This window comes from Pseudophryne corroboree, chromosome 10 (genome assembly GCF_028390025.1).
Source record: "Pseudophryne corroboree isolate aPseCor3 chromosome 10, aPseCor3.hap2, whole genome shotgun sequence".
NCBI lineage: Eukaryota > Metazoa > Chordata > Amphibia > Anura > Myobatrachidae > Pseudophryne > Pseudophryne corroboree.
The window spans coordinates 76,665,617-76,809,795 of record NC_086453.1 but is presented as its reverse complement, the minus strand read 5'-3'; the positions used below and the strand labels follow the sequence as shown (position 1 = coordinate 76,809,795).

General features: G+C 43.1%; 1 protein-coding gene across 1 annotated transcript; it reads left to right on the top strand.

Annotated features, from left to right (window-relative positions):
* Positions 1 to 29,623: 29,623 nt before the first annotated feature.
* LOC134965023 (hemicentin-1-like) lies at positions 29,624 to 126,193 on the top strand. Its single transcript, XM_063941608.1, has 11 exons — positions 29,624 to 29,701; positions 29,933 to 30,247; positions 70,724 to 70,996; positions 74,480 to 74,764; positions 75,507 to 75,806; positions 79,754 to 79,993; positions 80,388 to 80,717; positions 88,181 to 88,285; positions 123,631 to 123,710; positions 124,787 to 124,828; positions 125,199 to 126,193. Exons 1-11 carry the CDS (start codon positions 29,644 to 29,646, stop codon positions 125,256 to 125,258), a joined length of 2,088 nt encoding a protein of 695 aa, XP_063797678.1. The 5' UTR covers positions 29,624 to 29,643; the 3' UTR covers positions 125,259 to 126,193.
* The last annotated feature ends 17,986 nt before the right edge of the window (positions 126,194 to 144,179 follow it).

Sequence of the window (144,179 nt, the reverse complement as noted above, 5' to 3'; positions counted from 1 at the left end):
ACTTTTATCCCTTAAAATACCTTCCAGTACTTTCCCCACTATAGATGTAAGACTTACTGGTCTATAATTGCCTGGTTCCGGTTTACTTCCTTTTTTAAATATCGGTACTACTTCCGCTATATGCCAATCTTTGGGAACCATGCCTGATGTACAGTAAGTGATTTTTTGATGATCAATTATAGGGGTCTTGCTAATTCGGAGTGTAGCTCCATGAGAACCCTTGGGGGAATTCCATCGGGACCAGGTGACTTAATCTTAACGTTTTTTAATCGGTCACAGACTACTTCCTCACTTAAATAAGCATTTTGCAGTGGGACATTATCATTGCTGAGGTTATGTGTCAATCCCATCATCTGGTCCTCTTATAAGAATACAGCCGAGAAAAACTTGTTTAATTTTTATGCCATGTCATTGTCGTCTTTGATTTGGATGCCCAACTTATCTTTCAAAGGGCCTATACTCTCTTTCTTTAATCTTTTGCTGTTGATGTATTTTAAAAACCTTTGGGGGTTTGATTTACTTTCCTTTGCTATTAGCTTTTCTGTTACTATTTTAGACGCTCTGATTTCTTTTTGCATATTTTCTTACAATCCTTATAGCAGGGACGTGCAGTCAGGGGAGGCAGGGGAGGCAGTGCCTCCCCTGTCATTACTGATTAAAATAATATAAAGAAGATACTTATGACACATATTCTGTGTCATAAGTATTTGCTTTATATTATCCTAATCACTACTCAGAGTCCTGTGTAAAATGTGTTTGGGAGGCACAGATCGTGGTGCCTCACTGTCAGATAGGGAAAGGTATTGGGAGCGGGGGGCGGGCACGGGCGGGGCCTAGCAATGGGCATTAAAAGCCCATTGAAAAATCATGGGAAAGTGGCACCATTAATGGTGCCGCTTTCACACCTATGAAAGCACGCCCCTTTCAGTGAGGCCACAGTGATTGGCCAGCGGATCTGTCACTGGATCCGATGTCAATCACTGTTGTGGGCATCGGCGGAGGTGCGGGCGTCGGCGGAGGTGATGGCGGCGTGGGTGCAGGCGGCGGGGGTGCGGGTGGCGTGGGTGCGGCGGTGCAGGCGGCGTGGGTGCAGGCGGCGTGGGAGCGGGCGGCGGTGCAGAGTTTGAGCAGCGGAGCGGTACCAATTTCAAAAATGGCGCCTCAGCGTCATTTTGGAAATTCAAGATGGCCGCCGCGAGCCAATCACGGCTCGCAGCATCATCGCCCCGACCCCTCCGGCTGACTTATATAAGTCAGCGCGAGGGAGCGGCTGTCAGTCCGACGGCGGAGGAGGAGCAGAGAAGAGCTCCTGAATGCAGAAGATGCCGTGGAAGTCCTGGATGGGCGGTGGCCATGCAAAAGAGCTTTAAGGCCGCCGCCTCCCAGGAGAAGACGTCAGAGGAAGACGCTGGAAGCCCTGGGGAGGTGGCGCCCCCCCAGGTGAAGACGCCAGAAGCCCTGGGGAAGCGGCGTCCATGCAAAAGAGCTTAAAGGCCGCCGCCCCCAGGTGAAGATCCTGTGCAATAAAACTTATTTTTAAGACTGTGTGGTGTTTTTATTTTAATATTTTCTTTACCGGTGGACAACAGGTGCCAGCAGGCCATTTATGTCCGGGCATGCTGGCACTTGTGTTTCTCCAAGTGCCAGCATGCTGGGGCAGGCTGGCTGGGACCTGTAGGCCACCTGTAAAGAACAATATTACTATTCTTTACAGGTGGACCACAGGTGCCAGCGGGCCATTTATGTCCGGGCATGCTGGCACTTGTGGTTCTCCAAGTGCCAGCATGCTGGGGCAGGCTTGCTGGGATCTGTAGGCCACCTGTAAAGAACAATTTTAACAATGAACCCCACACCCACCGCCACCAGGGGTGCGGGGCATAGCACTGGGCTATCAGCCCAGTGCTGGTTATTGCTCGGGAGGGGGACCCCATTTTTATTTTTTGGGGTCCCCACTTCCGAGGAATTCCAGCCCTGGGCTGACTAGTTTGGGGGGGTAGATTAATGCTATGGCAGGGGGACCCCATACCGAGTGTATCCCCTGCTATGGCATTACCCCCCCTGGCTGGTTCTGCCTGGTGCTGGTTTTACAAATATAGGGGGGGGGGTCTACGCTTTTTTTTTCTATGGGGGGGATGTCAGCTGCTTGTGCCTCCCCAGCCACTGACCTCACCACACGCCACTGCCTTATAGTACTGAAATGACTCCACCTTCCCATCCGATTTATACTTTTTGAATGCTCTCCTCTTTTTGGCCATTAGTTCTTTAATCTTTTTGTTAAGACACATTGGTTTGAAATTATTACTTCTTCATTTGCTGCCCATGGGAATGAATTTACGAGTAACAAGCAACATTTTTAATACATCCCATTTCTCTGTCGTATTCTTGCCTTGAAACTAAATTTCCCAGTCAATGTCCCTTAAAGCTACTCTCATCATGTCATAGTTGGCTTTTATAAAGTTTAGGGTCTTAGTTGAGGCTATACAGGGCTGCTTGTGAAAACTGATATTGAATGTGACCATATTGTGGTCACTGTTTCACATGGGCTCCCCTACAATAATATTTGATATAAATTCCCCATTGTTTGTTAATACCACGTCTAAGTTTGCATTGTACCTAGTTGGTTCCTTGATTAGTTGAAGTAAGTAGTGATCATTTAGTGTGTTTAAAAACCTATTACCCCTAGCAGTATCACAAGAATCATTTGTACAAATAATCTCTGGATACTTAAAATCTACGGACACTATTACGTCTCCTAATCCTGCCACTTTTTCAATTTGCTTCAGTAACAATTCCTCTTCAGACACATTAACATTAATATCAGGCGGCTTGTAGCATATTGCTATTAGTAGCTTTTTAGTTCCCTTTGCCCTGCTTGCAATTTCTACCCATAAAGTCTCCACAGTATTTACATTTCCATCTCGAATGTCCTCCTTTATATCAGGCTTTAAAAAAGGCTTTACATAAAGACATACCCCTCCACCCCGTTTATGTAATCTGTCTCTCCTGAACAGCGTATAACCCTCCAGATTAATGGTCCAATCGTGAGATTCCTCCCACCAAGTTTCAGTAATACCGATAATATCATACTGTTTGTTTGCTGCAAGTACTTCTAGTTCCCCCTTTTTCCCTGTAAGGATTCTAGTGTTTACATACATACGATTAAAATACATATTCCCTCTTATGCTAGGAACATAATTTTCTATATGCATTATTGGTGATGCATATTCATTGTTACTTTGTGTTTTGATAATACCCTTGGTAATACCCTAGCCGGATGCTCTTATCCTTCCCCCTTCTCCACCCCCATTCAGCTCCTTACCTCCATCCTTACTATTCTCACTGCTTGACCCATAGTTTCTAGCTAAACCCTCCCCCCAGGCACCTAGTTTAAAATCTCCTCCAACCTTCTAACCATCCTTCTCCCCAAGCACTGTTGCCCCCTCCCTATTCAGGTGCAATCCATCATGACGAAAAAGATGATGCCAGACTCAGAAGTCCACCCAGTGTTCCATGAACACAAACCCCTCTTTCCTGCACCAGTCTCTAAGTCACACATTTACCTCCCTAATCTCCCTCTGCCTCCCTGGGGTAGCGCGTTGCACAGGTAATATTTCAGAGAATATTACCCTAGATGTCCTTGCCTTTAGTTTCTATAATATTTCTTAAGGACATCCCACCTGCCACTAACTTTGTCATTGGTGCCAACGTGCACCAAGACCGCCGGATCATTCCCAGCCCCTCCCAACAATCATTCTATCTGGTCCGCAATGTGTCGTATCTGTGCACCAGGGAGACAACAGATGGAGATCGCATTCCCAGTAGCAGATTGCCCTGTCTGTCTTCCTGCTAATAGAATCCCCTACCACCACAATCTGATGAGGTACCTCGCTTTCTTTTATCCCACCTGTGCCGGAGGGTCCGTACCTTCGGTTGCTAGAGGGAACAGTCTCCTCCAGCTCCTTCATTTCTTCACTGCCATCCACAGAATCTTCATCAAATCAGGCAAATTTATTGGGGTTTGGTAGTTCAGAGATGTCCTGACTCCCCTTCCTTTTCTTCTTCCTTCAAACTGTGACCCAGCTGGCTGTTTGTCCTCCTCCTCATCTACCAGTATCACACACTGCAACTCCTCCACCGTTCAATATAAGCTTTACTTGAGATTGTGAATTACCCTCAGTCTGGTAACGGCTTGTTGTAGATCAGTTACCTGGGCTTCCTGGACAGCCATTCGCACATACCTTGCCTTTATGAGTCAGGAATAGTAATCAAATACTGTGAGTTAATTTCACCAACCGTGTTGCACAATACGTGTATGAGATGAGTATGAAAATATATTACTTTGGTACTACCTTCACCCGCAGTGTCACACACTGCGTGTATGAGTCAGGGATACTGTAGTAATCAAACACTACAATTTAATTTCACCAAGTGTCGCACAATACATAAAAATATAAAAAAAAATATTACTATGGTACCAACTTGACCCATAGTGTTGCACAATACGTGTATGAGTCAGGAATAGTAATCAAACACTGTGGTTTAATTTCACCAACAGCATCGCACAATACGTGTATGAGTACAAAATAATAATATACTGCAGTCTGACCGGCAGTGTCATAGTACTTCTGAAAATAAAATAAAAATTGTATAGTACACTGGGGTGCAGCATAAACAAACAAACAAAACAAATATATATATATATATATTATAATTATATTTTATAGCTTTTATCATTTTAAATATACACTGGGGCGGAGCCCCAGGATGGATGGATAGATCACCCCTAGGTGGACAGAGCACCCCTTGTCAGGTACACCAGATGACAGACAGAGCACCCTTGGACTGATACTGATACATAGGACACACCAGCCCCTGGATGTACACACACAGTACACTGTTTTGTTTTTTTAACACTGAGAGCCCCTGGATATATATGGATTATGGACAGATCACCCCTTGTCAAATACACCACTTAACGATAGACGGAGCACCCCTGGACTGATACACCTGCCCTACAGCAGCCCCACACCATGCAACCCCAGCACTGAGACTGACACGTTCATTCAGTGCACTCTCCAGAGCCAGAGTGAAAATGGCACCAATCACCGGGAACTTTATAGAATCCAAAACCCTGCGAGAATCTGACTTTTTTACCTCATTTTAAGATCTGAGTTATGTGGGAAAGCCCTTACCGGACCTGGATCCAGAAGTTTGTGTGGGTCCGGTTCTCCAAAAACCAGACACTCATCTATAGTCCAAATCATTTTGTTACAGATCACCCACCTCTACACTTTAACCTAACATGGGAAACATAACAAGAAATGCATATTGCACATACGACAATAATCTCTTGGCTCTCTGTGCTTATTTCCTGGCAGTTAACTGTATTGCAACCTTCTGGAGTATGGGTACTGGATTAGATAACCTTTATTATTGATACCTTGCATCCTCCTTTCCTCACAGATACATATGCTATGAATGTTACACCATAAATAAGCAACCTTGGTTTTAGTCCACACACACCATAAAAAGGTCAGACTCTAAAATATGGAATCGCTACATAAAATAGATAATATAAAATTATATATAATGCATATAAATTATATATATATTGATAAAAGCACTCATAGGTGCTGAAACGTCCCGAAAGCCGTTGTATTGTGTTTCTTAATTATTATCCTGAGTGCCACCATTTGGATGACTATGTGACATACAACTATGGCAGCTGTTATGTGGAAGCCAATGGGAGCAGCACTGATTTTTTATATATATTAGTGATGAGCGGGTTCGGTTTCTCGGAAACCGACCCACCCGAACTTCAGCCTTTTTACACGGGTCCGAGGCAGACTCGGATCCTCCCGCCTTGCTCGGTTGACCCGAGCGCGCCCGAACGTCATCATCCCGCTGTCGGATTCTCGCGAGATTCGGATTCTATATAAGCAGCCGCGCGTCGCCGCCATTTTCACACGTGCATTGAGATTGATAGGGAGAGGACGTGGCTGGCGTCCTCCGTTATAGTAGAAAAGAGTGACTTAGTTATAATTGTGGGGAGGATTGGGGACGGGGAGCAGCTGTTAGGGAGTACAGTGCAGGGTTTTGATTATAATACCACCAGTGAGTTTAATCCGTTGTTTCTCTTCCTGGAAAAAAACGCTCCACCATATCTGTGCTCAGTGTGCTGCACTGCTGCATGATATATCTGTGCTGAGTGCACTGCTCACACTGCCTAATTGTGGGGACTGGGGAGCAGTTATAGCAGGAGTACAGTGCACAGTTTTGCTGACAGTGACCAGCAGTCCAGTATACATTTGTCTGCCTGAAAAACACTCCTGTGGTGGCTTTTTTTTTCTTCATACTAGTTTAGCAGTCTGCTGACAGTGTCCACCAGGTCCGTTATTATTATACAGTATATTATATATATATATATATATATATATATATATAGTACGGTAGGCCACTGCTGTACCTACCTCTGTGTCGTCAGTGCACTCGTCCTCCATAAGTAATATAATACTATGCTATCCATCCATCTACATTGTATACCTGTGGTGGCTTTTTTTTCTTCATACTAGTTTAGCAGTCTGCTGACAGTGTCCACCAGGTCCGTTATTATTATACAGTATATATATATATATATAGCAGTACGGTAGGCCACGGCTATACCTACCTCTGTGTCGTCAGTGCACTCGTCGTCCATAAGTAATATAATACTATACTATCCATCCATCTACATTGTATAACTGTGGTGGCTTTTTTTCCTTCATACTAGTTTAGCAGTCTGCTGACAGTGTCCACCAGGTCCGTTATTATTATACAGTATATTATATATATGTATATAGCAGTACGGTAGGCCACGGCTGTACCTACCTCTGTGTCATCAGTGCACTCGTCGTCCATAAGTAATATAATACTATACTATCCATCCATCTACATTGTATACCTGTGGTGGCTTTTTTTTTCTTCATACTAGTTTAGCAGTCTGCTGACAGTGTCCACCAGATCCGTTATTATTATACAGTATATTATATATATATATATATAGCAGTACGGTAGGCCACGGCTGTACCTACCTCTGTGTCGTCAGTGCACTCGTCCTCCATAAGTAATATAATACTATACTATCCATCCATCTACATTGTATACCTGTGGTGGCTTTTTTTTTCTTCATACTAGTTTAGCAGTCTGCTGACAGTGTCCACCAGGTCCGTTATTATTATACAGTATATTATATATATATATAGCAGTACGGTAGGCCACGACTGTACCTACCTCTGTGTCGTCAGTGCACTCGTCCTCCATAAGTAATATAATACTATACTATCCATCCATCTACATTGTATACCTGTGGTGGCTTTTTTTTTCTTCATACTAGTTTAGCAGTCTGCTGACAGTGTCCACCATGTCCGTTATTATTATACAGTATATTATATATAGCAGCACGGTAGGCCACGGCTGTACCTACCTCTGTGTCATCAGTGCACTCGTCGTCCATAAGAAATATAATACTATACTATCCATCCATCTACATTGTATACCTGTGGTGGCTTTTTGTTTCTTCATACTAGTTTAGCAGTCTGCTGACAGTGTCCACCAGGTCCGTTATTATTATACAGTATATATATATATATAGCAGTATGGTAGGCCACGGCTGTACCTACCTCTGTGTCGTCAGTGCACTCGTCGTCCATAAGTAATATAATACTATACTATCCATCCATATACATTGTATACCTGTGGTGGCTTTTTTTTTCTTCATACTAGTTAAGCAGTCTGCTGACAGTGTCCACCAGGTCCGTTATTATTATACAGTATATTATATATATATATATATATATATATATATATATAGCAGTACGGTAGGCCACGGCTGTACCTACCTCTGTGTCGTCAGTGCACTCGTCGTCCATAAGTAATATAATACTATACTATCCATCCATCTACATTGTATACCTGTGGTGGCTTTTAGTTGTGCGCATTAAAATTAGAGATGAGCGGATTCGGTTTTACTCGGTTTTACTCGGTTCTCAAAACGGCATCCGATTGGCTATCCAAAACACGTGACATCAGTGAGCCAATAAGATGCCGTTTTGAGAACCGAGTAAAACCGAGTAAAACCGAATCCGCTCATCTCTAATTAAAATATGGAGAACAAAAATGTGGAGGTTAAAAAAATAGGGAAAGATCAAGATCCACTTCCACCTCGTGCTGAAGCTGCTGCCACTAGTCATGGCCGAGACGATGAAATGCCATCAACGTCGTCTGCCAAGGCCGATGCCCAATGTCATAGTACAGAGCATGTAAAATCCAAAACACAAAAGTTCAGTAAAATGACACAAAAATCAAAATTAAAAGCGTCTGAGGAGAAGCGTAAACTTGCCAATATGCCATTTACGACACGGAGTGGCAAGGAACGGCTGAGGCCCTGGCCTATGTTCATGGCTAGTGGTTCAGCTTCACATGAGGATGGAAGCACTCATCCTCTCGCTAGAAAAAAAGAAAAGACTTAAGCTGGCAAAAGCACAGCAAAGAACTGTGCGTTCTTCGAAATCACAAATCCCCAAGGAGAGTCCAATTGTGTCGGTTGCGATGCCTGACCTTCCCAACACTGGACGGGAAGAGCTTGCGCCTTCCACCATTTGCACGCCCCCTGCAAGTGCTGGAAGGAGCACCCGCAGTCCAGTTCCTGATAGTCAAATTGAAGATGTCAGTGTTGAAGTACACCAGGATGAGGATATGGGTGTTGCTGGCGCTGGGGAGGAAATTGACAAGGAGGATTCTGATGGTGATGTGGTTTGTTTAAGTCAGGCACCCGGGGAGACACCTGTTGTCCGTGGGAGGAATATGGCCATTGACATGCCTGGTCAAAATACAAAAAAAATCAGCTCTTCAGTGTGGAATTATTACAACAGAAATGCGGACAACTGGTGTCAAGCCGTGTGTTGCCTTTGTCAAGCTGTAATAAGTAGGGGTAAGGACGTTAACCCCCTCGGAACATCCTCCCTTATACGTCACCTGCAGCGCATTCATAATAAGTCAGTGACAAGTTCAAAAACTTTGGGCGACAGCGGAAGCAGTCCACTGATCAGTAAATCCCTTCCTCTTGTAACCAAGCTCCCGCAAACCACACCACCAACTCCCTCAGTGTCAATTTCCTCCTTACCCAGGAAAGCCAATAGTCCTGCAGGCCATGTCACTGGCAAGTCTGACGAGTCCTCTCCTGCCTGGGATTCCTCCGATGCATCCTTGAGTGTAACGCCTACTGCTGCTGGCGCTGCTGTTGTTGCTGCTGGGAGTCGATCGTCATCCCAGAGGGGAAGTCGGATGACCACTTGTACTACTTCCAGTAAGCAATTGACTGTCCAACAGTCCTTTACGAGGAAGATGAAATATCACAGCAGTCATCCTGTTGCAAAGCGGATAACTCAGGCCTTGACAACTATGTTGGTGTTAGACGTGCGTCCAGTATCCGCCGTTAGTTCACGGGGAACTAGAGAATTGCTTGAGGTAGTGTGCCCCCGTTACCAAATACCATCTAGGTTCCACTTCTCTAGGCAGGCGATACCGGGAATGTACACGGATGTCAGAAAAAGACTCACCAGTGTCCTAAAAAATGCAGTTGTACCCAATGTCCACTTAACCACGGACATGTGGACAAGTGGAGCAGGGCAGACTCAGGACTATATGACTGTGACAGCCCACTGGGTAGATGTATTGCCTCCCGCTGCAAGAACAGCAGCGGCGGCACCAGTAGCAGCATCTCGCAAACACCAACTCGTTCCTAGGCAGGCTACGCTTTGTATCACCGCTTTCCAGAATACGCACACAGCTGAAAACCTCTTACGGCAACTGAGGAAGATCATCGCAGAATGGCTTACCCCAATTGGACTCTCCTGGGGATTTGTGGCATCGGACAACGCCAGCAATATTGTGCGTGCATTACATCTGGGCAAATTCCAGCACGTCCCATGTTTTGCACATACCTTGAATTTGGTGGTGCAGAATTATTTAAAAAATGACAGGGGCGTGCAAGAGATGCTGTCGGTGGCCAGAAGAATTGCGGGCCACTTTCGGCGTACAGGCACCGCGTACAGAAGACTGGAGCACCACCAAAAACACCTGAACCTGCCCTGCCATCATCTGAAGCAAGAGGTGGTAACGAGGTGGAATTCAACCCTCTATATGCTTCAGAGGATGGAGGAGCAGCAAAAGGCCATTCAAGCCTATTCATCTGCCCACAATATAGGCAAAGGAGGTGGAATGCACCTGTCTCAAGCACAGTGGAGAATGATTTCAACGTTGTGCAAGGTTCTGCAACCTTTTGAACTTGCCACACGTGAAGTCAGTTCAGACACTGCCAGCCTGAGTCAGGTCATTCCCCTCATCAGGCTTTTGCAGAAGAAGCTGGAGGCATCGAAGGAGGAGCTAAAACAGAGCGATTCCGCTAGGCATGTGGGACTTGTGGATGGAGCCCTTCATTCGCTTAACCAGGATTCACGGGTGGTCAATCTGTTGAAAGTAGAGCACTACATTTTGGCCACCGTGCTCGATCCTAGATTTAAAACCTACGTTGGATCTCTCTTTCCGGCAGACACAAGTCTGCAGAGGTTCAAAGACCTGCTGGTGAGAAAATTGTCAAGTCAAGCGGAACGCGACCCGTCAACATCTCCTCCTTCACATTCTCCCGCAACTGGGGGTGCGAGGAAAAGGCTACGAATTCCGAGCCCACCCACTGGCGGTGATGCAGGGCAGTCTGGAGCGACTGCTGATGCTGACATCTGGTCCGGACTGAAGGACCTGCCAACGATTACTGATATGTCGTCTACTGTCACTGCATATGATTCTCTCACCACTGAAAGAATGGTGGAGGATTATATGAGTGACCGCATCCAAGTAGGCACGTCAGACAGTCCGTACGTATACTGGCAGGAAAAAGAGGCAATTTGGAGGCCCTTGCACAAATTGGCTTTATTCTACCTAAGTTGCCCTCCCTCCAGTGTGTACTCCGAAAGAGTGTTTAGTGCCGCCGCTCACCTTGTCAGCAATCGGCGTACGAGGTTACTTCCAGAAAATGTGGAGAAGATGATGTTCATTAAAATGAATTATAATCAATTCCTCCATGGAGACATTCACCAGCAGCAATTGCCTCCAGAAAGTACACGGGGACCTGAGATGGTGGATTCCAGTGGGGACGAATTAATAATCTGTGAGGAGGGGGATGTACACAGTGAAAGGGGTGAGGAATCGGACGATGAGGAGGAGGTGGACATCTTGCCTCTGTAGAGCCAGTTTGTGCAAGGAGAGATTGATTGCTTCTTTTTTGGTGGGGGCCCAAACCAACCAGTCATTTCAGTCACAGTCGTGTGGCAGACCCTGTCGCTGAAATGATGGGTTCGTTAAAGTGTGCATGTCCTGTTTATACAACATAAGGGTGGGTGGGAGGGCCCAAGGACAATTCCATCTTGCACCTCTTTTTTCTTTCATTTTTCTTTGCGTCATGTGCTGTTTGGGGAGCCATCCTGCGTGACACTGCAGTGACACTCTTAGATGGGCCAGGTGTTTGTGTCGGCCACTTGTGTCGCTTAGCTTAGTCACACAGCGACCTTGGTGCGCCTCTTTTTTTCTTTGCGTCATGTGCTGTTTGGGAAATATTTTTTTCAAGTGCCATCCTGTCTGACACTGCAGTGCCACTACTAGATGGGCCAGGTGTTTGTGTCGGCCACTTGGGTCGCTTAGCTTAGTCACACAGCTACCTCGGTGCAAATTTTAGGACTAAAAATAATATTGTGAGGTGTGAGGTGTTCAGAATAGACTGAAAATGAGTGGAAATTATGGTTATTGAGGTTAATAATACTATGGGATCAAAATGACCCCCAAATTCTATGATTTAAGCTGTTTTTTAGGGTTTTTTGAAAAAAACACCCGAATCCAAAACACACCCGAATCCAACAAAAAAAATTCAGTGAGGTTTTGCCAAAACGCGTTCTAACCCAAAACACGGCCGCGGATCCGAACCCAAAACCAAAACCCGAAAAATTTCCGGTGCACATCACTAATATATATACATATATATATATATATATATATCAGAATCAGAATCAGCTTTATTGGCCAGGTATACTTGCGTATACTAGGAATTTGTCTTCGGTTTGCTATACAACAGCCAAGTAGGTAACAGATAAGCAGGTGGGGGGGCAAGTAAAGTCACACAGATAGGTATACCGTAGGGACACAAGTTAGTTGCATGTACATCTAGTCAGTCAATGTTCAGGAGTTCAGCAGGCAGTCCACTTGGGCAAAGAAACTTTTGAGGCTTCTGGTAGACCTGGCGGGGACGGTCCTGTAACGCCTGCCTGAAGGAAGCAAGTTAAACATGCTGTGGCCGGGGTGTAGCTGGTCTTTTACTATCTTCATTGTCCACTTTTTAGCTCTGGACAGGTACAGGTCCTGGACTGAGGGAAGGTCGGCCCCAATGATCTTCTCTGTGGTTCTGACCACCTTTTGGAGCCTGCATCTGTCCCTCGCGCTGGTGGAGCTGTACCATACGAGTATCGAAGAGCAGAGTACCGACTCCACAATCGCGGAGTAGAAGAGGAGCAGAAGCTTCTGTGGGATGTTGAACTTCCTTAGTTGCCTGAGGAAGAACAACCTCTGCTGCGCTTTCCCAACAGTGGCGTCAGCATTGGACTCCCATTTAAGGTCTCAGGAGATTGTGGTCCCTAGAAACTTGAAGGAGTCCACTAGCGATACCACACTGTCAGCAATCGTTAGTGGAGGTGCACTAGATGACTTCTTCCTGAAGTCCACTATCATCTCGACAGTTTTGAGGGGGTTGAGCTCAAGGTTGTTGTGGATGCACCACTGGGCCAACCAGTCTACTTCCCGTCTATAGGCCGATTCGTCCCCGTCCTTGATGAGGCCGATGACGGTGGTGTCATCGGCAAATTTGATGATCTTTACTGATTGCGCCTCTGAGGTACAGTCATTTGTGTACAGGGAGAAGAGCAGGGGTGAGAGGATACAGCCCTGAGGGGCCCCTGTACTAATAGACCGCGCTTGAGAGGTGAATTCCCCCGCTTTCACCACCTGTGTCCTATCTCTCAGGAAGTCTACTATCCAGGAACAGGTAGCTTCTGGGACCCCTAGGCGAAGTATTTTGGGGTGGAGGATGCTGGGGACGATTGTATTGAAGGCCGAGTTGAAATCGACAAACAGGACCCTCGCGTAGGTACCGGGAATGTCTAGGTGCTGTAGAATGTACTGCAGGCCCAGGTTGACTGCATCCTCAACACACCGATTTGATCGATAGGCGAACTGCAGGGGGTCCAGTTGGGGGCCAAAAACAAGTCGCACTCTCCAATATCATAAATTTCTTAGAACTTCTTTAATATCACTTCTCCATTTACGGAGGATTTATCCATTAGATAATAATTTCTCAAATTCTTATCAGCAAAACAGATTTTTTCACATACATGTTACAATAAATTCTCTATGGCATTTCAATATCACACAACAAAGCATGGTTTGTGCCTAACAAGGCTTGTGCTCATCCGGAATAATATCCCTTAATGTCCAACAGTAGTAACATATGTCATCTATTGCTATTTCAAAAGAAGCATCTGTCGCAGTCCATAGTTATGGTGTCTTTAGTCTTAAACACCAGGCGGTGTGTGTGTGTCGGTCGACTTCGGCTGCCATCCGCGCCGTTTAAGACAAAATACCTATTTCCACAAAGACACAAAATATACAATATCCCAATGAATAACATAAGCCACCATGCTGGGACCAGGCCACCCTGCACTGACATACACATACCTGTTCAACCTGGCCGCTGGCGTGCATTCCACACCACTGCGCATATCTGTGCTCCCTTAATCACTGTTCCCGGAGCCTTTTAACTCCCTTCAGAATGGTGTGTTTGCGCGCGTCAGCCTGTAGTTCACATCCTGTCACACCGCAACTACACTTCCCAGTGTACCATGCGCCAACCGGCACTATCTTACTTCCTGTAGTGTATGCGTGTCACAGTGCGCCTCAATACCTTAAACAGCTTCATATATACCATAAAATTGTTTCTCCAGCAGCGCATATAATATGCAAGGGTTAACCTTGTCCCCTCACAGTGGCCTTTACAATGTGTATATATGTAAAAAACCATCACAGATACATTAAAATCTTTATTAATCTTAACATCTGCTGCACACGTATTATATTTAGTAACAAAAGGCATAATTTGATCACTACCAAACCTTTCATTAGACATCCCTGAGCGTGTGGCCGTGGGTAGGAGGGAACTTCTTTCTCTCACCGCCACTCTCTCAAGGGAGTCTTCCAAAAGTTCCTTAGGGTACCCCTAATCCAGGAATGCACGTGTGAGAACATCAGATTGTTCTCAAAAACTGTTTTCATCTGTGCAATTTCGTTTCATCCTCAGGTACTGTCCCATAGTTAAGTTATCCTTCCATTTCTGATGATGGCAACTGCCATGATTAAAAAAAACTACTGGAGTCCACCTCTTTTCTAAAGGTCTTGGTGACCAGCCTATTACCCCTGACTGAGAGAGCAATATCAAGATAATTAATCTGTGTAGGGTGACAAGAGTGACTAAACTTAAGTCCAAAAGTGTTGGAATTCAAATAAGAAAGAAAAGCTGACACACTCGAACCCAAATCCCAAATAATAAACAGATCATCAATGTACTGACCATAGAGCACCAAGTTCGCGTGTGCAGCAGATGTTAAGAAAATTCTACGCAAGAATTTTGGAATATTGAAATTAGTTAAAGCCCTTGTTTAGGAGATTCAGCAAAGGTTGTTTTTCAAAGAGCAAGGAATCTAAAGAACCATATATCCCCCAGTTTTTTTTTCAAGCAAGTACACATTCAGCAACGAATAAAACCTGGCTGAATAAAAGTGTGGGTTGTTTTAGATGTGGGAAAACAAATTGCATAACTTGTAGATTCATAATACATAGAAGTACTAATTTTAGATCAATTTCATTGGGGCTTGAATTTAACATCAAAACTTTTATAAATTGTCAACAGTCATATGTAATCTATTTGATAAGCTGTGAATGTGGGAAATAACATGTGGGGAGGATGATTAGAAGCCTTAACATCAGGTTTCTTGAGCATAGGAGAAATGTTTTATAGAGAAATGTGTATCATAGTGTGTCAAGATATGTGGCTCAATGTCACGATAGCAATGTTGATGTGTTGAGAATACAGGGGATTGAGTCTGTTGCCCCCACACCAAGAGGGGGTGACAGGTTCAATAAACTTTGTACCAGAGAGGCATTCTGGATTTTTAGTTTAGGCACTCTGGTGCCTGATGGGTTAAATGAAAACATGGAAATTAACAATATCAGATGATGCCTGTGGTATGGGTATTATTCTTTTCCTTTCTTCTTCCTTCTTGTCTTTCATAATTCTAACCATCTTAGATGTAAGATCTTTATGGATTGTGTCTTTTTGTATGCATCAAATTGATTGTATTAATTATTTTAGGCTGTGATATTTGATATTTGAGAAATATTAGTGTAAATATATTATCTACCAATGTGTAATATAATGGGGAATATGATGTAGATCCTGTTTATGGTATGAAAACTAACGATAAGAGTTAGTCCCTTATTATATTTTTCCCCATTCATTTGAGACACATTTTTTTTATCTGTCTGCTAGTTCACTAGAGTTTTTTTAGTAGCTTCTGTTTTTATAATAAATATATATAAGTAATATAGAATGTGGGTTGGATGGGGACTAGAACCCAGGACCCTGAGTTTAGTGACATGTGGCATTAGACCGCTAGACTGTAGCGGTAATCATGTGACTGATGTGGGTTTTATCTAATATTTAAAGTTTGTGGTTGTATCTTAAGTTGTCTGCCATCATCCTCTTTGTTTTAACAAAGTAAATAGGAATTAGCAATATTGTTTATTTGTATTCTGTTTTTTTTTTTTATATATTATAATGTAATTAGTTGTGGCCACCAAGCCTGTTTTATAGACCAACATAATACAGCAAAATAACATACTCTTGATAGCTGCACATTTGGGCTCAAAATGTTAATACGCAGGTGTGATTGTTTTGGTAATTTAACCTGTGATTGGACTACTCAGACCATTGGACCATTGGACTACTCAGACCATTGACCATTCAGGACAGCTCTCCTTTAATCCTCTGACGAAACTGTAGGCTTACAGTTGCGGAGAAACGCATAAGAAACGAGGCTAATTCCTACTGGACTCCACTCATTTTTCCCAGCTGACTCATTTTTCACCTAAGACACTTTATTCCACACTTTGCCGGCTCATACAGGAGGCTGATGAATGCAAAAGAGACCTCTCTGTGTATCCCGCATTAACGCATGCATCATCTCCTGGCTGTGGTTATACCAGACACCAGCATAATGGGCCATCCATAGACGCTGACCGAGTCACCTTCCGGCAGTGAGTATTGTGGACACTGCATTGTGGCCCTAGAGTTAACAGCGGGAGCAGGTACAACACGCTACTTAGTGTATCTCACACTGTGGCCATAAAGATAGTGGCGGGAGCTGGATCACTATGGTACAGACAAGTACCCATGTATTGACATTCTATCTAAATATCTCACAGACCTAAACATCGGCTGCACCTGATGAATTGTGATACCAGTTACAGGAGCAGAAAGTCGGTCAGCCAACTAGCATATAAAGAGGTTAAAAGACTGTGTTCCTCCTGTTATTAACAGCATTACAATGGATAATTACCAGTTGTTTTACCCACAGGTGGATAAAGTTTTTCTATTATATGGGACTTTGTTCTGAACTAATCTTTGATATCAAATTCAATTTAAAAAACGAGATTTATCTGGATATAATGAAAGTGTTCTAATAAAAGAGAACTGTCCTTTTTTCCACTGGAGTGGGAGGACTTTTAAATTAGAGTTATATTTATTATTTTTTATATATTATCAATTTTCTTAAACAAATGTGTGTGTTTATTTTATGTGTGATAATTTAATTTGATTTATAATAAATTATATATGCGCTCTCTGATAATTGTTTTATCCTTCTAGTGTTGTAAATAAACACTGACATAAGTATCAGGGTGGCCGTCCACCTTCTGGGCGCTGTGTTTTTCAAATTGATCACACTGTCACAATACATTTAACCATGATAAAATGCCAAATCATATTGTTGTGAATGTCTGACACCCGGGGTCACATTCCGATTTATATTAATGTACCATAGGATGTTAATGTGATACTAAACACGCCACTATTAGAGACACTGTTTTCCCTCAATAGGCACTTTGTGGGTATGCTCTAATTGTGTTCCTAACAATTCTTTCACATACGGCACTGGGCAGATAAAGTGGTTACAGAAACATATGTTGCATCATAAAAATGCCGTCAATGTTACATTCAGGACTATTGGGATCTCTTATACAGTTCATGTGTAACACTATTATTGAAGCTATCTGCCATACAGGTTAAATGTGGTCTCAGCCAACATCCTGCAGAGAACCTTAAGGATACCTTGTAACAAAAAAACGTTACATATCCAGAATACTTTGTATCAAAATCTTTTTATTGAAGAGTATGTCAAAATAAATGAGAAACCTGGTGGTTCATAACGTAACGTGCTGCAGATGGGAGAATCAGGACTATTATTAATTCCCTGTCAGTTAGGAACATTATGCTACCACACAAATCTATTATTTCGAATTGGATGAGTACTTTATAACTCATATTAGGGATATAATATCCAGCTATGATATGAACGGAAATATGAGAATTAATTTCTATTGAAGGAATAGCTGATTAGAAAATTATTCAGATATCATATATTGGCTACTGAATGATTTCAGAAATTGTCCTATTGATATAAAACATTGATAGTAGGCATATTGACATGGTTGTCATTATTAAGAATATCTGTATATATACTAACAGTTGAAAATAAATTAGAGACCAGTGTGTGTTCATTTCCTTTTCTTCTAAAATATTTTTTGTTTATATTTTCCCAATATTACTGCTTTACATTCTTTTTGTAATATTTCGCAAGCTATATATAGTATTTTATAAAAATAATAATAATAATAATAATAAAGGTTACGTTTTAACCCCAAAAAAATCTTTTGTGGAGGTCCACTGTATATTTCGATTAGAAACATTAGCCCAATCAGTTTGCCCCATTTTGGAATACTTTTTCTTTTTTCTGTCTATAAGTATCAGGGTGGCAGAAAACCGTGGGATTAGGTGCCGTCAAGGAGGGTGTAAGTAAGAGAAAGATAAGCACATGAGGGTTGAGGGCCCTGCTCGTGAGAGCTTACATTTTAAAGGACACAAATGAATCACAATATACTGTATCGCTCAATGCCAGATACTAAAAAATAAACATTATAACAAAAAAACTGCTACAGCTGCAAGTCCATGTAGCATAGTTACTAATGGTAAAAAAAGGAATTGGTGTTGTGATAACTTTCTGTAGAACAGTCAGTCCTTATTGGTAATAAACACAAATATGGATTGTCATACAATGCTCCTAAAATTCTCATAGTAAAAAGAAAGAGGCGTCATTTTCACTGAAATAGTTATCCATTTATCTTACAGATCTTGGCATTTGGAATTAAAAACAATGTTCCTGTTATTTTAACTTTCTATATAAAGCTTAATCATATCATCAATGTTCAAAGATCAAATTCTAAGCATACACCAATATTGCCATTTGCCCCAGGTATATATCCCCCTATAAAGAGGTGGCAGGATCCTATTTGCCCTTGCAATTGTCTCCTGCAATATTTTGAAGAGTTAGTGTCCAGTAATCAAGGAGAGTAGTTGGCCAGGCTCCTCACTCCTTGTGTGGGTAGGCTAACTGGCAGAAATGAATATGTAAAGTCTGTCTCTATGGAACCACTTCAACTCCCGAAGCTGGTTGCTGGGGGAGGAAAGCCCTGGAGGTGTGTGGAGAAGGGCTGTGGGGAGGGAGAAGGTGGAGCAGCCAGAGAGCACTTTATCTTCATCATGACCCTGCTTGTGCTAACTCTAGATGTTGGCCGCAATGCCTCATGCGACCCAATACATTACCTGGCACCTCACAAATGTTTGCCCTTAACCCCCCTCCCATTCTGAAACCTATGCCCATAATAATTGTAAGGCAGATGTTTAAAAATGTGTCCCTGGAAGATTTTGCATCTGAAATATTTATCTTTATATTGCTTAGCATACATAGAAATTAAGCACTTTGCCATCAGCTGCCATTCACTTGCTGTGTCTGCCTTTAATCCTGACATAGGGGATTATCCAGGTTTGTTAGCAAACCAAAAAAGTTAGCATTTGGCCAAAACCATGTTGCACTCCAGGTGAGGCAAGTATAACATGTGCAGAGAAAGTTAGATTTGGGTGGGTTATATTGTTTCTGTAGGTAAAGTAAAAAATAGGGTAAATACTGGCTGGTTAATTTCTACAATACAATTTAGATTTCAGTTTAAACACACCCCACCCAAATAGAACTCTCTTTGCACATTACATCTGCCCCCCCCCCCCCCCTGCAGTGCGCATGGTTTTGCCCAATTGCTAACTTTTTTGGTTTGCTAACAAACCTGAATAAGGCCCATAGGGCCTAATTCAGATGTGATGAATTTTGCATCACTGCTGCTTACCTTGATGCAGCAGCAATGCACTAATATGTTAATGCAGTAGGAGGCATCTATGAACCCCAAATCCACCAACATAACCCAGACCCTGCCCAAGCAGATGGGGAAGCTGCTCAACTCATTCAAGCAGCTGGAACCCAAGTCTCTCTTTTGCAGCAGGTACCGGAAATGCTGAGACAAACTGGGGGATGTTGAAGCTAAGAAACACAGGGGTATGGTAAAGCAGAGAGACACAGGGGGATGATGAGGCTGAGAGACACAGAGGGATGGTGTGGCTGAGAGACACAGGAAGATGTTGAAGCTGAGAGACACAGGGTGATGGTGAGGCTGAGAGATGGGAAGGCTGAGACTGAGAAATGGGTAGGCTGAGAGACAGGGGGAAGAATGAAGCTAAGAGACACAGGATGGGGAATAAGGCTGTGAGACATGGGGGAGTGAGGTGGAGAGAAACAGTTGAGATGAGTGGATGGCTAGAGAGGAAGAGTCACAGGGGGATGAGGCTAGAGACACAGGAATGGTGCTGGAGAGACACAAGCAAGGATGAGGCGGAAGTGATACAGGTGGGGAATGTGGCTGTTATGAGACAGAGGGTATGAGCCAATGGTCGAACAGCCTGCACCTACCAGGGAGGGATGGGGAGCCCCCCAAAAATATAAGTGTACCAGGCTCCAAGATTTCTGTTGCTTGCCCTGATGTCAGGCCAACTGTAGCAGCACTGCCAGGAGCAGGTCACCTGGTCATTAATGTTATACCAGAATATACCAACATACTGTAGGTACCTGATGTCTCCACATACAGGAGATGTAGGAGCATGCACAGGAAGGAGCAGAGGTAGGAGTCATTACACATTGCCAAAGTGTCAGTGACCACAATAGAAGTGATGCATGACATTTCTTAGTACATCCCAGTGATGAGAAAGCTGGAGATTAATAACTCTGTACCATTAGAAATGCGAAAATATCTCAAATCAAATGTGATAAATAGTACATCCCTCCCATTATCTACTAATGCTTCTTCCATGTAAAATATACTGATGTGTCCCACTACAGTTTTGCTGCATATAGCAGCGTTCTGTAGCTTGACTGCGATGTGTACACAACGTGCCATGCCGTGTAGGTACGCATCGTAAGCAGGTAGAATGAATGGAAGCCACCTCCCATTCACTTCAGTGTGTTACATTTACACTATGCTGCGACTTGTGTGCTGCGATTCAAATGCATCACAGCCACAACATAAAAGGACACATCTGTAATTTCAGGGGTATTATGCAGATATCATCTAGCTACACGTTGGGTGGCCATTGATGGTCAGTGTTTCACAATCATGGATAGTTGGCCTAATTTGTAGAATCCTGGAACCTCATAAATTACACAAGTTCAGTGACTGGCTGACTTAAATCCTGAATTTCACCTGGTTTTAATCAGCCACAGAACCTGTGTAATCCCAGTTTAAAGGGAAAGTATGGTAAGTCTCAGACGCCTGCCCAAGCCAAACCCAACCCTCCGCAGGGATATATCAATGCCTATTTCTGAGGATAATATTCCATATTCTTATGTATTAATGGTGCTACCCAATGACTCTGTGGTTACCAGTGCCAGATTAAGGATCACATGGGCCTGGAGCTGAAATTTATGAAGGGCCTATTGTGTACCGCCGCAGGGGTTGTGACCAGCAACAGCGGGTTTGTGACTCATGCAGGGCCCGCCACACATTGGCCCTCATTACGAGTTGTTCGCTCGCTAGCAGTTTTTAGCAGCCGTGCAAATGCTAAGCCGCCGCCCTCTGGGAGTGTATATTAGCTTAGCAGAAGTGCGAACGAAAGGATCGCAGAGCGGCAACAAAAAAAGATTGTGCAGTTTCTGAGCAGCTCCAGACCTACTCAGCGCTTGCGATCACTTCAGACTATTTAGTTCCTGTTTTGACGTCACGAACACGCCCTGCGTATGCCCAGCCACGCCTGCATTACCCCAGGCACGCCTACGTTTGTATCTGACACGCCTGCGTTTTTCCACACACTCCCCGAAAACAGTCAGTTACCACCCAGTTACCACCCAGAAACACCCACTTCCTGTCAATCACTCTGCGGTCAGCAGTGCGACTGAAAAGCGTAGCTAGACCTTGTGTGAAACTACATCGGCTGTTGTGAAAGTACGTCGCACATGCGCATTGCGGCACTTACACATGAGCAGAAGTGCCGCTTTTTTGACTAAACGCTGCGCTGCGACCGAAAACAGCTAGCAAACAACTCGGAATGACCACCATTGTTCTTTGCCTGAGTCAAAGCCATCCTGGGTCCTAGTGGTTCATTTACTAAAGGTTCTAAAAATGAAAATTGGTGATGTTGCCCATAGTAACCATTCAAATTCTGTCTATCGTTTCTCTAATGCATCCCAGATAAATGATAGTCAGAATCTGATTGGTTGCTATGGGCAACATCACCACTTTTCATTGTTAGAACCTTTAGTAAATGCCCCTAGTGTCTGCGTGCTGTAGCAGGTAAGCAGAGGCGCGGAATCACATTTGCTGATTACAGAGTATGGCACGTTTTAATTTTAAAGGCAAAATTTTGGTTGCGACGCATCACTGCAGCGGTGTTGTGTATAATGATTTGTGCACTAAAGTGTGGTATTGTATTTATGGGATGCAGTCAGCATGTCAACAATTCCAATGTCAGAAGTTATGATGTCAACATTTTTGAAATGTCAGCATGGACTATGTCAGCTTCTGTAGAATATTGACATGTTCACAATGTCGGCATCAATGTTTCAGTCCCCTTCCGGACCATTTTCAAGACTGCCGATAATTAGTGCAGCCGATCTCAAGCCGACAAGTAAATGCCGGTACTTTCTGCTTTGAGAGCGGCTTGTGTGATTGTTGGTGGTCTTGAAATTGTTCCAGAACGGCATCAAAGCATTGACACTTTAGGTGAATATATAATACATAGCCTTCGGTATCCGGTCTGTACGTCAGCCACACTTAGGTTGACAGTAATTAGGTCGACGTGCATTCGGTCGACATGGTCACTAGGCCGACATGGATAAAGGTCGACATGAGGTTTTTTTGTGTGTTTTTTTAAACTTTTTCATATGTTACGATCCACGTGGACTACGACTGGGAATAGTAACCCGTGCGGTAGCGGAGCGAGGCACCTTGTCAGCCATGCGAGGGGACACGGTGCACTAACTGGGGTTCCCGGTCACTTTACGAAGAAAACGATAGCAATTTTTTAATTAAAACTCATGTCGACCTTTTTCCATGTCGACCTAATGACCGCATCTACCTATTTCGGGTGTCGACCTAGTCGCTGTCTACTAATAGTGGTCAACCTAAGTGTGGTCGACCCTATGATCCACACCCTAGCCCATGGGTCTTCAACCTGCGGCCCTCCAGCTGCTGTGGAACTATACATCCCAGCATGCCCTGCCTCAGTTTTAGCATGCCTTAATAGCAAAACTGTGGCAGGGCATGCTGGGATGTGTAGTTTCACAGCACCCGGAGGGCCGCAGGTTGAAGACCCATGCCCTAGCCTTTACTACAGCATGTGATGCAGGTTATACATTTTTCTGGTGGTATTACACTTCCATTCTTTCTTCTCTCTCTCTCACTCTATATCTATCTATATCTATCTATATATACACGCTGTCAGGCCTGGTGCAAGCCGCTCAGCAGGGTCTGCAAAAGCAGGGAGGCGCCGGATGGGAGAGGCGCTCTCCTTGCTCTGTTTCTGTCGGCTGCCGCTGCGCCTATCACACTATGACAAGCAGCGGCGCCAGCACCTTGAAGCGTGGCATCCAACACCCGGAAAAATCAACCCCCCCCCCCCCCCTCTTCGGCTGAGTGTGAGGGCAGTGACGATGAGGGGGAGTTAGAGGGAGGCTGAGGGCAGGGGCTCTGAAGGGGGACTTACAGGGAGGGTGAAGGCAGGAACGCTGAGAGAGAGTTACAAGGAGGGTGAGGGCAGGGACGCTGAGGATGAGTTGGAGGGAGGGTGAGTGCAGGGACGCTGAGGGGGAGTTGGAGGGAGGGTGAGGGCAGGGACGCTGAGGGGGAGTTGGAGGGGGGGTGAGGGCAGGGACGCTGAGGGGGAGTTGGAGGGGGGGTGAGGGCAGGGGCTCTGAAGGGGGACTAACAGGGAAGGTGAGGGCAGGGACGCTGAGGGAGAGTTATAGGAAGGGTGAGGGCAGGGACGCTGAGGGGGAGTTGGAGGGAGGGTGAGGGCAGGGACGCTAAGAGGGAGGGACGCTTAGAGGGAGGGTAAATTGAAATGAAAAATTAAACAAGAACAACTATGGGTCTCACATATGCCTTGCAACAAAAGACTGTACACATTAATAACAAAACCCCATATTTGTATAAACAAAGTCAACATGGCACCCCACAACTGCTTACACAGTACCTAGTAAACGGCTGAGACATACCTCCAGAAGATTTACAGGATTTTCCTCCAGTTTCCCATCCCATAGCAGGAGGTGCAGAGCCGACGGCAGGTAGTAAATGTCCATCTAACGAGAGTGATCAAACAGGGGGACGGGGCGAAATGCCAAAATCTTCCCAGTGAGGAGCCTTGGCCAATCCGCACCTAGGATGTTAACTGGTCCGTGCCTATTCTCCGTCACCTTTGCTCCAGGGCAGTGGGGATTGGGAATACAGGCAGCTCCCAGGGCTGTAGTGTGCTGCTGCCGCTGTGCTGTCCGTGCGGTACGGTGCCCTGGGCCTGCTGCCCTGAGCACCGGCACTGGATGCTCATCATTTTCCGTGGGTGCTACCGGGCCCGAGCATCCACGGAATCGGCACCTATGCCCTACACACACAGCCTGTCCCCCCCCCCCAGTCCCTACACACACACACAGCCTGCCCCCCCAGTCCCTACACACAGACAGCCTGTCCCCCCCCCAGTCCCTACACACACACAGCCTGCCCCCCCCAGTCCCTATACACACACACAGCCTGTTCCCCCCCCAGTCCCCACACACACACACACACACACACACACACACACAGCCTGCCCCCCCCAGTCCCTACACACACACATACACAGCCTGTTTCCCCCCCCCATCCCTACACACACACACATACACAGCCTGTCGTCCCTACACACACATACACAGCCTGTTCCCCCCAGTCCCTATACACACACAGTCCCCCCCAGTCCCTACACACACACATACACAGCCTGTTCCTCCCCCCCAGTCCCTACACACACACATACACAGCCTGTTCCCCCCAGTCCCTATACACACACAGTCTCCCCCAGTCCCTACACATACACAGCCTGTTCCCCCAGTCCCTACACACACACACACACACACACACACACACACACACACACACACACACAGTCTATTCCCCCCAGTCCCTACACACACTCTGTTCACCCACCCCCCAGTCCCTACACATACAGCCTGTCGTCCCCCCCCCCCCCCCCCAGTCCCTACACACACACAGCCTGTTCCCCCCACCTGACCCACCTACTGAGCGAGCGGGACACAGGAGAAGAAAGCAGGGGTGCATAATAAAGACAGACCAGGCACAGTCGGGGGCGTGGCCTAATCACGGGTCCGTGACCACGCCCCTTTGAGAGAGAAAATCCTAACATTCAGCAAGCAGCAGGAGCCGGCCTCGGCAGAGAAAGTCACCCGACTTCGGGCTGAAACACACTACACGGCTTGCTTTTTGCCATCCGGGAAAAACCGGAGTGTGTGTTACCAGGGCCGGTGCAAGGTTTCTCGGCACCCTAGGCAAAACTTCTGCCTTCTGCCCCTTCCCCCGGGTGGTCTTCTGGTTGCCGAATGTCGGGATCCCGGCGCACAGTATACCGGCGCCGGAATCCCGACACCCGGCCTACCAACACATATTCTTCCTTTGTCGGGGTCCACGACCCCCCTGGAGGGAGAATAAATAGCGAGCCCGCATGGGGCTCATTTGCGCTCGCCACGCTGTCGGTATGCCAGCGGTTGGGCTGCCGGCGCCGGTATGCTGGGAGCCCAGCCGCCGGCATACCATACTACACCCCCTTCCCCCTACCCACCCTTCAGATGAAAGGCATGCTGCTCTCACCCCTCCCCCCTACTCTGGTAAATGTCTGCTGTTCTATCCCCCCAAAATCTGTGTGCATGCTGCTGTTCATCCCCCCAGACTGTGTGCATGCCTGCTCCTTATCCCCCCTCCACCTCCTCACCACACCGCTGCTCTCGCTCTCTTTCCTTATCAATGCAGAGAATGCACTGTGCAGCCAGGCTGCAGTGCAGAGTTTAAACTGAGTAGTCTGTGAAAGAGCCTGGAATGAAGAGCAGTGCTGCATGTCACCCCCAGCCAGTACTCCAGGAGCTGTCAAAGTTACTGCCTGTGCCGGGTGGAGGTGGAGCTGGAGGCTGCAATACGGGAGCTTAGCAGTCACGGCTACTGTAAGATATGCATTCTGGAGGATTGCAGTGGCTGTAAAAGGTAGGACTATGCTACCTTTTTTAGGCAGCTGTAGCAGGCCGCCCTCTCAGGTCCCGGCGCCCCTAGGCAGCTGCCTAAAGCTGCCTAGTGGAAGCTCCGGCCCTGTGTGTTACAGCCCTTCCAGGCAGGCAAGTCCGCTGCTGGCTGCTGCTGTCTTGCACGCTGGCCGGCGCTTGTGCCTTATCTCAAGGGGGCGGGACATCAGACGGCAACTGTAACAATGTTGTAGCTGCTTTGAAGTCCGTATGATACACATGTTTCTTTTCATGTTGCAGACTCAAAAAACATGTATTATGGAATAAATGTTATGGTTTGGTATTCCTTTCAATTATTGTTATTACTCCTTTCATCCCATACATGCTAATTAATAGTGATACTCACTCCTAACCCCGGACCCTGCCCTCGCGTTATTACATTTTGTTCCCTCCTCTGTCCCCCCCTCTAGCAGATCTTTATTAGGTCACATTTTAATTGCTGCTCGCTCTAACTTGGCCCAACTCTGCAAACACCCTGCGCCCCCTACTTTACTAAAAGTAATCCACAAAATGAACCACCACTTTCTTATGGAAACTGATTATATTTCCCAACGACAGCACACCTTCTCCCAGGAAAAATTGGTCTCTGTGGCAGCAGTTTGTTACGGTTGGCGAGTGCTCTCATTACTTCCGTAACCCCTCTCCGAACGGCCCTCCTCAGGCTAGTTTAATTGAACAACCGGACAGTGAGTAAAGAGTTGCTGTGCCTGCTTACTAATACCCCTTTTCCACTAGCTCAAAAAACACGGGTAAATGCACGGGGGCGCGCATTTACCCATGTTTTTGGCAAGTGGAAAAGGGTCAACCCGGATCAAGTGACCCGTGAATCCTACCCGGCTATTTACCTGGGTAGGACACGGGACTGATCCGGGTAGGGTTCTAGTGTAAACGGGAGCCGTGTCGATGCGACACGGCTCCCGTTTACACTGTATGGAAGGGCGGCGCTGGGAGATCATGTGATCTCCCTGCGCCGCCCCTGCCGCGTCACTAGAAGCGTCACCAACCCGGCATATGCCGGGTTGTGACTGCTGATGGGAAAGGGGACGAGCACGGGTCGCAGCAGGGGGCAGCTCCCGTGTCAGGCTCCCGGCTGCGACCCGTGATCGTAAGTGGAAAAGGGGTATGAGATTCCCCCTCAAATTATTTCGGATCAATACTATCTCCTTCTCATTCTAGGGTATCGATGGGCCCCCTGCACATTCCTACATACCTTTCTCCTCTTTCTTTCTCTTTAACAGCCTTTGTTCACTGTGCTGGAATTTAAGTTTCCCTTTTTAACACTATTGGTACTCTCTTGCTCTCCTCGTACCATAGTTTTATGATCTCTAATTTTACATCTATACCTGTTGGGTGTATTCTGTCCCTCTATTTCTTGAGAAGCTTCTCTTGATTCCTCTCTAGCCCATCTGAGTACATGCACTCTAGATTTACTGGATGCTCCCTACCCTCCCCCCTCCTGTACCCCTCCTTTTTATTTATGTTTTATTGTATACTCATATACTTTGTTGTACGATGTACTACTCATCCCCTTTTTCTTTTCTGTACCCCATAAAAATTTATATTTTTTCTCAATAAAAAATTCTTGAAGTTAAAAAAAAAAAAAATTCTACACTATAAGCCTCAGTCTCCATATCTGTTTTCTGTGTACACATGTGCTTATTGAGCCGTTGACCTCACATTGCTGATTCGGTGCTATTGGATAATTGCTGATTTGTGAGCAGATGAAGCGATACTATTGCTCTGTGCATAGAAAGGAGGACAAGCAGGAGGAACTTGTTTGAGACTTTGAAGAACCTTCTGGCACTAAGGAGAAAGAGTGTCAAGTGATAAGGGGTATAAGTAATAGGGTCCGAGTTTGCCGGAGTAGCGGGATGTCAGCCGCATTTACATGGTTGGAATTGCCTTGTAAATGATTGGCACTTTAAAAATACAGCCAATCTCAGAAGATATTCTGCACCTCCAGCAAACTCTGACCCTATTACATATACCCACAGGAATGGGATTATAAACTTTTATTTTTGCACCAACTTGATGTTATTTTTAATCTAATGGTGGGATAGCACAAGAGGATAGGTTTTCGCTTTACTGTGTGATTGTCTTAATTTGAAGTGTGGAGAATCACCTCACAGGTTACCTGTCCACAGGTTGCTCTCAGTTGCACATGAGAGGTTCACAGTTTTTTTAATGTTATAAACCCAGTTATCTATTCCACCGGTTCAAGTCCAGTCTTCAGTTTTACCAGATCCAGTCTGGTTATCAACTCCACCAGTTCCAGTCCGGTTTCTAGCGTCAAAAGCTCCAATGTTGTTATCAACTCTACCGGGTCCAGCTCGGTCTCCAGCATCCCCGGACCCAGTCTGGCTTCCAGCATTGTTGACCTCCAGCATGGTTATCTAGGGTGTGGTATGGAAGGTCGACAGTAACTAGGTCGACAATGTCTAGGTTGACCACTATTGGTCAACAGTAACTAGGTCAACAGGGTGTCTAGGTCTAGAGGATCTTTAGGTCGACATGTTCTAGGTCGACAGGTCAAAAGGTCGACATGAGTTTTTTATGTTATTTTGGTGTCGTTTTCTTCGTAGAGTGACCAGGACCCCCAATTAGTGCACCGTGTCCCCTCGCATGGCTCGCTTCGCTTGCCATGCTTCAGGCAAGGTGCCTTCGCTCCGCTACCGCTTTGCTCGGCACAGATTTACCGTTCCAATCGTAGTCCACGTAGATCATTAAGTATGAAAAGGTTCAAAAAAAGAAAAAAATAGTGAAAAACTCATGTCGACCTTTTTACCTGTCGACCTTGAACATGTCGACCTAAAGACCCTGTCGACCTAGACATCCTGTCGACCTAGTTACTGTCGACCAATAGTGGTTGACCTAGGCATTGTCGACCTAGTTACTGTCGACTTTGAGACCGGATCCCGTTATCTAACCTACCTCTTTACCCCAGAGGATTCTCCAGCTAGTAGAATCATCCATTCACTTAGCAATATTCATACAGTATCAGCTTTCATCAATTTAGCACAGTGTTGCCAGTTACTGTGCCCACAAACAAATTCAGATTCAGACTGATTCTGAGACCGGATTCTGTAAGTATTACCTGGATAAGAGATAAGAATTTGATGGGATGGTCCTAGTTATGGCAATTACTATGAGTATAATTAATAAGAGATCTAGAAGGGATAGAGAACAATTATGTGTTTTTCCCAGGGAATTAGACAGAGAGATAAGTTATTCTGCAGTACTGGCCATGGCTCATAGTAGTTTGGTAGTTTGCCTGTGATAGCATCTACTTCCTCAGCATACAGTACTAGTTATACATAAGGTGTGCGTTATTGGCAGAGTGACCAGGAAGCTGTGTGTGATATTACACTACAATATTCCACAGCATCTGGTTATTAATAAATATCTCACAGACCTCCCCTTAGAAGAAGTGAAACTGACTGGGACCTGGAGAGCACAGAACAAAGGTTCCAGCTTGGGGCAGAGAGGCAGAGACTGCAGAATCAGACACAGGCAGGGGGCATCAGCCATGGGTCTATATAAATGTTTCCTCCCTTCTATGCTGCTGCTGGGGATGGTGATCCCAGGTACTGTAACATTTACTTTGTTCTCTTGTGGTAAGCTGTAATTCTCTTGTTATGTGAAATGTTTCTGTCATTATTACATTATGAACTGAACAAACATCAACAAATTAATAATCAACACAATATTAATATGTGCTGTGAGATTCTGACAATGACACCAGGCTGCTCAATAATGCTGTTATTTGTCTCATGTCTGTAAGCACAGTGATGGTGATGCTGTATTATCCCCTGCAGGTGCTGTGGATGCTCAGGTGGTGAATGGAGCTCTTGGGGGATCTGTTTACTTTAATGTGACTTTCAGATTCCAACCACATACATTTATATGGAATTTTATCATGGCTAATGGTACCACGATCACAGTAGCTACCCTGCCACCTTCTGGAACTATACACTATTTTGATCATTATTTGGGAAGATGTGAGATGTATAGGAATGGAAGTCTGAGGCTGGATAATATTACACACGCTGATCAGGGGGAGTACTCAGTGAATGCTCAAAATGCCGACCTTACAGATGGTAGTACACAACAGCTTCAGCTCTACATCTACAGTGAGTACTTACCATACATTATAGTGTAACCATTGAATTATATTCTATAATATCTGAGCAGGAAACAGTGACTCATACAATGTAACACACAATTGTTTAAGCAGACTACTGTACATCACCTAATACAATGTAGACCATACTCTCATACTAAGAATAAAGTATTGCCATTGTGTGATGATGTAGGTGTACGCAGTATATACTTGTATTGTGACATGATGATTCATTCCTGATTTGCTTTAAGTTGAGAAGAACAGGAGACAAAGGGGATGAGAGAATAGTAACAGAAAGGATCATACAATAGGATGAATGGTGGAAGGGAGACAGAAAAAGGACAGAAAGAAACACAGTAAAATATGAAGGTGGAAAGTGGGCAAAAAATACAATTAGTTTACAATAGATAGCTAAGAAAAGGAAACAGAGGGATGAACATTGAAAGTGATAAAGCTAAATATTTATCTTATATAAATCCCTTTGTGAGGTCTAAGAACACTGTACGCTATTTACGTATGGAGTACCGTAAGGGTACGCTCGTTGCGTAACGATCGCTTAGCCGTGGTCGAGACGCTCAAGCGTCACGTTCGCTCACGGCCAAGAGATCACAGGCAGGCACGGTATTGGCTGCCGACTAACGTAATGATTCGCTATAGCGTAGCGGCCGCTCGGGACCACGAGGAGATCACCAGCGGCGCAGACGCTCACAATGTTAAACCTTTATATCTAAACCATAAACAATGTAATATGCTGTAAAACCTTAGTGTAGAGATAGGGTGTAGATGCAACACAGTGTAACCTTATTAACTTAAAAGCTGTTTGAGCGTCACCGACGCTCTGAGAATACTTAACACTATAATAAATACACAGATACCGTGCTTAGGGTCCAACGCCTAATATATATATTATGAATGTTATACTTGCAAAAGAATTAATACAATACAAGTCATACACTACAATATAACATAGACTACCTAACCAGATAACTACACATGAAATACAATACAATACTATTACGTTTAAGGGATTACGAGAGAAAGAGGAGAAGAGAGAGAGAGAGAGAGAGATATGGCCCATAACAGCAAGAAAGACAATATGATTGCGGAGAAAACTTACGCACAAAGGAAACGATCGCATGCGCCTCTGGACATCCAGCTCCCGATTTTCAGCAATGATAACCGTTGAAGAGTGAGCTGGATGTGATCGGCTTGTCTATTTATGCCCCACACACAATACAATTCAATGGTCCCTACAATCTCATTGTTCATTGGACACAGGAATTCCTCCTCGCATTATAACAAAAGGTCATAGGTTGATTCATACAGGTGGGCTGTGACGATTTCCAACAGCTCAGGTGGGAGGGAAACTGGGTTTCCCGCCGCATGGATAATTAAGTGCAAATAATAGTAAATGGACATAAACTTCTTATGTCCATAACTATTCGCACGAGCGATTAATCCGCTTCAAACCAACACCGGAATATTGCTAATTAAATACTCTTCCGATGGATACTAAACACCACTGTATTACTCCTGTCTGACCCTTTGTATCAAACAAAGGGGGATTTCTCTGTTCATGAACATTCAACATTAACCAAACTTTCAGAATCTATCAAAGGGACCATGATCTACAAAATACATTATATAGTGAAAATATGTAACGATTGAGTCGCACGCTACGAACACATGAACTCTACCGTAAATGCACATACCGCGCGCCCGCGGGTGCCCGTAACAGCGAGTATGCGCACTCACTGGAGAGCGCACGCATGCGCAGCGCAGACCTGAATGAGGTGCAAATATGGCAGTGTGCATCGTGATATTTTTCTGACTTTGACAGTCCACCCTTTGGCAGTCAACAATAACTGCCACTTCCTAAAACATTTCAAAAAGAGAAAAATATATGTCAGGGGTTAATACATTTACATGGTTGGGTAGGGGAGGAGAGGAGAAGGTAGGAAAAGGGTATGACCTAGTGAGATAGCAGAAGCATGTGTGTATGAATCCGTGCTTGGGGGTCATGTATCATCGTGCCGTACGTGTTTTAAATCAAGCTTCGAGGTATTGCGAATTATACATTTGAATTCCTTCTTATCCCGTGGTACGGGTCTGTGGATGGGCTGTCAAACTTTACCGAGCTCTTTTCGGATTTTGGTTGCAACAAAATGGGGAGCACATTTTAGTTGATGATACATGAATGGGGGAATATGTGATTGCTGATATCTGTGCCTGTATTCCCTATACTATGTGTGTAATTACCTGAAGGTTGTAGAGATGAAGAAAATACATAATTACGGTAAATGCAGTGGTATTCTATGTCAGGTAAATGAACATTTGTCGGTTGAAGTCTTGTTCGGTGTCTGTTGAATGCAGTCTTCTTTGTTCTTTTGCCCATAAGGTGCGAGCAAAAGCTTTGTCAATGTCCATAGATTTACAAAAGTGTTGGGCTAGCGTAATTTTAAAATTTCTAGGGAAACTGGGGATCTATGGCAAAGTTCATCAAAAATCTGTGTATCAGGTTGTCAAAACTTCTTCTTTAATCCATCTGTTGTCTGTATATCGGCTCATCAAATTCCTCGTCCAAGTGGGTCTTTATACCTTGGAGAAAACGGAAAAACAGGTGAAAGAAACGGACCGTAGAAATCGCATTTTCATCACATCATGGTTTCTACATTTGGGTCATAAATCAAATCCATTGGAATTACAATTTTCTCACTCCTTAAACTCATCACCCTGGTACTTCGTTTGCACTTCGTTAAAGCCTGACCGCATCTAAATATCAAGCCAATCGTTATGATAACACCTAAGATACATAGGAGAAACTTCCCTACATCCATTATGACTCCTTGAGCCCATTCTCCTAAACCGGAGAACCAATTTCGCGGGTTCAACCATGACACCCAACCAGTCAGCTCATTACTCACAGCAGCAAGGGTGAGATTGTGTCTCCTGCGAAATTCCCACTTCAGTTGGAGAATATCGTCCATCTTTTGGTCTATGACCTCGACCGGGTCCTTGGTACTATTTGTAATATATGTGCAACATTTCACGCCGTACTGCGTTGCCAGTGTGACACAATATCCACCTGTTACTGCTGTGAGATAATTGAGAATCATTCTATGCTGAACTAGTTCTGTTTTATAAGCTTGAAGTTCTCTTCCAGTATACCTAAACGTGTCATCATACATTTCTGTGATATTGTCTAACAAATTTGCGAGCGCAGATATGTATTTATAATTCAACACTCCTCTAGCGGTGCGAGTGAAATCTAACGCGATTAGAACCTGAATCCCGGTGGATTCATGGATCATGTCAGAGGCCGGATGCTCTGTTCTTTCTATCAGGTGCCGTTTAACTACGTGCTCGTAATGGGTGTGAGTATAAGGAGCTTGGGCAACACGGTGTATATCTTTCATTTTGGCATGTGATACAGTCATTACTTCAGGCAGTACTTTTCCAATATAACACAATCCTTCCGAGTTTGGGGCAAGCCACTTATACGCCTTCCTCCCGCATATGAAATATGCATCATCGGGGAGAACATATGGGACGGAGTAGGACATAACCATATTACACATCTTCCATGTGAAATCTCCTAACCCTAATTCTCCCATCTGTCTAGTACACGTATCAGCTTGTACGATATGTGCACAGTATCCTGGTGATACCTCTCCAACTCTCGTAATCCTACTTCCTAGGGTATACCTATATTGGAAAGATTTTCCTCTACTGGCTATGTGGCGTATAAGTTCTGTATCTGTCGGCATTCTATCTGCTCTATATGAAAAGGTCATGGTTTGGTTACTCCATGACACTTCCCAATTTCCCGGCTTTCGGGGATTGGAAATGTTAAAACATATGAGGGATCTATCCACATGATATTGGTGGAGCTTCAAACTAGGAGGACTGGAGATATTAAACCTCCTGTCCACCGGCCTCCCACCACTTAGCTCAAGTACCTCCCCTATCGTTAAAGGAAATGGTACTAGTCCTGATTTGCTATGACCTTGAGGTACTTGAGAGCATACCCAACAATCTGTTTGATTTAACACACTACCCACTAAGGAGTGATAGTCACTCAAGGGATGCCGGTCCATGTGGATATTAAAACTGGATTGGCATTTCTTAATGCACCCATCCTCGACTACATTGTCACAGAGCCTACAGATACAGTTCTCTTCAGCTAACAATCCTTAACAATTCCTTCTATGGTCAATGCTATCGGATCGTTTTCTGATACTCGCCTTTGCTTGTTGATTATGTTGTTCTTGGGAAACTACGCCTCCATCTCTGTCATCAGAACCCATTCCAGAACCTCTCTCGAACTCCATGGTACTCTCGCCGGAACAGACTGCTCTGGTCAACATCATGGTCAACAGGAAAATCCGGATCACAGTCTCTTGGGGCAAGTCCATCTTATAGGAGGAAACGAAGAAAAATGAGAAGGGGGAAAAATAATTTGAGGGAGGGGGAATGGGAAGTGGAGAAAAACAATAAAAGGGAACAGGGAATCGACAACTGTTTTTGATCTTGTGATTTTCAATGCTCAGGTGCCGCCTCAGTCCTCCTGGAACAGACACTCCAGTGATACAACTTCCTCTACCGTCTGTTCCTTATCACGGGACCTCTCTGGATCAGCAACCTTCTTACAGTGGGACGAATGAACCCAAGTCTCTCTCTCGGCAACCTTCAGTGCTGTAGTGCTAGTCAATAAGACTTGGTATGGTCCTTCCCATCTGTCAATAAGGCAACCTGAGCGTAGAAAATTCCGTATCATTACATAATCCCCAGGTTCAATGTCATGACAATTACTATCTGGTAAATCAGGAATCACTAACTTCAAATTATCATTTTGATTCCTTAGCTGTTTACTCATATTAACCAGGTACTTTACAGTCACTTCATTGTTACACTTCAAATCATCCTGAGGGTTAATCATAACATGCGGTTGTCGACCAAACAAGATTTCAAAGGGAGACAGATTAAGAGGGGACCTGGGAGTGGTTCTGATGCTGTACAGTACAATGGGTAGAGCTTCTGGCCATGTCAATCCTGTCTCTGCCATAACTTTGCTCAGTTTATTTTTAATGGTGCTGTTCACTCTTTCCACTTTCGCACTCGCCTGTGGACGGTATGGAGTGTGCAGCTTGCTATCAATTCCCATCAACTTACACATTCCTTGAAAGACATCACCTGTAAAATGGGTACCCCTATCACTTTCAATTATTCTAGGGATACCATATCTACATACAAATTCCTGCACAATTTTCTTAGCAGTAAACATAGCGGTATTTGTGGCCGCAGGAAATGCTTCGACCCAATTTGAAAAAACATCTATACAAACAAGTACATATCTCAAATTTCGACAAGGGGGTAATTGAATGAAGTCAATCTGTATTACCTGGAAAGGGCCGCCTGCAGGTGGGATATGAGATGGTTCTGTTGGTATTGCTTTTCCGATGTTCTTTCTCAAACAGGTAAGGCATGACATTGCTCTCTTACCTGCATGAGATGAAAATCCTGGGGCGCACCAATATGCTCTTACCAACTTGCACATTCCCTCCTTGCCCAGATGAGTCAGCCCATGAGCTGCCTCAGCTAAACATGGAAGATATGCTCTGGGGGCCACTGGTTTACCTTGTCCATCCGTCCAGAGTCCTGAGGACTCCTGGCCATATCCCTTTGCCTTCCAGACTGCCTTTTCCTGTGTGGAACACAAATTTTGCATCTCACACAACTTCTGTGTGTTGATGGTATTAAATACCATCAGTCGTGTGGTGTCTGTCTGTCTGGGGGTACCAGCTGCTAACTTAGCTGCTTCGTCTGCTCGGCTGTTACCAAGTGATACTGGGTCTTGGCTATATGTGTGTGCTTTACACTTGATAACAGCCACTCTGTCGGGTTCCTGTATCGCTGTTAGAAGCCTTTTGATGTGAGCTGCATGCGCTATCGGTGTACCAGCTGCCGTCATGAAATTTCTGAGGCGCCATAGGGCTCCGAAATCATGGACTACCCCGAATGCGTATCTAGAATCGGTGTAGATATTGGCTGATTTGCCCTTAGCCAATTCACATGCTCTGGTTAGGGCGACCAGTTCAGCAACCTGGGCTGAGTGAGGTGGGCCTAGCGGTTCCGCTTCTATGGTGCCTTGGTCATCTACGACTGCGTATCCAGTACACAAGTCTCCCGAGTCTGACTGTCTATGATAACTACCGTCCGTGTAGAAAGTTAGATCTACATCTTCCAGTGGGTTGTCACTGATGTCAGGCCTTGCGGTAAAATTTTGGGTCAAATATTCCATACAATCATGTGTGTCTTCCTTTGTGTTAAATTCTCCTTCCCCACCACTCTCATCCTCCACCCTTTGTGCCTGTCCAGGCACACCTGGGAGATATGTTGCAGGGTTTAATGCACTGCATCTCCTTATGGTGATGTTTACGGGGGCCATTAGTGCCAATTCCCATCTTGTAAACCGCGCTGATGAGACGTGCCTGGTTTGGGCAGAATTTAGCAAGGCTGACACTGCATGTGGTGTATGAATTGTGAGGTTGTGACCTAGCACTACGTCTTCGCTTTTCGTTACTAGCAATGCTATCGCAGCAACGCTTCGCAAGCATGTGGGGAGGGATCGTGCTACCGTATCTAGCTGAGCGCTGTAGTATGCTACTGGCCTGCTGGCATCACCGTGCTTTTGGGTTAAGACGCCTGCCGCGCAACCAGCACTTTCTGTTCCGTACAGCTCAAAGGGTTTCCCATAGTCTGGCATACCTAATGCTGGTGCCTGCGTTAGGCACTGTTTAAGTCTCTCAAATGCCATCTCGGACTCGACTGTATGCGAAATCCGATCAGGTTTGTTTGAGGAGACCATCTCCTGCAAAGGTAACGCTAGAATGGAAAACCCTGGGATCCAGTTACGGCAATACCCACACATTCCTAAAAATGTTCTGATCTGTTGCTGGGTTTGTGGCAGAGTCATGTCTCTAATTGCTTGAATTCTATCAGCGGTCAGGTGTCTCAGTCCTTGTGTTAGACAGTGTCCCAAATATTTTACCTTAGCTTGGCATAATTGCAACTTGTCTTTGGAAACCTTGTGTCCTGTGTCTGAAAGATGAAACAGGAGCTGTTTCGTATCCTTCAGGGATGCTTCCAATGAATCAGAACACAGTAGTAGATCATCCACGTACTGTATTAATACTGATCCACTCTCTGGTTGGAAAGACTGTAAACAATCATGCAAAGCCTGGGAAAAGATACTTGGACTGTCTATGAAACCTTGTGGTAATCGAGTCCATGTGTATTGGACTCCTCTGTATGTGAATGCAAACAAATATTGACTGTCAGGGTGCAGAGGTACCGAAAAGAAAGCGGAGCAGAGGTCAATAACAGTGAAAAATTTTGCAGTGGGAGGGATTTGCATAAGGATGACAGCTGGATTTGGCACTACGGGGAACTGACTCTCAACTATTTTGTTAATCCCCCTTAGATCCTGCACTAGCCTGTAACCCCTCCCCCCACTCTTTTTCACAGGGAAGATGGGACTATTGGCAGTGCTGGACGTTCTTACCAGAATGCCCTGTTGTAGCAAGCGCTCTATTACGGGATACACTCCTAACTCCACCTCTGGCTTCAGAGGGTACTGTGGGATTTTTGGAGCTATCCTACCATCTTTTACTTGTACAACTACTGGAGCTACGTTTGCCATTAATCCAGTGTCCTGTCCATCTTTAGTCCAAAGTGACTCTGGTATCTGGGATGTCATTTCCTCTACTTGGGATGGAGTCCTATTTGTCATAATGGTATGTGACATTAATTTTGACGGGGAGTCTAACATGTCTCGCACTTCCAGAGCGTGATTCTCAGGTATGTCCAAGAATACACCTTCAGGAGTACAATAAATGACGCACCCCATCTTGCACAATAAGTCTCTTCCCAGGAGATTAGTCGGTGCCGATGCAGCCAGCAAAAAGGAATGCTTGGTATGTAACGGCCCTACTGTAATCTCGGCTGGTTTGCTAACAGGGTAGTGCTGGACTACTCCTGTTACTCCTATGGCTGGAATTGTCTTACCAGTGGTTCTCATGCCCACTGTCGAATTTATCACTGATTTGGCCGCCCCTGTGTCTACAAGAAAGTTTAATGATTTACCAGCTACATTGATTGCAATTTCTGGTTCACTCCCAAGACTTGCAATCAATTTTACTGGCTGCAGATTACAGGTATGGCCACACCCCTATTGGGTATGGTGACCTCCCTGAATCCCGCTGGCAGTAACTACTTGTGAAGGGGTTAAATGGGAACTACCAGTGGCTTGCCAGTCTCTGTTCGGGGGGTATCTTTTTGTTTCCCCTGTATGTGGCTCATAACTCCGTCTCTGTGGACCCTGCTCCCAATGTCGTGTGTCGTGTCGTTGTCTAGGGGGTTGATATGAGTTTTGTGAATTTTTCATTCTACAGTCTCGTGCCATGTGTCCCTGTCTATGACAAGAAAAACAAGTTACCACATTTGACTTACCCACAGGGTTTGGTGATTTATACAAAGGCTGCCTTGTGGTCAGGGCCTGTATACTTACGGCCATTAACTTATCACCTTGTGACTCCCTGTGTCGGGTGATATTCCGGTCGTGATCAATAGCAGCCTCTCTCAAAGTAGCCACCGACAGACCTCGCCAACATGGTTGCGTGGTCTGCACTCTTGTCTTTAATGTCTCTTTTAAACCATCCATTAGTACAGATACTGCTACTTCTCGGTGGTTTATGTTTGTTTTAATGTCCTCTATACCTGTGTACTTTGCCATTTCTAGTAATGCCCTGTGAAAATATTCTGCAGCAGTTTCTGACTCTTTCTGTCTAATGGAGAAAATCTTATTCCACTTAACTACCGCTGGGAAATACTCCTTTAACTGTAAACTTATTCTTTTTACGTTATCTTTGTTGTACACATCTGTAAGAGGTACATCCTGATCTAATCCACAGTCAGCCAAAAATTGAGCTGCGTCGACATTTGAGGGTAAACATGCCCTCAGCAATACCTGCCAGTCTTTGTTATTGGGCTCTAAAGTGTTCCCTAGGTCTCTGATGTATTTCTGGCTGGCAACTAAGTCTTTCCTAGGGTCAGGGAATTCAGACACTATGGTTCTTAATTCCATTCGGGAAAATGGGCTGTACATGGCAATGTTCCTAACAGGAGTGATTCCTGTCGTGTCAGTTTTCCCATTTGGCACTGCTATTACCCTAACAGGATTAAGTCTACTAACATCACTCTGTGTAGGTTCTACAGCCTGTGGTGAAATGGTTTCAGCATAGTGTATGGTGCCGTACTTACCTGTAGATACGACCTCACCTATCCCTCCGCTAGGGGCTTTTGTTACTAATCTCGTGGGTGGAGCCGTGCCTACTGTTGTCTCTGCTATGGTGGCTGCTAGAGAGAGCGCCGATATTGTTGCCGATTCGTCTTCTTGATCACACTCCTGGGGAAAGTTCAAAACAGGGTACAACTTGCACGGGTTAATACTTGCATTGGTTAACTTATTAACATTTACACAGTTGCTAAGTGTTTGTTTGTTACACCCTAATGCGTCATTCTCCGCAACCAATTTCTCTCCTGATATGTATGGTGGCGGCGGGGCTGTCGCTATCAATTTCTTGATAGGATTAGATCCCGCCGCCAGAGCCAATCCTCTCTGTATTTCACCCTCCTGTTGCCATAACTGCAAATAATCATAATGTTGGATTCGTCTCTTTGTTGATTTAATGAGACATATCCTCCTCCTTAAATTTTGCAACACTTCTGGGCTAAAGCTACCTACTCTTGGGAATTTCTCCCCGTCATGCACTGTCATTCTCTCCCATTCATCACATAAAACCTCTGTATGTGAACCATATTTTTCACACATTACGTACCTTGCCGACCCGACTGGTCGGTTTACTGAATCAACCCGAACCGAGGTTGATCGCCCCCTTCCTGAACAATTGGCCCCCATAACTTGCAGGCGTTGCTTTCACCACCTCTGACCTTATTTCAGGGTCTTCAGCGAACCCTTACAAAAACCAAAATGTTCACGATAGGCTGACGGTGGCGGTTTACCGAGTACCCCACTCACTCGCCCACGCCGACCAATACGACCCACACACTGCCTTAGTGCTGGCGTACTCGACCCAGGGCCCCTATGAACCTCTATTTACTGGAACATGCGAGGGATATCCGCAGAACACTTACTCTTTCCAGTAACTATTGGTTGTTGGACAATTCCTGAGTGACCAGCGAACTTCCCTTCAGAAAATAAAAAATTACACAAATCACATCAGAGTGTACAAATAGTTTTATGACCGGGATCGTACACAAATGGTACTGGTCAGATTAACTAGTGTACACAATTACGTGCGGTACAATCGTTCAGCACATAAGCAACTAATCTTATGTGCTGAGCGACCAGTGGAATCGAAAATTTCGGCTGCGAATTCCTTCAGCCAGAGCTTTATTGGCCTATATGGGTTTTGCACCAACCCCCTGGGTTGTGCCCTTTTTCTCTTATTTATGGCAGACTTCTTAGTCTGCTGTACCTGGACCTCCCGGTCTGTAGTATGACCTCCTGGTCTACTATACTCTACTGCTCAAATTTTGTGTTTAACCAGAGATGCCTCCCTAGCCACCATGCACGTCACTTACATGTATGTACCTCTGCGAGAACTCGACTTCTTGTGGTTCAACCTGTAAAATTGTATAAACTTATATATACAAAACACTCACTCACCACACGTACACTTTTGCTTCTATTTCTATTTCTGCGCAGAAATTTTCTTTAGACCAGATGTGTTGTGAATTTGGAGAAGGATCTGTTAATCTAAATTTCGGACACTAAAATAGATTTGCGCTATTTATCGCCTGATGCGCTACTTATCGCCTGTTGCGCTATTTATCGCCTGTTGCGCCACTTAAAAATCAATACTGTCGTGTGACTTGAGTTACGTGGGCGTACCCAGACGCTCCGTTGCGTAATTTACGCTGCGTGCGTCGGCCTTGGCGTACGCGAGTCTCAGCCCTTTGTTAGAGACACGTGTACACAAAACCAATGTCCACCATAACACAACTAACACTTTTATCAATGTAGATGATCCTCGATCGTCTACTGCGCAACACACCAATCTCTCCTTTTACCTTAGGTAGAGTTGCGTGTGGGTTTTACACTTTAACTATGAAATAGCGACAAATCTCTCTTAGCACGTTTTATCAATTATAAAATGGCAAACAGGAGAGTGATATATGAAAATACACGAATGAAAAAGAAATGCAGATATGTGCGTGTGTACGCAAGACAGAAATAAACAGTTTTAAAAGACACTAGCGTGTTGTTCTTACCTCCGGTTCCGGATTCCTTCAGCACCCTTTACTAAGCGAAGCAGACGCTTATCCCGTCAGCACTGCGAAGAATATGATCTCCCGCCCTTTGCTGATGGATAATGTCTGCTGAAATTACCTAGCAGAGATATGTGAAGGACAGGACGAGCCGCCAATTGATAAAGCTAAATATTTATCTTATATAAATCCCTTTGTGAGGTCTAAGAACACTGGGGCAGATGTATTAACCTGCAGACGGCATAAGGAAGTGATAAACCAGTGATATGTGCAAGGTGATAAAGGCACCAGCCAATCAGATCCTAACTGTTAATTTACATATTAGAGCTGATTGGCTGGTGCCTTTATCACCTTCCACATATCACTGGTTTATCACTTCCTTATGCCGTCTCCAGGTTAATACATCTGCCCCACTGTACGCTATTTACGTATGGAGTACCGTAAGGGTACGCTCGTTGCGTAACGATCGCTTAGCCGTGGTCGAGACGCTCAAGCGTCACGTTCGCTCACGGCCAAGAGATCACAGGCAGGCACGCTATTGGCTGCCGACTAACGTAATGATTCGCTATAGCGTAGCGGCCGCTCGGGACCACGAGGAGATCACCAGCGGCGCAGACGCTCACAATGTTAAACCTTTATATCTAAACCATAAACAATGTAATATGCTGTAAAACCTTAGTGTAGAGATAGGGTGTAGATGCAACACAGTGTAACCTTATTAACTTAAAAGCTGTTTGAGCGTCACCGACGCTCTGAGAATACTTAACACTATAATAAATACACAGATACCGTGCTTAGGGTCCAACGCCTAATATATATATTATGAATGTTATACTTGCAAAAGAATTAATACAATACAAGTCATACACTACAATATAACATAGACTACCTAACCAGATAACTACACATGAAATACAATACAATACTATTATGTTTAAGGGATTACGAGAGAAAGAGGAGAAGAGAGAGAGAGAGAGAGATATGGCCCATAACAGCAAGAAAGACAATATGATTGCGGAGAAAACTTACGCACAAAGGAAATGATCGCATGCGCCTCTGGACATCCAGCTCCCGATTTTCAGCAATGATAACTGTTGAAGAGTGAGCTGGATGTGATCGGCTTGTCTATTTATGCCCCACACACAATACAATTCAATGGTCCCTACAATCTCATTGTTCATTGGACACAGGAATTCCTCCTCGCATTATAACAAAAGGTCATAGGTTGATTTATACAGGTGGGCTGTGACGATTTCCAACAGCTCAGGTGGGAGGGAAACTGGGTTTCCCGCCGCATGGATAATTAAGTGCAAATAATAGTAAATGGACATAAACTTCTTATGTCCATAACTATTCGCACGAGCGATTAATCCGCTTCAAACCAACACCGGAATATTGCTAATTAAATACTCTTCCGATGGATACTAAACACCACTGTATTACTCCTGTCTGACCCTTTGTATCAAACAAAGAGGGATTTCTCTGTTCATGAACATTCAACATTAACCAAACTTTCAGAATCTATCAAAGGGACCATGATCTACAAAATACATTATATAGTGAAAATATGTAACGATTGAGTCGCACGCTACGAACACATGAACTCTACCGTAAATGCACATAACGCGCGCCCGCGGGTGCCCGTAACAGCGAGTATGCGCACTCACGGGAGAGCGCACGCATGCGCAGCGCAGACCTGTGTGAGGTGCAAATATGGCAGTGTGCATCGTGATATTTTTCTGACTTTGACAAAAGCAAAGGAAGAGGTTGAAGAGTAATGGGCAGGGGTGGGGGTGGGGGTGGGGGGTGTCAGTACAGTGTGTGGGAAGATGTGAGCTGTATAGGAATGTATTACCCTGAGACAATATCACAGTTGCTGATAGAGATGTACAGTACTGTGCACGGTCGCTGCTCAAAATGCTGACTTTACAGAAGGTAACACAACAGTTTCAGCTCAACGTCTACAGCAAGTACTTACCATGGACAAAAGTTCCATTCTTCCTCATGTTCTGGTGCATTTAGTATTATATTCTGGTGAATATACAGTAGTATAGTATCATAGCAGCAACAGAGTGACAGAGATGTACACAGTGTCGGACTTGTGAATAAAGGGCACACTAGGGAAATGCAGTGGTAGGGCCCCATGCTTAGAGGCTTGGCTAACCATGGATGCATGGTCTGGGCCCCTAGTGCATGTATGATATTGTACCACATTAATGACAGCAATGCACTGTAGACAATACATCATAGTCCTGTGCAGCATAAGGTAACATATGTATAATGTATAATTTAAGTGCACAATCTGGAACCTGATCCCTAGAGGAGGGGGTGGGCCCCCAGCAGTGGGGCCCACCAGCGGTTACTCTTGTACCCCTGTGGGCCAGTCCGACCCTGGATGTACAGTACAATGAAATGTATTATTTTGTAAGCTGAATGTATCAGTGATATGCTGAAGATATCCTCTCCTACTCTAAGGAATACATGCGTATAAAGAATAAAGGTATGCCATGGTGGGAGCTTTAGGTATAAGGCAGAATGTATTTGTAGTGTGACACAATTACATTTCCGAGTTTGTTTTCTGTTAGAGAGAACACAAGACAAAAATAAATAATGGGTCAATGTATTATTATTATTATTTGTGGCCATCCCTCGGAAACTATAGATACCTTACCGACATAATTCACAGCAAGAAGGAATCTTACTGAGTCGCCCAGACAGGGGCTCTGACAAGAGTCTGTCCCATTAGTCAGCAAGAAGTACTGTGGTTTTATGCGAACACCTTAATTCCCACTATTTCCTCCCACCTGTGATACTGAGCATGTTTCGCATCCAGAGACCCCCCCCCCAAGACCTACCTTCCTTCGCTACACTTACCTGAACCTGTGCTCCGCCTCCGCTGTGACCCCCAGTGCTGTATAGTGAGATGTCGGTTTCACAGCATCACTTTACTGCACCGGGGTCACAGCAGGAACACAGTGATCACATGACCAGCTGCCCAATCACCGATCACTGGTCCCTGCATGCAGGTCAATATTACTTTTTTTTTCACACAGTGATCAGCCTGTGTGTCTATCAGACACACATGGTTGATCACAGGGTCCGGATCCCAGCTCAGCCTTCGCTGCCAGCATGCAGAGAAAGCTGTGCAGAGGTAAGATAATCAGAGGGAAGCCCTGATAACACTATATAAAGATAGTGTTATTATAACAGGAATCCCTCCGGGATTCTTTTACTATTTTTTTTGTAAATTGGGGAATTTTATCTGCTTACTAAAACAAATGCAAATTAATGGCTAGAAGGAGAATTTTACTAATTCCCCTCCAATTGCCCATTGCTCACACCGCACACCCTGCACACATTTTTTGAACACTTACCCCTCCGGTGTCCCGTGTGGGTTGCACAGTGGCCATTTTACCAGAGTTTTGCGCATGCGTAGTAGAAAAACCCCTGGGAAAATGGCCGCAGCATACACACTGGACTCTAGAAAGTTCCAGGAAGTCCCAGGCCTCTGGGAACTGCAAGTTGAAAGGCCAACACCAGCAGCTGATTGCGCCCAACTGAATTGCTCCATGGGGCACAATCCTAGTGGATGCCGGCGCAATAAATAGTTGAATTCCCCCCATAGAGTCATCTATGTATTTTGTCACATATATTCATTAGAACAAACAGATGTGAATAAGACATACTTACCAACTGTACCAGAAGGTGCATATGTGCAGGCTCTACCGGAAGAGGACAGGATGGGAAAATAACCGTGAACCAGGGGTTTTTAGGTACAGTATAAATAAGGGTCAATTTTATTCCCGCCTCCTCCCGCAGACCCATAAAAAGAGGCATTTTACTGTGTGAGGGTAGGGTCTAATGATGTTTTAGCCTGGCTCAGCCCCAGAGTGGTCACCAGGATAGGACAAAAATAAATGCAGCAAGTATGGAATAAGATTTTGTCATAGATCAATTATTTTAAATATGCTGAAATTTATTGTATTGGTATAATTTAAGTAATTAAATAGTTAGTATAATGTAAAAAAATAACAATAATAAACTATTATAGTATGAATTCTAAAAGTATGTTAAATGTAATACATATATACTCGTAAGGACTTTTTTTTAATGAAACGTATGTGACAAAAAGACATTTAAGAAACAGAACACATAAGCAAAGGAAGGTTACATAATGAGACAACAGCTCCGCAGTGGAGCTCTAAGGGGGGGGGGGAGCAGGTACTAATTACCAGGCTTCTAGGAGGGGTCAGCGCGTCCCTGCAGCCTCTTTCCCAGCCCAGCACCCACTGCTGTGTGCTGGACTGCAGTAGGTCCAGGGATGCTGCTGTTGCTGAGTTCGACCCCTCCCTAAATCTGACCCTGGCTGAGGGGATGATGACCCCCCCCACACCCCCTTCCCCTTGTGTAGGTCGGCAACAGTTACAAGTAGTTTCTAAAGTTATATTTTAAAGCGGCATGGCCACACCTTCACAATTAGTTAACATCCCCTTTCATAACCAGGGCCCAGGAAAGCTTGCTATGGCCCTGTAGTTCTGTAAACATATCGTAGAATACAAATGTTAAAGGACATAACATATTTATAAGTACTAAGCAACTAATGTCCAACGAAGTCATTAGAAAAATAGTAATGATAACAAACAAGGAGCCATCTCAGATTACCAATACATATGAAGCAACAGTTATCCCATCACAAATTGATCAGACTCATATAAACAGGTCTCATAGCAAAGAGAAAAAGGTGTGTACCAGCCCTGGCTGTATAATAAAATGGTTATATTAGAAAATGAATAAATTACTTCTAGGTCGGTTGGTTACAAAATTGGTAATAAAATAGATATAATAAACGGAATCAATATAATACATAATGAACTATTAAATAAAAAGATGTCACAGTGCTATTGGCAAAACAGACTTGTTATATAAATGACACATTCATTTGACTCCTATTTGCAACAATAATCATACCCTGATTAGAACTTTTGTCTGGAATCATATCCATATTGGGTCGTCAGAGGCAATTTGTATAAACCGATTGAGTCTTAAAAATGATAGATCCTTAAAAATTATATTAGCACCGAGTCACCTACAGACAATAAAAAAACAATACTAGAGGAGAAGGATGCAACTGGCTAACACAGAGACCATCTGGATTTTACAGGTGTGGTAAAACAAGGTGCACTATGAGGGAAATTCAGACCTGATTTCTGCTGTGCGTTATCGCACAGTGGGCAATCAGGTCTGTACTGCACATGTGTATGCACCGCAATGTGCTGATGTGTCGGACGACTGCATCGGGCATCTGTGCATAGTGACGGGATGGTGCGAAAAAAGCGATCTGATAGGTGATCGCAAGGTGACTGACAGGAAGAGGCCGTTTGTGGGTGGCAACTGACTGTTTTAGAGGAGTGTCTAGAAAAATGTAGGAGGGACCAGGTATTTGGAAGGACGGTTTCTGACGTCAACTCAAGCCCCGATCATCGCAGCGGCTGAGTAAGTCCTGGGCAGTGCAGAGACTGCACAAACTTCTGTTTGTGCAGCTATCCTGCACATGCGATCAGACACCTGCACAGCGAATTCCCCCTCCCCCTGTAGGCGGCGACTACCTGATCACAGGGATGCAAAAAACGCACCCTAGCGATCAGGTCTGAATTAGGCCCTATGTGCACACACAAGCCCAGAAAAACACTATCGATTACTTTGCCTTCTAATAATGAGGAAAATGTGCTGCAGTCCTTTATGAATTGCAATTCAAAATATGTGATCTATCTTTTAAATGCGCCTGCGGTCTGAGATATGAGGGGAGAACGACGAGACCTCTCCACATTTACTTCATGGAACACCGCCACAACATAATGAAGAACTGCACAACACATAGTGTCTCTAGACATTTTCATTTAAGATATTCCGACAATCCCAGCAGTCTCTATGTCACATGTTTGGAATCTGTTGGCCCGTACACACTGGTCGATATATCGGCCGTTCTCCTGAACGGCCGATATATCGCGGGACCGTCGGCCAGTGTGTACGGCCGATACGTCTGTGAACTCCGTCGTTGACAGACGTATCGCGTCGGCCACGCAGCACAGCCGACGGCCAATATATCTACCGATATATTGGCGCGTTGCTGTGTGTGTACGGGGCGGTCGGCCGACCGCCCGTACACATGCTGCGGCGGCCGGCGGTGATTGACAGCTGAACTGGGTGGGCGTGTGTACACGCCCGCCCAGTTCATGACGTCAGTCCCCGACGGATCGAGCAGTGTGTATGCTGAACACACTTCTCGATCCGTCCATAGATATATCTGCAGATCAATTGATCTGCAGATATATCTGTTAGTGTGTACCCACCTTAAGAGGGGGTGACAGATTTAATAGACTGTATAGCAGTGAGGTCTACTGGATGCTAAAATGCAATCCTTACACCCTGATGGTTTGAATGAAACAATAGAACTCAATTCAGTGATACAGAAACATAGACACTAGTCTAAGCACCATCGAGAATATGTTGGCCATGGAGTGAGATGCGAGCATTAGATTATAGGTCCTTATTACTTATGCTGCATCCTATGGCCCTTCTAAATATGTAAGAAAATGTATTTCTTGATAGTTATAGATGGATAAATTGGAAATTTCATAAAAATAATCTTTTGGGTCTGATAGAGTCAAATAACTACCTTTTAACATTAGCTATATATTAATACCGTGTAGCCGTAATGGCTGCTAAACCATGTGCACATGCTACGCACTCCGTACGCTATTTGCGTATGAAGACCTCGCACGTGGTACGCAAATAAAGTACACACGCTGTGCTGGGTGTACGGAATACCCACAGTGAGCATACACACAGACAGTAACCTTTATAAACTTTAAACACAGATTATGCTTACTCTGTAACCCTTGTATGCAACACACTATGATTGAGTTTGTGTTGTTAAACCTTACTACTGAAATACTGCAGCGATATAACGCTGCTTAACCTTGTTAATGTAAATGCTGTTAGAGCGATTTAGAATTCAGAAACCCTTTGTACCAGCTAGGGAGACACAGACACCATGCTGAGGTTCTAACACCTTATATGAACGTTCTATTTGCAAAAGAATAATACAATACAAGTCATACACTACCAATATAACATAGACTACCTAACCAGATAACTGCACATGAAATACAATAACAGTACAATAACACTTAAGAGAAAGGAGAGAGAAAGAGGAGAGGAGAGAGAGATATGGCTCACAATAACAATAAAGACAATATGATTGCGGAGAACTTACGCACAAGGGAAACAATTGCATGCGCCTCTGGATATCCAGCTCCCGATTATCAGTGATGAGAACCGTTGAAGAGAATAGTAGAATGGGAGCTGGATCAGATCGGCTTGTCTTTTTATACCCTACACACAATACAGTACAATGGTCCCTATATTCTTATTGTTCATTGGACACAGGAATTCGTCTCCGCATTATAACAAAAGGTCATAGGTTGATTCATACAGGTGGGCTGTGACTATTTCAAACTGCTCAGGTGGGTGGGAAACTAGGTTTCCCCGCCGCATGGATAATAAAGTGTAAATAATAGTAAAAGTCCATAAACTTCTTATGTCCATAACTATTCGCACGAGCGATTAATCCGCTTCAAACCAACACCGGAATATTGCTAATTAAATACTCTTCCGATGGATACTAAACACCACTGTATAACCCTTGTCTGACCCTTCGTATCAAACAAAGAGGGATCTCTTTGTCTATGAACATGCTACATTAACTAAACTTTCAGATTCTATCAAAGGGACCATAATCTACAAAATACATTATATGGTAAAAATATGTAACGATTGAGTCGCACGCTAGGCGCACATAAACTCTACCGTAAATGCGCATACCGTGCGCCTGCGGGTGCACGTAACAGCGGGTATGCGTACACACGGGAGAGCGCACGCATGCGCAGCGCGGACCTGTATGAGGTGCAAATATGGCAGTGTGCATCATGATATTTTTCTGACTTTGACAGTCCACCCTTTGGCAGTCAACAATAACTGCCACTTTCTAAAACATTTCAAAAAGAAAAATATATGTCATGTGTAAATACATTTCCATGGTTGGGTAAGGGAGGAGAGGAGAAGGTGTGAAAAGGGTATGACCTAGTGAGATAGCAGAAGCATGTGTGTATGAATCCATGTTTGGGGGGTCATGTATCATCGTGCCGTACGTGTTGTAAATCAAGCTTCGAGGTATTGCGAAGTATACATTTGAATTCCTTCTTATCCTGTATTAAGGGTCTGTGGATGGGCTGTCAAACTTTACCGAGCTCTTTTCGGATTTTAGTTGTAACAAAATGGGGGAGCACATTTTAGTTGATGATACATGAATGGGGGGATATGTGATTGCTGATATCTGTGCCTGTATTCCCTATCGACTATGTGTGTCATTACCTGAAGGTTGTAGAGATGAAGATAAAGAACAATTATGGTAAATGCAGTGGTATTCTATGTCAGGTTAATGAACATTTGTCGGTTGAAGTCTTGTCTGGTGTCTGTTGAATGCAGTCTTCTTTGGGCTTTAGCCAAAAAGTGTGGGCAAAAAGCTTTGTCAATGTCCATAGACTTACAAAAGTGTTGGGCTAGCGTAAATTTAAAATTTCTAGGGAAACTGGGGGTCTATGGCATAGTTCATCAATTATCTGTGTATAAGGTTGTCAAAACTTCTTCTTTAATCCATCTGTTGTCTGTGTACAGGATCATCAAATTCCTCGTCCAAGTGGGTCTTTTTTACCTTGGAGAAAACTGAGAAACAGGTGAAAGAAACGGACCGTATAATCGCATTTTCATCACATCATTGTCTCTACCGTTGGGTCATAAATCAAATCCATTGGAATTACAATTTCCTCACTCCTTTAGACTCATTACCCTGGTACTACGTTTGCACTTCATTAAAACCTGACCGCATCTAAATATCAAGCCAATCGATATGACAACACCCAAGATACATAGGAGAAACTTCCCTACATCCATTATGACTCCTTGAGCCCATTCTCCTAAACCAGAGAACCAATTTCGCGGGTTCAACCATGACACCCAACCAGTCAGCTCATTACCCACAGCAGCAAGGGTGAGATTGTGTCTCCTGCGAAATTCCCACTTTAATTGGAGAATATCGTCCATCTTTTGGTCTATGACCTCGACCGGATCCTCGGTACTATTCGTAATATATGTGCAGCATTTCACGCCGTACTGCGTTGCCAGTGTGACACAATATCCACCTGTCACTGCTGTGAGATAATTAAGAACCATTCTATGCTGAACCAGTTCTGTTTTATAAGCTTGAAGCTCCCTTCCAGTATACCTAAAAGTGTCGTCATACATTTCAGTGATATTGTCTAATAAATTTGCAAGCGCAGATATATATCTATAGTTCAGCACTCCTCTAGCGGTGCGAGTGATATCTAACGCGATTTGGAATTGAATCCCGGTGGATTCATGGATCAGATCAGAGGCCGGGTGCTCTGTCCTTTCTGTCAGTTGCCTTTTAACGACGTGCTCGTAATGAGTGTGGGTATAAGGAGCTTGGGCACCACGGTGTATATCTTTCATTTTGGCATGTGATACAGTCATTACCTCAGGCAGTACTTTTCCAATATAACACAATCCTTCAGAGTTTGGGGCAAGCCACTTATACGCCTTCCTCCCGCATATGAAATATGCATCATCGGGGAGAACATATGGGACGGAGTAGGACATAACCATATTACACATCTTCCATGTGAAATCTCCTAACCCTAATTCTCCCATCTGTCTAGTACACGTATCTGTTTGTATGATATGTGCACAGTATCCTGGTGATACCTCTCCAACTCTCATGATTCTACTTCCTAGGGTATACCTATATCGGAAAGATTTTTCCTTACCGGCTATGTGGCTTATAAGCTCTGCATCTGTAGGCATTCTATCTGCTCTATATGAAAAGGTCATGGTTTGGTTACTCCATGACACTTCCCAATTTCCCGGCTTTCGGGGATTGGAAATGTTTCGGGGATTGGAAATGTTAAAACATATTAGGGATCTATCCACATGATATTGGTGGGGCTTCAAACTAGGAGGACTGGAGATATTAAACCTCCTGTCCACCGGTCTCCCACCCTTTAGCTCAAGTACCTCCCCTACCGTTAAAGAGAATGGTACTAATCCTGATTTGCTATGGCCTTGAGGTACTTGAGAGCATACCCAACAATCTGTCTGATTTAACACATTACCCACTAAGGAGTGATAGTCACTCAATGGATGCCGGTTCATGTTAATGTTAAAACTGGACTGACATTTCTTGATGCACCCATCCTCTACTACACTGTCACAGAGTCTACAGATACAGTTCTCTTTTCAGCTAACAATGTTTACAAATAACATGGCTGCTAGATTGTTTCCGGTACTCGCCTTTGCTTGGTGGTTGTGTTGCTATTGGAAATTTACACCTCCGTCTCAGTCATCGGAACCTTTCTGGATCCTTTCTCGACCTCCATGGTACTCTCGCCGGAACAGACTGCTCTGGTCAACATCATGGTCAACAGGAAAATCCGTATCACAGTCTCTTGGGGCAAGTCCATCTTACAGGAGGAGAAAAGGAGAAATTTGTAATGGGGGTACAGGAAAACAGTTTGAGGGGGAGAGAAACTTGTTACGATAATAAGTTCTCTAGTCTTGTTGTTCTTCTTGTTCTGCTGTCATCTCAAAGGTGCTGTCTCTCAGTCTTCCAAACGAACATTCTGGTGATGCAATATTCCTTCCCAACCAGCGATCTTTCTGTAAGGAGCAAAAATCTTGCATTACCATTTGTCTAACTGATGTGTGACATACCATCTTTAAAACATGAAAACATGAGTGAGAAGAGAGAGAAAAAAAAAAAAAAAAACAAAGAAAGAGAGAACAATTCATATGCATATATATTACATAAATCAACAATAAACAACAACAGGAAAAAAAAAAAACATTTTTCAAACACTTTAAAATATTGTCAGATCATCAGGCTGTCATATCTACATGTCCAATGGTTTCCTTGCGCAGTCCCTCCCACCAGCACCTCCATACTCCACCCTCTGTATCTGGCCAGGACACATTGATGCGGATAGGTCATGCTGGGGTTTGGTAGACTTCTGCAAAGACCAAGCAGATATGCAATGTTTGAGTCCTACCAATAATCGTCAGAGATGGGGAGAGAAAAAGAAACATTTCACAGATACATATACAACGTTTCACCCGGTCATTCCTGTGTCTTCAGGGAATGACCTCCCAATTTATTAACTGTTTCCTCAGGCTTGCCATCAGTCCTAATGATCACCTTTCCTGACTATATATTATGGGTGTGGCCCAAAATTCTTCCTATATGATCCCTGATTATAATTTGGTGTGTCATAATTTTGCTAATTTCTTTGTCTAGGGGGTCTGACTTTATGTGTGCTGTTACAGTTGCTGGCATAATGCCCTTCTCTTTTACAAAGATAACAAATCCTTGGCTTCCTCCATGTGCTAGGGGCCTGGGGTTTCGGTCGACTTGATGCCTCCTCTAGTGCTTGGATGCTCATTACCATCAATCGCTCTCCCTGTGCTTCCCTGGTTCTTCGGATATTGCGGTCATGCTCGATAGCGGACTCTCTTAATGCAGCCACCGAGATACCTCTCCAGTGAGGTAGAGAGGTTTGTACCCTGATTCTTAGTGTGTCTTTTAAGCCGTCCATTAATACAGACACAGCTACCTCTCTGTGGTGTACATTAGTTTCAATGTCATCTATACCAGTGTACCTAGCCATATCCTGCAGAGCCCGATGAAAATACTCTGGTGTGGATTCACTTTCTTTTTGTCTTATTGTAAAGATTTTATTCCACTTTACTACTGCAGGAAAATATACTCCTAACTGTAGATTGATTCTTTTTACATTATCTTGGTTATACTTGTCTGTTAGTGGTACTTCCTCATCTAACTTGCAATCAGCGATAAACTTTAATGAATCAACATCGGGGGTAAGCATGCCCTCAAAACTGTCCTCCAATCTTTGTTTTTGGCTCTGCAGTATTTCCTAGCTCTCTAATATACTTTTGACAAGCAACTAAGTCTTCCCTGGGGTCAGGGAATTCAGACGAAATTGTTCTCAATTCTGTTCGGGAAAAGGGGCAGTACATGGCGATGTTCCTGACAGGAGTGACTCCTGAAGTGTCAGTTTTCCCATTTGGTACTGCAATTACCCTGACAGGATTAAGTCCAATGACGTCATTCTGAATTGATTCTACGATATGAGGTACATTTGTTTGTGCGTGATGTATAACACCATACGTACCTGTGGACACGACCTCACCTGACCCTCCGTTAGGGGGTTTGATTACAGTCTTTACCGATTTGGTCACGTCCACCTGGATGTCTTGTGTGATGGCTGCTGGAAAAGGTGCCGACATCGTGCTGGGCTCACTTTCTTGTTGGTGATCCTGAGGAAAGTTTAACATGGGGTGCGACTTGCATGGGTTAGTAGTTGTACATTTAACACTTTCCTTTTTATAAACCTTATTACGTCTGTTACTTTCATTCTTAATATAGTTACTAAGTGCATTTTTATCGTACAACATTGTGCCTTTCTCCGCAACCATAATCCTCTCCATTGCCATGTCTCTCCTCTCAAGATGAAAGTCAGGTATGTAAGTTAAATTTCTTTGCATTTCACTTTCCTGTTGCCATAACTGCAAACAATCATAATGTTTAACTCGTTGTTTCCAGGATTTTATGAGACAGATCCTTCGCCTTAAATTATGCAATACCTCTGAGTCAAAACTACCTATCCCAGGAAATGGTGCTTTATCCCCCACAGTCATTCGTGTCCATTCGTCACAAAAAGTCTCAGTGTGGGGACCATACCTCCCCCACATTACTAACCGAGCAGACCCTCGGGGTCTGCAAGCCTCTGCAGCCTGAACTCTGACTGCTAAACGTCCCTGTGTTGTGCACTTGGCTGCCATTGTGGACCTCTTTTAACACAGAAAAACTTCCTAAAATGCACCAAACACAGTAGTCTACGGTGGGAGTTTTCCAAGCTCTTCCACCAGCTTCTTCTGCTCCGGGTATCCCCGTTCCGCCTTCTAGCAGACACGTGTAGCCGTTGCAGGCCCTACCTCTAGAGATTTTCCTGAGCCAGCGAAAATTCCCTTCCTTTTTACACAAATCACGCTTGCATGTGCTTCCCACAACACGTATGAGGGCAATTTACCTCGTATCACGTTGCGTTATTAGTCACACCTACAACCGTGCGGTCCAATCGTACCACTTATAGACACTTGTTGCCCATAAATGGTAGGATCATTGGAGTCTCCCTACTGTGCTCCAAAACAGCCAGAGCGTAATACAACGAAAACTTTATCACACTCTGTCGCACGTTTTCACTTAGACCGTCCTCATACTTCACCAAGATTTCACCAAGACTTCACCAAGACTTCACCAAGACTTCACCAAGAGGAGTTCAATACACTCATACCGTTTTCAACCCACACTAACATTCTATAGTTTTCTGATCAGAAAAATAATTTCCCGTAATCTGATAGCTCTCCCCAGAGGCACTACAGTAAAGTAAGGTATTTAAACTAAGTTTTGAAAACTGAAATCAATTTGTGCTATTATCGCGAGGCTATACTATACCGCCCCCACTAAAACAATGCTATTGTGCGATTTGAGTTTCGGTGGGCGTACCCAGACGCTCCGTTGCGTAATATACGCTGCGTGCGTCGGCCTTTGTGTTGCGTACGCGAGTCTCAGCCTTTTGTTAGAGACACGCGTACGCTGGCCACAAAAATACAATTAGCACGTTTATCAATGTAGATGATCTTTAACTGTAATCATCTACCAAGCACCACACAGGTCTTTCCTTGTATCTCAGGCAAAGCTGTGCGTGTGTTTTACAAGTTACCCCTTAATGTATCATTTTTTTACTCTTTAAGTACCAATAGCAACAAATCTTTCTCAGCACGTTATCAATTATGAAATGGCAACCAGGAAAGTGAGATGTGAAGATTACACAAATGAACATGCAATTCTAAATTAATCTAATAACATATATTGATGTAAGCACACGCATATAGATATTACATATATGAGACCCTATTCAGTGCTTCTAATTTGCATATGAATGTGCAATTTCTTTCACTGCTGGGAGAGAGAAAAAAAAAAACAACAAACCAGTCCCACAGGTCATTTGCATTTCAATGGCTAACCTACAAGTAGCAGCGTTAAAACAGGTTCTTGAAGAGAGACAGTTACCAAAAAAAAAAAAACTACTTGTGTATTTCTTAAATCAAATATTTAATTTATTATTAACTGTTATTAAACTCTATCTGAACTACTTATGATTGACTATGATATGGACTAAACAAATGCATTAAAAAAAAACTCATTAAATGATGATTTCTTTTTGACAGTGGATGGCTGATTATTTCCTGAGTCAACTGAAAATCAGCCGTTCAAAAAAAATTGACCTTCCCAAAATGGCCGCTGCTCCTCCCCCATCCATGAGGTTTACACAAAATGGGGGACAGACCTTTTGTCACAAAGAAAAATCATCATGCCAGCCCCTTTTAGTTATCACGCTATGCAGAGCGATTAAAAATAATTTTAAACCTATTTAAACAGACAAACCATCCAATCTGCGTGTGCAGTTGGCACCAAATAGAAATAAAAACCAGATTTACAAAGACAATAGCTTAATGTTCCTACCTTCTTCGGATTCCACCAGCATCCCTACAGACCAAAAGAATCAGACGCAGACTCTCATCTGATCAGCACTATATCTTCCTTTTCCTCCCTTTGCTGATAGATAAAAGTCTGCGCCTTTTTCGCCTGACTGCGGATATGAGATGGACCGGACTTGCGCCCACTTGATAGAGTCAAATAACTACCTTTTACCATTAGCTATATATTAATACCGTGTAGCCGTAATGGCTGCTAAACCATGTGCACATGCTACGCACTCCGTACGCTATTTGCGTATGAAGACCTCGCACGTGGTACGCAAATAAAGTACACACGCTGTGCTGGGTGTACGGAATACCCACAGTGAGCATACACACAGACAGTAACCTTTATAAACTTTAAACACAGATTATGCTTACTCTGTAACCCTTGTATGCAACACACTATGATTGAGTTTGTGTTGTAAAACCTTACTACTGAAATACTGCAGCGATATAACGCTGCTTAACCTTGTTAATGTAAATGCTGTTTGAGCGATTTAGAATTCAGAAACCCTTTGTACCAGCTAGAGAGACACAGACACCCTGCTGAGGTTCTAACACCTTATATGAACGTTCTATTTGCAAAAGAATAATACAATACAAGTCATACACTACCAATATAACATAGACTACCTAACCAGATAACTGCACATGAAATACAATAACAGTACAATAACACTTAAGAGAAAGGAGAGAGAAAGAGGAGAGAAGAGAGAGATATGGCTCACAATAACAATAAAGACAATATGATTGCGGAGAACTTACGCAAAACTCTACCGTAAATGCGCATACCGTGCGCCTGCGGGTGCACGTAACAGCGGGTATGCGTACACACGGGAGAGCGCACGCATGCGCAGCGCGGACCTGTATTAGGTGCAAATATGGCAGTGTGCATCATGATATTTTTCTGACTTTGACAGGTCTAACTTAGATATATGTACTAAAAAATAACTTAGAATATAGGCCCTCATTCCGAGTTGTTCGCTCGCTAGCTGCTTTTAGCAGCATTGCACACGCTAGGCCGCCGCCCTCTGGGAGTGTATCTTAGCATAACAGAATTGCGAACAAGAGTAGCAAAACTGATAATAAATAATTCTTTGCAGTTTCTGAGTAGCTCCAGACCTACTCACAGATTGCGATCAGCTCAGTCCGTTTAGTTCCTGGTTTGATGTCACAAACACGCCCTGCATTCGGCCAGCCACTCCCCCATTTCTCTAGACACTCCCACGTTTTTCCCTGACACGCCTGCGTTTTTTAGCACACTCCCAGAAAACGCTCAGTTACCACCCAGAAACGCCCCTTTCCGGTCAATCACTCACCGATCAGCAGTGCGACTGAAAAGCGCCTCAAAATCCACAGCAAATCTACTAAGTTTTTAGTTAAATAACTAAGCACATACGCCCTGCATGCCTTGCGCATTTTGCAACAAATCGCAGCATAGCGAAAATCGGCAATGAGCGAACAACTCAGAATGACCCCCATAATACGTCAGATAGTATAATATACAGCTAGAAGCGATATGCAAACAGAATATTTATTACCATCAAGTTCTTATTAATACACCAAATAATACTATTTAGATGCACTCTTCCCCCAGAGACGTTAGGTGTATGTGTACATATACACACAGTCTATAGATCAGATCACCTGTATCTTTAAATGTGTAGGCACATAGAAACGTACATTTCTTGTTCCCATTTTCTCTAGAGCCAAAAAATAGATATATGTAAGACTATGAAGCCAAACGATTATCTTTTAAAATCATCTTAGTAGATTAATAATAAAATAAGATCTCTATTCCTTCTTGTCTCTATTTTAGGATTATCATATAAATATAATAATATATATGCTTATTTGTGTGGATTTCTGTATATATTTATATCACCAGATATGATAAAAGTATAAATGCTATATGTTTGCATTGTTGTTATGGAAACAAACAACTGCGCCATTATCATGTGACATGGAAATGGAGTGACGTAGACATTAAAGAGGACGCTCTATCTGAATGATTTATTAGTCTATAGCATTGTATGTCGCTAGGAGACAGTCTCTCCAGATAGGTCATATGACCGGTATGAGGCCAATAATGTGAGATCCCATCTGCAGATAAAGAACACCCTTCTGCTGATGTTCGGTCAAGTTACATGACCGCTGAATAGCCAATAGGGGATAGCCTATCTCGACCATCTCCAATCACGTGACCAAAGCGGGTCACGTGACCTGAACGAATAGAGGTAAATATTCTCATTTATTCTTGAGCTTGGTCTTTTTAAAAAAAAAAAATTATATGTTAAGAGGCATGATTCTAATTGGGACCAAGTAGGCTTATTATTAATAAAGTATGATGTTAATTCTTAGGGCAGTTTGGCTGATTGATTACTTGTAAGTCACAGGTGCTATAGCTTAGAATATCACTGAGGGGTGTATATACAGGCCCCGATCTGCACTCCAACACATGCTCCTGAGGAAGCTGGGTTGCTTGTACCAGTGAAACACATTGAGCTTTGGAGGACACAGCTATTGTCATTTGGACTCCCACTACTTTTCTATCCTGGTGTACAATTGGACTGCACATCTTCTTTGGACTTGCTGCTATATACACAGGAACTGGAGCCACCCCTACCTTTATTGCTCCTTCGCCCTGCTGTGCTGAAGACTGGGGACAAAATAATCCACAATCGATATATACAAATTGTCTCTGACGACCCAATGTGGATTTGATTCCAGAGAAGAGTCCTAGCCAGGGTATGATTATTGCTGCTAATAGGAGTCAAATGAATGTGTCATTTATATAATGAGTCTGTTTTGCCAATAGCACTGTGACATCTTTTTATTTCATTTTTTTTATGTATTATATTGATTCAGTTTTTTAAATCTAGTTTATTACCGATTTTGAAACCAACCGTCCTAGAAATAATTTATTCATTTTCTAATATAATAATTTTAGTATACAGCAAGCGCTGGTACACACCCCTTTCGCTTTTTATATACAGGTTGAGTATCCCATATCTAAATATTCCGAAATACGGAATATTCCGAAATACGGACTTTTTTGAGTGAGAGTGAGATAGTGAAACCTTTGTTTTCTGATGGCTCAGTGTACACAAACTTTGTTTAATACACAAAGTTATTAATAATATTGTATTAAATGACCTTCAGGCTGTATGTATAAGGTGTATATGAAACATAAATGATTTGTGTGACTGTAGACACACTTTGTTTAATGCACAAAGTTATAAAAAATATTGGCTAAAATTACCCTCAGGCTGTGTGTATAAGGTGTATATGTAACATAAATGCATTCTGTGCTTAGACTTCGGTCCCATCACCATGATATCTCACTATGGTATGCAATTATTCCAAAATACGGAAAAATCCCATATCCAAAATACCTCTGGTCCCAAGCATTTTGGATAAGGGAGACTCAACCTGTATAACATTGGGGGAGTTGACCAACCCCTATACCAGCTGCTGCTGACAGTGCCTTCAATCGTATCTTAACATAGAAACATAGAAACATAGAAATTGACGGCAGATAAGAACCACTTGGCCCATCTAGTCTGGCCCTTTTTTATCCTTTAGGTAATCTCAACCCGTTTTTGAACCTTAATTCTTTGTTTCTCATAGCAAAGAGTTTTTGAAACAAAGCACAAGTTGCTCTCCAATAAGAGGAGATGAAATAGAAATAAAATTTTCCCACTTAGTGAAAAGCTTCTGAGTGCTAAAGTACTCTTTGAAAGGGACTTCAACCTATTCCATCCAAAAGATAAAATACACTTTTTGAGGAAACAGATACAGAGAAGGAGGCATGCTTTGGGCCCTCTACATGAAAGTACCATCCATCCCATTGAGTATAAAGGGCCCTACACACTTGCCAATGTGTGTGGCCGATATGAACGATCTCGTTCAGTAATGAACGATAAATCGTTCATATCGCTCAGTGTGTATACACCAACAATGAACGATGCGTGTCCCTACGGTCGTTCTAGGACACTAGTGTCCGTCACTTTAGGGGTATGCCCAGCGCTCTGTGAGCTGCTGGCATGCCCCCAGTAACCCTGACTGCCATGAATAGATGCTGTGTGCTATTCACCGCTACTCTACAGCTGAGCAGCATGTGATAGAGAGCATCCCAACTGCCGCCCCCCACACACACCGTGAGACACTGTTGCCTGCGAGTGGGACAGCTGGACAGTCCCCAAAAAATGGGACTGTCCCACGAAAATCGGGACAGTTGGGAGGTATGGATTGTTGTGCATACAATAAGAAGCAACTGCAATCACTTGATGCTCACTGATGGTGGCGGATTTTTACTTGGGGGGGGGGGACTGCAGCCCTTTGGTAAAATCCACCACTGTTTACGATGCCAAGTATATTTGTTTTGGAGTGCCCTAACCACTAGTTGTAGTTACTAGTGTAAATCATAGGCAAAGGAGAAACATAGACCTGCTCTCATACCTTTCTGGAATATAAAAAACGTACAGTGGTTTCTTTCTACAACTTTGACTCTATATCCCGATAGCATAATAATGGGAATATACAGCTTGTCTGAATGTGGTTTAGAATCAGAAGTACAGATGTAGCCACGCTCGTCGTGGCTACATCTGTGCCGAGAGTGCACATTTAGCACATTAGAACATTAAGATAAGATCACAGACTTGGGAATACCTGGACCTTCTTTAAATGCTGTGAAGGGTGCATGGTCATATCATGTTGGGGGCATGACTAGAACTCTGCTCCTTCTCACTTGACGCCTTTGTATACTGTATGTCCAAATTTACTTATAACTCTGCATCAGCCCTTTAGTGAGCAAAATACACACCCTTCCTCGCTTCTAAAATACACACCCTTCCTCCTTTCCAAAATACGCACCCTTCCTCCGTTCTATTATGCGCACCCTTCATCCCTTCCAAAATATACAACCATCCTCCCTTCCAAAATATGCACCCTTCTTCCATTCCAAAATACACTCCTTTCCTCCCTTCCAAAAAACATAACCTTCTACCCTTATCAAATACGTGCGCTTCCTCCTTTCTAACAAATGCATGTTTCCTCCGTTCCAAAATACACACCCTTTCTCCCTTCCAAAATACGCACTCTTCTTCCCTTCCAAAATGCACACCCTTCCTCCCTTTTAAAATACATATCCTTCCTCCCTTCCAAAATACACACCCATTCTCCCTTCCAAAATACACACCCTTCCTCCCATCCAAAATGTGCAACTTTCATCCCTTCCAAAATACGCACCCTTACTCCTTTCCAAAATATGCGCCTTTCCAAAATATGCACCCTTCCTCCCTTCCATTATAAATGCCCTTCCTATCTTCCAAAATACGTTCCCTTCCTTCCTTTCAAAATACTCACCCTACTTCCCTTCCAAAACAGACACCCTTCCGACATTAATTTTAAAAGACCCTATAACAAAGAATAAGTAACAGTCTCCTGACCTTGGGATGATGTAATGTACCAAGAAAAATAGCTGTTGTGTTACTAGATTAGTGCCTTACATAAAAGAATACAATTTGACAGCTGATAAGAACCAATTGGCCCATCTAGACTGCCTTAAACTTTTTGTCAGGAGCCAATTAACCTACCAGTAAAGTTTTTGTGTTGTGGGCGGGAATCAGAGTATTCAGAGAAAACCCACACAAGCACATGAGAATATACAAACTCAACACAGTTAGGGCCTTGGTTAGAATTAAACTCATGACCTCAGTGCTGTGAGGCAGTAATGCTAACCAAAACACCATCTGTACTGCTTTGAAAGTTGGCCTTGCATTTCTTGAGCACGTTTATTCTCTTACTGATTATATCTCGTAGATTTTTTTTGTTTAAAACATGGAAACAAAACTGAAAACAAGGTTTTCAAAATGATCCCTTACCACCACTACTGCAGATGACATTATTAAAGTAAAATATAATTTTAATTGTTTGTGTTGCTCATTTGCTCCCTTACTGTGTGTCCTGTCCCTCATGAATCTCATGTTTTACTATATTTAAATGTTTTCTGTAGAAATATAATCAGAATTAATGCACATAACATTATGGTTATTATCATTAAGCAATGTAATGTCAACATGGGGGAGCCAGGTTTTCTTCTTACCATAGAACACAGGTTCTCAAACTCGGTCCTCAGGACCCCACACAGTGCATGTTTTCCATGTCTCCTCACAGAATCACAAGTGAAATAATTAGCTCCACCTGTGGACCTTTTTTTTTTTTGTACAATCGGTTTTTATTAAAGATTTTCAAAGACATGAAGAACACATACACATGCAAATATAGAAACACTGATAAAGTTTGTAGGCACAAATCTGGAAGTACAAATGCATAATGTAAGAATAACAGCCAGCAGAGAATAAAGAACCCTCAAAGGCGGCAGCAGCCAAATGGGCTGGCAGGTAGAACACAACCTCTAAAAAACAGGGGATACTAAAATGCAATATCGTAGTAAAATCGCGTTGTGCTTGCTAGAGGGCTGCAATGTACATCAACAAAAAACAATAAGAAATGTGTTCTTCAACAAAGATATATAAAAACTAAAAGAGAACTAGAATAGGGTAGCCATTAGGCATTAAAAAAGGAAACATAGGAAAGTGGGAAGAAGGAAGCAGAGGGAGGGGAACAAGAGATAGTAAGAGGTACCACTTATTGAGATATATAAACAGTGATACAGGGAAAATAACTACTATCCATCCAAGGGAGTGGCTAAGTAGGCCTGAGAGGCCTTGTATTCTAACCAAGGGAGCCAAGTAGAATTGAATTCACCAGACTTGCCTATCGATGAGAGGAACAAATCTTCCATTCCCATAAAATAGTCCAGTCTAGCGAACCATGCACGACGGGTCGGGGGGAGGTGGGACCTCCACATGGTTGGGATCACAGCACGTGCTGCGTTACCTAAGTAACGCAATAATGAGTGTTTGTATTGGGACACCGGAATGTTGGAGTGGTTGATAAGCCAAAATGCAGGGTCAGAGGGGATCTGAATCTTAAGAATGGCCTGGGAAATTAGCAAAACCTCCCGCCAAAATGGTTGGATCAGAGAGCAAGTCCACCAAATATGTAAGAGGGAGCCAGTTGTGGAAGAGCAACGCCAGCAGTGAGCTGGCGAGGAGGGGTACATGGCATGAAGAAGGGAAGAGTGTCTATACCATCTTGTCACAACTTTGTATTGAGTCTCCCGGATTTGAACACAAACATAGCTCAAATGAGTTTTTAAGAAATTTTTTCCCCAGTCTCTAGGCGATAGAGAGATGCCCAAGTCTCTCTCCCAGGCCACTACAAAGGGCGGGGTATCGACAGGTTGGGAATGGCAGACAATTTTATATAGCGTGGAAACAGTGTCGGTCGGGTCAAGGGTAGCAACGCAAAGCTTCTCAAAGAGGGTCAACTCCCTGGCAGCGCTGCGAAATCTAGCGTCAGTTGTCAAGAAATGCCTTATTTGTAGGAACTTCCAAAAGTCCTGTTGGGGGATGTCCCACTTTGCTCTCAAGTCTTCAAATTGTTTGACTCCAGTCGCCAACACCATCTGGCCGACCCTGAACAAACCTGTAATAGCCCACCGTGAAAAGTGGGCGGGGTTAAGACCCGGCCCAAAATCAGGGTTGGCCAGAAAAGATGTCAAGGGGCCGAATTTAAATGAAATGTAGGGAAGGCCTCGTAGTGTTTTCCAGGCGGCCAGCATGGGGGTAATAGTGGGATGGGGAAGGAGTAACCTAAGGAAAGGAGGGGAACCAAGGGAATATTTCCGGGAATTGCTGCACATACAGGCCCTCCAGTACCACCCATTGTTTGAGCTCGCGACTTCTCGTCCAATCTATAATTCTACATAGAAGAACGGCATGGTAATAATGTTTTATATCAGGAAGTTTGAGGCCGCCATTCTCGATTGATTTAGTCAGTTGGGAGCGTTTCAATCTAGGTCTCCTCCATTGCCAGATAAACTGCTGGATTAATCGCGAGATAGATTGGAACCAGGACTCTGGGATGCGTATCGGAGGGCCTGCATTACATACAATAATTTGGGGAGAGTGTTCATCTTAACTATATTTATCCTCCCAAACCAGGACAGATATTTCATATTCCATCTAGAATAGTCATTCCGAATCATATGCAAAAGGGGCAAATAATTTAATAGGAACAATTGGGACTCGCTGGCCGACAGATTAACACCGAGGTATGTTATGTGAGAGGATTGCCATGAGAAGGGGAAAGAGCGTTTAAGGTTCACTACGGACTCTGCAGGGGTGGATATATTAAGAGCGCTAGATTTAGAGTAATTAACTTTAAAGTTGGAAAGTTGCCCATAGAGGTCGAGTTCTTTCATTAGGTGTGGTAAGGAGTCGGTGGGGTGGGATACTATGGCTAAAAGGTCGTCGGCGAACAGTGCTAACTTGTACTCTCCATCTCCCATGGCAAAACCCTTGATGTCATGATTAGCTCGTATAGCCCTAGCCAGCGCTTCAATACAGAGCACAAAGATCAGCGGAGATAAAGGATAGCCTTGCCTAGTGCCGTTACTTATGGTGAATGAATCAAATAGGGTGCCATTTACGCGAACCTTTGCAGTCGGAGAGTCATAGAGGGCAAGTATCCAAGTAAGTGCGTTGGGACCTAGGCCTATGTGCTCCAAAATTGATTTCATAAATTTCCAATTGACCCTATCAAATGCCTTCTCGGCATCAGTAGAGAGTAGAATAGTGGGAGTAGAACTATGGGAAGCTAAGTGGATAAGATTAAGGATTTTGGTTGTATTGTCTTTATCCTCTCGGCCCATGACAAACCCAACTTGGTCATTGTGAACTAAGAGAGGGATCAGCGTCTTTAATCTATTGGCCAGAATCTTCGCGTAAATCTTAAGATCCACATTCAGGAGGGAAATGGGCCTATAGTTGGAGCATACCGAAGGGTCTTTGCCCTGTTTCGGTATCACCAAAACATGGGCCTCCAGAGAGTCATGGCAAAAATGAGAGCCAGAGGAAATTGAGTTAAATGCTCTAAGGAGTAAGGGGATCAATCTATCTTTAAACACCTTGTAGTATGCAATAGTGAAACCGTCAGGGCCGGGGCTTTTCCCGGACGGCATAGAGGAGATAGCCTGATCTAGTTCTTGGGCAGTGAAAGGGGCTTCCAGTAAGCTAAGTGACGAGGGCAGTGAAAGGGGCTTCCAGTAAGCTAAGTGACGAGGGCGGGAGCACAGGATAATCTAAGGACCGCAGATAGTCCCTTATTTTTTGGAGTGAAAGGTGGGAGTCTACATCGGAGGGGGCGCTCTTTAGGTTGTAAAGCAAGGCGTAAAACCGTGCAAAGCAGGCGCCAATCTCAGGTGATTTAAATTTGGGGATTCCAGTGGCATCTTTCACAGAGCTAATAAACGAATCCGAGTGTTGAGCACGTATAGCCTGAGCTAGGACTCGGCCAGGTTTATTGCACACTGATAGTATTTCCTTTAACATTTACGGATAGAGAGAACTATATTGTCAGACAGGAGTTTATTCAGCTGTGTGCGGGCTTCCATCAATTCTACGAGGGTCCCATCCGACAATGATGCCTTGTGAGAGGTCTCGAGGGATTGAATCCTAAGTAGAAGACCTGAGATCAGAGATTGCCTCTGTTTCTTTTTAAAGGTGCCTAGCTGGATCAGCTTGCCCCGGAGTACACACTTATGTGCTTCCCACACAGTGAGGTGGAAGACGTCGCCGGTGACATTCGTGGCAATATAATCATCTATAGTCTTAGCCAAGGAATCTTTACAGAGTGTGTCGTAGAGAAGAGACTCATTGAGTCTCCAGGTCCACTGTCTATGGGGACTGTGAGGGAGATCCAAAGTCAATAAAACCGGAGCGTGGTCTGACCTGGTGATAGAGCCAATAGTGGCATCCATGAGAAGCGGGAGGTGTCTATGGCTAAGGAACAAGTAATCAATACGGGAATAAACCCGGTGTGGGTGTGAGTAAAAGGAGTAGTCACGCCCCGAGGGGTTGAGGGTCCTCCAGGAGTCGGCTAGTTGTTGTGTATGAAGCAAGCGTTTGACCTGGCGATATTTAGATGCAACAAATCTAGAGGTTTGGGTTGATGTGTCAGCAATTGAAGTCCAATTGAAGTCCCCACCTAAAACAGTAATACCATGGGATAGAGAGTCTAATCTCGGGAGATGGGAATTGAAAAAAGATAATTGGGCCTGGTTTGGAGCATACATTACTGCAAAAGTGAACGGATGTTCAAAGAGTTTACAGGTCAAGAGGAGGTGCCTACCCGGCACCACCCTATGTGTAGATACGTCAGAAATGCGTAAGTCCTTGGAGAAAATGATAGCCACTCCCTTGGATTTGCTACCTGGGGTGTTGCTGTAGTATGCTGTAGGGAAATAGCGGCTAGTAAGAGAGGGATTACGATTTCCAACTTTAAAATGGGTCTCCTGAATTAACGCAACATCGTCCCTTTCCACACAAAAAAAAACCTTATAGAATTTTCACAGTGCCGTTAAAATCAGCTCCACATTAAAACACCCTGTAACTTTCCATGCAACAGATTAAGAAAAATTCTGTTATCTCAAACCTGGTACTTTCTATTTTGAATGAAACTTCCAGACATAATATATTTCGAATACACACTGTCCTCCAAAGGGAAATCCAATGAGGAAAAGGTTTCAATGTTTCAAAAACCAAACACTTAATGTTCTGAATCCACAAATGCACAATCCAGGCTCTCCAGATCCAAAGAAAAATTAAAAGTTTAATTATAATCCACTATTAAAAACATCTAAAATGACTTTCCGGTATGCAGGCAGTAATAAGCAGTTACAGTTCGGTAATAAACTTTTTTGATCTCACCGGATCTCCAGGACACCAGCGTTTTTGCCGTGCAGGTATTTCCCCTTTATCTGGTTTTAGCTGCCAGAAGTTTCTTGCAATCACGGGGTAACCTTACTTCCCGCTGGGCTCCATCCTGACGTTTACCGTGTTAACCGCTGTACTTAGCTATGTCACTGCGGCTTCTGCTCCCGGCTTCTTCCCTCATAAAATAAAATAATGACCGAAATCACTCATTAGCCGTCCCTTTCCGACTTTAGTAGGCGCAATAGGCTAGATCTCTTCTCCGGCGTGTTGAGGCTGCGCGCATTAAGGGACAATACTTTAATCTACCCCGGGGAGCTCATGGTGGAGTGAAATAGAGCGAATTTCCATAAACCTGAAAGTGGAGGGAGAAAAAGGGGGGAGAAAGAAGAGCAGACATGGAAAAAGAGACAAAGAGAAAGGAAATACAACAACAATGTAAGAACATCAGAAAAAGACCTGCCGGAGAGAGACTGAACCAAATTACTTTCAGTCTCCCTACCGGCATTGAGCCAAAGGCGGGTTCAATGGGGGTGCGGGAGCGAACCGCATCAGGAACCATGGTGAAAAATATGCCCAAAACTGACACAAAAAGGAAGGAAGAAGTCCCGTAATATGCGGACTAGACGGAGGGCAGCAGGGGCTGCAGAATAATCCACAACATCCACCACCATCCGGCTAGTCCAGCCAAAAATAAAATAAAAAAATATATATAAAAATAAAATAAAAGTTAGCAAGTTAGTAACAAAATCCGTCAGCAATCAGAGATTCATCAAACAGCATATGTAAGAACTCTTGTAGAAGAAGAAATACCTTTCAACACAAAGGGAACAGTAGGAGTTCTTTGACAACTGCAAAGACAACAACAGCAAGCAAAAGAGTCTTCATATCAAAGCAGACTTGGAGGGGGAGGCGGTCGACTGGATTCTCTTCTTGGTGCATCGAACCTCAAGCCATGGTTGTAGTATAGGGGCCCTTTTAGGGAGAGGGATATCAGGGAGAGGGAACTCCCAATCCGGAATGTCTATCGGAGGAAGACCTAGTGAAGAGCAGAACGAGGGGAGGTCTGCATGGGAGGACAGATTGAACCATTTTCCAGAGGAACAGGCCTGGAGGTTAAAAGGGAAACCCCATCGGTACCGCAGCTGATGCTTCCGCAGTTCGTCTGTCAGGGGTTTCAAGGATTTCCGTTGTTGGAGCATATGTCAGGAAAGATCTTGATAGAGGCTAATTTCAGAACCATTGAACTCAATTTTATCCAGTTGACGGGCTTTGGACATAATTTCCTCTTTCTGGGAGAAATAATGTAGCCGGCAAATGACATCTCGGGGCCTGTCGGTAGTAAGGCCTCTTGGTCTGAGGGCTCTGTGGGCTCTGTCAAAAGTGATAATGTCGTCTGAATCTTTATTCAGGAGTTCGGTAATATCTTGGTCAGGGCATCCACTAACCCAGACTGCGGAACGTCCTCCGGGAGACCGCGGATGCGGATATTGTTCCGTCTGCCTCTGTTGTCTATATCCGTTATTCTAGGCTGTAAGACATGAAGTTCCTTGGATTGAGCAAGGATGGAATCGCTCAACAAGGACATACAGGAGACATTAGCCTCTTGGTCGTCCTCCAAAGTCACCAAGCGTACAGACAGGTGTGAGATTTCGCTTTTAATGGAGGCAAGCTCATTCCTAATGGTGTCTTGAAGATCTTGCTTGGTAGGGAGGGACCTCATGAAGGTCAGGATTTCTCAGAGGTTGCGGCCGCCCGCCATTACAGGATCTGCCATGTCGTCAGCTGGATTTGACATCGAGGAAGCAGAAGGAGACGTCGGGGGACGGGGTGAAGAACGGCTTTCCATCTGTGGGGATGTCATTGGATGAAGGAAAGGTCTCAGGTCTGCCTGAGATCTTGCGGTTTTCTGAGATCGAGTGGTGTTGTTGCTCCGTCTAGAGGATTTCGAGGTACGCCCCATACTCTGGGGGGTCAGCAGGGATGATGTTTGCAATAAGCTCAAGATGTGTCAGAATCAATAAGAAACACAGAACAGCATGGCTCCCTAGGGGCAGTTACTCCCCGCGGCCTGGTCTCAGGTGGCCATCAGGTGGCTTCAAGCAGCATAATGGAGGACGGGAGCACCAAGCATTGCATCACTGCATGGAGCAGCAATGCTGGCAGCTCGTGGCAAAGCTACGGGGAGCACCGGAGGGGGGGGTAGGGGGGGCGTCAATTAGTTGAGAGGTGCAACAAGGGAGTCAGAGGACCTCTATAGAGGGGGAAAGGGATCCAGAGCAGGCACCCCGAGTTGGAGTCACTGGGCAGGGAGGAGAATTATGTAGCACTCCCAAGAGGCCTCCCGGCCTATCACAAGGTGAGCCGCAAGGACTGCAGCAAATCCCGCCCGTGTGTTCACGGGTGAGGCTTTTACAGTGCCCGATATAAGCAGGGTCGAGTGCAACCGTGGGCCACGGCTGATAGGCCTCTATAAGGGCGGTTCTCGTCCCAGGGGGCCAGGAGGGGCTGTACAGGGTGCGTTGGGAATAATGGGGTGTCAGGAGGAGAGTTCCCGAACACGGGGCCGCAGCCCTAAATCACGGCTGAACTGAAAGCCGCCGGGTGCCCGGCGGCACGTCTGCAGCAGGCAATGTGTCTCTCTGGCAGGAGGTCAGAAGGGGGGGAGAGGTGGGGGGAATGGCTCATGTAATCTGGGGTGGTGGGTGAGGGGAGCCGCCGTCTGATCACCGCCGCCTCCTCTTCCGGCACCCGCGATTAAAGATGGCCGCCACCCGGACAACGGGGCTCCCGGCCCGGCTCCAGCCAGGTCTCTCGTCCTTCCCTCCGCTCGTCCAGCGCCCATGATGTAGACGCAGCAAGTCCGTGGCTGGGGCAAGGTGCGGGCACGCCAGTCAGAGTGCACCGCGCGGCGGGGGGACGTCCACAAATTGAGGCCCCGGCTTGTGAGCAGCGAGTAGGCCGCAGTCCGCTGGAGCCAGTAGACCGGCTCCCCGACTCCGCAGCAACAACTGGCCACCAGATGCAGTAGCCACCCACTCAGAACTGGGCACAGGGCACAAAATCAGGTGAGAAGGGGCTAGTTATAACGGAGGAATCTCCCTTCAGCTTGGGAGCTCGTATAGGGTGCTGCCAGTTAGATCAGCCTCCAGGCCACGCCCCCACCTGTGGACCTTTTAAAATGTGTCAGTGAGTAATAAATACACCTGTGCACATGCTGGGTGACCTGCAAAACATGCACTGTGTGGGGTCCTGAGGACCGAGTTTGAGAACCTGTGCCATAGAACAGTGGTTCTCAAACTCGGTCCTCAGCACCCCACACAGTGCATGTTTTGAAAGTTAACCCAGCAAGTGCACATTCATTATTCACTGACACATTTTAAAAGGTCCACAGGTGGAGCAAATTATTTCACTTGTGATTGTGAGGAGACCTGCAAAACATGCACTGTGTGGGGTCCTGAGGACCGAGTTTGAGAACCTGTGCCATAGAAGAACAGATCAGATGCATCAGTAACTGTTGTTATTTTGTGTTGTTTCAGCTGCCCTCACTGATCCAGTTCTCATGTTGAATGAATCAGATCTTATTGCTGTCAGGAATGTGACCCTCCACTGTGACGCTGGCAATCAGAATGTATCTAGTTACACTTTCCAAAGAGACATGGAAAACATCTGCTCTGAGCCCCGTGTGACCTGCATGGGGCCATTCCTGAACTTCCAGCCAATCACAGGGAATGACACTGGTATCTACACCTGCACCATCCAAAACCTGTTCAGCACCAGAACCAGTTCTCCTGTGCATTTGTATGTAATAGGTAAGAGTCGGATGAATGAGAAACATACAGTAATAGAGAGAATGGAATAAACATGAAAGAATAAACAGGGAACTAAGGGGGTCATTCCGAGTTGATCGCTCGCTAGCAGTTGTTAGCAGCCGTGCAAACGCTAAGCCGCCGCCCACTGGGAGTGTATCTTAGCTTAGCAGAAGTGCAAACGATTGCATTGCAGAATGGCTACAAAAAAAATGTGCAGTTTCTGGGTAGCTTCAGACCTACTCAGCGTTTGCGATCACTTCAGACCAATCAGTTCCGGATTTGACGTCACAAACACACCCTGCGTTCGGCCAGCCACGCCTGTATTTTTCCTGGCACGCCTGCATTTTTTCAAACACTCCCTGAAAACGGTCAGTTGCCACCCAGAAATGCCCACTTCATGTCAATCACTCTGCGGTCAGCAGTGCGACTGAAAAGCTTCGCTAGACCTTGTGTAAAAATACATCAGCCGTTGTGAAAGTACGTCGCGCGTGCACACTGCGCTGCTTACGCATGCGCAGAAGTGCCATTTTTTTCCTTAATCGCACCGCAGCGAACATTTTCTGCTAGCGATCAACTCGGAATGACCCCCTAAGTTAGGAAGCAGCATTCTAAGGCCATTTTATACCACCAAACTCTAGGATGCTGCAATAAGGCCTTTCTACCGTGAGCCACAAATTAAAATAACAAATACTGTACATTGCACGATTTCATTATATGGATGTAAACCTTCAGCACCAATGGGGATTTTCCTTAAATTGGTGCTCTGCTTGTTAAGATGTCTCCTCAAGCAATGCAGCACATGGAAAACATAAGAGAAAAACATAGCGTGTCAAGTATGGTAATTAATGGTCCACCATGTGTAACACACTGGGAAGGAATGAAGGCGCTTATTACCCAGGTAAAGTGAAGGTTTTCTATACAAGTACAAGATTCCAATCACCAGATTTTTCCCTTTGGTAAAGATAATTACCACAAATGGTTAGATCATGCTCCTCATCTTCATTAGAGGATCCTATCTCAATCCAATGGTATAGGGTAGGAACTCACAAGCATAAAAAAGAGATAAAAATATATCTATCCTAATACTGATATTACAAAAATACATCTATTAAAACACTGAATTAAAAAAAAATAGATCTAATCTAAATCTATAGATATTGAATGCCGACCAGATGGCCAAATTGAAAGGGAACATCAAGCAATAATAAATAGATCCATACATATAATCAAAATTGTTGGCACATTCCCAAATTGCCTACCAGATGTAATACATTTTTGGGTAATACATTTTGGTACACTTCAAAACATAGACATGTGGGACTTGTACCGTCTGGTGGTCTCAGAGACACAACAAGCCTTCACTATGAAAAGAGTTTTGTTTCAGCTCCAGTTTTGGCTTAGGTGGGCTCTAGTCATAGTAACACGTAACCTGCTACACTTTATAACAGGTGTGGTATAATACTGACTGTCATTGGGTCAACATAAGAATGTCAACAGGGTCAAACTGTTGACATGCAGTATGTCAGCATGCTTAGCATGTCTACAAAAGTCATGCCATATTCATCATGCAAATGTAGATGACATGTGGACATGATGAATTGTTGACAAGCCATCCCTGGTGTTCTAGTGGTCTCTTACTTACTGCTGACACTAGCAGCGGAGCCAGCATCTTCTTCCAGGTCCTGATGGTTCTTCAACAGTGACTTCTGGTGAGGACCTGTGATGTTGTAGCGTTTGGGTGAGCATTTCTCCCCTGTTCCGTAACACTAATCCCTAACGCTACCCTAGTGCCTAACCCAGTTCCCAGTGCATGAATTATCTGTGGCTTCCAATTAGAGGCACTCTCTGTTTATCACATGCTGGACAGGCAGTCTCAGGGGGAGGTGGTGTTCCCCCTGGAACAGCCAGTCTAGATTGTGACTAACAGAGAGCAACTCTCCTAGAAGAAATATGATATGAACTTAAAACATAACATTTATTATTATTTGTTAAAATAAAAGTTCCCAATAAGTGAAAACAATACAGTAAACATAGAGAATGATGCTGCCGATATATACGTGAGCTTACTGCTCACAAAGTATTTTACAATTTGAACCCCAAATTTAGTGATATGCAGCAGGAGCAACAAATAGTCATGTATTATAAGTCCTGAGTTGGACATAACTCAGTGTGCCATTGTGCATTTGTGGTTCCTAAGAGTATAGGTTTGGCTAGATCTCATCACCTGGTTACCTTAGGGTGTCAATGCACTCATATATACCACCAGAAGTTTCTTAATTAGAACTCAAAACACAAATTTAGTAGGTGTGTCGCTTATTGCCTCCGTGTGTGTAATACCAGATAGCTCAGATAGAGAAAAAGTAGCAAATCTGCTGTCAACATTAGACTGGCGTGGCTCCGTAAGCCCAGACCTACTACATTGGGTCTTCCCTGGAGGTCTCCCACCAGGTACTGACTCGGCCCTACACTTTATGGCTTCCAAGAGCAGACAAGATTGGGCATATACAGTGTGGTATGATAGAAGGTCATTAGATATTTTTGTGAGTATAAGTTCTCAATCGCTGATTGGTAGAAGTAGATAAGATGAATCTGCTTTTGGCGTTAGACAATATCAGTCCTGCCAGTTGGAGAACTGCTGCAGGTGAGAGAGATAATTGAATCACCAATGAGAGTCCAAGAAATATAAGGGATGTAAGCAGGTTACTTTGAAAGAAAAACCCTGGTATTATAAATGATAGTTACAGTCTTGTGACAAATCACATATCTAAGATGATAATAGCGACTTCAAGTTACTGAGTCAGTGGTTACGATACAAAGAATTTTTTTAGAACGATGTTACCAGTAGGTATAGCAAATGCAAACAAATCATTCAGAGAAAACCTGGTGTTGGAAGTTCAGTTTACACAGTATTGTGACAAGTCATTTGTCTCAGGTGATTGTAGCAACTTCAAGTAACTGCATCAGTGGCTACAATTTTAGAGATTTTTAAACAGTGTTTTGAACAAGTATCCATATATGGAAGGAGAATTCAATTCCCACCCATTTCTCTATAAATACTTAATATCCGTTGTTGTTACAATAGCAAGAAAGGCTGTCGTAGCAGCGTTCCATGCTTAATCGACCCCACATCTCACCGTATTCTTGCAAATAGGTTTGTTTCATGCATCTTTTCACTACATATATAGCAATATGCGAGTACATGCGGGTTCACTTCTAGATAAGCACCTACTGTATATGGGCACAGTTGGGGAAATGTATAAGCCCGCAAGATGCAGGCATCTGTGACATTCCAGCGAGTCTGCCCATTTATTTTAAAGTGCCAATAATTTAAAAGGCAATTCCATACCTGAGAAATGCACAGATATTGTGACCAACATCTCTGTGACCATACACAATTCTTAGCACTCCATAATTCCTATGTGATGTACGAATTCTGAGTATTTTGCTATTTGTACAATGTGATCTTTGTGTTGTCATCACCAGTGCCGGTCTCTGGGGTTAGCCTGACCAGTAACACATCAGATTCGCTGGTCTGGCCAGGATTTGATACAGTTTTGCTGCTCTGTTCAGCTGGTGGTACAAATGTCAGCTTCTCCTGGAGCCTACAGGGGGCACCACTGCCTCAGGACGCCCGGTACCATCTCACCAAGAATAACTCAACCCTCATTATCAGCCCTGTCTCAGCCAATGACAACGGATCCTTCACCTGCACAGCTTCAAACTCAGTAAGCAGCAGTACCAGCAATGGTGTGACGCTCAACGTGGCCTGTAAGTAATACATGGAAATACAGAGTTGTAGTAAATACAGTAAATTAATTTATGGTATCTCTCTACTTTTTTTTTTATTGAAGCTATGATGCCATCAGTATTGAAAACTCAACAAAGTATTGCACATAAAAATAGAAATTTACGCAAGGTCTCCAGTGTGCCCAAGAAATGCATTACAATGCAAGAAAAGGTGCAGAGAACACTCAAGCGACAAGTTAAGGAAAATTCTGAAACATTCTAGGATCAGATGCATCCAGTATAGAATCATGTAGTACTTGCTGTTTGGTAATTGCAGCTATACGCACGCTACTCTATGCAATTATGTATGAATTATGTCATATATCCCCTTCCCGCCACAGAATAACTACCAGTATAAAGAAATGCTGGGCAGTAAACTTGCAGATACTGGGGAAACAAAGGCTCCCCTTTATTATCGCCTAGACCCATTAGGGAACCATTTTTATCTTGCAGGCTTATAATACAATGGGTTCAAATAAAAATACATATCAATGCTGAAATAACTGTTCCTTAGAGAAGCCACAACACAAATGACATCATTACAGTCTGAGCAGCTTCACTCTGATTGGTTAGCTGAACATGGGGTTTTGTCTCAATGAAGTACATTGATACGATGTACTCCATTCATGTACTGAAGAAAGTATATGTATACCTTATATTTATTATTTGCCTATTTATCTTTCCTACGTCCGTCTACCACTTTATTCTGTCTTTGGATTTGCAGCACCAGTCTCTGCGGTGATGCTGAGCAGTAACACATCAGGATTGCTCTGGGTGGAAGATGATTCTGTGTCTCTGCATTGCTCTGCTCAAGGCTCAGCCATCACATTCTCCTGGACTCTGAATGGAGAACTATTGGATGGGACCCAGCATCCATCATATACCATTACACAGGGAAGCTCCACTCCTCACTCCAATCTCACCATCAGCCCAGTCTCCAGGAAGGATAATGGACCTTTCATTTGCACAGGATCTAACTTGGCAAACAATGAGACCAGTCATGCACTGAGCTTGGACTTGGCTTGTGAGTATTACTGTATGCTGCAACAAGTGCATTTTACTTAGTCCATCAATGGCTGTTGTGTTTGATAGGGGTAATTTAGGAGACATTATTGAAATTTGGGTATTTGGAAAAGTATCCATGAGCTACAACTTTAAGAGTTAAAAACATGAATTTTGTTGTTGAGGCACTATTGAGACATGGGGCCCAATATCATAACATCATAACAGCAGCTAACAATGTATAGAGGGAAACTGATGGGGTAATGTTATGTTGGGGCAATCTAACTGGAGATGGTGATATGTCACTGGTATCCGGACTCTAGGTTGACACCAATTAGGTCGACACCCATTGGTTGACAGTGAATAGGTCGACACTAGAAATAGGTCAACATGGCCATTAGGCCGACATGAACAAGGTCGACATGTAAAAAGTTCGACATGAGTTTTCACATTTTGTTCTTTTTTTGAACTTTTTCATACTTTGCGATCCACGTGAACTACGAGTGGGAATGGTAACCTGTCGAGTGCAGCGAGGCACCTTGTCCGAAGCATGGTGAGCTAATCGAGCCATGCAAGGGGACACGGTGCACTAATTGGGGTTCCCGGTCACTTTACAATGAAAACGACACAACCCCCATGAAAAACTTATGTCAACCTTTTTTCATGTTGACCTTGTTCATGTCGACCTATTGGCCATGTTGACCTAGCCACTGTCGACCAATAGGTGTTTACCTAATGGGTGTCGACCTAGACACTGTCGACCCTGAGTCCCATACCCATGTCACTATAGAAATCAGTGGTGGATCCAGAACAAAATAGCAGTGAATAGGCAGGATGGGGGCCTTTTGTGCATGCCTCAGGTATGTGCTCCTGGAAAAGTGGTTGTGGCCTCACAACAAGGGGCATGACCTCAAAAGAAATGCTGTATCCACAAGCAACGCCCTCATTTTCATTATTACTATTAATTTTATTAACAAACACAAACATTGTGCCCCACAGGGGTTGGGTAGGTATTACCGATGCTGGGGATCCTGGCAGCCAGCATACCGACCACGAGATCCTTGCCACATGTTCTATTCTCACTCTATGTGTGTCGTGGTCACACACGACTAGGAATTGTCCCTGCTAGTTGGCAAGCCAACTGTCAGGATTTAGAGGGGGCGAGATGTAGCCATCGGTATTGTGACCGGTGGTCTCATAACTGCCGGTCACATAACTGCATCCCCCACCACAGGAATAAAACAAACTCATTGGCCCCCACAGGAAAATAAAAATAAAACACATTGGCCCCCACAAGAAAAAATACACACACATTGGCCACCTCAGTTAAAAAAAAAACACAATTGACCACAACAGAAAAAATAAAACATTGGATAACACAGGAAAACATACAAATCCTTTGGCCGCTGCAGGAAAAAAAAAATCACACACACATTGGCCCCCATAGGGGGAAAAGATAACACTTTGAACCCTATTTGAAAAAAATAAAACACATTGGCTCCCACAGGAAAATACCACACACACACACACACACACACACACACACACACATTGGACCCCACAGACATTAAAAAAAACAACAACAACAACAACACATTTTCCACCACAGGAAAAAAATACCACACTCATTAGAACTTACAGGGAGAGGGGGGGGGGGGGGGGGGGTTGGCTCGACAGAAAAACACACCCACACAATTTCCCCAAAGGAATAAAAAGACACACACATCTCACAGGAAACAAACAAGCATGTTTGCCCCCACAGGATACAAAAGAAAACACATATTAATTGCCACAACCCCTGCAGAAAATTGACTTGGTCTACTTTAACAAAAAAGATGTATTTTGAAAAACAAAAGACACAAAGTCAATAGTATGTTTTGAATTTGACATACTCCCGCACCAGAATATTAATTAATGGTCTATAGGGAATATTTATTACGTGATATTTTATGTTAACAAAACAAGTGTTTTAACATAAAGCACGTATAGGTGGTGCTGCATGCTGATTCAGTGCACATATGAAGACTTTGAAAAGAAAAAAAAGGAAACAACTTAGTGACAGCAGCACTCCTTCCCTTCCACAAGAAAAGTATTTTTTTATTTCTTTTTAATAACAATATTAATACTTTATTGATAAACCATATAAAATCAAGAAGAAAGTTCAATACCCATATGTGATGTATGTTTTTTTAATGTTATCACATATGATGTATTATATGTTCCCCTTATATATAGGGGTCATGCAGAGTGAAATATAAAAAAATAATAGAAATAGAATAACATGTAGAAAACAAATAAAGAGTTTTTGTGTAACTAAAATGTGATTTAAAAGGAAATGCTTGTACACTGTCTTTATTCTGTGTATTCATTTTTACCTGTGCTATTTCAGATTTATTGTTCTGCTCTTAAATAACCACTGGATTATTTCTAGCAGTGATATCTGTTGAAGGATACAAATGTAACAATATTTGCCTAATGTTTACGGATTCTTCATTCAGTGGTTATAAATGTTACATTTGTTACCTTCATGTAGCCTTATAGAGATGTTCATGACAACACTGCAATATTAGGCATATTCCTGCTTTCTGTAACCTGGATGGTTAAATATGTGCCTGATTTCTGGGTGCTGGATAATTCTAGCTGTTAATTCAGCAATTAGTTTCTAAATGCTGGATAATTCCAGCTATGAATAAATGTTATATAAGCAATTGTGGCAACAAAAATGCCTATACTCCTTACACACTTGAAATAGATATAAAGCTGACTTAATTACTGCTGTATTAGTTATTCCTCATATATCCAGATAACAGCGTTTTCAACTGCATATTCCTGTATGAATCACAAGCTCATATAATAAAGTATTAATATTGGAGGTCATTCCGAGTTGTTCGCTCGCAAGGCGATTTTAGCAGAGTTGCTCACGCTAAGCCGCCGCCTACTGGGAGTGAATCTTAGCATCTTAAAATTGCGAACGAAGTAATCGCAATATTGCGATTACACACCTCGTAGCAGTTTCTGAGTAGCTTCAGACTTACTCGGCATCTGCGATCAGTTCAGTGCTTGTCGTTCCTGGTTTGACGTCACAAACACACCCAGCGTTCGCACAGACACTCCTCCGTTTCTCCGGCCACTCCTGCGTTTTTTCCGGAAACGGTAGCATTTTTTCCCACACGCCCATAAAACGGCCTGTTTCCGCCCAGTAACACCCATTTCCTGTCAATCACATTACGATCGCCAGAACGATGAAAAAGCCGTGAGTAAAATGACTAAGTGCATAGCAAATTTACTTGGCACAGTCGCAGTGCGGACATTGCGCATGCGCATTAAGCGGAAAATCGCTGCGATGCGAAGATTTTTACCGAGCGAACAACTCGGAATGAGGGCCATTGTTATTAAAAAGAGAGAAAAAATACTTTCTTGTGGAAGGGAAGGAGTTCTGCTGTCACTAAATTGTTTCCTTTTTTCTCTTTTCATAGTCTTCAATAGTGTGTTACAAACAAAAACATAGCGAATTAGGAGAAGAGAGGGAGACAGTGTGTGTGCATCATGTTTGTGTGTCCATGTGAGAAAAAGAGTCATGATAAAAGAGACAGTATATATTTTATCCAGAACATGGACTTTCCGACATACTGACGCTCAGGATCCTGGTGGTAAATACTGGGATTAGGGTTAGGTTTAGGGTTAGGATTAGGCACTAGGGGGAGGGTTAGGGCTAGGCTACGGGAGAATTGGGTTAGGATTAGGGTTAAAATACTGATCAGAATCTGTTGGGATTTTGAACATTGGTATGCCGCTGTCTGCATTTTGAGTGACGGGATTTCAACTGCCAGGATATCAATACCATCCCGCTGTGCATGTGACCTCCCTAAGCCCTGCTATAGCACATATGTATAATACTGCAGTAGATCAAATGTGGGTGCAAAAATCTCAGTATACTTGTTGATTACTCTCATTTCTCTTTTCTCACAGGGCGCCCAGAAGGACACATTCTTTGTATTCCACCACCATATAATCAAAGTCTCCAATTTACCTGCTCCTGGCCGGGTGGACATCCTGCTGCTAATGTATCCATGACATACAATAATGGAACAGAGACCAGTTATAACCAAGTGAGCAAGAATGTGACTTTAGAAAATAACGTTGAAGGATCAAATCTGACTTGCGTCGGGGATCAGCTGGGGAGAACCTCAAGCTGTATATTGCCATTTGGTGAGATAAACTCTAAATTTTGGATATCATGACTAAGCTTTTAAACACGTGAATCTGTTACTGCACCTTTTATATAAACTGTTGCGTCACCAAAAACTGTGGTATCATGATAGCCCACAATGTGGGAGAAAGGAAAATGTCACCCACTGTTCAGTGAAATAATTAGACTTATTGTCATCTGAATTTTAAATACACCCCCTAATTGATATGAGTTATGGAGGTAAAGTACATTATAGTGTAGTATGGGGGGTATTACAGGTCACTGTATATAGCAGAAGCTCCTTCCACATGTTTGGGGCAAGATGGAGCTACAGGTAGAACTGATTATTAATAGTCAGGATGAGGAAACAATATGAGGTGACTTAGTATATGTCTTGTGATTGTATTCCCTCAGAGTCTCCACAGTCTGCAGAACATAACAATACTGCAATCACTACAGTGCCTGAGGGACAAACTGCAGTACTGACCATGAGTCTAACAGCTGGACCCCAGTACCGAGCCAATGCTCCCACATACCAGGTCCTCCCTGCTGAGTTCTCCTGGTACTTTCCAAATCACACACTTATACATAATGGAAGTAAAGTCAGAGTGATCTCTAATGACAACACATCCAGTCTCCATATCTCAAATGTGACTATAGGAGAAAATGGAAAATATAAATGCACAGCTTTCAATGTTATTGGAAGTACCACCTTCAACTTTACACTCCATGTGACAGCAAATGGTAAGTCACTTTGGGGTCTATTCATAAAGCAGTGAAAAGAGTGGAGAAAAAGTCCAGTGGAGAAGTTGCCCATGGCAACCAATCAGGTTTTCCCTTACATTTTATAGACTGTACTTGATAAAGGCTTCCTTCAGAGCTGATTTGTTGCTATAGGCAACCTCTCCACTGGTCCTTTTCTCCACTCTTTTCACTGCTTCATGAATAGACCCCCTTTAAGTTTAAAATACAAAGAAACGTTATTGTGTACAGAAGATCAACAGCATCATATTTAATTTAAATAGTATTTCAACCTTGATTTATAGAGTAACTTCTAAAATCCAACCTTAGGGGGAGGTATACTAAGCCTTGTAGAGAAATAAAGTGGACAGAGAAACTACCAACCAATCAGCTCCAAACTGCTATATTACAGACTGTTTGAAAAATGACAGTTAAGACCTGATTGATTGGTAGTTTATCTCTCTCCTCTTTATTACGCTCTAAGTCTTTTTACATCTGCCCCTTATTTATTTAGGGAGTGTTGCAAGCCACAGTAAAAGTATTTAGATCCCGGACAGACAAATGTAATGTATTGTACATCTTGTTTTTCTTTCTAAGAGACAAAATATAAAATCAATAATGTTATTAATTCCGTAGTAAAATCATAACCCCAGTCTTTTTCTACAACATACAGTAACTTCCCAGAGAAATAACAAAATATTAATATCAACATAAAAAAGGTGAATTAAAATTCCCATGAGTGTGTATACCTAAAATTCATAATCCTGTGTCCACCATTCCATTTAGTATCCCGGATAGTTGGATACTCTATCTCATAACTGCCAATCCTCTACACTATTACACCTGCGAGTTTGCAGTGGACATAATGTGTCACAGGTGACAGTAATAATGTAACAACTTCCTCTTCAGCACTACCCCTAACGCGTTTCACTGCTGCTTTATCAAGGCAAAGTCCAAACAAGAGCAATCTGTGGGGTTTTCATCCTGTACAACACAATTTGCATAGATTAGATAAGTGTCAGTATATGGGGGCATTCAGTTGTGGCTGTGTAAGTGAGACTTACCTGGGGAGAATGGTGCTACAGGGCTACTCACCTAACCACTAAGATTAATATAAACTGAATCATCAATAATATAATAGAATAATCTGGGATCTGTGATTCAGATGAGAAATACATCTCAACAGTACCATTTTTTTATACATTCTATATTGTTGCAACTTCTGGAAGTTAGTGTTACTCTCCATACTCACAGACATTATACTGTAGTATAGATGATAACGTGTATCAAGATAAAAGTATCCATTCTCAAATAATACTAAATGGATTGATGGACACAGGATGATAAATAACATTTGATATACAGTATGCTCAGGAAGATTTTACATTCTATTTAATTTAATGTATTCACTAGTTTATCAGATGTTGGGTTACTTTAGTCTCTGTCCCCTGCTCAGCACCATCCCACCTTCCACTCTGTCCAGCCATGTTCCCTCTCTGCTGTTTGGACACTCATTGCTCCATCACAACCCTCCCCCCCCTCTATCTCCCCGCCCCTCCCCACTTCCCCCGGCCTGCACCCATAATCACCTTGTTCTCGGCAGCGGGTCTTGCTTTTGTAGGTCTGTCCAATCTCCCTCTCAGTAGGGGCTAAGCTTCCACTGTGCATACAGTGAGGAGACAGGACAGACCATCTGCAATTCTTATAGACTATCTGGAGTACTCGGCATTGCCCGGGATTTTAAGAATGTTTGTTTACAAAAATGAATGTAAATATTAAACACACAGTATAAATAACATAGTATAAAAAAGCATGTAAAATGTTATATACATCAATACACTGAAAACCCAATGTGCTGCTGGGGGACCAATCTACTTCCACTATATAACTCTCAGTGTGTGGGTTCGTGCTACCTCCATTCCTCTCCTCACATCATGTCACAGCCCCAGTCCCATGCAGCCCTATCATCACTGACATATCATGCATGTCCTCATATATTCTGTGCTTCTGTCCCACTCCTAGGGGTGCTCAGGGTGTCTGACCCCCATAGTGTTTGTTTCCAGAGTGTAAGTCATATGTGTACCAAGTTTGTTGTAAATTGCTGCAGGCATTCCAGGGTTATGCTATCTGCTGAAATACTCAGTGCTGCTGCCTCACCCCTAAGGGTGCTGGGGTGTCTTCCTCCCACAATGTTTGTTGGCAGGTTGGAAGGCATATGTGTACCAATTTTTGAGTACATGGGTCCAGCAATTCCAGAGTTATGCTGTCTCCTGATATACTCTGTGCTGCTGTCTGCCCCCCTAGGGGTGCTAGGGATTTCAAATTGTTGCGTCCGCCATGTTTTAATATGCTTGTATGTGAAATTTCATGATCTTCGCTTGTAAACTGTGGATTTGTATAGAAAAACAGACAGAAGGACAGAAGGACAGATTTTCATTTTTATATAGTAGATTAGAGAATCTACATGTGGTCTACAATGGTTGCTATGTACTTTTGCACACAATACAATTATTTGTAACAGGGCTGTTCCCTAAAAGGGGTAAATAAAATACATAGGGCCTATTTCTGAGTCATACGCAGGTCTGTACGTGGCCACGTATGAAATACTAGCAGACAGTGCATGCGCCATAATGAACATATGCATCTTTGTCAGATGGATCTGGGACATTTCTCTTGGTTCATGGAATTTCTGGGTGAAAACTGTGTGGCAAATGGGTGCGTGCATGGACGAGAACCATCCCATGGGAAGTAGTGGACATGTAGCCAGAGTTGTGCCTTAGTCTGACTCATGCTTATATCGGGGGGATGCAGACAGTCCTCTCACACTCAGCATGGGGCAGGTGTAAGTGCCGCTACTAATGATGGCACCTGTGCTAGCAGGCAGAAATAAGGGGGTGATGCATTTGCAATGAGGCCTTTGGCTTAGAGTACCAGCGTATCGTCACATTAGCATACCTAATGCCCCATTTACATTCCATATGTGGCTGCATACACACCTGCATGCCACTCCAAGCCAGGCACAGTGATGTACAGACTCAGAGAATGCACTAAGGTGAGGAATCTTACATCAAAATGCTAAATAAATTATGTGGGGGGAAAATAACCAAATCTAGAATAGCAAATAAATGGTGATGTAAAAAGAATGATAGCAACATAAAGGCACCTTGGAGTTTTAATTACAGATGATATAATAAAGGTAAGCAGGCAAACATTGATATGAAGGTAAGCAAACAGTAGCATCAGATATTTGCCTTAGTATTTAGACCTGTTAATAGCAGGAACGGGAGATTATGGCTAATTTACAGATTGCTGATAAGACCTCACCTTGAGTTCTGTGCACAGTCCTGGAGTCTACAAAAGAATATCAACAGAGTATAAATACATGACATAATGGAGACCAAAATGTTCTATGGGCTGCACTGTAGCATTTATCTGAAAATCCTCTAGCAGTGGCAAACGCAGGATTTACTGGGGGGGGGGGGGGGGGAGGATCTGTAGATATTTATAGATACACACACACACACACACACACACACACACACACATATTCATATGTATATATATATATATGTGTGTGTGTGTGTGTGCAAAAGCCCTGACTCACTGACTGACTGACTCATCACTAATTCTCTTTCGTCCTGATATGTTAGGAAGCTGAAATTTAACATACTGTAGGTACAGTTTTCTTCAGGTGGGAAATAGGAAAATTAAGTCATTTTAATAAACCTCCCCTATGGGGATGAAAAGGGGGTTGTCATAATGACATCATTACCGATGCGTGGCTTGCGTTGCATGAACAATAATGCCCAAATGGACAATAGGATCAAAATTTGTATTGCACCTCCAGAGTGTAGAATTTAATAATCTACAAAATTGCGAAAGCACTCACTCACTCACTCACTCACTCACTCACTCATCACTAATTCTCTTACTTCCTGATATGTTAGGAAGTTGAAATTTAACATAGGTATTCTGCAGGTGGGAAATAGGAAGACTACATAATTAGAATTTAAAAAAAACTTCCCTAAGGGGATGAAAATTATGTCATTACCGATGCGTGGCTTGCATTGCAGGAACGATAACGCCCAAACAGACAAAAATGGTCCTGTCACTTTCTACTGTATCAGCAATATGTGCTCATTGGTTAATGCCAAGAACCATGTGTTAATATTTACTGCTCTATAGATTTACCAAATTTTTAACACTCATTTATATTTTCAACTGTGACAATCAGAAACTCCTGTGCGAAAAACGGGTAGAATAGCTAGTATATACACAGTATATACATATATATTATGAGTGTGTATAAAACATATATATATATATATATATATATATATATATTGCAGATGTGGACCGGCACTCCTCCTGATGGCCACACGTGACCCTGGTGCCTCCTGGTAACAATTGTGCAGTATCCCAATAAAGATGACAGCGGCACTCAGGGTTTTATAAACATGCAAAAGTTGTATTCAAACGTGAATAAACAAGCCGACGTTTCGGGGCTTACCCGCCCCTTTGTCAAGGTGTATACACCTTGACAAAGGGGCGGGTAAGCCCCGAAACGTCGGCTTGTTTATTCACGTTTGAATACAACTTTTGCATGTTTATAAAACCCTGAGTGCCGCTGTCATCTTTATTGGGATACTATATATATATATATATATATATATATATATATACATAGATATATTGTATATGTGACCCTCTAACACACATATGCTCACCACATACAGTACATACTGTATACACATATCCGGTTCCTGGCTGAGAGGAGAAGACACGAAGACAGGTCCTTCGACCATTCTATGCCAAGAGCTCTGCAGACAAGAGCTCCCTGTAATTGCAAATGAAATTGTGGTTTGTAGTGAGATAGAGACACCACTGTCTCTTTCTCTGAAAAAAATTTTCAGACAATCAGGGGTGGTTTCTGGGTAGTCAGAACCCCCCCCCCCCCCCCCCCCCCCCTCCTGCGTGTGCTACTGTTTAGAGCTGGACATGTACAAATTAGAAGAGCAATGGGACAGGGGTGATAAAATAGAAACATTTACATTTAGCAATACACTGAGTAGTAAGAGATGATCAGATAGGCGGTACTGTGTTTTTTTTTTTTTTAAACCAATTTAGCAATAAAGCAATAAAGGTAAGAACCTTATAGAGAGGATGATACATCTATGGAACATTCTCTGAGCAGTTATGGGAGGGATCAGACTGCAAATAAGTTAAGAATGCATGGGACAACCTTATGGTTATTGTTATGACTTAGAGTTTGATGTATCAAGTAGTATAGAGTGGAGAAGTGGACCAGTGGAGAAGTTGCCCATACTGTAGCAACCAATCAGCATCTCCCTATTATTTTATAGAAAGTGCTTGATACTGTAAATGATCCTCAAAGATGATTGGTTGCAATGGGCAACTTCTCCACTCTTTTCACTGCTTAATAAATCAACCTTTATCTCAAATACATAAAACAAAAGCATTGTACTATTCTTTAATTATATTAGAAAAATTATACTGGAATGTGAAATAAATCCCCAGATGAAGAGCCTTGAAAATAAAAAGGGGCAGACTTTTAAGGGGCCCATACATCAGCAAACACAATTTATTGTTTAACAGATCCTGTGATTTTTTTCCCCCCAGATATATTGTTACCCCAGTCCACCTAACTTTGCCCATGCATTACAGATATACTTCAGTGATTTGCATAGCATTTCAGTTATACAGATCTGACAATCTTGAAAGACTCATCAGTTGACTAGAAACGGTCTGCAGATCTGCTGATTGTTACCCACACACTAGCAACCTACAGTCCCAATTTATCTGTTAAATTAAAAATGTTCAAATACCCGATTTTACAATCCCAATCGATTTATGGCCGAAATCTGCGATCTGTGAACACTATACATTGCAGATTTATAGACACAATCATCTGCAAAACATCAGATTGTTCCAATTTATCACAGGTGTATGGGCCCCTTTAGAGCCGGCTGCAATTGTGCTCTAACCTTGAGCTGGCCATACACCTAAAGATTTATTGTCCGATCTGGCTGGCTGGAACGAAAACTTGGTTACGGGGAGTATGTACCCCGTTAAATCGTGCGCTAGTAAAGTATATTTAAAAAACACCTGATAAAATATATATATATCACTTGTAATAGCAGCTCCTAACGGGCAACTGGGTGCCTTAATCAAAGGTATATGGTTTAATGTTCAATAAAAAACATTAAAGGAGCGCTGGTATCAAATAAAAAACATTTAATAGTAAATATGGTGGAAACAACCACTTTGAATAGTTATTGAAAGTTTAAAAACAAAAATAGTGCAAATACATATACATATATATAAGTATATTTCACATTCACAATGGATGAATTAGCTAAAAAACGGCTTAAGTGCCCATTATGTAGTTGCAGTCCACAATCATAGAGTAAGCTGGTTGCTTTCCGTACTGTTGGGGGGTGTAAAAAATAGTCTCAACAATTTAGTCCACTGCTGGAGATCTTCATAGACTTTCCGTCTCTGAGACTGGGGATTCCTGGACGTTCTCTTATCACCCAACTGGAATAATTCTCTGCCAAATAAACTCCCGCTGTGCTTGAAAAGGCCCCGTTCTGCCGAGGTATCACGCTGTCTGCATGACTCTCCTCTCTGGACATCCTGACACAGCCACCGTCAGATGCTGAGAGCTACCTCCGCTGATTGCTATCGACGGGAACCAGCGCTCATAAATAACGGGTGAGAACGGATTCTATCACCAGGGGTGAGCAATTGCAATTCAACTTTTCGTTCTAAACTTAACAACAGATTTCAAACTAAATTGTTGAGACTATTTTTTACACCCCCCAACAGTACGGAAAGCAACCAGCTTACTCTATGATTGTGGACTGCAACTACATAATGGGCACTTAAGCCGTTTTTTAGCTAATTCATCCATTGTGAATGTGAAATATACTTATATATATATGTATATGTATTTGCACTATTTTTGTTTTTAAACTTTCAATAACTATTCAAAGTGGTTGTTTCCACCATATTTACTATTAAATGTTTTTTATTTGATACCAGCGCTCCTTTAATGTTTTTTATTGAACATGGAACGAAAACTTGTAATGGATGGGAGCAAATGACTATCGACCATAAAGCTTTTACATGCTTTGCAAATTGGAATACTGCAGGTCTCATTCTGGCTGATCCCCAAAGAGGCAAAATCGTGATGAGATTAACCCTGAAGTACAGAGATATATCCATCATTCATGAGGTTTTTTTTTACTACATTTTTTATTACTTCATAAGATTGCAGGAGCAAGGATTGCGGATTTCATTGTTGGAATTGTTGTTTCTACTAGCAGAATAAGTAATTATATCTTAATTGTATAACTCTGCCAATTAAATATTTTTCCCTGTTTTATTTTAAAACAAAGCCAGAAGACGATTCCTGACATACTGTTCTCTTATTTCTTCCATAGCTGCTCCTGGTGGACTGAATGGCGGTGAGATAGCTAGTATCGTGATCGGCGTGCTCGCTGGCGTGACTATCATTGGAATCATTGTGTTTTTCATAGTAAAGAAAAGTACGTACTCATGGCTTATTTATAATATACCCTATTTCTTCATGTTTATACAAACATAGATATTATACTATCTATCTATCTATCTATCTATCTATCTATCTATCTATCTATCTATCTATCTATCTATCTATCTATCTAATTCAGCCTCACCATAGCAAGCTGCAAACCGATCGCCAAGTTACCCCACTCTCATATACACTACTCAAAAAAGGGAACACTAAAATAACACATCTTAGAGCTGAATGAATGAAATATTCTTGTTAAATACTTTGTTCTTTACATAGTTGAATGTGCTGACAACAAAATCACACAAAAACTATCAATGGAAATCAAATTTATTAACCCATGGAGGTCTGGATTTGGAGTCACCCTCAAAATTAAAGTGGAAAAACACACTACAGGCTGATCCAACTTTGATGTAATGTCCTTAAAATAAGTCAAAATGAGGCTCAATAGTGTGTGTGGCCTTCACGTGCCTGTATGACCTCCCTACAATGCCTGGGCATGCTCCTGATGAGGTGACGGATGGTCTCCTGGGGGATCTCCTCCCAGACCTGGACTAAAGCATCCGCCAACTCCTGGACAGTCTGTGGTACAACATGGCGTTGGTGGATGGAGCGAGACATGATGTCCCAGATGTCCTCAATTGGATTCAGGTCTGGGGAACGGGCGGGCCAGTCCATAGCATCAATGCCTTCATCTTGCAGGAACTGCTGACACACTCCAGCCACATGAGGTCTAGCATTGTCTTGCATTAGGAAGAACCCAGGGCCAACCGCAACAGCATGTGGTCTCACAAGGGGTCTGAGGATCTCATCTCGGTACCTAATGGCAGTCAGGCTACCTCTGGCGAGCACATGGAGTGCTGTACGGCCCCCCAAAGAAATGCCACCCTACACCATTACTGACCCACTGCCAAACCGGTCATGCTGGAGGATGGTGCAGGCAGCAGAACGTTCTCCTTGGCGTCTCCAGACTCTGTCACGTCTGTCACATGTGCTCAGTGAGAACCTGCTTTCATCTGTGAAGAGCACAGGGTGCTAGTGGAGAATTTGCCAATCTTGGTGTTCTCTGGCAAATGCCAAACGTCCTGCACGGTATTGGGCTGTAAGCACAAACCCCACCTGTGGACGTCGGGCCCTCATACCACCCTCATGGAGTCTGTTTCTGATCGTTTGAGTAGACACATGCACATTTGTAGCTTGCTGGAGGTAATTTTGCAGGGCTCTGGCAGTGCTCCTCCTGTTCCTCCTTGCACAAAGGCGGAGGTAGTGGTCCTGCTGCTGGGTTGTTGCCCTCCTAGGGCCTCCTCCACGTCTCCTGATGTACTGGCCTGTCTCCTGGTAGCGCCTCCATGCTCTGGACACTATGCTGACAGACACAGCAAACCTTCTTGCCACAGCTCGCATTGATGTGCCATCCTGGATGAGCTGCAGTACCTGAGCCACTTGTGTGGGTTGTAGACTCCGTCTCATGCTACCACTAGAGTGAAAGCACCGCCAGCTTTCAAAAGTGACCAAAACAGCCAGAAAGCATAGGAGCTGAGAAGTGGTCTTTGGTCACCACCTGCAGAACAACTCCTTTATTGGGGGTGTCTTGCTAATTACCTATAATTTCCACCTGTTGTTTATTCCATTTGCACAACATCATGTGAAATTGATTGTCAATTAGTGTTGCTAACTAAGTGGACAGTTTGATTTCACAGTAGTGTGATTGACTTGGAGTTACATTGTGTTGTTTAAGTGTTCCCTTTATTTTTTTGAGCAGTGTGTGTGTATATATATATATATATATATATATATATATATCTCCGATGTCAAAACAAAAGTAAAAAATACTGAATGCAAAATAAGATTACAAAAAACATAAAACAATGTTGACAAGTGCACAAACATAGTGAATCACATTGCATAAATGGAAATGTACAAAATGAAATGGAGAAAATCTACAACAAAAAGTGAACGGAAGCCAAACACATGTAGCAATAATGTACTCTAGATGGGCACATATCAAAAAGCTGGCATAATAAGAGGATGAAAGGAAATATACATGAAAACTATAACAGTAGCAAGGCAAGTAACAAGCTAGCATCAGAACGACATTATAGCATTAAACAATATTGACAGCGTAGTAATACAAACTAATTATGGCTGTCATATAACAAATTCCTGAGTGTGATAATTAGAAGAATAGTGGAAGAGCCAGCAATGAATCAAGTGAATATGTCATAACACACATCCGCAAGTGAGATGACCTGCCAGTCAAAAAGCTCAATGGCTCATATGGCGTGTTAATGGAGAAAGCAGAAATCCGCTGTTATAAAGTTCAGTACTATCCCTCAGAGAAAATCTCAGTCCTGTTCTTGAATGTGGCAATCTGCTGCCATGATAGTAAAGGTAGTTTGCACTAATGATTCTGTGAAAGTATCTGGGACTGTCACAATGGAAGGGCCAATCTCCCCAAAATGAAGATATACTGTCAATAAGTGAAAAGTGTTATGGTCCCTATAGTTGTGCATATATGATCAACCCAAACAGACTCTCATCTCAGTGCTGGTCATGGCATATTAGTAGAAAATCCAGTATTATGAATTTAGTAACACATGTGCTGTAAAAAATATCTAAAATGGTTTAAAATAGTTGATCCCGTAGGTTGGGAGGGGATGCGGTCAAGCTGTCAGCTGTAAGGATCCCGGCAGTCGAAATGCTGACATCGTAATCCCACCAGCCGCCAGAATGCCGATGCCAGATTCCTAACATGGTCAGGTGACCGACGTCGGAATCCCAACAGCTGGCATCTTGAACGTAAGTATAGCGGTCGGGTTAGGATTGGGGATGGGGGGTTAAGATTAGGGGCAACTCGGGTAGCTAGGGTTAGGCATGGGGGGGTTAGGGTTATGCTGCGAGGAGGGTTAGGCACCACTGGGGGGGGTTAGGTGTAAGCACCAAGGGGTGAGGGTTAGTGTTAGTCTTTGGGAAAGGGGGGGGATTAGGTTTAGGCCCCAACAGGGGGAGATTAAGGTATGGCACGTATGGCACGAAGGGGGGAAGTTAGGGTTAGGCTGTGGGCAGGGAGGGTTGGGCGGTAGGGGAGAGGGGGGCAGACAGTCTTAACTCCCCCCTGTTGGGATTTACACTATCGGGAGGCCGGTGTTGGTATTTTTTCTGCCGTCATCCCGTAGGACAGAATATCATACTGAATCCGTTGGGAGATCTTTTTCAACTCATTGAGATTTGTTCGCTCAATTCTCCTCCCAGGTCAGGGCCAGTGAGTAAAATCAGCCAGTGTCTGTTAAGTACAGATGTAGAAGCGTTCATCCTTGCTGCAGTGCGTATGTGTGTATATATGCATCATGGCAACAACTAACATTTATGCACTTGCACCACAAAAAACTAGTTGCAGGTGCAAATAGCCACAGCTAAGGTAAGCATTGCTGCATCTGGATGACCCTGATCTCTTTCCAGTCCTGGCAAAAGTCCCCTACAAATGTATTTCAGTGGTTTCTGTTTTTTGGTTGTGTTGATCCTGAAAAATAAGGAATTCTCGGTTAGTCTTTAATAGTGACACATTTGCTTTTTTAATAGAATTTGCACTGTAGCCCCTTTCCTTTCAATCTCATAGGTAATGTCACGCTTTGGGCATTTTGTAAATCTGACCTTGGATCTTTGACTGGTGCAGAGCTTAAGATTGAAGTTGTGAAGGTAGCTGGTTGATATAGTTCCTGCTCATAAGCTATGGGTGAACTTTAACTAGTACTGGCCAGTTGGCGGAGACCCACAGCACATGCGCAGAGTCTAATTTCATCAGTGGTTTTCACCAGGAACCACCGCAAGGGAGTTTGGACTTCGCTGCTCCCAATGTGCAGTCATGGACCCCTGCCTGAATTACCCAGTACTAGCACTAAAGGACTTTGTTAGAGCTGAGAGGCAGGAGACTGTCAGAAAAGATCTGAAAATCCAAGATACAGGACTGTTGTAAAACTCTGGTATAGGTTCAGGACTGTGGTTTAAGTAGCAGACTGTAACGGATGACAGATATCAGACTGGAACTAATGGCAGATATCGGACTAGATCTGATGAATACTACGATGATCACTATCAGACTGGTACAAATTAATACTACAATGAAGACTATCAGACTGGATCCGATGAATACTACGATGATCACTACCAAACTGGAATCGATAAACACTACAATGAAGACTATCAGACTGGGGGGGTCATTCAGACCTGATCACTCACTAGCGTTTTTTGCAGCGTTGCGAACAGGTAAGAACTGTGCATGCGTATGCACTGCAATGCACAGGCGCGTTGCACAGGTACAAAGCGGATCGTTGCTGTGCGATGGGTTTTTTGCGAAGAATCCATTCGCACAGCCAATCACAAGGAGATTGACAGGAAGAAGGCGTTTGTGGGTGGCAACTGACCTTTTTCAGGGAGTGGTTGGAAAAACACAGGCGTGTCCATGCATTTGCAGGGAGGGCTCATGATGTCAATTCCGGCCCTGAACAGTCTGAAGTGAACGCAGCGGCAGAGTAAGTCCTGGGCAACTCAGAAACTGCACAAAGTTTTTTTGTACCGCTTGGCTGCACATGAGTTCACACACTTGCAAAGCAAAAATACACACCCCTATGGGTGGCGAATATCTGCTTGCAGCAGTGCAAAAAACTGCTAGTGAGCGATCAGGTCTGAATTAGGCCCACGATCTGATGAATACTACAATGATCACTATCAGACTGGATCCGATGAATACTACGATGAAGACTATCGGACTGGATCCAATAAATACTATGATGATCACTATCAGACTGGAACCAATGAATACTACGATGAAGACTATCAGACTGTATCCGATGAATACTATGATGATCTCTGGAACCAGTAAATACTACGAAGAACACTATAGAACTGGAACCAATGGGAGCCAGGTGGTGCAGCAGGATGGAAGTCTGCACTGGAGTATCTAATTATGGAAATTATTCCACAGGAACACTGAAGACACGCAGCTAGGCTAAGGACAACATTGCACTGGCCACTTATGATTTCTCAGATTGCCCATTTTATAACTGCTAGGGAGCAGAGATTGGCTCTTGCAATCAGCTGACTGGGAGCAGCAACCGGAATGGCTGACATTGAAAAGATGACAGCTTATAACATGGCTACTCCCATGCCTGAGTTTTGGAGGGAACTATGGTGCTCAGTTGGAGTATCAAAATGCTGAGTGGAAGTGAAGCTCTGCGGAGAGACACACTTTGGATTATACGCTGTGCAGGGACAGCGTGTACAGGCTTCACTGCTAACTGAGAGCGATATGCAGAGACCAGTTGGTCAGGGATAACACTGCTGAAATCAGGATTCTACAGATTACTTACACGAGCAGGATACACTAAACTGCAGGACTGATGGTAGAGGTAAGTCATAAAACCAGGTAAGAGGAGTAAAGTCTATGACAGGTAATTCCATACTTTTCACTTTGTACAGTTCATCATCTGAACAATTCCCTCTCAGTCTTAGAAATTCACCTCTTGAAATGTTTTCCAAAGAGGGTGTAATGTAATGTGGTAGCTGTAGCCTTCCTAAATAATTCTGTTGCTCATCAATGATATTATTTTCTTAGTGTAGATATTGTTTTCCTTGTTAAACACCTTTTCTTTCATCCATTACACACTTTTTTTCTCATTGCACCCACTTATCCAGTGTCCGCTGCCTCCTGTACCTGCATTGTGATTATCATACCAGGAACATTGATGGCATATCACTGGACCACAGAAGCGTTCACCACTCTTCCTTCTATCTAGGCTGGACAAGCCATCCTCTCATTAGCCCATTCACTGCCTGTGCAAAACAGTTAAAAGTAGAAGTTTCTTATCCAAAGGGCTCAGGATACTTTCTTAATTTTTTTTAATCCAATTAAATGTAATAACCAGCAGCAGCTGCTACTAACTTTTAGTAGGGGGGCTGCCAACCCGGGTCCTGGCTCCTGTGCAGAGGAAATGGCAGGTGCCGGGACCCGTGCATGTGTTGACACCACTTTGCGACTGCGCATGTGCAAATCTCCAGCTTCTATGGATTGCATCAGCTACAGCTCATAGAAGCCAGATTGGGCTGCTTGAAAGGCAGGGAGTGGCCTCCTTTAGGAAGCCAGCTCTCTACTTATCGCAGCCCCATGTGGTAGTCCCAGAGGGAAAAACACTCCCCCACTGAGACTGCCTGTAGTGTCTGTAACTGACAGGTAGTCGCTGCTAGTCACAATGAAGTTAGTGCAGTCATGGACTGCATCTGGCTTACAGACAATGAGTGGGTGGGGGGGGGGGGGGGGGGGTACTGCGGCTCATATGTAAAATCCACCACTGGTACTACTAACTATCAATATTACAAAGCTTTCTCCTGATATGCAAACCTGAAATTAATTTACTGGAGCCAAAGAGGAGTGTTATAATCAGGGGCGGATTGGGAACAAAAAGCGGCCCTGGAAAAATTTGTACTAGTGGCCCCACATGGGCAGCACAAGAGGTGTAAGGTCTAGCCATGGGCCATGGCAGCAGCACCCTCCCCCCTAGACTTTCCAGATAGTGGGCATGTCCAGCATCAAGGGGGAAGTTAAAAATAAATAAAATTAAATATTATGAGCACATTGTATGATACACCTTCAGAATATAGGAAACTATATCATTCTTTAGAAAGATATATTTTCTTGCTTATTACACCAACCATATCCCAATGACTATTCACTCAATCTTATATGTCAGCCAAGCAGGCAGACAGAGCATACACTAGATCATCTGCAATCACAGGCTAAGTGGCAACTTCATTTTCATATATGCAAATTATTTTGCATCTTATTCATTATGTCTATAAAAAGGACCACATGTCCTCAAACAAAACAGGCCCCACAGGCGCGTCGGCCCACCGGGAATCTTCCCTGTAGACACTATGGCCAATCCGCCTCTGATTATATTAAGAGCTAATTGCTACATAATTATTCTCTATAACAGAAGGGAATGACTATATGGTGTCTGTACATATTACAATGCTGCATTCCCCAAGAATACACCACTAATGAGACTTTATTAGAGATGTCTATGTAAGATTGTGTGCATATTATTTTCTCTTAGGTGTTTTAGGTGTTTTATATTTGAGAATATATTTAGAGTACTATCCAAACTTTGATAAAAATTTGAGTGATATCAATTATAAGCAGAATTGTTTTAAGTGAAGAGCACTATACATGTGCTGTACTTTTTGGACTCCCTCTTGAATTTAATATGATGTATATATATATATATACAGGTTGAGTATCCCATATCCAAATATTCCGAAATACGGAATATTCCGGAAAACGGACTTTTTTGAGTAAGAGTGAGATAGTGAAACCTTTGTACACAAAGTTATTAAAAATATTGTATTAAATGACCTTTAGGCTGTGTGTATAAGGTGTATATGAAACATAAATGAATTGTGTGAATGTAGACACACTTTGTTTGGTGCACAAAGTTTAAAAAAAATATTGTCTAAAATGACCTTCATGCTATGTGTATAAGGTGTATATGTAACATAAATGCATTCTGTGCTTAGATTTAGGTCCCATCACCATGATATCTCATTATGGTATGCAGTTATTCCAAAATACGGAAAAATCCGATATCCAAAATACCTCTGGTCCCAAGCATTTTGGATAAGGGATACTCAACCTGTATGTATATATATATATATATATATATATACTAGGTGCTTCATCGAAAGAGCGTGCGATGGTGAAGGAGGCGCAGCCCCTTGCGACGGTGTGAACAGCGCCTGCAGGGCACGATGTACAGTATGTAGCGGGTGCGGGGGGACTGCGGATGGGGGTGGGTGTCTGTAGATGCTGCGGGTGGAGGGGGGAGCGGATGCGCGGGAGGGGGCCCAGATGGGGAAGGGTCGGGAAGTGCTGCGGGTGGGGGAGGGGCAGAGGAGTGGGGGCTGCAGATGGGGGAGGAGTCCAGAGGCACTGCAGGTGGGGGAGGGGCAGGGGTGCCCCGGGTGGGGGAGGGGCAGGTGCGGGGCTGTTGCAGACAGTTTAAGGGTTCCAGAGGTGCTGTGGGATGGGAAGGGGCGGGGGTGCCAGGGGTGGGGTAGGGGTCCGGAGGCACTGCAGGTGGGGGAGGGGCAGGTGCGGGTGGTGCAGCGGATGGGGAAGGGGGTCTGGAGGCGCTGCAGGTGGCGGAGGAGCAGGTGCAGGGGTGCCGTGGGTGGGGGAGGGGTGGGTGAGGAGGGACTGCAGATGTAGGAGGGTTTCTGCAGATGCTGTGGGTGGAGGGGGGTCAGGTGTGGGGGAGACATATAGGGGGGGGTGGATGGTGGAGGGGGTCTGGAGGTGCTGTGGGTGGTGGAGGGGCGGGGGAGTGGGAGCCGCGGGTGGTGTAGGGGTGTGTGGAGGCACAGCGTGTGGGGAAGGGGTGGAGTGCCACATGTGGTGGAGGGGAAGGTGCGGAGGTGTGGTGCATTGGGGAGGGGTCTGGAGGCACTGCAGGTACTGTACCTGCCAAAAAGGTAGTTGGAGGGTATGCAGTAACAGGGCCAGGACAGGGGTGACAGTGTCAGAACAGGGGTGACGGGGCCAGGACAGGGGTGACGGGGTCAGAACAGGGGTGACGGGGTCAGAACAGGGGTGACGGGGCCAGGACAGGGGTGACAGGGCCAGGACAGGGGTGACAGGGTCAGGACAGGGGTGACAGAGTCAGGACAGGGGTGACGGGGCCAGGACAGGGGTGACGGGGCCAGGACAGGGGTGACGGGGCCAGGATGGGTGATGAAGCCAGGAGAGAAATGACAGGGACAGGATAGGGGGTGACAGGGCCAGGGTAGGGGAGGCAGGACCAGGACAGGGGTGACAGGGACAGGATAAGAGTGACAGGGCAAGTCCAGGGGTGACAGGGCAAGGTCAGGGGTGACAGGGACATGAAAGAAAACAGGGCACGGGAGAGATTGGTATTAGGGACAAAACAGTGGTGACAGACAGATGTCCCAGCACTGAAGCTCCCCCGTCCTGCCAGCAACAGCATTGTGCTACAGTCAGCACACGCTGCTGCGTGTTGGCAGGTCTGTGGTGTTGCAGGGAGGCAGCAGCCTCCCTGCTTTCTTCTGCCTGTGTGGGTGTGTAGTGGGGAGCGACCACCCCCTCTGGATTTACCCCTAGCTGAGGGGCCAAAATCCCATAAAAAAAAAATCCCAGAATTTGCATAAGGGGGCTTAGCCACGCGTCCCGCGATTAGGCCACGCCACAGCAATAAGATAGGACCCCCTGTCTCAAGTGCTCTGGGCCCCCCGGACTCATAATCCACCCCTGGGGGCATGCCAGCAGCTCACAGAGTGCTGGGCATGCCCCCTCACTGATGAAAACGGGAAGCTACGCCCCCTTTTTGTTGGCCACGCCCCATTTTCGCCACACGTGTGTCCCTCCTTCAGCCTGAAGAAAGTTGGGAGGTATGCACCCCTGCCTGAGCCATGCCCATACCATCTGCTTCTGCTCCTAGTCTCCTATAGATTTGCCCAGATCTGTGACTCATTTGACTAACTCCGCCCAGTGTTGTGACTCCGCCCAGCATTAGAAAATGAGGCACAAAGTCACAGATCTGGGCTATTATATAGGATATATATATATATATATATAATCTACTCCTATCCGCATCCACGACAATTACCTCTCTCTACTCCTATCTATCCTCAATGCTGCAGCCAGGCTCATCTTCCTCACCAAACGTACTACATCTACCTCCCCTCTCTTATAAGCCCTTTACTGGCTCCCCTTCCCTTTCAGAATCCAATTCAAGCTTCTCACACTCCCTTACAAAGCCCTCAGCCACTCCTCTCCCATTTACATCTCTGAGCTTATCTCCCTTCACACTGTCACCCATCCTCTTTGCTCGGCTAATGCACGCCGCCTCTCATGCCTACTGATAACTTCTTCCCGCTCCTTTTACCAATTTTTCCCTTGCTGCTCCCTTTCTCTGAAATTGTCTACCTCTCTCCCTCAGACTCTCCACACCTCTTCATAACTTCAAATGGGCTCTCAAGACACTAAACCCAGCCAACTCTCATCATAACCCTCTATTCCATGCTCACTATCTAGCCCATTTGTGTCACACCTGCCTATCTGCCCCTCCCCTTTAGAATGTAAGCTCTCAGTAGCAGAGCCCTCTTCCCTCATGTGCTTTCCTTCTCTTACTTAAACCATCTTCTACTCCATACTCCCTCCGACAGCAGAAAATCCCTTTATTTTCTGCCACCCTGATACTTATTTTAGTGTCATCTGCTGATGCAGCTATGTTTATTTACCCTGTACTTGTCCTATATTGTCTTGAACTGTAAGTCATTGTTTTTTTAATTGGGTGCTGTGGATTCCTTGTGGCGCCATTTAAATAAAAGATAATAATATACAGTATATACATATGTGTATATATATATATATATATAGAGTGAGAGAGAGAGAGAGAGAGAGAGAGAGAGAGAGCGATAGATAGATAGATAGATAGATAGATAGATAGATAGATAGATAGATAGATAGATAGATAGATAGATAGAGGATGAGCACAAGCCATGGCATTCCAAAGTTGATGATTAAACAGGAAACTTGTTTATTTGCATAAGGCAACATTTCAGGTCCATTTTATGTCAGACCTTTTTTCAAGCACATGTATATATTTGTGTATGTTGTTGCTGCACACTTTTTATATAGGTATTGGTAGGCAATAATTGAAAGCTATATGTTAACATTAGAATAATTGATTAAGAGTGCACGACAAAGGAGTTTCTGCTTTTGCTCTTTTCTGTTTGAACACTCTATTTAAGTGCAAATGTTCTTTACTCTGTGGTGCTCTGCCAATCGGTTACAGTTCCCAATACAGGAACTTATCAGTTATACTTATTGACAATCATTCACTAAAGATTATCAAGGAAAAAGGTTCCGGCATGGGAGAGTGAACAGCTTCTCCCTGTAGCTCCGCTCTCCACGCTGCTATACTCAGCCTTAACCCTGTCGGCCGCAGCTAGACACCGCTCCCGGTCCCCTAACAGATCGGGTATAGCTATGGACAAGTTCATGAGCCCACCACCGCCCGCAAAGCAACCTCCGGTAATGCAGCAGCAGCGCCAGGAGAAGCGTCGTGGCGACCATAACATGGCGCCTGACACAGACAAGGGTCCGGGGACGCCAGCGGCGAAGAAAGCTATCTCAGCCGCGGAAGGGATCAAAAGTATGCCGGAAGGTAATATCACAGCATCCCTCACATATGATGAACTTACCAAGGCTATGCAAGCCACTATGGCGCCGTTATTACAGAAGGCGGTTGCAGACATAACTACACAGATTTCCCGCATGTCTGACCGCATATCAGGGGCAGAGGCACACATAAGCCAAAACATGGATGATATCCACACGCTACAAAAGTCAGTCAAAGACTTGCTATTAGATAACAAACGCATGGCTGATAAGCTTGACAATATTGAAAACAGGTCACGACGTAACAACCTGCGTATCACCGGGCTCCCTGAATCTATCAAAGGGGCGCAGTTAGAATTTTGTGTCCGTCATACACTACCTGAATTACTACATGTAAAATCTGAATGCTCAGATATAGTGATTGAAAGAGTACACAGGATGGGAGAAGTTAAACCTACTTCAGCACATAAACCGAGGGTTGTCATTTTTAAAACACTGAATTACTTGCATAAACAGGTGCTTTGGTCTGCTTCTAGAAAACACAACCCCCTCGTTTGGGAATCCCATACCCTGAGACTGTTCCAGGATTTTTCTGTAGAGCTTTCCAGAGTGAGACGATCCTTCTCAACGGTCTGTACTACGCTGATACAAACAAACCGCAAGTTTCATATGTTATTCCCAGCCAAGCTTAGAATTTTCACAACGTCAGGCTTTGCTGATTTTTCTAACACAGCAGATGCTGCAGCTTATCTCAAGGAAGAGTCAGACGAAATAGGAACTGATCCCACGGTAGAACCTGATGATATGGCTGTGTGAAGCACTTGCTAACCTGATACCGGGAATTTGACTTTGGATCCTTGAAACGAGACATACACCGTACACTCAATCTTACACCTGATGAGTGTGCACCCTTGTCTGATATCACAAGTTTTGTACCCATATATACACTTATATAACATAATAATGTTATAATGGGAAGATAGCCCACGCTTAGTGGATCTACTTACCTGAGTTTGGAAAATTATATGTTTAAGCAGCTCGGAGAGCGGAGCTCTGCCGTTCTTGATTGTTTTGAAATTTTATTATTGAAAGACCCCTCCCTGATATCTAGAATCGTACCGGTTTGGGTACCAGGGATTTTTCTGGAGGTCAATTAGTCTTTTTGTAGGAATGGTTTTGTTCCTTATGTCTTGCGTCTCCCCTTTCCCCTGTGTTTTTTCCCTCCTCTCTCTTTACTTTTCTCTCTCTGACTTTCCTTTGCAATTATTATTCAAATACCACTTTAATGTCTCTTAATATAGGCTCTCTTAATATTAGAGGGATTCATACACCTGCTAAACGCCGAAAACTCTTTACCTACCTTAACAAACGCAATGTTGATCTTATATGCTTACAGGAAACTCATTTGATGCCAGATGAAGTGAAAAAGTTACAAATTTTGGGTTGGTCTGTCTTAGGTTCAGCGTCCTTTAATACTAAGTCATGTGGGGTGGCAGTCTTAGCAAAAAAAGCTTTAAACTTGCAGGTTACGTCAGCCTTTTCTGACCCGCTTGGTAGATACCAGACTATATCCCTTTCCCATACAGGTACCTCCTTCTCTATTTGCAATGTGTATGCTCCTACTCAATATAAAAAATCCTTTTTTGTGGAACTCCTTACACATTTACATAAATATGACGCCTCCTCCCTGATAGTATGTGGAGATCTAAACTTAATATCTTCTCAATATCTAGACAGATCCCCTCCCTCCAAACGGCAGACTCCTCTCCCTAGATTGGGTGTCCCATTCCTTAGCAAAGATCTTAACTTAATAGATTCCTGGAGGACACTCAATCCAACGGAGAGAGAATTTACTTGCTTATCACTAACTCACAATACTTGGTCCAGAATAGACTATATATTACTTGCTGAATCCCTGTTTCCTTCACTTGCCTCGGTGGAGATAGAACCCCCCCTTTTATCAGATCACTCATTGATCACTGCGAAACTAGTTCTGACAAAAAGTAAAACCACCCCTCCGAGTTGGAGATTTCCATCCCACTTGTTTCAATCCCAGGGTCTAAAACAAAAACTTCTGACTGCATGGAACAATTACGCAGAAATAAATGCATCCCATTCCTCCACTAACCCCTCCCTTTTTTGGCAAACCGCCAAGACGGTCCTTCGAGGTGAAGTGATAGCTTTTACCGCAAATACCAAAAAACGCCATAAACAAGAATACTTGCAGTTGCAAGAGAAACTATCTAATGCGTTCCAAATGTTCAAGACACTCCCCTTACCAGCACATAAAGCTACCTACTTGGAAGCTAAATTAGCCTATAATGAATTTCTCCTAACTTTAGGAGACAAATACCTTTTCAATGTGCATTCAAAATTTTATAAGTTCGGGAATAAAGTGGGAAAGCTCCTAACTAACTTATTACAAGGATCTAGACCGCGCACAGTTGTTCACCCTTTGATACGTCCAGACGGCTCCAAAACTGTCTCTGAAGCACAAATAGTTGAAACTATGAAAGGTTTCTATCAGTCTTTGTATTCAGCCCCGGCGGTGGTTCCAGAGGAGTCCTTAGAAGATTATGACTCTATCCCCACTCTACCTCCCTCCTCCTCCTCAACTTCTATCTCTTCTATTTCTTCTTCTTACTGGAATTCCCTTACTTTACCACAAGTTCCAGAGAAATTTATGACGACCCTGACGAACCCCATTACCCCTGAAGAGATCTCTTGGGCTATTGGAAAGTTGAAACTGGCCTCGGCGCCGGGCCCTGATGGATTTTCAAATGAATTTTATAAAATATTATCCCCACAGATAGCCCGGCCGCTGGCGGACACTTTCAACTTTGCAATAGACCAACAGTCTCTTCCTCTTTACTTTTCTGATGCTATTATAAAAGTCATCCCCAAGCCTGGGCGAGACCTTAGCCTCCCTGGTTCATATAGGCCGATCTCTCTGCTAAACGTAGATTATAAAATACTGACAAAAATTTTGGCAGAGAGATTGAAATCTTTATTGCCCCTCTTGATTAACTCAGACCAGACAGGATTTATCACCGGCAGACATTCTGTAGTGAACGTCCGAAGACTTTTAGCAGTCATCCAACAATCTACCTTGACCTCTGATATTTCCTCTCCCAACATGGTGATTACATTAGATGCAGAAAAAGCTTTTGATTTGGTATTGTGGCCCCATCTTTTTCAAACATTATATAATTTTGGCTTTCCCCCTCACTTTATTCAGATAATTCGCACCTTATACTCTTCCCCTAAATCAATGGTATCTTGCAATGGTCTTTTATCTTCCTCTTTCCTACTTCAAAGAGGTACTCGCCAAGGATGTCCGTTATCCCCTCTTCTCTTTGCACTAGCAGTTGAACCTCTGGCTGTCGCAGTACGTAGCTCCCCCCTGATACATGGAATTACTATACACTCTCTTGAACTGAAGATAGCTCTCTTTGCTGATGACACGCTTATTTTCCTTTCTAAACCTACACAATCTTTACCTGCCCTACTTCACCTTCTCGACTCCTTTGGAGCTCTGTCGGGGTTTAAAGTCAACTTAACAAAATCGGAAATTATGCCGCTGGGAGCAGACGCCCTAGACTTTATTGATAAAGCTGACATTCCTTTTAGAGTAGCCTCCTCTCATTTTCCCTACTTAGGGGTACATATTCCTTCGGACTTAACTAAACTATACTCCCTAAATTTTCCCCCCATAATATCTAAAATAACCACTAGACTGGAATCGTGGAAAGACTTACCAGTCTCTTTGCTAGGCAGACTTGCCATAATCCAGTCAATAATCTTTCCGAAGCTTTATTATTGTATGCAAATGATACCGTTGGCATTGCATAAATCAGATATTGCTAAAATGGAAAATTTGTTTCTAAAGTTTATATGGCAAGGTAAAAGGCCTAGAATAGCAAAAATTAAACTTGTCACTCCCCGGGCAGGTGGAGGAATGGGATGCCCAGAGCTAAATAACTATTCCTTAGCTACCTTTTTTAGATATATCAATGATTGGATTCTAAACAATTCTACCTATACAGATTCTACTTTGGACCAAGCTATTTTTTACCCATACTCCCCTGGAGCTCTGATTCAAACTAAACTGTCAAAGATTCCTACCCAGATAAAAATGCACATTTTGTTCAGGGATACATATGCTGCTTGGGTTTCTTTAAACAAAATTTGTCATAGGAATCCTTGCATCTCTTGTTTTCTCCCCTTGTGGGGTAACCCCTCTTTTTCCCCATCTTTGAATAATTCGCTCTTTTATTACTGGAAATCTAAAGGTCTAGATACTTCACATAAGGTTTTTGATCCCGGAGGAAATATATATTCATTTACAGAGCTTGCTAAACGCTTTGAACTGCCCCACACCCACAGATTTATGTATTTTCAAATCAGACATTACTTAAACAGTATTAAAATAGTCAGGACTAATACTTACCCCACTCCAATTCTTCCCTCACAACTTATCAATATTGATATCCTATTAGAATTTCTGCTACATAAACCCTACAAGGTTAAATACTTGTATACAATTCTTTTAAAGGCCTGTTATAATACTCACCCTCAATGGGAGGTTTTGGTACAAAAATGGGCATTGGATATCCCATCTGTTACTCAAATTGGTGATGTATTGGCTCTACACACTCTTTCTCTGAAAACGTTACAGTCCAGCTACCTCCAAGAGGTATACATTCGAACCCTTCATAGGGCTTATATAACACCAAGCCAAAGACGGCATATGGTCCTTGAGGAACAAGGATATTGTTTGAAATGTAGAACCATGATAGCGGATTACTCCCACTGCATGTGGAATTGCTACAAATTAAAACGCTTCTGGTCTAAGTTAATGGTTTATGTCAATTCACTTTTTCACACCAAGTTAACCTTTGAACCGCTTGCATGTATGGGGCTTAACTTTTCTGTTTGGATTGCACAAAAACTGGAGAGACCTGTTTTTCCTTTACTTATTACTATTATAACAGTAGCCAGAAAATGTATTTTGGCCCACTGGACAAAAAAAACGGCTCCCCAGTTAAATACAGTGAAACAGAAGCTACTCCAAATTCTGTATTTTGAACGCAAATATGCCAGATTAGAAGCACTAACAGGTGCTCATAAATTCTATCAGAAATGGATGCCTTTTATCACTACCCTAGAATCTCACATACAAAATCATATTATGACTGTTTTTGAACAAGTGTATTCTACTTCTCCCAATACTGTCTGATCCTTCATGGTTTCAGTATGTATAGAATGTCAGAGTGTTGTTTCTCTTTTTCTTCTTCTCCTCTCTTTCTATCCCTTCTACCCTTATCTCACAACCCCGAAATGTCTGTCTTGTAACTAGTTTAGTCTTTCTTTATCTTAAAAAATAAGAAAAGAAAACAAAGTATGTCATTTTCTTCTAAAATTTGTAGGTGGTTTCGCTGATGCATGTTTAACTATAACACTTGTTAAGCCTAATTCTGATTTAATATCATTTTGATTAGGTATAATTAGTCCGACTTAGTCTAATTTCCTATATTGAACTATACTGAATACAAGACCACTACTGCTTGACTATCTGAGAATGAGCACTGCTTAGAATGATTTGTTAATGTCAAATGCACTTGGTTGTATCACCTACAATATGAACCTCTAACCACTCTTTTTGTTTTGTTATTTCTTGAAAATCTTTAATAAAGAAATTTAAAAAAAAAAAAAAAGATTATCAAGGAAACAATTACTTGTGCGGAATTAATCTTGCTGGTGTTTTCTAATATTATAATATAGGGCCTATTTCAGACCTGATTGCTCCTCTGTGATTTTGCAGAGGGCTGCTATCCGATAGTTGATAGCCAGAGAGTGAAAACCCGCCCCGTGCAAGTGTGTGAATGCATACATATGCTGTGCAACAACTTTGCCAGACAGCGGACATCTGCAAATCCGTTCGCGACTCACTCACACTCTAATGATTTTTCCAGTCTGTGTAATCTTTGCGTAGGCCAGGACTTACTTCTACAGTGTGATACAAACAGGCTGATCAGGGATGGAGCTGATGTCACAAACCCATCCTGAAAACGCTTGGGAACACCTGCGATTTTCTTGACACTCCCAGAAAATGGCCAGTTACCACCCACAAACATTCACTTCCTGTCAATCAGCCGGCGTTCGCCTAGCGATAAAAAAACCGCAGGATTTCTTTGCAGTTTGCCCTTGCACCTGCACATTACAATCTGTACGCATGCGCAGTCATTCGATAATCGCCCGCTGTGTGATTTCGCACAACAGTGATCAGGTCTGAATTAAGCCCACAGCTGTGATCATTGAAATGTTGTATATAGTTAATTACAGATGATGTCAGGAGAGACATAGATGGTTCTCAGCCCTATAGATGCATGGTTCTTGTAAATGTCTATAATGTTAGACAATGGATCACTCTGTAGTCTGTCTCCATTCCTAGCACTAGAGGCAGCTTCCCTGCTCTAGTGTTTTCCCTCCTAGTGTCAGCTCAGTGCAGGAGGTGGTGCTTAGCTTCCTCACAGTGTGAGAGAGTTCTTCCTGGGAGAGACAACTGCACTGATGTGCAGCTTCTGCTCTCCTGTGTGTGAGACATTATCTACCCCACAGCCGCACCATGGCCCTCATTCCGAGTTGTTCGCTCGCAAGGCGATTTTAGCAGAGTTGCTCACGCTAAGCCGCCGCCTACTGGGAGTGAATCTTAGCATCTTAAAATTGCGAACGAAGTAATCGCAATATTGCGATTACACACCTCGTAGCAGTTTCTGAGTAGCTTCAGACTTACTCGGCATCTGCGATCAGTTCAGTGCTTGTCGTCCCTGGTTTGACGTCACAAACACACCCAGCGTTCGCCCAGACACTCCTCCGTTTCTCCGGCCACTCCTGCATTTTTCCCGGAAACGGTAGCGTTTTTTCCCACACGCCCATAAAACGGCCTGTTTCCGCCCAGTAACACCCATTTCCTGTCAATCACATTACGATCGCCAGAACGATGAAAAAGCCGTGAGTAAAATTACTAAGTGCATAGCAAATTTACTTGGCGCAGTCGCAGTGCGGACATTGCGCATGCGCACTAAGCGGAAAATCGCTGCGATGCGAAGATTTTTACCGAGCGAACAACTCGGAATGAGGGCCCATGTGTGTATGCAGCCGCATCCTGTGTGTTCTGAGATTCTGTGTTACCGCTGTACTGCTTCACATGTATACTGTGAGTTCCTGCTGCTGCAGAACATCTTCTATATACCGCAAGCTGTTATCTCTGTTTTCTGAATAAACCAATCATCCTGGTTAAGTGCTGTTGTGTGGACTAACATCCCTATCCAACACCGCAACACTCTACCAACAGATTATGGACTCAATACCCCAAGTCGGAAAGGAATTCTAAAACAGAGGTACATAAAAAAATAAAAGTGCAGCTGATTAAAGAAGGAGTACTTTTATTAAATATAAAGAAAAATGTACAGTACAGGGAACAGCGTGAACTTTACAAAGCTAAAAGGCTCAGAGAATTGGGTGTAGTATAGTATGCCGGTGGCCCAGCTCCCGGCGGCCAGCATACCGGCACCGGAATCCCGCATATGGAATCCCGTCGGCATACTGACAGCTGGACGAGAACAAATGAGCCCCTTGCGGTTGTCCCAAAAACAGTAGCTGCAATCAGCGAGCAGCACTGAGATATATAGCATTAGGACTGCAGAGTGGTGCCACTCAGAGGACATATTGATTAATTATATGGGAAATTATTTTAAATAACATACTGTGTCAGTATCCATAAGTGAATCATTTATGAGTACAAAATATAAGGTATATGAAAGTAAATCTACGGACTATTATATTGAGACTGATCTCATAATTAGCAAAAGTTAATTTCATTGGGGCGTGTGATCCGGTGCCACTTTTATTTGGATTAATCTTTAAGAAATATATATGGATATGAGATCATTAACACTAGTAGAGCACTGTTATCTTGAAAGGGGATTTCAATATACCATCATAATAACTGCCTCATAGTGAATTATATAAGAGTGTGTTATATAGAGACAGTAGCCACTCTAGAATTCCCATTATTTAAGAACATAATTTTATTTCAAGAATTAATCAGTGGATAGAAAGGAGGTTATATCAACCACTTACAGCTAATTGTCTCAAGCTGTTGTATACGGCACAATAAGAAACTCGCAATAAAAAGTTCTTTATTATATTATTAATGGCAATTACAGTGGTTGTATAATGGTTCAGTGATGCCACACTGCCAGCACTGAAAGGAAAAATATTGATATCAATTCAGACTTTGAGTGAGTTCAGGAAAGATACAGTTGTTACACAATTAAGTTACAACCCTGATAGCTACCATTGTATTTTATTATAGTTGGAAAAAGGGTTTAGCAACAGAATTGCTACAAATAATGAAACATTTGAGAATGAAACTAGAGAAAGTAAATATACAGCAGTGTCAAGCATTTTATTTCACTTTAATAAAACCTTTTCACTTTTCACTTGCACTATATTCCGCATATATTTTATGATAAGAAATAAAAGTTATATTTTATAATTATTGGTCATATATACAAAAGATATTTGACTTTAGGTAATTGTATGAGCATAATTGTCCCAGTGTGCCAATTATAGGGAATACTTTTTACTTCTTGCTTCATATGTCATCTGGGATATGACAACATCCAGAAACTACTCGATGGAATTGCAACTGGAATCACTGTGAGTAATACTGAGAGACCTGTGTGTGAGAGTTGTATAAAAGGAAAGCAGACTCGCACCCCATTTCCTAAGTCTACTAGTAGAGCAGAAATACCACTAGCCCTAGTGCTTACTGATGTATGTTGTCTGATGGAGACGGAATCAATGAGTGGCTAGAGGTATTTTATAACATTTATTGATGATGCCACAAGGATTACACTTGTGTATTTCATGAAAGCTAAAAGTGAAGTTGTCAATAAAATTGGGGAATACAAGAACCTGGTGGAGACTCAGACGGGTCTGAAATTAAAAGTCTTGATATCCTACAATGGCGGAGAGTATGAGAACAGAGTTTTTGCACAGTTCCTGAAAAAATATGGGATAGAGCATCAACTAACAATTGCTTACATACCAGAACAAAACGGTGTGAGTGAGCGTGCAAATCGTACAATTATTGAGATAGCAGGAACTATGTTGAGTGACGCAGGCCTGGAGAAAAGCTTTTGGGTGGAAGCAGTATCTACTGCAGTATATCTTAAAAACCGTGTACCCACAGTAGTCGTAAAAGGTAAAACGCCACTGGAGGCTTGGTTCAAGAAAAAGCCAGCTGTCAATCATCTCTTTGTCATCGGCTGTAAAGCTTATGCACATACTGTATATCTAAGGAGAACAGACAGAAATTAGGTATTATGATAGGCTACTGTGAGGAAAGCAACGGATACAGGCTTTGGGACATTACAAACGTATTCTAAAGTCTAGAGATGTAGTGTTCCATGAGACAGCACCAATCACTGGAATAGTGGAACAAGAATCACAGCAACAATATGAATCATTGGATGTACAGGCAGTGGAAAGCGATGCTCTGAACCCGAAAGCGTTAATGCGGATACCCAATCAGGAAACAGAAGTTCCATGAAAGCAATAAAGGTGTTCCATCCAAAAGATACAGTGAGGAATATGCAAATATAGCATATTGTGAACCCCAAAATATGCACGAAGCAAAATCAAGTAGTGACTGGAAAGAATGGAAGTCAGCAATAGATACAGAGCTGTCAGCTCTGGATGATAACAGTACATGGACTGCACTTGACAGGCCAAATAACCGTAAGACAATCAAGAACAAGTGGGTCTTTTGCAGAGAGCTGCATGCAGACGGGACTGTTGCTCATTATAAAGCCTGCCTTGTTGCTAAAGGATAAACACAAAAATCCAGGATCGACTACGGAGAGATCTTTTTGCCTGTCGCAAGGTACAGCACCTTGAGGTTAGTCATTGCCATTACTGCACTTCATGATTTATTGTTATACTATTTATACTTTGATTCTGCATTCCTAAATCAAGAGTTAATTGAGGAGATTTATATGGAACCACCTGAGCATTATGACGAGAGTATGTTCCAAGAGGGAAATGTTTGCCTCTGAAAGAAATCTTTGTATGGCCTAATGCAAAGTGGTCATTGTTGGTATGTAAAGCTGGATGTAGTAGTGCTAGAGATGAACTTTGTTAGGTCAGAGACTGATCACTGCTTATATAACAAAACCATGGAAGAAAAGCTGTTCATCATAGTTGTATATGTAGATGATGTATTGCTAGCAAGTCAAGAAGAGCGCATTACTGTTGTAAAACAGCAGCAGAAACAAAGATTCAAGCTAAAGGATTTAGGCCCTGCAAATCATTTGTTAGGTATGAGAATTGTACAAAACCTGAAAGATGGGACGGTTACAATTTATCAACAGACATATATTGAAGCAATACTTCACAAGTATGGAATGACTGGTGCAAAACCAGTCAGCATTTCTATTGACAAAAATATAAAGATGGTAAAGGCCATGTCACTAACCAGCCAGGAGGAGATAGAGGAAATGAGAGAAGTTCCTTATCAAAATGCTGTTGGTAGCTTAATGTATGCAAGTGTTGGGAATCGCTCCGACATCACACATGCAGGGAGCCAGGCAAGCCAGTTTGCAATTAACCCTGGGAGGCAAGACTCGATTGCAGTCAAAAGAATCTTAAAGTACTTAAAAGGTACAAGTTCATTAAAGTTGGTCACAAAAGAAAATATTTTTTTCTGAACCGCTTGCCCGTGTGGCGCAGTGCAGCCCGTCCACTACAAATACCAAAGTAAAAATCACCAATTTTACAAAAGTAGCATACAGTTCAAAAGAAAAGGGTGGTATCTGTCTATGTACAGGGCGCAAAGATTATTGATTAAATAGAATACATCCCTTTTGTTATTGAGGAAACGACATGTCCTTCGTATTGGCAACTTAGGGATTTCTCTGATTAGTTCTTCCTCCTCTCGTGGAACCATACGGTGTCCCCGGTGTTCATAAAAAACAAAATCAAAGGAGAGATGTGTAGGACAATTTTTTCACCAATTTGATTATTTCCACAACTCAGGCAAATAAAAGGGCGTACCCCACTCACACAGAGACAAGTGAGTGGAAACCCATAAAGGTATCTTTCAATTAGATAAATCAAACAATCTCTTCAAAGTATTGGAGCCTAGATCTTGAAAGCGTACCCAGAACTCACAATGGTGAAATGATGATAAATCATATAAAGGTATCTTTTACGAACTTTGAATCTGTCAGATGCGTACCCCAACTTACACAATTTGTAGTTGGAACATATACATAAAGGTATCTTTCGGATTTTCTATCATCAAAAGAATGCGTACCACAACTCACTGAATATGTAGATATTCGACTCCTATCATGGTATCTTTATCCGCGATCACAAGAAGTTTATTCAACACAGGATACACGATAAAAAAAACAGGAAAAGATTCCTCTTTGTTTGATTAAAACAGAGGATTTATTTTCCAAGTACATCCAAAAAAACAGAACATTTATTCTTCATAAAAATATAACAGGCAGCAGAATAAAAATAGCAGGATAAAAAATGGATCCAATTCTGATCGCCCAAAACTACTCACAGTACCATTTGTTCAACGCGTTTCGGTCTTTAGCAGGACCTTTATCAAGAACTCTGTTTTAATAAAACAAAGAGGAATCTTTTCCTGTTTTTTTATCGTGTATCCTGTGTTGAATAAACTTCTTGTGATCGCGGATAAAGATACCATGATAGGAGTCGAATATCTACATATTCAGTGAGTTGTGGTACGCATTCTTTTGATGATAGAAAATCCGAAAAATACCTTTATGTATATGTTCCAACTACAAATTGTGTAAGTTGGGGTACGCATCTGACAGATTCAAAGTTCGTAAAAGATACCTTTATATGATTTATCATCATTTCACCATTGTGAGTTCTGGGTACGCTTTCAAGATCTAGGCTCCAATACTTTGAAGAGATTGTTTGATTTATCTAATTGAAAGATACCTTTATGGGTTTCCACTCACTTGTCTCTGTGTGAGTGGGGTACGCCCTTTTATTTGCCTGAGTTGTGGAAATAATCAAATTGGTGAAAAAATTGTCCTACACATCTCTCCTTTGATTTTGTTTTTTATGAACACCGGGGACACCGTATGGTTCCACGAGAGGAGGAAGAACTAATCAGAGAAATCCCTAAGTTGCCAATACGAAGGACATGTCGTTTCCTCAATAACAAAAGGGATGTATTCTATTTAATCAATAATCTTTGCGCCCTGTACATAGACAGATACCACCCTTTTCTTTTGAACTGTATGCTACTTCATGAAAGTTGGTGTTTACAAAGTCAAAAGGTATGACTTTGGAAGTTTTCCGTGATGTCGATTGGGGATCAGATGAGGATGATCGTCGTTCCTACATGGGATACTTTTTTGATTTGGCAGCCGCAGCAGTCGGCTGGGTAAGCAGCTAGCAACCCACTGTTGACCCATCCACAACTGAGGCAGAGTACATGGCACTTACAGAAAATGCAATAGAAGCTTTATGGATAAAGGAGACTTTATGTGAGCTTAGCCTTCTTTATCACAGTGAGACTATCAACATTGCGTGTGATGACAAGGGAGCAATTGATTTGTTTTGCAGCACCAAGCATTATGAACAGTTCAAACACATTGCCATTAGACACCACTTTATCCGTGAGTTAGTGGAAAACAAGTCTTTCAATGTGGTTTACATAGCAAGCAAGATAAATGCTGCTGATATGTTGACAAAGGGACTGTCATCACACATGCTGAATATGTTCATGACAAAATGTGGACTGGAATACTTTTGATAAATGTTGATTTGTTTTACTGTTTGCTTACTATGCTTTATTAATGTGTTTTCTGATAATGTCGATATTATCCTAAACCATAAAGCTATACCTTTAAACACACTTTTATAATGGAGCCGCTGCGGCCGCTTCACTTGATACCCACGCTATGTACTTTGTACGCTATTTGCGTACAGAGTCCTGTACCGTGTACGGACTTAGCGTGCAAAACACCGCGCTGGGGGTACAAAGTACACACAGCGCGCGCACACACTCTTGATAAACTTTAAACCTTATTCGTAATGCAATGCAATGATGTTACACCTTAAACCTTATGCAGCGCTGACGGTATAAATTACCCGCAGTGCATACACACCTTATCAATACACTCTTAAACCTTATACAGTTAGGTAATGCTATACGCTTTAAACCCTAGCAGGGAAAAGAGGACACAACACCGATTTGTAGTTAAACACTGGGCTCCAAAACCTCAGCGTATATATCTGGAAGGGGATAACAGTACAATTTATACACTACAATATACAACAGAGTAAACGGTTACAGTCAATGTACATACGTGAGAATATTTGCTTGCGCAACCTGGTCCAGTCCTCCGCTCATCAGGTAGATAGCGTTAAGAGTCTTCTGACCGGCCAGGCAGCAACAGGCTTTTTATACACTTCTTCCAAAAACAATACAATGGATACTGTAATCCCTTTGTCCATTGGACACAGAGATGCATCTTTACATTACAGGAGAGGTCATAGGTTGATTTGAAAAGGTGGGCGATGTCTTTCTCAACTGCTCTTGTGGGTGGTCTCCTCTGGATTCCCGCCACATACATAATATACAGTAAATACAGTTTATATCTATATTCTACTTCTTCACATAACTATACGCAGGAACATGCGATCTTCCTCTAACCAACACCGGAATGTTACCCTTAAAATACCCTACAGCTGGATACTAGACATCACCTTATAACCTTGGTCTGTCCCCTCCTATCATGCAAAGGCGAATCCCTTAGTCCTGGAATCATTTAAACTGTTGATACTTGCTGATGTGGTGCAGGGGGGCTATGTGTACAATGTGCACTATTTGGGTTAAATATGTAATGTTTTGATAACCCCCTATGTGCTCACAAACTCCGCCGTAAATACCCATACCACGTGCAGGACCGCGGGAGCGATCATACGCAAATTGCGGATATGTGCACGCACGGCGGAACAAGTGCACGCGCAGCGGGCATGTGTGTGTGGTTAGTACGTGGTGTGTGTATTACAATATTTTTCGACTTTGACAGTCCACCCTTTGGTAGTCAACAATAACTGCCACTATCTAAACACTAAACAGAAAAATATACAATACACTATCGACAGCTGATTGGATGGTAGGAGGAGAGGTGTAGGTGAGAAATGTATGACCTAGTGGGGTAGTAAAAGCATGTATGTATGAGTCCATATCTGAGGGGCATGTATCATCGTGCCGTATATGTTCTAGATAAGCTTCGAGGTATTGCGAAGTATACATTAAATCCTTCTCATCCCGTATTAAGGGTCTGTAAGTGAGCCAACAAACACTACCGAGCTCTTTTCGGCTCCTTGTTCCAACAAATGGGGTGCACATTTGGTTGATGATACATGGAGGGGGAACATATGTGAGTGCTAATATATGTGGATATCACCTGTCGACTATGTGTGTCACTAACTGAAGGTTGTAGAGATGAAGATAAGACACATATCTAAAATACATTTACATAACATTTTCATAAACATTCTTGGGTGTAGTCGGTGTCTTTTCCGGATCGATGTATCTGGGCAAAGGGGGAGACAAAGGTAAAACGGGTGAAAGAAACGGGCCATGGAATTCATTTGCAATCCTTATCATAACATTGTCTCTATGGATGGGTCGTAAATTAAATCTGCTGCTGTAACAATGCCCCTGCTCCTTAAACTCATCAAATTTGTGCCGTGCTTGCGCGGCATTAGAATTCGAACACACCTAAATATCAAGCCAATAATTATGACGACTCCCAGGATACAAAGGAGAAACTTTCCTACACTCATAATAACATTTTGAGCCCATTCTCCTAAACCTGAGAACCAATTGCGTGGGTTCAACCATGAGACCCAGCCGGTCAGTTCATTACTCACAGCAGTCAGGGTAAGGTTGTGTCACCTTCAGAACTCCCACTTCAACTGCAAGATATCGTCCATCTTTTAAACGATGATCTCGGTTGGGTCATCAGTGCTGTTTGTAATATACGTGCAGCACTTCACACCATATTGAGTTGCAAAAGTGACACAGTACCCACCCGTCACGGCTGTGATATAATTAAGGACCATCCTGTGCTGGATCAGTTCCGTTTTGTAAGCTTGCAACTCCCTACCCGTATACCTGAAGGTGTCGTCATACATCTCAGTGATATTATCTATCAAGTTCGCTAGCGCATGGATATACCTATAATTTATAATTTCTCTGGCAGTACGGGTGATGTCTAATGCGAGAAGGAATTGAATCCCGGTGGATTCGTGGATCAAATCAGAGGCTACGTGCTCTGTCCTATCTATGAGGTGTCTCTTAACGATGTGTTCATAGTGAGTATGAGTATAAGGAGCCTGAGCACTGCGGTGAACGTCTTTCATCTTATCATGGGTTATGGTCATGACCTCTGGCAACACTCTTCCAATGTAACACAATCCCTCTGAGTTTGGGCCAAGCCACTTATACGCCTTCCTCCCACATATGAAATAGGCATCATCGGGGAGAACATATGGGACAGAATATGACATTACCATATTACAAACTTTCCAAGTGAAAAACCCAATCCCTAGTTCTCTCATCTGTTCAGTACAAGTATCAGGCTGTATGATATGAGCACAGTACCCTGGTGATACTTCTCCAACCCACATGGTCTTGCTTCCCCGAGTATATCTATACCGAAAATACCTTCCACTGTTGGCTATTTGGCGTACAAGTTCAGAGTCTACAGGTATCTTATCAGCTCTGTGCGAAAAGGCCATGGTCTGGTTATTCCATGTCACCTCCCAATTTTCTGGTTTTCGGTAATTGGAAATGTTGAAGCATAATAAGGATCTATCTACATGATACTGGTGGAGATTCAAACTAGGGGGCCTAGAAATATTAAATTTCTTGTCCACGGGTCTCCCACCCCGTAATTCGAGTACCTCATCTATTGCTAAAGGGTACGGTACTAATCCTGACTTGCTCTGACCTTGAGGTACTTGTGAGCATACCCAGCATTCTGTTTGGTTTAAAACCTTACCCACTAGTGAGTGGTAATCACTCAATGGATGACGGTCCATGTTGATATTAAGGCTGAACTGACATCTCTGGATGCACCCATCTCACAATTTTTACAAATGCAATTTTCCTCAGCCAATAACCCTTCACAGTGCCTCCTAGTTCTCTGACTACCAGATCATTTTCTGATACTCGCCTTTGCTCGAGTGATGTGTTGCTCTTGGAATTCTACAAATCCATCCTCGCCATCAGAACCCATTCCAGATCCTTTCTCGACCTCTCTGGGACTCTCACCGAAACAGACTGTTCTGGTCATCAACAGGGTTAACAGGAAAACACGGAACACAGTCTCTTGGGGTAAGTCCATCTTGTTAAGGGAAGAGAAAGGAAACAAGAAGGGGGAGGAAAAGGGAAGGAGAGAAGGAGGGTAGTGGGAGATGGAGAAAATAAAAAAAAATAAAAAAACTGGTGCGACAACCGCCTCTTGGTCTTGTTGTTCTCCGCGCTCAGGTGCCGTCTCAACAGTACTGCCTCTCAGCCTTCCTGGAACAGACACTCCAGTGATATGATGTTCTCTCCGGGTCAGCGACCTTTCTGTAGGAAACATAAATCTGTTTAACTGTTGTGTATTATCAGTTGTGTGATCTTTGGGAAGTGAGAAGAGAGGGGAAATAATAAAAAGAAAATTTGTCAGATTTGCGTTCACCATCAGGCTGTCACACCATCATGTATATCGGTATCTATACACAGTCTATCTTCACCAGTATTCCCATTCTCCACCCTTTGTGCATGACCAGGCACACTGATACTGGTGTCCCTATGCTGGTGAGATATACTGGGTTTGGGCAGAACTCTGACAGACCGAGTAGGCATGTGACGTTTGAACTGTAATCCTGTCAGTGAACGTAAGAGGATGAAGAGGAAACTTTGAAGACAAATCACAGAGTTTAGTAATAGATAAGTTTGTAAAGGCAAAGAAGATTTTACAAAGTTTGACATCTGGATTGGGCACTACGGGGACTGATTCCCTAATCAGTCTGTTCCCTTTAAAAAAAATTCTATGTGTGTTATCTCTCTACTGGGACTATCCCAGCCCTCAATCCAGTGTCTTGTCCATTCTAAGTTTATAGGGAACACGGTATTTTTGAGATAATTTCCTCTACCTGTGACGGACATGCTTCTAAAACAGTGAAATGCAATATTAGTCTACGTGGGTATTTTAACATATTTTGTGCTTCCTGGGTGGGAGCACTCTATATGTATACAATCTCTAACAAAACTCCTGTTAAATTACTTAGAGGTCACTTCTGCTAGAGAGAGAGAGAAGCAGAAGTTTAGAAGCCTCCTCCTAATCTCCGTAAATTCTGTCAAAGGGTAAAGTTGCATTTATTCTGTTCTTTCCATTAACCGAATCTGTGTTTTTCTATACTGTATCGTGATTCCTTACTATATGTCCCTTGATCCCGTCTATGTGTTTAATAACGTGGCTTGTTTATTCTGTCTAGGGGTCTATATTGGCTATGTGCTCTACTACTCTTACAATTTCTAGCAAAATGTCCTTCATTTTTACAAATGTAACATATCCTCGGTCTTTTGTTACTACTAGGGTTTTGGGGCTTGGGCTGATGAGACTTTGGTGTAAGAGCCTGCATACTTTCAATCCTCAGCCTCTCCTCTTGCAGTTTTCTACGCCTAGCAATATTCCTATGGTGTTCAATTGCGCACTCTCTAAGGCAAGCTACTGTGACCTCTCTCCAATTAGGCAAAGATGTTTGTACTCTGTCCCTCACTGTCTGATCGAGTCCGTCCATTAGCACAGACACAGCCACTTCTCTGTAATTTTCATCGTTCCCTGCATCTAATACCCCCATGTATCTATCCAATTCCTGCAGTGCTCGGTGGAAATATTCAGATGTCATTTCATTTTCCCTCTGTTTTATGGAGAAAATTCTTCTCCACTCAGTGGGGAAACACAACTCTAGTTGCCTATTAATTCGTTCTATATTTTCCTGATTGTTTCTGTCAGTCATAGGACTATCCGACTCTAGTCTACAATCAGTGGTACATTTCTGGGTGTCAATATTAGGGGGTAGGCATGCTTTTTAAAAATGTCCGCCAATGTTGGTTTGTCGGTTCATACGCATTACCCAGATCTCTGATAAACTTTTGACATTTGGCTAAATGCTTCCGAGGGTCGGGGAATTCTGAAATGATTGATCGCAGCTCATCTCTGGGCCATGGGCAATACATTGCATTATTCTTAGTGAGGACTACTTCCTGACTATCGGTTCCCCCATTGGGAGTTACTATTTCCAAGACAGGGTGTAATCCTACCATTCCGTTCCTAATCTGTTTACTGTGTGGTGTTGTTGTTTCTGTGCAATGAACTGTCTCATACTTACCGGTAGCTGTGACCTCACCCGTTCTTTCATTGGGGAATATTGTTACTGCACTACCTGGTTGGACAGGTCCCACCTGAGTTTCCTGCAACATGACTGCTTGGAGGAGAGCTGCGATTTGGCTGAATCCTTCATCTTCCTGTGACCTAAAACCTTGGAGAGACTTCAAAACAGGATACATTTTGCAAAAGTTAGGGTTAATACATTGCTCTTTCATATTACTGTCATTTATGGATGTATCATTGACTGTAGCCTTCTGTTCCCCTTCGACCTGTGTCGACAATGGTGTGTTTGTGTTCTCATTCCCGCTAGGTTTGGAACCAGCTGCATATGTTAATTTCTCTTGCATATCGCCCTCTTGTTGCCATAAATTTAAACAGTTTGTGTGTCTGACCCTTTGCTTTTGGGATTTTATCAGACATATCCTAACCCTTAAATTCTGCAATACCTCTGGTTCAAAACTGCCTACCTTAGGGAATGGTTCCCTATCTTCCGCAGTCATACGTTCCCATTCATTGCACAAAATTTCTGCGTGTGGTCCATGCTTTTCACACTTATGAACCTCGCTGACCCTTTGGGTCGCGGTATGTCAACCTGAACCCTGGTTGGACGTCCCTTACTTGAGCAACTGGCCCCCATATTTTGCAGGTATTGCCGCCCCGGCTAATCCTACAAAAAAACCAAAATACTCAATATAAGGCAACGGTGAAAGTTCTCCGAGTGCTTTCACCCACTCACCGCCCACGTTGGCCAATACTACCAAACACTGTCGTTAGCGAAGGTACGTACCCAACCTAGGGCCCCTATGTAACCTCTATTTACTGGACGTATCTGGGAGTGACTTACCCTTTCCAGTAAATATTGGTTGTTGGAGATTTCCTGAGTGACCAGCGAAACCTCCCTTAACCTTTATTATACACAAATCACGCTTGCGTATGCTATATCCAGCGCTAATGATCCCGCGATTTTACGCAAAGCTCGTAAAAAGGGTATCAGGTTGCGTTAAGTATTGCACCCACGAACGCGCGGTCCAATCGAACAGCGTATAGGTAACTGTTACTTATCCGCCGTACGACCAATGGAAACGATTTTTCAGGCTGCGAAACCTCAGCCGGAGCGAATCAATCAAAAACTAAATGGGTATCTTCGCTAACCCCCTGGGCTGCGGTACTCTAAACAAAAACCTCGCTGACCTTTGGTCTGCGGTACTCTGCTACCTTGCTCCTTTGTACTTCAATTTATATTAACGTGAGCTAGCTATTCTCACGCCACCAAGTCTCCACTCATCTGGTGTGGTCTCCTACGGGATCCCAAATTCTCTGGGTCCACAAAACCTTTATTATGTTTGCACACTCACGTTCGTTCACTCAAATACACTTTGGTTTTTCTGTACAGAAAATTAACTTTCATTCAGATCAACAGCCTTAGTACCAGAGTTATACAGTAAAAAAAGGTTTTATTTAAACTAAATCTTGGAAACTGAGCAATTTGTGCTATTGTCGCGTAGCTACCGTCCCGCGTCTAAACTAAACAATGCTATTGTGTAATTTGTACTTAGCGGCCGTACCCTTACACACGTTGCGTAAACACGCGACCGTGCGTATGTCTTTACGTTGCGTACGCAGTCCCGTACTTTGTCTGAGACACGTGTACAAAGACCGTACATCTGCAATAGCACAAATCCCACACTTCTATAAATGTAAGCGATATTACCTATAATCGTTTACTTAACACAACACAGTATCTTTCTGTATAAACCTGTTTAACTAGGCTAGACTGTATTTGTGCTTTTCGTTTACTTCCTTAATATTTAATCTATGTTTTAACTAAATAGCAACAAATTTCTCAGCACAGGTCAAAATGAATCTAATAATCACTACTTATGGCAACAATGCGAGCAGGTATACAAAGTACAGGTGTATGCTTGTGTTGTGTGCGCATTTGGCGCCAAACAGAAATTCACAGACTTTTAAAATAGCTTTGCGTATTTACCTTACGGATCCCACCAGCATCCCTACAAACCATGCAGAGCAGACGCCATCTTATCAGCAATGAGATAGGGTTTACTAGTGTATTCACCAACCAGGAGAAGGCTTACGTGGGATACCTGTCCAAACTTTGCTGATAGATAAAGTCTGCTTTAACCTGCTAGGCTGCGGGTATGAGGAAAAACCGGACGATGTCCCCAATTGATAATGTCGATATTATCTTAAACCATAAAGCTATACCTTTAAACACACTTTTATAATGGAGCCGCTGCGGCCGCTTCACTTGATACCCACGCTATGTACTTTGTACGCTATTTGTGTACAGAGTCCCATACCGTGTACGGACTTAGCATACAAAACGCCGCGCTGGGGGTACAAAGTACACACAGCGCGCGCACACACTCTTGATAAACTTTAAACCTTATTCGTAATGCAATGCAATGATGTTACACCTTAAACCTTATGCAGCGCTGATGGTATAAAGTACCCGCAGTGCATACACACCTTATCAATACACTCTTAAACCTTATACAGTTAGGTAATGTAATACGCTTTAAACCCTAGCAGGGAAAAGAGGACACAACACCGATTTGTAGTTAAACACTGGGCTCCGAAACCTCAGCGTATATATCTGGAAGGGGATAACAATACAATTTATACACTACAATATACAACAGAGTAAATGGCTACAGTCAAAGTACATACGTGAGAATATTCGCTTGCGCAACCTGGTCCAGTCCTCCGCCTCATCAGGTAGATAGCGTTAAGAGTCTTCTGACCGGCCAGGCAGCAACAGGCTTTTTATACACTTCTTCCAAAAACAATACAATGGATACTGTAATCCCTTTGTCCATTGGACACAGAGATGCATCTTTACATTACAGGAGAGGTCATAGGTTGATTTGAAAAGGTGGGCGATGTCTTTCTCAACTGCTCTTGTGGGTGGTCTCCTCTGGATTCCCGCCGCATACATAATATACAGTAAATACAGTTTATATCTATATTCTACTTCTGCATATAACTATACTCAGGAACATGCAATCTTCCTCTAACCAACACCGGAATGTTACCCTTAAAATACCCTACAGCTGGACACTAGACATCACCTTATAACCTTAGTCTGTCCCCTCCTATCATGCAAAGGTGAATCCCTTAGTCCTGGAATCATTTAAACTGTTGATACTTGCTGATGTGGTGCAGGGGGGCTATGTGTACAATGTGCACTATTTGGGTTAAATATGTAATGTTTTGATAACCCCCTATGCACTCACAAACTCCGCCGTAAATACCCATACCACGCGCAGGACCGCGGGAGCGATCATACGCAAATTGCAGATATGTGCACGCATGGCGGAACAAGTGCACGCGCAGCGGGCATGTGTGTGTGGTTAGTACGTGGTGTGTGTATTACAATATTTTTCGACTTTGACATTTCGGTTACAGGAAAACTTTTTTGAGAAATGTTTTAATAAAGTGTTATGCAAATGTTTGTAACCAGAGACAGCCTTGAGCAAGGGGGGGGGTGTTAGACAATGGGTCACTCTGTGGTCTGTCTCCGTTACCAGCACTAGAGGCAGCTTTCCTGCTCTAGTGTTTTCCTGGTTAAGTGCCGTTGTGTGAACTAACATCCCTAGCCGACTCCGCAACACTCTGACAACATATAATGATGTACTTGGTGGGCATTTAAGGCTTGTTAAAACCAAAGAATCCTAAAAATATTTTTAATTTTACACAGGAATATATATTTTTTTAATCCTAGCCATTCTGTTAGTTTATGGCAAGTTCTCATTTCCATAGCCTGTGAATTCTCTTACCTATTGTAGATCTGAGTATTGATTGTCTGCACAATAGTAATTTCCAGTGTCCCTAGTGTGAGATGTACAGAGTGATTGTTTTATTAATATTGTATCGGAGACTCTCTAGTGTATCAACATAGGGTGTATTTCAGAGTTGATCGCAGCAGCAAATTTGTTAACAGTTGGGCAAAACCATGTGCACTGCAGGTGGGGCAGATATAACATGTGCAGCGAGAGTTATATTTGGTGGGTTATTGTGTTTATGTGCAGAGTAAATACTGGCTGCTTTAGTTTTACACTGCAATTTAGATTTCAGTTTGAACACACCCCACGCAAATATAACTCTCTCTGCACATGCTATATCTGCCCTCCCCTGCAGTGCACATAGGGGGTCATTCTGACCTGATTGCATGCTGCCATTTTTTGCAGCGCAGCAAGGTCACTAATGCACATGCTTATGCACCGCAATGCACATGCGCATTGTACGGGTACAAATCGTTTCGTTGCTGACCGATGGATTTAACGAAGAATCCATTCGCACAGCCGATCGCAAGGAGATTGACAGGAAGAGGGCATTTGTGTGTGTCATGTGACCATTTCCTGAGAGTGTTTGGAAAAACGCAGGCGTGTCCAAGCATTTGCAGGGCGGGTGTCTGACGTCAATTCCGGGACCAGACAGGCTGAAGTAATTGCAAGGGCTGAGTAAGTTCAGACCTACTCAGAAACTGCACAAAAGGTTTTTGCAGCGCTCCGCTGCACAGGCTTTTGCACACTTGCAAAGCAAAAATACACTCCTCTGTGGATGGCGACTGTGCGTTTGCATGGCTGCTAAAAACTGCTAGCGAACGATCAACTCGGAATGACCCCCATGGTTTTGCCCAACTGATAACAAATTTGCTGCTGCGATCAACTCTGAATTAGGCCCATTGTTCATAATTGCATATTTCTTAATTAGAAACAAACTTTTTAAAATATTTCCTAGATATGCATTAGTACCATTAATAATCAGATATACTCATATCATGATATAGAACTATATTGCTGATAATTAGAACATATTTATCTCTCATACATAATCACTTTGAATTTGATATTTATAACTGTTGTGTCTCCATGTTTAAGCTGGATGAGACATTAATTAGGGATTGCAAGTGTTTTTCTTGTTAATTACAGCTATTCCTAGTTAAATACAAATACTACATGTTCATTTTTTTTAAATCACCATCTTAACACATTACCCCTTATGGATATTTTATGTATCAATATGTTTATTTCAATAAAAATAGTTTTTTTTCTTAATGACTATTTAGAGAGTTGTTACCTTGCACTCTTAATTTGGTTCCAGCATTGCATCACTAAGATATTAATTGTAGAACATATATATGGTGGAATTCAATTGTTTGAAAAGTCAGTTGGATGTCTGTTTTTTCCTGTCTATTAGATAGGAAAAAACAGACACACAACTGACTTTTCAAACAACTAAATACCCCCATAGAGTGAATTTAATTACAGTCCGGTTTATAGTTTTTGAACTCTGTAGGGAACCAGAAGCCCATAGGAAGGTTATCTCTGAGATGGTCATTAATATACAGTAATTGAACTTTGAAATATCTTATTATGAATGGGTTAGTCTTATGCTATTAATTCCAAAGCCCAATAGATTGTTGCTATTTTGCAGTGATTTTTCTATACAGTATGTAAAATTAAGTGTCCAAACTTGATGCCCATAGATGAACTGATCTATAGATAGAGAGCCACATGCATCTATAACATTCTAAAAACATACAGTACACATGACTCTTTTTTAAAATAATAATAATAATAATAATAATACTTTGCTTTTTTATAGATGTACCCAAGATTCCTCTTTATGAGAATACAAATATGCCACCTGGACACATTTATGAAAATACTTACAGAGGAGCAAAGGTACAATGTATGCAGAGCTGATGTCACATAAAGATAATTTATATTATGTTATGTATCTCTATTGAAGTTGACAGCCAACACTACAATATACCCAAATCAAATACACATTACATCCCACTCGCTTTATTATATTTTACATATTCCCTGTGAATTTACCTACAATGTCTAGAGCCTACAATGGGGGAGAAGGGGGGGACACTTTGCTAAAATGATTTTTTTTTAAACTGATACTGCTTGCAATTTGAGTACATTTATCTAGGGTGCCCTGGCTCAATGCTAAGTAGCGCTGGGCCCCTCTTGGTACCCCAATGCAGAGATACCAGGGTCCATGTATTAAATATAATTGTGGGCCTGCAAGGGGCAGCATGCATTGGTTCACCAGTGTATGCTTGCTCTTGTAATATAGCATGCCCTACAAGTGTAGCTCTATTTTAGACATTAAATAAAAGGTTGTACTCCCTATAAAGCATTAATAGCATTGTCCCATATATTGATAAAAAGAATCTGCACACCCGTCATCAAAAATGAATTAATCTTGATCTCTTTATTAAGCTATGTACTATTTTACCCTTTGTTAAAATTTATCATTAAGAGTATATAAGCATCAGTACAGTAAGAGCAGTTAAATGAAAATTTGCATTAGATCTTGACACAGAAGCAAAAGCACCTGTCAGGAGTCAAATCTTTGAGAGGCTCTGATAATTGTGATGATGAATGGCAGTCTCTTCTGATTGGCTGACTATAGGGGAGATGTACAGTACTAAGCAGTGAAAAGAGTGAAGAAGTTGCCCATGATAACCAATCAACATTTAAGTAACATTTATAATTTGCATACTATAAAATTATACAGAGCAGATGATTGGTTGCCATGGGCAACTTCTCCACTGGCTCATGTCTCCATTTTTTTCACTGCTTAGCATAGCTTCCCCTTTGTCTGTTCTCCTCCCACTGATATATTCACCTGTACCTGTCAATCACTCGATTAATATTCTCTTTGTTGTTTCTGTATCAGTGTTTTTCTTTGGCATTTATATTATCATGTTGTACTTACTTTTTATTTATTATATCTTATACAGATGGAGAGAACAAATTCTGCAAATCAAAATCCACATTATGAGGTATGGAAAAAAGTTCTACTGTGGTGGTGGTGATGATGATAATGATACTATACTGTAGGTCCGGGACGCTACCTTCACTCTTTAAGATATATAGGTTGTATATTGCCCCCAGTCTACTGTTTAATGCCTCACACTGTCTAAGTTTTAATATAACATTGCGGAACACTAAAATAACCAGACAGCAATATTTTAATAAATAGTCCACAGTGCTAAAACAGTTAGTCCTGTAAGTTTTGCATACTACAAATGCTGTACACATCAGTCATATAACCTCTATCACTACTGTTGTGTAAGAGCTGTGTGTGTACAGTATGTGTGTGTTAGTGTGTGTTTGTATGTACAGTAATTAGTGTTCCTCTTCTATCTGCAGACTGTAATACGCACAGACGGAAACATATACAGCAACGTCATAAATGTTCCCTTGAAATAAAAATGGCACCAGTATGTATCTAACATATTTTCTTGTTACTTTTTGGGAACCTTATTAGCTCTCCACAATACCCCTGGATGGAAGCTCTTGTTTTGAAGTCAGAGCTAATTATCCAGAGAATAAACTATATACTGTACACCTTGTGTAGAGTTGGCAACTTCATAAACTGTGTTCATCAAAATGTGTTACTGACAACTTTTAAAAACAGACAGCGAGGCAATATCTGCTGTGATGGATTACAGTACTGCATGTGAAAGGAGAGTTCCAAAGATTTTATGGGTAAACAACAATATTCAAAGCAGCCTAGTGCATTCCCCTAATAAAAATCTGCTGGATTAATTATTGTGGCTTTCCCTAGAAATCTATGGAACTCATATTTATATACTCTAAGGGGGGATTCCATTAGACCCATTAATTTAACAAGTGTGGAAAATGGTGGTAGCCTCAAGCTTTAACTCCTGCGGCTATTCAATTAAGTACCGTGGCTAAATGAATTCTCCCCGAAGCCACCACAACAGATATTGCCTCAGCAAGTGCTTTGGATCCACACCTGTATTTTCTTCTGATAACCTTTGTTGCATGTGGTCTTGAATCATCCATTTGTTTGGCGCCCAGCATCTGCAACACTCTGGTAAACAATGTGATGCCTGCTCCTGGACAGATCTGCACAGGCTGCCGTGAAAAGGCCACTACTAATCCAAACATTTTCACTGTGCCACGTCATTTGTTAAAGAAGTTTCCTTACATCAGACTTAAAAATACCAATGATTTGGAGAGACTCACTCTGCTAGGGAGATCATCTACTGTATAATTCAGAGGCCTTATTAAATATGAGTGATATTTGCACTGTTTTATACCTATGGTTTTATTTTTATGCATATGACCATACTCTATAGATAATCTATGTATATGTATGGTCTCCTATATGGAACTCATACAGCTTTCTTAATAATGTATCATTAAATAATTAATATTTTTACTATAGACTTTTCTGAAGCCAAAATATATAATTGTTTAATACTGTTTGGGTATTGCCATGAGATTAATCACTTCACTACATTGTACCATCTTCCGTCTCCACAGTTCTACTTACCGTGATGAGTGACTGTACTGTTTAGACTGGCAGCATTGTAGTAACTCTGATTTTGGGACTCTGTGCAGCTCCCAGTGTTCACACCACACCTCCCTTTCTCTTTATTTTACTGTAGATGTTTATTATTAATTAGGTTCAAATCAATTTTAAGTAAGATCAGGGCCAGTTCTAGACCTTGTGGCGCCCAGGGTGAAAGTTTCCTTTGGCGCCCCCCCCCCCCCCCTCGATAGGTTAAACAGGGTTACTGCGCGCCGTAGGCCTGCTTCATAAAATAGGGGTGTGGCTTCATAGGGAAGGGGCATTGACACAGTTTTGCCGCCTGCAGTTGTACCCCCTGTAGAGTTGTGCCCCCAGAAGTTGTTCCCCCATTAGTTTTGTACCCAGTACTGTGCCTTCTGTAGCTGTGCCCACCAGTAGCTGTGCCCCCTGTAGCACTGCTTACCAAAAAAAAAAAAAACATTCACCAGCCCCGCTCCTGCTTCCCGACCGCTGCTGTACTCCATCTTCAGCTGCCAGCTCCACTCCTCGCTATGGGAGAGACATCATGACGTCTCTTGCATAGTACCGCACAGACACTAGAGGTCAATTATGACCACTGGCATCTATGGTGGCTCCCACAATGCCATGCGGTGCGCGATGACGTCAGGCGCACCGCACGGCAGGCACCAGTAGCGGGGAAAGGTCCTCTCCATGAAGGGAGACTAGACGCTACAGTAGCGGCTCTTGCCATTGTGGTGGTGCCCTCGGGACAGTGGCATCCCAGGCAAAAAGCCTGCTTAGAGCCACTACTGAGTAAGATCTATAATTACTCTCTTTGTCCATTAAATGGCAGAGAAGGAAGAGGACTCTGTGGTGGGTCACTCTACATAAATTGTAACTTTTATCACACAAAATATAAAAGCCATGTCTATAGCTCCAACATCCATATAATAAATAAGACATATAACATGTAAGTGTAGGAGTGTTACACCTGGATGGATATTGAAAAGGTTTGTCCAAGTTGTGGTAGTTGTAAAGTATGAGACACAAAATAAAACAAAAGTAACATGAATAAAGCAAACATAAGATAATATAACACAGCACTTAGAATAACAAAATAATTAACATAAAAAATTCTAAATCGATAAATGTACAAAAATGTCATGCTCAGAAAATCAACACTGGTACAGGATTATGGCAGAAATGGATACTGAGATAAATAATGACAATAAAAAACGAAATAAAGACCAGTAACGTATAAATAAGTGCTTCTGCTGTTAGCTGTGTGTGGAATGCAGTGAGGGGCAAATGAGAGAGCTGACTTGCTCACATGATGAAACATTTAGGAATACATGCAGCAAATCACAGTTCAATTAAAGTACAAATAGTTCAAAGTAATATATAGGAGGGATTACCTGAATGTGGGTGAAAACTTATGTACCTTGGATGTAGCATTGAGGGGACCATCAAGGAGATGTGCACACAATGGGATTGCCAGTGGTCTGATTGACTGGCTTAGTCAATGAGCTAAATCAGGACAAGACATCACTAGATATCAATAATGCAAATCAGACCTATTACATCAGCATGATAAACATATCTACAACAACAGTGTTAAACAATATGTGTGTTCTAAGGCAAATAATGTTTAATCATATAAATACAGTATATAGTCTTCTTATTTTCAATGTTCTTTTGAGACAGGTGAGATAGCTCAGTCTGCAGGCAGATTAAGGAGTTGAATATAAATTCTGCTCTCTCCCATGTTTCTGTGTTAATGACAGATATCCATAATAATTAGTATATCCTGTCTAAGTGTATCGTCCTGATGTGCTTTGTGTCAGATGCACACATGTGATGGATCAGTGTAACTAAACCAAACTGTAATAGAGCAAACCAGTGTGCGCCTGCAGCACCGTTACATGCAACATCTGGATAGACATGGGTGCAACCATCTGGTATTTTCTGAATGTCCAGAACAGATTCTATTTTGATACCTACTGTTTTATCACTTGCGTGACTTGGACCATGCTTGTTATGTGTGCACCCTGAGTATCACTTATAAAGTAACTATTGTTGTGTTATGATTTTGTACCTTTGCACCATGTGACCCACGTCAAATATTTTGGACAAAAGTACTTGAGAGTTTATTACACAAATAGTCTGCAGCAATATTTCTCTTATTCTTTTAATGGGGACCATTTTGCAGCTTACAGTTGCACTTCAGAAGTGAAACGCGCTTTTAGGTGCACTTCACCCAATAATTAAAGCATAAAAAAGTGACATATGTAATACAATCAGTTCCCTCACTCGTAATTTAATAAATAAATATGGCTATATCAGGAGTATTTAGCAGAGAAGTCCCAAGGTCACCTCTAGGTCCAAAATTGCAAGAAGCTCCAAAAAGGGGTCCTGGACTGTCCTGAGGGCTGCTTGCTGGGTGGAATCTTGGTTTCAGGGGTCCTCCAACATTTCATAAACAGGTTATACCCAGTGGTTTATATAGCCAAGGGTTAAGGGCACAGCTGCAGCAGTAATAAAGGGGCAATTGTCCGCCCCACAATACATACTGTAAGCAAGAACAAATTGTGCTGCCGTGTCCTATTGGGGTAACAACATTTCAAGCACTGGCGTGCGCAGCACATTTTATTAGGGGGTGCATGGTCGGAAGGGTGTGTCTAGCACCATCTATTGATGGCCAACGCAATATAAAATATCCACCCTTGTACCAATCTTAATAAAGCAGATACATTGTCAGATGTTGTGGTGTGCACCAAACAAACACCCCTGATGGCACTCACTGCAATTACACTGCTCCTCCTCAGCCTGGTCTGGCTCCCCCTCTCTTTCCCCTGCAAGCTGCAGCAGCTTACTTACAAGTCAGTCACTCACTGACAGTCGCAGACTAGTACTGCTGCTGCTGGAAAAATGAGTAACGTGTCAATGCTGCTGCCGGCCGTCTGCCAGTATTGAATTTGTCTTCCTAAGAGGAACGCTGGCTGCATGCTGATCCTCATCAGTGGCTGGCGTTGGCATCGCATAGAAGGAGAGAGGTGGGCATGTGACAGATGGGCATGTGAGCAGCACGACGTAATCACGTCACATCACACTGTTTTTGTACATGGAGTGGATCTGGGAATTTGAAAGCCGGTGTCAGTGGCACCCTTGATTAACACAGGCGTCCGGTCAGTAATGCAGTCCTGACAGGGTGCAGCGCAGAGGGGACAGTAATCAGCCTGCTCTGATCGGGGTGCCAGACATTAGGGGGTGCCTGTGCGCACCAGGCACCCCCCCTGCGCACACCTATGATTTCAAGCATATTAAGGGGGATATTCAATTTACTGCAGCTAATTAACCTTCCCGGGGCTATCGAATTATCCCGCAGTCAACACTGATATGGAATTTTGTTTCGCCTGCTTCAGTCAATCAAAATCAAACCCCGCCATTTTTTTTCCTGCACGGGGCAGCGAGAACACATAGGTCTGTGACTTATCATAGATCCTATATGTTTTTGACTGAAAATGTAAACATTTTTGGGAACCACGACTGGGGACTAACTGAAAAGACCAGAAAAAAAATCAGAGCATAAAACAAATTGCAAAAAGAACCCCCATTTTTCAGGTCTAATTGAATATCCCCTTAAATCATTTTGTTGCAGTTTGACTGTTTGTATATGTGTAGAACACAGATCTAGATGTAAAATCCACCAGCAGTCAGGGCTTTCTCCAGAATAATACAGCAAAGGTCTTTTTCTGTGATCCTTGGAAAATTTCATACTTTTTGTTACTTTATATAACTCTAACAGAAATTCCTTATTGTTGCAAGATATGTAAAAGTGTATGCAATGGTTATATTGTATATTCTACACAAGCCTGTACCCAATCATTTTATATACTTACTATATCATTGTTGTATTTTACATCCTGTGGATAAAAGGGGATCCGGTCATGTGACCGGCGCTCGGGATCCCAGTGGTCACCATGCCAACGCAGGGATCCTGCTCGCTTACCAGCCCGACTAATGGGACTAGTGCACGACACCCATAGAGTGGGAATGGAACCTGTGGCTAGAGCAGCAAGGGGCTTTGTTTCGCTCGCCCCGTCGGCTTTCTGCTGCCGGGATCCCGGGGGCCGGTATGCTGACTTTTGGGTTTCCCCAGCGCCGGTCTCCCAGCCCTAACCTGATAAAAGTATAAAAAACAAATGACAACAAGCCACTCCTTGCGACAGAAACAAAATTAATCAGCAGTTTCATTAGACTCATGAAGAGAAGACTGGATTTGTAAACTACACACTGGTAGTTTAATGGATACTTAGATAACTAATAGTATTTTAAAAGATATTTATCCTCCTCAAATCAGGAGAGACCGATGCAATTCACCGGTGTCTCACCCAGCCACCATACAGTTTGAAACAATATTGATTACAGGCAGCTCTGCAGTGTGTTGGAAAACCAGACTGAGAGAACAGATATTATTTCCCAACAAATGGGGTAGTCGTGCAGGGGAGGGTGTCTTGAATTTGCTACTTGAGGGATGGAACTTTGCTTTTACATTAATAATACTGTATGTTTGTCGTTGTCCTCTAACAAGAGTATTATATAAACTACATTACCACCTACTATACATTACTCACAAAGACCTTCTTTCCATTATTTAGCTATAAGGGGAAGTTGAACTATCATTTTCAATTAGTTTTATAATGAAGAAAGGGGGTTATTCAGTAAGAATTGAAGATTCTGCTAAAAAGCAGACTCTGCAATCCTATCTTTCACATACTGGGGGCCGCCCATTGCACGGCAATGCCGCCCAGCATGTAGCTACGACTGCAGTTTAATTGCAATTGCACCAACTGTGGATGACCTCCTGCAGCCGCAGCTAGGCCAGTCAGCCGCCAGTTTTCTCATCGGAGACGTCACACAATCGCCTCGTAAACACCGCTGACCCACCCCTGTTCCCCCCCCACCACTGTCCCCGCAATGCTCCATCACCGCCTCCCACCCACCCATGAATGCCTCTGACTGTCAAGCAGGCAGAGGTGTTCGCAGCCAATACGATCAGATCGCATTGGCTGGTGTGTGTGCATTGGTGCCGGGAACTGGGTTAATGTGTTAATGTGATTGCATCGCTTAGTGATGCGACCTGAATAACCTCCGAAGTCTAAAACCAAACAACAGCAAGAGTTAAATGATGTACCCTTTGAGACAATAGTGTGAATTTACTTACAGTAGATGTGGCTTTTGCGAGCTTCTGCCTCTTGGAGGGATTGACCACAAAATGTTAGACATCACTGATAATAAAAGCAGTTCAAGCCACTGAGAAATTGCAGCTTTCAAAAGCCACCACTTAGTAGATTTACTCCAATGACTTTATATTGTGTATTTTAAGGCATAACAAATACCTTTCACAAGTGTCACATTACGATGGAATTTCCTTTAAACATTGCATTAATGGTCTCTCATGTAGATTCTATCTGACATAGGTTGACAGTTCGGATGGTGTAATGGTTAGCATTACTGCCTCACAGCACTGTGGTCATGGGTTCGATTCCTACCATGGCGCTAACTGTGTGGAGTTTATATATTCTCCTCGTACTTGCGTGGGTTTCCTCCGGGTACTCCGATTTACTCCCACAATCCAAAAATATACTGGTAGCTTAATTAGATTCCAACAAAATTAATCCTAGTGTGTAAGTGTGTGCGTGTACATGTGGTAGGGAATATAGATTGTAAGCTCCACTGGGGCAGGGACTGATGTGAATGGCAAAATATTGTAAAGCGCTGCGGAATATGTGGGTGCCATATAAATAACTGGTAATAAATAATATTATGAACTGAGAAGTGTGACTAAATATATAGAACCTGAGTCGAAATTGTTGCAAAAAAGCTGCACGTAGAAATAGCGTATTTAGAGGGCTATTCAGACCTGGTGTTCCGAACACCGTGAACTGACGATTTTCGAAACACGTGCAGTAGCCGGAGTGCGCATGTGCAGGCTATCATGGATCCTAAATCGCAATTGTGAGTTATACCAATTCCTATGCAATTAACGTGCAGCCCAGCATCACTGGTACACTGTGAGCTGCTTCTGCGACATGACTGAGATGCAAAATTTAAGAAAAAGATGGTATGCTACTCATCTCAGGGCATGGAAGCCATGCCAGACCAGATTAGCACCTGTTTCCTCTTACACCATATAGCGCAAGTACACTCAGTGAATGAGGACACGTGTAATTATTTTCTGTCTGACTGAAATACAGTAGGAATTCTGACTTGTTAAAAGAGATTACAAAAAAAAGATTAGCACGTGTTTCCTGCTTTTACTGAATAAAGGAGAAGCAAACAAAGGGGCTAATTCAGGTTGGATGGCAAATCGAGATCCAACCTGAATTTTTACGATCGCCCCACGGGCTCATGCTCAGCGCCCGTCCTACGCATGCACCCGCATTTTCTGTGGGGGGGGCGCAAAAAATGCAATCGCCTCTGTCTGTCAATCAGGCAGAGGCGGTCGCGAGGCAGCGGGGTTGGGCACCGATCCGTTTCCAGGGAGCAGGGGTGTATCTAGGGGTACGAGCGCCCCTGGCAAAGTAAGGGGCTGGCACCCCCTGCATACATTTGAAATAAGGGTGTGTATTGAAAATGGGGCATGGTCTTGTGGGCGAAGGGCGTGGACACAATAGTACCCCAATTCAAATTATGCACACAATAGTGTCCCTTATTCACGTTACACCACACAGTAGTGTCTCATATTCACGTTACACCATCCCTCCCCCCAACTCCTAACCCACCTTTCCCACAGCCTGACCCTATCCCGCCCCCCCGGCCTCTTCAGTGGTGACTAACCCTAACCCACCCTTCCTAATCTCCCTCCCTGCAACCTAACCCTAACCCTCCCACCCTCGCAGCCTAACCCTCCCACGCGGCTTGCCAGTGGACACTTTGGCACCAACTCGATTCGAATTTTGGCATTCTGCATCGCTATCTAAGTTGGGATGCCAGCATCAGCATTCCAAGCAGTTTCGGGGAGGCTGGCATCAGCTTTCCGACCGCCAGGATGCCAAACGCCGGCATCTTGACTGCATCTCAAATTAAATGTTAATGAGATGCTGTGAGATGAGCCTCAAATGGACCCAGCCATTAACCAAACACCATTAGTTGGATGGTAGAAGGGCTTCCTGTTAGAAAAAACATCAGGGTGCCATCACTTCCAAGATAAAATGATTAATTATACAATTACCTGATATACATTTCCTTGAATCTGGCCTTGAAATAGGTAAGATTTGTATTTTCTTTATTACACTCAACAAGTTAAAGTTTTCTCTTACGTACTACTTACTTGCATTTAACATGCATGAAAATCATGTAGTTTTCCAAGTACCACAGTCCCTTCTCCCAAACACTGACACTTTTTTATTATCTTCAACAACAAATAGATCTATAGCACTATGCTCTATTACAATTGCTGTGTACCTGGTGACAGTCTGTTACTGCCGGTGCTGCTTCCTTGCTGTCGGGAGCTCCTAGCAACAAGGGCTGCTGGGAGCTGTAGTTTATTTTGAGTCTGATTACAAGTGCGGTGCTGCCGGACACCGGCGCTGCTCCAGCAGTAACAGACTCTAACCAGGTACAGTCTGACAGTACTACTTTTCTACCCTTTGGCCGCAGGTGGCACCGCCAGATGGCGCCCCCTTCTTTCCTGGCACCCCTGGTGAGTGCCATCCTGGCCAATGGGTAGATACGCTCCCTGCCAGGGAGCAGACAGAGCATTGCGGGGGCAGTGCGGCAAAAACAGGGGGCAGTGGCAGCCAAACGTGGGGGGAGGGGGTGTCGGGGGCGTGATCACAGTGGCTGCGTTTCATCACAGGCAGCCGCTGCGATCGGGAACATGGCGGTGGGCCTAAGCTGCGCCGGCAGGAGGCTTCCTTAGTTTCTGCTAACATGCAGAAATTGCGATGCGATCACAATTTCTGCTTGTTCAACAGGGGGAGTCTCCGGTCAGCATGCTGGTCGGCCTTGCACAGTGATGGGCGGCCACCAGCATGTGCTCTAAAGGATCGCAAATTCTGCTAATAATCAGAATTTGCAATTCTTACTGAATTAGGCCCAAAACCCCCAAAGTCAAGTGTTATGGTTGGATGCTGGATATAGTATGAAAAGCAAAATATGGCTTGGAATTAAAATTATAACTATTAAACTAAGCTGCTGAAAAGTGAAAGTATGTGATTTTGTAGTGTGAAGTGTGCACAGATGGTGCAAATACAATTAAGATTCAGCATGGTTGCTTCACCTATTGAGGATGAGATTCAGCTTGCTGTTGGAGGTAGATCAGGAGGTGGGTCTAAGCCATAATAAAAATCTCTTGCTTACCTCTCCGGGTTCACTTCAAGATAATCCAGATGTGATGTGGGCAGGTGAATCAATTTCCTTATGCCAAGTTAAGATTCATCTGTGAGTTTGTATGTGTGTTATACCGATTCCTGTGCAATCAATGTCAAAGCCTAGTGTCTCTGGTACACTGTGAGTGGCCTTTTACTGCATCTGTGATGTCACTAAGATGCAAATTTAAATTTAAAGAAAAATATGGTACACTACTCATCTCAGTTGTGTTATGCATCTCACACCATATAGTGCAAGGACGCTCAGTGTATGAGAACACATCTGACATAATTTTCTGTCTAATAGAAGAATAATAGAAATTCTGGCTTGTTAAAAGAGATTACAAAAACAAGATTAGCACCTGTTTCCTTCTTTTAATGAATAAAGTAGAGGTAGAGAAAACCCATAAAGTCCAGATGATGAGGATGGATGTCGCATGGAGGAATAGCCATACCAAAATGTCTGTATGCTTGTGGTCTGCCTCAACTAATACAGTAACTTTGAAAGATTGCTACACCGGAGGCGGCCTTTGACCAGAGGACCACACGCATACCATACAGGTAAGCCATCGAATCAGCAGCTTTTCTGTCCCAGAAAGATTTCACCTTACCTTTGCATCTATATATAATTGCTAATAAGGATATTATCACCATCTTCACCCAGAGATTTTTACCAGTATTATGGCACACAATATTCTGTGCCACACACAGTGACTGAGGGGCAGATGTATTAACCTGGAGAAAGCATAAGGAAGTGACAAACCAGTGATATGTGCAAGGTGATAAAGGCATCAGCCAATCAGCTCCAATATGTAAATTAACAGTTAGGATCTGATTGGCTGTGCCTTTATCACCTTGCACATATTACTGGTTTATCAATTCCTTATGCCTTCTCCAGATTAATACATCTGCCCCTGAATTTGCAGACATCTCCATATACATACTCTACAATGGGATGTCTCTGGTTCCTTTAGTGACATTCTTCTGGGAGTTTACCATTTGCTTCTGTCATAACCATATACAAATCTCTTCAACTTCATTTATTGAGGGAAGCAATCAGTGATGTCTATCATAGATGAAAGCCCGCTTATGTTGAGTGCATACACACTCACTATTTGTTTTGTATGGGATTGACTATTTCATTACATGTTTCTTATAACTGTCATTTATGTATTTTACATATGTATTTAGTATTCCTTCATTTAAGTAAAATTACCAAGATTCCACCTTTTTTCAGCACCGCCTTTATCTGTTTTACCTCACCATTAACGCCTACTTTATAACATACCGTAGAGTCATAGGGATTTCTATAATGGGTGCAGTGAATGCAGTGCACACGGGCCCCTGCCGTGCACTCGGAGGCTCACACCGCCCACACTGCATGCGGGTCCTCTCCTCTCTTAAAACTCCCCTGAGTACACTAGCTTAGCTTTCACATATAACTTAGTGATCTTAGGCTACAACCTATTCCCCTCAACTCCTCTCCGCTACCTTTCCAACTTTTTAACATCACTTGTTAAATGTTATTATTGACATTCGATTACAGCATTTGACTCTCTACAGTCTTTATTTAATGCATTCATGCTCTGTATCTGACTGTCCTTATTTTTTGTTAAATAAATTGAAAAAAGAAAAGTCAGCCTACAAGTCTCCGTTCATGCACGGTGTCTCAAATGGATAAAATCAGGTAAACAAATCTTCTTATGAGTACTCTTAGATTGGAATAAAGCCAAAAATATAGAAAAAACATCAAATAATTAAAAATATTAATTTGTTGTTATTATTATTGGTCTATTTTTGCAGAGCAGATTGTAAGAATTCCAGTCAAATTACACAAAGAAAAAAAACACAAAATGAAAGAACAAATAAGGTGCAAAATAGAGGGAGCCATATATCTCCTAGAGTGTCCGTGTGGATGATAATTTGTCGGGCAGACAAAGAGAAAAATAAAGACATGAAACCCTTAAAAAAGGTCTAAAATCACACAGGGTATCCCAGCATTTTTCAGAAAAAGACAATAGAGATCCCATTAGATTAAAAAATTTGGGGGGAATACAAAAAGCAACCTTACATTGGTGAGGTGGAGATCTAGTAACTGCATTGAAGAAATCAGAAACAAAATGTATTACACCTTAAAAACCTTAAAACCATGTGGTTTAAATATTAATAATGATTTAAATAAATTTTTATAATAACAGTCACATACCACATTGACTATAAAGACAGAAGTCATCAACAACTACTTTTCAAAATACTTTTTTTATTCTCTTATACATACCGATGAGCATTGATAATGTCGGTATTATCTTAGACCGCAAAGCTTTACCCCTTTGTACACTATTACCGTTGAGCCGCTATGGCCGCTAGACTACGTGCACGTGCTATGCACTTTGTACGCTATTTGCGTACAGAGTCCTGCACGTGGTACGCACTTGGCGTACGCACGCTGCGCTGAGTGTACGGAGTACACACAGCGAGCGCTCATACAATGGATAACCTCTAAACCTTGTTAATGATACAATGTAATGATATGCTTATACTTTAAACCTTTGGCAGCACTGGCGATACAAAGTATCCGCAGTGCGTACACCTTAACAATGCTTATACACCTTAAACAGGTTAATCTACTTTAAAGCCCAGGCAGGAAAGTGAAAACACAACACCATTTGTAGTTTAAACCACAGGGTTCTAAGGCCTCCGTGGATTGATTCCAAAAAGGTAAAACAGTACAATTTATACACTACAGACTAACAAGTAAATCTAAACAGAAATAATGGCTACATAGAATGTACGTACGTGAGAATATTCGCAAGCGCAACCCTAACTCGGTCCTCCGCAGGTCATACAGATAGCGTTTAGAGTCTTCCGACCGGCCAGGCAGCAATGGTCTTTTTATACACAAACATGCATACACAATACAATGGTCACTGTAATCTCATTGTTCATTGGACACAGAGATATGTCTCCATATTACAGCAAAGGTCATAGGTGGATTTGAAAAGGTGGGCGATGTCAATCTCAACTGCTCTTGTGGGTGGTATCCTCTGGATTCCCGCCGCATATGTAATTTACAGTAAATACAGTTAATGTTCATAATCTACTTTTGTACATAACTATACGCAGGAGCAAGCGATCTTTCTCTAACTAACACCGGAATGTTACCCTCAAAATACCCTACAGCTGGATACTAGAAATCACCTTCCAACCTTTATCTGACCCTTCCTATCATGCAAAGAGGAATCTCTCTGTCCAGGAACTGTTTAAACTAATAATACTCGCTGACATGGTCTAGGGGAACTATATCTACAAAATACGCTATATGGGTTAAATATGCTATGTTCTAATAACACGCTACATGCTCACAAACTCTGCCGTAAATACCCATATCATGCGCATGATCTCCGGAGCGATCTTACGCAACTTGCGGATATGTGCACTCACGGCGGACTGTGTGCACGAGCAGCGGGCATGTGCATGGGGTTAGTACAATATCATATGCATTATGATATTTTTCGACTTTGACAGTCCACCCTTTGGCAGTCAACAATAACTGCCACTATCTGAACATTTAAACAGAAAAATATACACTACAATATCTATAAATGATTGGTGGTAGGAGGAGAGGAGTAGGCGGGAAATGTATGACCTAGTGGGATAGTAAAAGCATGTATGTATGAACTTCATGTCTGAGGGGCATGTATCATTGTGCCGTACATGTTCTAGATAAGCTTCGAGGTATTGCAAAGTATACATTAAATCCTTCTTATCCCGTATTAAGGGTCTGTAAGTGGGCCAACAAACACTACCGAGCTCTTTTCGGCTTCTTGTTCCAACAAATGGGGTGCACATTTAGTTGATGATACAGGGAGGGGGGAAAACATGTGAGTGCTAATATTTGTATCTATATCACCTGTCGACTATGTGTGTCACTACCTGAAGGTTGTAGAGATGAAGATAAGAAACATATCACAAATACATTCACATAATAATGTGTGCAATCATCCTTGGGTGTTGGTTGAAGTCTTGTCCGGATGGGTGTATCCTTGCTGTGGGTGGTAATCAAAGTCTTTCAAGTGTCCATAAAAAGTCTTTAAAGTCTTTAAAGTGTCTATCAAAGTCTGTAGAAATGTCCATCAAAGTCTGTAGAAATGTCCATCAAAGTCTTCTTCCGAATGGATGTATTTTTGCTTGGGAGAAAAACAAAGGAGAAACGGGTGAAAGAAACGGACCGTGGAATCACGTCTTATCACAACATTAGCTCAATTGATGGGTCATAAATTAAATCAGTTTGTGTAACAATGCCCCCGCTCCTCAAACTCATCACTTTGGTACTGCGCTTGCGCCGCGTTAACATCTGAACACATCTAAATATCAAACCAATCATTATGACAACTCCCAGGATACAAAGGAGAAACTTTCCTACATTCACGATAACATTTTAAGCCCATTCTCCTAAACCAGAGAACCAATTGCGTGGGTCCAACCATGAGACCCAGCCGGTCAGTTCATTACTCACAGCAGTAAGGGTAAGGTTGTGTCTCCTCCTGAACTCCCACTTCAACTGCAAGATATCGTCCATCTTTTGATCTATGACCTCGGTGGGGTCATCAGTGCTGTTTGTAATATACGTGCAGCACTTCACACCATACTGAGTTGCTAGGGTGACACAGTACCCGCCTGTCACCGCTGTGATGTAATTGAGAACCATCCTGTGCTGGATCAGTTCCGTTTTGTAAGCTTGCAATTCCCTCCCAGTATACCTGAAGGTGTCATCATACATCTCGGTGATATTGTCTATCAGGTTCGCTAGCGCATGAATATACCTAAAATTTATAATTCCTCTGGCGGTACGGGTGATATCTAACGCGAGTAGGAATTGAATCCCGGTGGATTCGTGGATCAAATCAGAGGCTGCGTGCTCTGTCCTATCTATAAGGTGTCGCTTAACGATGTGTTCATAGTGAGTGTGAGTGTAAGGAGCTTGAGCATTGCGGTGAACGTCTTTCATCTTATTATGGGTTACGGTCATTACTTCTGGCAACACTCTTCCAATGTAACACAATCCCTCTGAGTTTGGGGCAAGCCACTTATACGCCTTCCTCCCGCATATGAAATATGCATCATCGGGGAGAACATATGGGACAGAATATGACATTACCATATTGCAAACCTTCCAGGTGAAAAATCCTATCCCTAACTCTCTCATCTGTTCAGTACACGTATCAGGCTGTATGATATCCGCACAGTACCCTGGAGATACTTCTCCAACCCGCATGGTCCTACTTCCTAGAGTATATCTGTACCGAAAATATCTTCCACCGTCGGCTATTTGGCATATAAGTTCTGAGTCTACGGGCACTCTATCGGCTCTGTGTGAAAATGCCATGGTTTGGTTATTCCATGTCACTTCCCAATTTCCCGGCTTTCGGGGATTGGAAATGTTGAAACATACTAAGGACCTATCCACATGATATTGGTGGAGCTTCAAACTAGGGGGCCTAGAAATATTAAATTTCTTGTCCACCGGTCTCCCACCCCTTAATTCAAGTACCTCATCTATTGTTAAGGGATACGGTACTAGTCCTGACTTGCTCTGACCTTGAGGTACTTGTGAGCACACCCAGCATTCTGTTTGGTTTAAAACCTTACCCACTAATGAGTGATGGTCACTCAATGGATGACGGTCCATGTTGATATTAAGGCTGGACTGACATCTCTGGATGCACCCGTCCTCAACTATGTTTTCACAGTTTCCACAAATACAATTCTCATCAGCCAACAACCCTTCACAGTGCCTCCTAGTTTCTTGACTAACAGATCGTTTTCTGATACTCGCCTTTGCTCGGTGAATGTGTTGCTCTTGGAATTCTACAAATCCGTCCTTGCCATCAGAACCCATTCCAGATCCTTTCTCGACCTCTCTGGTACTCTCACCGAAACAGACTGCTCTGGTCAACAACAGGGTCAACAGGAAAACCCGGAATGCAGTCTCTTGGGGTAAATCCATCTTGTTGAGGGAAGAGGAAAAGAATGAGAAGGGGGGAGGAAAGGAGGGTGATGGGAGGTGGAGAAAATAATAAAAGGGAAAAAGAAAAACTGGTGCGACAACCGCCTCTGTTCTTATTGTTCTCAGTGCTCAGGTGCCGTCTCAACCTTCCCGGAACATACACTCCAGTGATATGATTTCCTCTACCGAGTCAGCGACCTTTCTGTAGGGAACATAAATCTTGCATTACCATGTGTCTAACTGTTGTGTGAAATAAACCACCCGTAGAACATGAAAAAAACAAAAAGAGAGAGAGAGTGATAAAAAGAAAATTTGTCAGATTTGCGTTCACCATCAGGCTGTCACACCATCATGTCTATCGGTATCTCTGCACAGTCTTCCTCCACCAGTATTTCCACTCTCCACCCTCTGTGCATGGCCAGGCACAATGATGCTGGTGAGATATACTGGGGCTGGGCAGACCTCTGAAAAGACCGAGTAGACATGTGACGTTTGAGCTGTAGTTCTGTCGGTGAACGTTAGAGATGAAGAGGAAACATTTTTAAAGATAAATTACAGAGTTTACCTGGCCGCCCCTGTATCTACAAGAAACGATCTACCAACTACATCAACTGTGACCTCAGGTTCACTTCCAAGGCTAGCAATTAACTTCACTGGCTGCAGACTACAGGTGCGGCCCAAAATTTTTCATATGTTATCCCTGATCCCAATTACGTGTGTCATACTGTGAGTCATGTTCTGGTCTAGGGTGTCGATATACCTTATGTGGGTCTTTAAAATTACAGTTCCGTGCGTAATGTCCTTCCTTCTGACATTTATAACATTTTACCACATACGACTTACCATCAGGGGTCAGGGGTTTAGGCTGATGTGGCTTCGTTGTCAGGGCTTTTATACTTACTGTCATCAGCTTATCCCCCTGTGACTCCCTGTGCCTAATGATGTTCCGATCATGCTCAATAGCGGACTCTCTTAATGCAGCCACCGAGATACCTCTCCAGCTAGGTTGAGTGGTTTGTACCCTTGTTCTCAACGTTTCTTTTAAACCGTCCATTAATACGGACACCGCTACCTCCCTATGATGCACATTTTCCTTAATGTCCGCGACCCCTGTGTATCTAGCCATTTCCTGCAGTGCTCGATGGAAATAGTCGTTTCACCTTCTTTTTGTCTAATGGAGAAGATTTTATTCCACTTGACAACAGTTGGGAAATATACTCCTAACTGCAGATTGATCTGTTTTACGTTCTCCTGATTGTATTCATCAGTGAGAGGTACCTTTGCATCTAATTTACAGTCAGCAATGAACTTCACAGGGTCAATATTAGAGGGCAAGCATGCCCGTAGCACTGTCCGGCAATCTTTGTTATTGCGTTCGGTGGCGTTACCTAGTTCTCTAATAAACCTCTGACATGCGGTTAGATCTTTCCTGGGATCGGGAAATTCAGACATAATTGTCCTCAATTCTGTCTGGGACCAGGGGCAATGCATAGCAATGTTCCTGACAGGAGTGATTCCCAGAGCGTCAGTCTTCCCATTGGGGACTGCGATCACCCTGACAGGATTCAGTTCAATTACATCATTCTGGGTTGCTTCTACAATGTGACGTGCAATTGACTCTGCATCATGTACTGTACCGTACTTACCTGTGGACACGACCTCACCTGTCCCTCCGCTAGGGGACTTTGCTACTGCTCTTACTGGTTGGGCCGTGCCCACTTGGGTGTCTTGTATGGTGGCTGCTAGAGAGAGTGCCGATATCGTGGTGGGTTCATCTTCTTGGTCGCAGTCCTGAGGGAAGATTAAGATGGGATACAACTTGCACGGGTTAGTATTAATACATTTATTAAGTTCACTCTTATCATATATTAGTACGCCATTCTCTGTAGCCACTTTCTCTCCTGTAATGTACGGTGGTGGTGGTGCAGTTGCTATCAGTTTCCTGCTAGGGTTGGAACCAGCTGCTTGAGCTAATCCCCGTTGTATATCACCCTCCTGTTGCCATAAATGTAAACAATCATAATGTCTAATCCTTTGTTTTCTGGATTTTATTAGACATATCCTTCTCCTTAAATTTTGCAACACCTCAGGACTAAAACTGCCTACCTTAGGGAACGGTTCCCTATCTTCCGCAGTCATACGTTCCCATTCACTGCATAAAACCTCTGTGTGAGATCCATATTTCTCACACATTATGTACCTCGCTGACCCTTTAGGCTGCGGAATTTCAACCTGAACCCTGGTTGATCGTCCCTTACTTGAGCAACTGGCCCCCATATTTGCAGGTATTACTCTCTCGGCTAATCCTACAAAAACCAAAATACTCAATATAAGGCAACGGTGAAAGTTCAATGAGTGCTCTCACCCACTCTCGCCCACGTTGGACAATACACCTACACACTGTCCGCAGTGCTGGTCGTACCCAACCTAGGGCCCTGCGTAACCTCTATTTACTGAGAGTGTGTGGGAGTGACTTACCCTTCCCAGTAAATATCAGTCGTTGGAGATTTCCTGAGTGACCAGCGAAACTCCCTTAAAATAAAAAACTGTTACACAAATGACGTTGCGTGTACAATTAGCGTCTATGATCCCGCAATTTTACGCAAATGGCGTAATGGGTATCAAGTTGAACTAACTATTGCACACACTAACGCGCGGTACAATCGCATGGCGTATAAGTAACTGTTACTTATCCGCTATACGACCAATAGAATCGTTTTTCAGGCTGCGAAACCTCAGCCGGAGCGTATCCTCAAACGGGCCTATATGGGTATCTCGCCAACCCCCGGGGCTGTGATATCTCTCTGCTGACCTCTCAGGCCGCAGTATTCAGAGCTTCACTGACTTACTTGTCTGTGGGAAACTTGCTACCTTGCTCCTTTGTACTCTTATCAATGTTAACGTGAGCAAGCCAATCTCACACCTCCAAGTGTCCACTCCACTGGTGTGGTCTCCTACGGGATCCCAAATTCTGGGTTCACAAAAACCTTTATTTGCACACTCACGCTCGTTCACTCATATACACTTTGATTTTTCTGTACAGAAAATTAACTTTCATTCAGATAAAACAGCCTAGTCCCAGAGGTGACACAATAAGAGAAGGTTCTTTTAAACTAAATATTGGAAACTGAACAAATTTGTGCTATTATTGCATGGCTACCGTATCGCCTAAACTGAAACAATGCTATTGTGTGATTTGTATTTAGTGGGCGTATCTGTACGCACGTTGCGTAAACACGCCACGTGTGTTTGCCTTTACGTTGCGTACGCAGTCCCGAACGCTGTCCAAAACACGTGTACAAAGGCCGTACGTCCGCAGTACTACAAATCCCACACTTCTATAAATGTAAGTGATATTTAACTATAATCACTTACTGAACGCTACACACAGTTTCCACTGTATCAACCTTTACAACTAGGCCAGTCTGCGTGTGCGTTTTACACTTAATCCCTTAAATATTAACTCTATA

Coding starts and splice junctions, on each gene's coding strand:
- LOC134965023 (XM_063941608.1), top strand. CDS start 29,644: ATGGGTCTATATAAATGTTTCCTCCCTTCTATGCTGCTGCTGGGGATG. Junction 70,997..74,479: donor TGTGCATTTGTATGTAATAG/GTAAGAGTCGGA, acceptor TGTCATCACCAG/TGCCGGTCTCTGGGGTTAGC. Junction 75,807..79,753: donor ACTGAGCTTGGACTTGGCTT/GTGAGTATTACT, acceptor CTTTTCTCACAG/GGCGCCCAGAAGGACACATT.